This window comes from Anabrus simplex, chromosome 1 (genome assembly GCF_040414725.1).
Source record: "Anabrus simplex isolate iqAnaSimp1 chromosome 1, ASM4041472v1, whole genome shotgun sequence".
NCBI lineage: Eukaryota > Metazoa > Arthropoda > Insecta > Orthoptera > Tettigoniidae > Anabrus > Anabrus simplex.
Window position 1 is genome coordinate 1,208,369,129 of NC_090265.1, and position 144,179 is coordinate 1,208,513,307.

At 39.9% G+C, this 144,179-nt stretch overlaps 1 protein-coding gene across 1 annotated transcript; it reads left to right on the forward strand.

The window, feature by feature from the left end:
• Window positions 1-208: 208 nt before the first annotated feature.
• On the forward strand, window positions 209-108,761 carry lovit (loss of visual transmission). The gene is made up of 11 exons (XM_068225650.1): window positions 209-399; window positions 9,651-9,913; window positions 43,441-43,653; window positions 47,858-47,959; window positions 52,597-52,721; window positions 56,986-57,084; window positions 89,618-89,755; window positions 94,697-94,891; window positions 98,170-98,300; window positions 106,009-106,183; window positions 108,531-108,761. The coding sequence occupies exons 1-11, from the start codon at window positions 209-211 to the stop codon at window positions 108,759-108,761; spliced, it is 1,863 nt and encodes a 620-aa protein (XP_068081751.1).
• Window positions 108,762-144,179: the final 35,418 nt, after the last annotated feature.

The following is a 144,179-nucleotide window of genomic DNA, read 5'->3' on the forward strand; positions in this document are numbered from 1 at the left end:
ATAATAATAATAATAATAATGCAAAACTTTGACTTCAAGAGCTCAATGAGAGACACATTTTGATATTTGGTTACACTCATTCTGCTATAAACTATGTGACCATACTTATAGTTTATGATTGGCCAAATTCTAGCAGGTTGGTAGCACTCCACACTATTTACATCTGATCTTATGCTGTATGTACTGTTTCGTAATAGGGTTCTGAGAGATGGCGGACAAACTAAGCGAGTACCAAGGACTGGTAGGCCGCCTGCACACATGGCGTGAAGGAGTACGGACGCACTGGAGTGAATGGCGGGAGGCTAGGCGACAACAAGACCCACACCGCCCAGGATTCCCTTTGAATTTGCTCCAAAAGGACAACAGTCAAACGCCGCATGACTACTCGCACATTTACAGGTGACTTACTAACATCCATTTCTTTTTGACATATATTATTTTCTATCTAAAACAAGCTCAGGAAATTTAATTTCTCCAACTTACACATATTATCAGTCTTTTGTGTTTATGCTGTGTGAAACAATTTAAGGTCTAGGAAAGCTGATCGTAGGCTTTGGCCCGTTCTGCTTCCTCAGTAACCCCGACTGCCGTAGTAATGCTGGAAGATTTGAAATACACCTATACCCGTATGTTAATTAGCCTGATGACGCTGTGAATATAATAACCACATACATAGATTATCATTGTAGACCGTTATGTCTTTCAGCGTTCGGTCTGCAAGCCTCTGTGAATTTTCTAAACGTCGCCACAATGGTTGTGTCCCATTTGCGATCAGTTCCATTTGAGATCACAGCAAAATTTGTCCCATTTGCGATCACTCCCATTACAGTGGAAAAAAAGAATGTGAAGAAAGACCAGTTCGTGTCCCATTTGCGATCACTGTAAAATTATCAGCAGCCTATCAGGGTTTTCCAATGTCCATGCAGCAGGGGGACTGCTAATTAGGACTAACTCCAAGCAACCGTGTGATAAGGATTCTCTCAACCCGTCACTTCTCTCTTAAACGTTTTTTGAGGTAATATTAATCTATAGTTTTTAACATACTGTAATTATTCTAGCTGTAGCCATCCATCGTTAATGTAGCTTTTGTTGTTATCTGCGTGCTTACTTACGACATGCAGGTCATTGAGACGAAGAGAGGCAAGCCTTGTGCTTTATATTATGGATACTCTTACAGAAATTTACGGAAAAGTCAGGGATGTTTGATGACATGGGCTTTTTTACCGCTGGCTTTACATCGGACGGACACAGATAGGTCTTATGGCGACAATGGGATAGGAAAGGGCTTGGAGTGGGAAGGAAACGGTCGTAGCCTTAATTAAGGTACATTTGCTTGTCGTGAAAATAGAAACCACGGAAAACCATCTTCAGGGGTGCCGACAATGGGGTTCGAACCCACTATTTCCCGAATGCAATTTCATCTTTTCGCGCTATCATTTTAGAGTTATAATTTCTTAAACTTATTTTAATCTAAACATTTACTTAACATTAAGTTCTGGAATCTTGTTCATCTAATCCGAGCGTACAGACAAAAATTATCATTTTACTTATATAGTTGAAAGTAGGCTGATTGGCTGCGCGTTTTAACGCGCTACGGCTATGGAGCCAAGCTCTGCATTCGGGAAAAGCGTGGGTTTGATCCCCACCGTCGGCTGTTCTCAGAATGGTTTTTGTGTTGTTTAATATTTTCACTTCCAGGCAAACGCCGAGACAGTTCCTATCCACAGGCCAGAGCTGAGTCCTCCCACCCCACTGTATAAGAAAGTGTAAGTTAACTGCTGGGTTTGAAATGAGCTGTAATTGCTTTTAAAAAAGGGGCAGCACTGTGGAAGAAGCAAAGTGTTACAGCAAAATCCTTTGTTTTGAAATTGGAAAGTGTAAAATTCAACGGTTTTAATACGCCCATCTTTTGACCTACCTCTTAAAACTCATTTAACTGCCTTTACACCCACAACCATCTGGCAACTCTAAATAAAAGGTTCCTTTGAGTCCTTTTTATTTTCCGTCAGTACCGGTATTAACGCATCAGTCTCAAACGGTAAATATAAGTAATGTAAAAAGTTTCAACATATGATTCGTTAGAATCCTAGTAGCCTATGTAGTTTCGCCAGTTACTTGAGAGATGTCTTCCTGTACCAGTCCTTCAGTAGGGAATTCCCTCACATCAACCTGACTGTATATCACTGATAAGAGTGATCGCAAATGGGACGACACCGCCACAATCCTCTGTTTGTAACTAGTGCTGTGGCCTCACTTAGTTCTATACCTCTTATCTTTAAATAGTCAGAAACTGAGTCTAACCATCGTCTTCTTGGTCTCTCTCTACTCCTCTTACGCTCCATAACCGAGTCCATTATTCTTCTACGTAACCTATCCTCCTCCATTCGCCTCACATGACCCCACCACCGAAGCCGGTTTGTGCGTACAGCTTCATCCATCGAGTTCATTCCCATTTATCTCCTCATTCCAGGTACCCTCCTGTCATTGTTCCCACCTGTTTTTACCAGCAATCGTTCTCGCTATTTTCATGTCTGTTACTTCTAACTTATGAATAAAATATCCCGAGTCCACCCAGCTTTTGCTTCCGTAAAGCAAAATTGGTCTGAAAACAGACCGATGTAAAGAGAGTTTCGTCCAGGAGCTGACTTCCTTCTTACAGAATACTGTTGATTGCAACTGCAAGCTCACTGCATTAGCTTTACTGCACATTGATTCAATTTCGCTCACTATATTAGCATCCTGGGAGAACACTCGTCCTAAATACTTGAAATTATCTACCTGTTCCAGGTTTGTATCACTAATCTGATATTCAATTCTCTTGGATTTCTTACCTACTGACATCAATTTAGTCTTCGAAAGGCTAATTTTTATACCATACTCACTGCACTTATTTTCAAGTTCCAAGATATTAAACTGTAGACTGCAGGCTTTCGGCACAATCTGCCATTAAGACTAAGTCATAGCATAGGCCAGACTGCTTACTATATTTCCACCTAACTGAATCCCTCCCTGCCACTTTCCACCTTTCAGCAGATGATCCATGTAAACTACGAACAACGAAGTTGAAAGATTACAGTCTTGGCTAAACCCTGTAAGTACCCTGAACCAAGAACTCATTCCACCATCAATTCTCACTGCAATGTAATCCGAAAAGTTGTGTATTCCTTGCATATTTTGAAACGTAACGTGCCATCTACACCACCTTTCATGCGAAAACTACTTGTTAAAAGTCTTCTATTCCCCATAATTGACTATGGATCAGTCGTATACAACGACTTATCTGAAACTTTGAACATACAACTACAGAGGGTTCAAAACGCATGTGTTCGTTACGTGACAAATGCCAGGCGTGATGAACACATAACACCCTATTACATACAGCTGCAATGGTTGAAACTCCATGAACGGCGGGAAATCCCAGCAGCCGTTGCTACGCACAAAATTCTCAAACTGAAGACCCCACCCTACCTTTACAATGCATTTAAATCTATGGAGTCAGTACATAACAGAGATAATAGATTTACAAAAACTACCCTTCAAATTCCCCTTCACCGTACCACTAAATTTAACAAATCTTTTATTTGCACTGCATTCCGTATCTTTAATGTCTTTAGTCTTCACCGTTTCGCAAATGACAGTAACTGTACCCAACTAAAGCAGTCCTTAACATCTATCTTCCTGGAGGAGTACACAAGGGGCTGAGATCAGGCATTCTTATGTCTAACAATCAGAAATATGTATATTTCCAAGAAAATTATTTCTGTTTTAGTTTTATATTCTTTATATTCTTGTAGTCTAAAATATTAAATAAGTTTAAGGATATACTTTCTTAATTCTTATATAATTTATGTTTTAATTTTACTGGATTTGGTACCTGTATTTTAATTTTTTTTAAGTTTAATGTTTAATTTAAAATTTTAATATTATAAAATGTAGTTAGTGTGTTCATAAACCTGTATTGTGTTATACGGAGAAGCTACATAAAGAGGCTTTTCAGCCTCAGTGGCATGTAAATCATCATCATCAATAAATTCAATTCCATTCAGCCCAATGGTCAACATAAATGCCTTTGATTGATTTTAATAATCTACCCTTATTTCCATAGTCCCCCAGCATTCCAATCACCTTTTTCCTCGGTACCCTTTCATATGCTTTCTCTAGGTCTACGAAACATAAAGATTACTGTCTATTCATCTCGTAGCATTTTTCAGTTACCTGACGCATACAGAAAATCTGAAATCATACTGGTTTTCATCCAACTTTCTCTCAACCACTGATCGCACCCTCCCTTCCAAGATGCTAGTGAATTCTTTGCCTGGCATACTAATCAATGAGATACCTCTTTAGTTGTTGCAATCCTTCCTGTTCCCTTGCTTATATATAGGTACAATTACTGCTTTTATCCAATCTGAATGTACCCCATCAACACTCCATGCTAATCTTATTATTCTATGAAGCCATTTCATTCCTGTCTTCCCACTATACTTCACAACTGGAGGTCCAATTTCATCTAATCCTGCTACTTTATGACAATGGAGTTTATTTACCATCCTTCCCACTTCCTCAAACGTAATTTCATCAACATCATTTTCCTCCTCCCCATGAGCTCAGTTGTTCGCGACACCACCATGAAGATTTCCTTTTACGTTAAGAAGTTTTCAAAATATTCCTTCCACCTGTCCAGAGATTCCCTGGGATCTGTTATGAGTTCACCTCAATTACCGTACCCAAAACACTGTTCATTTCCTTTTCCCCTCCCTTCCTGAGATTCTTTATTACTGTCCAGAAAGGTTTCCCTGCTGCTTCAACTAGCCTTTCCAGGTTATTACCAAAATCTTCCCACGATTTCTTTTTGGATTTTACAACTATTTGCTGTTTCTTTCATCTACGTACAATTCCCTGTCTGCATCCGCCCTTGTTTGGAGCCATTTCTGTTAAGGCTTCTTTTTGCGTTTACAAGCTGCTCTCACTTCAACATTCCACCAACATGTTCAATTTTGCCTATCTTTATACCCAGTTGTTTCTAGGCATTTCCGTGCTGTTTCTATTACAGCATCCCTGTATATATATCCTGAACCTGCTTACTGTCCATTGTTCGGAACTTCTCACTAATCATATCCATGTACTTCTGTCTAATTTCCTCGTCCTTGAGATTTTCTATCCGTATTCCATGCTTCCACTTTCACTTTCTCTATCCTAGGCCTAGAGATACTTAGTTCTCTACAGATCAGATAGTGATCTGTGTTATCAAAAAATCCCAGGAGAACCCGTATATTCCTAACAGATTCTCTGAATTTGAAGTCGGTTAAGATATCGTCTCTTATGCTTAAATAATGTATTCTTAACTGCTAAACCCATACTAACACGTAAGTCCAGCAAACGTTCCTATTCCTATTAGCTCCCGTATCTTCCCCACATTTACCAATCACCCTTCCGTATCCTTCAGTTCTGTTTCCAAATCTTGCATTGAAATCGCCCATTAGCACTATCCTATCCTTGCTGTTGACCCTGGCTGCGATGTCACTCAATGCTTCATAAAACTTGTCATCTTCATCTGCACCCTCACATGGTGAATACAACGAGACAATTCTCGTCCTGATTCCTCCCACTGCCAAATCTGCCCACATCATTCGCTCATTTACGTACCTAACAGGAACTATGTTCCGTGCAATAGTATTCCTGATGAATAGCCCTACCCCACACTCTACCCTTCCCTTTTCAATACCCGTGAAGTACACTTTATAATCTCCTATCTCTTCCTCGGTATCTCCCCTTACGCGAATATCATTTACTCTTAGCACATCCAGATGCATCATCTTTGATGACTCAGCCAGTTCTACTTTCTTTCTTCCATAATCCCCGTTAATATTGATAGTCCCCCATCGAATTCCATTTCGTTCGCCAAGTTGTTTCCAAGGAGTCCCTCGCCTGTCAAATGGGAGTGGGACTCCGTTACTCCCATAGGTCCGAGGCTTGTTTAAAATGTTCTGAGCTCGGTAAATTCGTAAAGCAGGATGATACTGTACTCTAACGGGTTAGGGACCATCGGTGGATTGCATAGTCCTAGCCGCCTGAGCACAAGGAGGGCAATGACTCAGAATATGTCCGAGATGCCCACTCCCATTCCGTAGCAACTGGTATCCCGACCTCTCAGGACCACTTACTAGGCCACTCAGCCGTTGCCCATGGTTCATGAAGTAGGACCTGACTACAGTAACCCATACCATGAACAATATAGCCTCAGTTACCGTGTTCAGTCATTTTAATTTTACGCCATTTAGGCTGCATGCTTCGTCAATTTCTACGCTTTACTTTATCAGATGGAAGAGTAAACCAGACGTCTGTTGTGTGATCTATACCTGTGTTTTAATTAATTTTGGCGGGTGAACACCAAATGTGTCAGCAGAGAATTTTAACATGCGGACGACCTACAACATGAAATGTCAATTGACTTTTTCCACCCTTCAAATCCAACCACCTCTGCTGGGTTTAAACCCACGATCTTGGAGTCCACAGACCGACACTATATCACTGATTCCCAGAGGAACCTCTTAGAATTAGCAATATGAGTATAGCAATATTTAAATTATGTATTGTAAGGTAATATCAATAGGCCTATGTGTTCGCCTCTGTGATGTAGTGGTTAGCGTGATCAGCTACCACCTCCGGAGGCGCGGGTTCGTTTCCCGGCTCTGTCACGAAATTTGAAAAGCAGTATGATGTTTGGAACGGAGTTCACTCAGTCTCGGGAGGTCAACTAAGTAGAGGAGGTTCGATTTCAACCTCAGCCATCCTCGAAGTGGTTTTCCATGGTTTCCCACTTCTCCTCCAGGCAAATGCCAGGATGGTATCTAACTTAAGACTACGGCCGCTTTCTTCCCTCATCCTTGTCTATCCCTTCCGATCTCCCATCCCCGTACAAGTCCCCTGTTCAGCATAGCAGATGAGGCCACCTGGGCGAGGTACTGGTCCTCCTTCCCAGCTGTAACCCCCGACCCAAAGTCTCACGCTCCAGAACACTGCCCTTAGAGGCGGTAGAGGTGGGATCCCTCGCTGAGTCGGAGGGAGAAACCAACCCTGGAGGGTAAAAGAATTCAGAAAGAAAGGAAGAATATAAAAATGTAACATACGTAGGATAAATTGTATTTTTGTTACATTTTCAATTACATATTCGTTCCTGATATGTTTCTTCTACCTGGATAAATAGCTCAGACGGTATAGCGCTGCCATTCAGAACTGAGGTTGGTGGGTTCGATCCTTACTCTGTCGTATGGCGCTTGAAGTTGCTCAAATACGCCAGCTTCGTGTCGGTAGATTTATTAGGACGTAAAACAACTCCTTTGGGATACAATTCCGGTACCTTAGCGTCTCCGGGAACCATAAAAATAGCTGGCAGAACGTAAAATCTATAGCACTATTATCATATTTCTAATACGGAATACTCACCAAAACGTACAGTAGTAGTTGATTTATACACAAGATTAAAATACGCCTACATGTAACACTACAACTCATATACAGTAGACCTAGATGCATTTATCAAATGCCTAACGGCGTTTCCAGTTGGTTAAAGAAGAAACGGGGAAGAACTGATCACCCTACCCTAAGTTTATTCCGTGGCACTAACTAGATGACCAACATCCAACTTTAAAGCAAGTACTTAGCTTTAAAAATATAATGATTAAATATATTTCGGTTAGTGTAAGAGAAAGAAAAATGGCCTTAAATGCGCCCATGATCGCGAGTACCATTTCATCAACAGAATATAACGTTATTTCAAATCTTTCAGCATTTTATAGTCGTGGTTCATCTCTCAGAAAACCAAGCAGTGTTATCATGGTACGATAACTTTTCCATCAGTGTTCTTCACTTAACATGGCATAAACCTAAAAGACTAGTATTTGTAGTATTCTGGGTCGTGAAAACAACATGGGAGGAAGTTTAGGAATCCCTCCTGTTCAGAGTGTTACAGTAAGGTAATGCCATACTTTCAGGACACCTCCCTCACACGTAAAGAAGAAAATATATACATAATCCTTCAGTTAGCACACTGACTGCCATAAGACACAGCATTGTTCAATTGGGACCAGAAACGCGTTATTTCCATATTAGACTTCATTTTCTACAACTTCGCATAGTAAGCCTTCATTAACCATGGGAAACACACAGTAACATAACGTACCCGACTACATGAAACTGTTTCAAACATGAATTATATTCAAAATGCCCTCCTTTGGCAATGATACGGGCACGAAGACTCTGGGAAACACTGCGAAGGCGGACTGCTAACGAGAGGGCATTTACAACATTTCATTTGATATGCTGGTACGTTCTATTCCTGTATGCTTCCCATTATTTATTTATCGTATGGCACAAAAGAAAATGTACAATATATACAAGGCCAGGAATGTTGGCAGCGTTCACATTTACAAATCAATATCCAGTTGCTGTAGCCATTCTAAGAAGGGAGGTGTAGCACTGATGACATCTCGCGCTGGTCCCTCATACTTCCTCACAGGGCACTCCTCAGTTATATCCTGCACTGACTGGAAGGGGACTCCGTAGTCGCAGGCAGGGTATTCTCGAAGTCCTTACGTATGTAGCATGGCATTACATCTAACGTGGCCTGTTCTTAAACGGTTGAGTTTAGACCATTGGTGTCTCTTCACGTGAAATCCTGGGAGTCCAGTTGTGGGGTCATGGATTCATTGGTGTTTCACACGTGCAGAGCTCCAGCTTTGACGCCATTTTTCCTGGATATTGAAGCCAGTTATGTCATGTCATATTGGGTTCCTTGATTTAAGACGAGAAGGGGGTAGGTCAATAAGGACCTCATGGATTGAGAGATTCTGTGGATGATCAGGATGTTGTAACTTTTTCCACCATATTTGCTACCTGTCGTCTCAGTTCCGGAGATGGTATTTTACTGATAGTATGTAGCCACGGGACTGGGGTGGATTTTAGTGTGCATGTTATGGTTCTCATATATTCGTTCAAATGGACGCCGATCTTCCCAGTATGAGCGCTACGTTGCCACTGGATAAACCATGGTGAGGGCAGTAGTGCGTAGTGAGGATGCATCGGCTCCCCATGTAGTCCCAGTTAGTTTCTTCATGATGTTGTTTCGTGACGTAAGTTTCTGACTTGTGTTTTCCAGGTGGTTTTGTATGTTAAAGAACGGTCTAAATTGATGCCAAGGTACTTGTGGTTGAAATTATGTTTAATTCTTTGTTGGCAGAACACAACGTTGAACTTTTGGTGAGCTATTAGGTTACACAGATGGAATGAGCATACTTCTGTCTTGGCCAGATTTGGGCAGTCTCCACTTCGTGTAGTATGCATTCAATGTTTCCAAGTCATTGGAGAGAATGCTTTCCCCCTCTTCTGATGTGACAGTGTCCCAATATTAATGTGCTATAAAGAGTTGTAGGAAATAGGTTCTACCATGGAAATAAAGCGTTTCCGGGCCCGTGTCCATACAACATATTTTCTTCTTCTACGTGTTAGAAACTAGTCCTGGAAGTTTGGGCGTACCTTATTTTTTCACTCTGTATTTCCCAACCTATTTTAATCACAGTAAATTATCTTAGTAGTAATTCATTAACATGAATTGGTGTAATGCATATAAAAGTATCTGGTGAATATTTCAGGAAGAAGACCCGCGCTGAGCTGGTTCGTGTCTCAGCTGCTGTGATGGGGATAGAATTCTCGTATGCCGCGGAAACCGCCTTCGTATCTCCACAGTTGCTCAAGATCGGTGTGGAACATCGTCTCATGACAATGGTGTGGGGACTCTCCCCGCTGGTTGGCTTCTTCGTCACGCCCGTCTTGGGCTCTCTGAGCGATCGCTGTCGTCTGCGGGCAGGTCGACGGCGACCATTCATCGCACTCTTGGGTATTGGGGTGTTACTTGGTTAGTATTCTTGTGTAATGCTGATCTTGAAGGTTTTCAACACACTTATTGAAAAGGGAAGGATAGGTGGAAAAATGTTAACAGCTATGTCACAGAAAATCGTGTCACTTAGTGCAGTAGGTGGTGGTGATTGTCGTTTTAAGGGAAATTCATGGAGATCATCTCTTCTTCACTCAATCATAGGAGAAAGAAGAAGAAGAACCCTTCGTAGAATGTAGCCAATCAATCTCTGTAGTCCACCTCTGTAAAGTAACAGTGTTATTAGGTGCCGTCCTCGGGAGTCCGGGTTCGATTCCCGGTACTGCCAGAAATTTAAGAATGGCAGGAGGGCTGGTATGTGGTTGAAATGGTATATTCAACTCACCTCCACTGGGGGTGTGCCTGAAAGGAGCGGCACCACCTCGAGGACATGAGTTTACTTTTAATCTCTGTACAAGCCACGAAGATTTTTGGAGGCGTGGAAGGTAAATACTTCCACTACTTTTAGCCCTATATCCAAGATTTAACCTGGTACTCACTTTTGTAGTATGCTTTGTGAACCTTAGGGTTGTAGTGCCTCTCCAGTAGTGAAAGTTTAATTCGTCAATCCTCGATTTCCTGACGATGAATGGAATCCACGTGCTTCAAGGTGAACCAAATTCGCATTTACAGCCTCAATAAATCGAAGAATGACTTGCCTTATTTGACTTAATTCCCTTTGTTCCTACTGGAATATACAGTGCATCCGTAGAAGGTCTCAGTTGTGGTCTTCCTCTTGTCCTTGTTGTAATCAACCTCCTTCGAAGTTTTCTCCATTTCAAAGCCTTCTTCCTCAAGAGATGTTCTCCACGTCTTTCTTGGATTACCTCTCCTTCAAGCTCCTTGGGTGCTGCAATCTAAAGCCGTCTTATCCACTGATCCACTTGACTTACTCAGTGTGCTACCACTCCATGTTAACTTTCCTCTTCTGTTTTTTATCTCAACTACAAAACGGGGGCTAATACTGCAGGTTGCTTTCCAAAGTTCTTTACTGGACAGGGTTTCTCACCAGATGATGTTAATAATGTGTCGCAGTGTATAAAAGTCCGTAGTTTAGTGGACGTCAGGGCTGTAGTAGTAGTAGTAGTAGCAGTAGTAGTAGTAGTAGTAGTAGTAGTAGTAGTAGTAGTAGTAGTAGTAGTAGTAGTAGTAGTAGTAGTAGTAGTAGTAGTGCGATGCATCATGATGTCGTGCCAGAAAATGACAAAACACAGGAATGCAGATTTTTCGGTCATACCATAAGAAATGGCAAATACAGCCCGACACAACTGATCAAAGAAGGGAAATTTGGGTGTGGGCGGAGAAGATTATCCTGGATTTGTAACCTCCGATAGTAGTTCGTCATCCATATACATCTCGTACAGGAAACAAAACGTAGGAAAAATCATTAACCTTCCATCGGGACCGGCCGAGTTGGCCTTGCGGTTAGGGCGCGCAGCTGTGAGCTTGCATCCGGGAGATAGTGGGTTTGAACCCCACTGTCGGCGGCCCTGAAGATGGTTTTCCGTGGTGTCCCATTTTCACACCAGGCAAATGCTGGGGCTGTACCTCCATTAAGGCCACGGCCGCTTCCTTCCCACTTCTAGGCCTTTCCTGTCCCATCGTCGCCGTAAGAGTTATCTGTGTCGGCGCGGCGTTAATCAAATTGTAACCGGGCAAATTGGCCGTACGGTTAGGGGCGCGCAGCTGTGAGCATGAATTCGGGAGATAGTGTCCCCGTTTCTACCATCTAGGCAATTTTCCCCAGACTAGTCAGCCGCACCCAAGGTGCTCAATTCGAACTATGATAAAAATAATGCCCTAAAATACATACACCCTGGATTTGATGGGGAACATATAACTAAATAAGGACCCAGTGAGGTCAACAAACAACTATAAGTAAACCAAGGCAAAGTTTGATGTCAGTTTTTGGAGGAAAATCTGTTTATTAAAATAAACAAGCAAAATAGTTTTTTAATAGCAAAAGTATCAAATGATCCAATTTTTTACATGATTCTGAAGTTTTGTTTCAGCTTGATGAAGTCCATCTTGAGAATCAGAAATATATTACAAATGTACAATGTATGCCCACACACATACTTAACATATCAAATCTTGAAGTTTCATTAATTTTACACCTTGGGCTTGCGTGCTCGCATCATGCTCCTGGCTTTACTTCTTGTTAACCCTTTCAATTGTAGATGAGTACGCTCCCCATTTCTGCACACTTGACATTGCAGTGGGGTCCCTAACCTTAAGAAAAGACGTGATTTAATGCGCAGAAGGGTGTGACAAAACTAATCTAACTCTACAATATTATAACACGCTGAGTGGGAAAGCATCCTACGCACAAAATATGTACACCTCGAATAATGAGCAATCTCATAAGCACAACAAACGATGTGGATCGGAAACACACTAAATCAAAATCACATAAATTGCAAAATATATGCATTCAAAAAAACATAAACATGATTTCATATTTTCCAGGGCTCACCAAGAAAAGCATGCGGCATTCACGTAACTCTCATTCGCTGAAAGCCTCGATGGAAAATATGAGGTAACAAATTACACTTTAAGCAACACTTCATATTCAACGCAGGTTCCTGAAATAAATTTCATGACACAAATTTTTTAAAAAAACAAAGAAGGTTTTAACTTTCAACACATAATTCAACGTTGCTCCCTGAAAAAGATTTCAAGACAAAAATATTACTCAGCGCGGTTATATCATAAAGAAAATCCGAACAAAACGTCGCAAAATAAAACTCTCGTCAACTGCAACAACCGTAGAGACATGGACAGAAACAATTTAAATCACGAAGTATAGACCGCTCAAATAAAACTCTCCTCGGTAGACAAACATATCATCCTCTCCAACACACGGCGGAACGACTCAAAAGCGGAGATCCACGTCTCCCAAAATATTGAAGCAAACATCAAAACCACAGGGTCCAACCCTTTACACATGCTGCTCAACAGTCTACCCGAAGCAAGTCACACAATCAGAAAATGCATGCCTTGCAGACGAGGAACGCGTCCTCTTACTCAAAATCACACAAATAATAAAACATGTCCTAAAGTTGCCGAATCTGGAAAAGTATATAAAATGACGTCGTCTAACATACGCTCGCATGAAAAGAAACAAGACCACGCTGGTCACAAATCAAAGCACTCGCGCTCAAAGTTAAACATGAATAATAAAGTGGCCACCTCTGTAATGAGTATGATAAACTGAAATTAAGGAATTGCCACATTGACTATAGATCATGTCTGAACATCGGAAAGTTACTGAAATATCTCAATCCTACAACTCGAGAAACTCGCCTTGATAATAATAATAAATAATAATAAATTTTAATATTTTTTTCTAATATTCGGAACTCGAAATACGAAACTGCGCTCGCGGAACTCGTGAATCAATCTTGTCCTTCCTGACTTTAATTCTGAATCCTTATTTACATTTAAGCCCCGAGACGTACACTGCGTCTCAAACACCAAAGCAAAACAAATCAAAAACATATGAGGCTAAAATAAAAAGACTGACTCGTAAAAGAAATAACGCTGACCACTCAGCTAAATAAATCAGAACAAAAAAGTAAGAAATCAAGCTGCGACCTCATGCAAACAGTCCATATTTACGTTACAATTATATTTACATTAACAAGCTCCCTAACATTTACTTTAAATAGGACATAGTCCTTCCAAACAAAAGCTAAATCTACTGAAATTAAATATCAAAACTAACCCATCCCCTTTTGCAATATCAAACACATTCACACTCACAAAATTACACTGAAAATTCTGTACTCATCTATTTCGTTGAATTATCGCCGCAAGCCATCAGAAACAGCCGACCCATCTTGTTTTAGCCAGCCATATCGATGATGATGATGCCTTCAGAAAAGACTTGGATCAGTCCTTTGGTCTCCATCGAGGCGTAGAAAGGTGATGTATTTTCCGTCGCTGCTTCTGCTTCTGGATGTCGTCTAAACATCCCCTCGATCACGATGTAGAAACTAGGTCAAGATTAACCTGCCGGATACTAGAATACTACAGCCGGGGTAATTTCCACTGACCGTGAAACCAGTTCACATTCTGTCGGGGAACCGCTTCTCTTATCTAATCCCGTAACTGGGTCAAATATTTCCCATTTAAAAGCTGGACTGGAAATTGTAAAGTTTATGCCCCTCGGGAAACCATTTGGACAGGCAGGCTATTATGCATTCGACATGATTAAATGAAACTGTTCTTTCCCTCTGGAAATCGAAAGTTAAATGCCATTCTCCCAGAATTAGAAAACTTGAATAGATTAAATGCAGACTGAACGTCTTCTAAAAACATTTACAAGTCCCCACACGATCACTCACATAAATAAAAACTTCTTCTCACGATGTTATCTGCACAGAAATTCGCCGAATAATAGAATAATTAACTGACGCGGTCATTGTTTTTATCAGTTCGTCCTCAAAGATGCCGTTGTATCCTCGATCGGGGCCATCACCTACATAGACCAATGCCTAGCCACATAGACCATGGCTCTATCATTTCATTGGCTCAACAAATCGCGTACCTGACGCTTACTTCAAACATCTCTCGCAGGCTTCTCTAGCCTCTCGCCGGGCATCCGAAATGTTGTCCGTTGGTGTTCTATTGTTTCCCTGTTCTGCTTTGTGTACGTCATGTCGAAATTCCACCTTCCAAAATTAGCTGGCGAGCAAACAAACCCGAGTTCCAAGCTCCCTGCAGAAATTGCGACATGTGCTGCAGAATGTAGATGTTCCTGCCAGTTACTAGCACTTAATAAAAATGAAATATTCTCTGTACATTCGAATAAATGACTGATTAATTAAATGAGTACTTCAATAAAGGCTCGATAGTGAGTTCGAACCCCACTGTTGGCAGCCCTGAAGATGGTTTTCCGTGGTTACCCATTTTCACACCAGGTAAAATGCTGGGGCTGTACCTTAATTAAGGCCACGGCCGCTTCCTTCCAAATCCTAGCCCTTTCCTAGTCCTTTTCTTATCCCATCGTCGCCATAAGACCTATATGTCTCAGTTGTAACGTAAAGCAACTTGTAAAAAATATTAAAAATATTCGAACACTAACCATTTTTAACAAAAAGACTATATATCTTCTTGGTTACGTATATATTTATAGCGAATACATACTGGTAACACGAATGTTCCTTTATATGTAAATGTTACATAATAAGAAAAATAAAATATTTCCATGATAACAAAAGATTAAAGAAAACTTTGAATGTGCATTCAAAATACTGGCACAGTAAGTATTCGAACAGTCTCAATTCACATGAAATTTCATCCTCTTAATGGACTGGATTGGATTGGATTGGATTGGATTGGATTGGATTGGATTGGATTGGATTGGATTGGATTGGATTGGATTGGATAATAGCCTGGAATCGTCTTACCACTGAATTTATGAAATTAGAAGCGATCGTTTGATTTTTGTTAGAATAGATCGGCCCTCAGTGTCACTTAATTTTCTTGGCCGTCCAGTTCGTGGCTAATTTTGTAACGATTTTCGTTTACCGACCTGTTGGATTGCTGTTACAGGTCTATGCACTATTCTAAAAATGTCTCGCAATAATTCGCATTAGCTGTGAAATCTAATAATTCCTACTTCCAAACTCGCTCCTTTCGCCTTCCGGTCCATCTTTTATCGATGACTTATAGTTTACACTAGTCTAAGCAGTGTAATACTGCCCTTCATGTACTGCTGACATTCAGCTCCTTCTGCACATGGATCAAATCGGTTCACTGGTTGTGTTACCCCTGTTCCTTCTGAGAAGTGGGGAAACCTGTCAAGTGTGCCAAGTCTAAAACAAAACCTCTTAAATTTATTGAAAAGTTGCAAGTTTGTGATTTTCAAGTACTTAGGTGAGAATGCACTGTTCTTCTAGACTCTCTTATAGAAAGGAATGTAAGCAGGAAAACGACGATCGTCCTCAAATAGTTTTGGAAAGTAGTTTAAAACTCGTCCATATGGCGAAAATAATGGTCTTCTAACTCCAACTGATATTTCATAATAAATGCCGAAGCTCGTTGAATCTCTATTTCGGCAATGGAAATATATTAATAATGATATTTTTCTGTACGTCCCATTAACTACTTTTACGGTTTTCGGAAACGCTGATGTGCTGGAATTTCGCCCCACAGAAGATCTTTCACGTGCTAGTAAATCTACCGATATGAGGCTGGCGTATTTGAGCACCTTCAAATACCACCGGACTGAGCCAGAATCGAACCTGCCAAGTCGGGGTCAGAAGACCAACGTCTCAACCGTCTGATCCACTCAGCCCGGCTGGAAATATATTCTTATCAGTAATTTCTATCTGCAGGACTAAGGGATTTTAACTGTATTTTTTGTTCTTCAAACATTTCCACAAGTAACAACCGCTGAGTTTTGAGTCTGGGGACCAAGCCGGCTACAAACTACGGCTAAAGATTCAACCACTGAAGACATTTATGGTTTCATATAGATATCAACGAAAACAAAGACAAAATTCTACAAAAAAAAAATAAACAAATTATTTTTTCCGTTATTTATTTATTTATTTATTTATTTATTTATTTATTTATTTATTTATTTACTAGCAGTTACCCGCGGCTTCACTCGCGTGAATTTCGTAATTTGATAAAAGTTCTTCGGTACGATAGGCCTACTAACGATAAGACATTATCTGAAAATCCCTGAAGTATAAAAACTCACCGAAAAATTGAGTTTCATTTCAGTTTACCCCAGAAACTCTTTGTAAACCACGTTTGCAGTATTGCCTTTTGTAGCTAAGAAGACTATGTGACATAGAACTGTACATGTGAGAAACAGTCTTCCCTCAAGTTGAAAATAAAAGCAACATGTTTCTTTATTTTCAAAGGAGATTCCAAATACCTATTTCCAGGTCTGAAACATCTTCAGTTTTTGAGGTATACGTATTACCCTAAAAAGAATTAAACACTTTTTTCACTTCTCTTCGCCCCGTTAACTGACTTTTCAGAAAACAAAAAATACATGTTCCTGTATTTTAAAATAACTTTCCGAACACCAAGTTTCATGTCTGTAACATGTTAAGTTTTATATATATACTGCAGCGGTATTCATTTTAAAAATTCACCCGCTTTTTCAACACTTTTCGGCCCCTAAGTGGATTTTCCGAAAATAAAAATTCGTATTTCTTTTTTAAAGAAGACTCCAAATTACCAATTTTCACTTCTGTAACATCTTAAGTTTTGAGATATCAGTATCCAAATAAAAATATTTCAACCCGCTTTTCAGTCCTTTCTTAATAAGTGTTTCTTCCGAAAACAAAAACATACATGTTCCTTTATTTTTAAAAGAGATTAAAATACAAATGCCCACGTCTGTAACATGTTAAGTTTTTAAATATATGTACCCTTATAAAAATAATTAAACTCCTTTCTCACCCACTCCCCCAAGTTGATTTTCCCCCAAAAATGCATGTTTTTAAAGAAAATTCCAAACAGCAATTTTCACGTCTGGAATATCTTTAGTTCCTTTTATATATAAGTATCCTCATACAAAGAACTGAACTAATATTATAATTCTTTAACCCCCTCAAGTGGATTTTCCGAAAACAAAACATACGTATTTCTTTATTTTTAAAGCTTCAAATTTCCAATTTTCACGTCTGTAACATCTTCAGTTTTGGGGATATCAGTATCCTAATAAAAATAATTCAAGCCGCTTTTCAGTACTTTTTAACCCCCTTATGTGTTTTTTTAAAAACAAAAAATACATGTTCCTTTCAGTCCTCGCGTCTGTAACATGTCGAGTTTTTTAGATATACTGTAGTTATGCTCATTTTAAAATTTCACCCCTTTTTCAGTTCCCCTTAAGTGGATTTTCCGGAAACAAATTATCTATCTTTCTTTACTTATAAGAGATTCCAAATACCAATTTTCACGTCTGTAACATGTTACGTTTTGAGATATACTGTAGATAGACTCGTTTAAAAATTCACCCCGTTTGTCACTCCTGTTAATCCCCCTTAAGTAGATTTCCATAAATAAAAATTTCGTGTTTATTTTTAAAAGAGATTCCAAATACCAATTTTCATGACTGTAACATCTTCACTTTTTGAGATAGAAGTAACCTCATAAAAGGTATTCAACTCCTTTTTCACCTTTCTTCACCTCCCATAATGGTATTTTCCGAAAACAAAACAATACGTGTTTCTTAATTTGTAAAGAAGATTCCAAATACCATTTTTTACGTCTGTACATTTTTAGTTTTGAGATATAGATATACTCATTTAAACAATTCACCCCCCCCCCCCTTTCACCCCCTTAGCGTTGGAATATCCAAACATCCTCCCTTATTGGGCACCTACACTCCAATATAAGTGTATACCCAAAATTTCATTTCTTTATGTCCAGTAGATTTGGTTCGGCGTTGATGAATCAGTCAGTCAGTCAGTCAGTCAGTCAGTCAGTCAGTCAGTCAGTCAGTCAGTCAGTCAGGACATGTTATTTATTTATTTATTTATTTATTTATTTATTTATTTATTTATTTATTTATTTATTTATTTATTGTTTCCGGCTCCTTGCCTGAATGGTGAACGCAGCAGCCTTCAATTCAGAGAGTCTCGTGTTCTATCGCTGGCTGCTGTAAGGGCGGGGATTTTAACAGCGTATGGTTAAATCCTCCAGCTCCGGTGATGAGTGTTCATATATGTAGCCGACTTCTTAATATACAACTCTTCATCTACATACAACGCACCTCACTGCCAATCACCAATCACAGATACACGCAGTAGTGGATACAGTATATACTTCATCATAGGGTTGATCTCAATAAAGGAATCCGGTCGTAAAACTGGGCCAAATCCACGCGTAATGCAACCATCAATAAATTCAGAAAACTGCCAGGAAGATGAATATTATTTTAACGTCTGTTTCTACTATAAGCGGTCTTAGCAGACGCCAGAGTGTCGGAACTTTGCCTTTGAATTCTTCAACGTGCCGAAAACTAACGACATAGATTTATCACCAGACCTCGGATTTTTAGGCACTAAAATTTGTATGTTAGGTGCCTAAAATAGGCTTTCAAGTATGTCAAAAATAGATTCTAAAATATGTTTTAGGCAGCTTCAGTTTTACGTATTTTAATAAGCACTTATCAATTAAAATACCATTTTTAATTTTCTAAATTGATAATAACTCTAAATGCATAAAAGTAATAAGGCAATAACATGTTAAAACAATATTTCACATACACATTGGTTCACCACATGTTTGAGTTTTTATCTCTAAATAATTAAAACATTGAATTACAAGCACGTTACTGCCCATAATTTGATGCACAGTATATCACTAGCACTTTTTTTAGATTTTCTGTTGTGAAGCTACACCGCTCGTCTGATAACACTAGCTTGTAGGCTGAGAAAGCACGCTCAACGTCAACAGAGGTTACAGGGCTGTATTTGAATTTTGGTACAAGACGTGGGGAGATGTCACGTTCAACGTTAGTTTTGCCAATCAAAACACCAGCCACAGCACGAAGCGTTGACAGTCCTGGGTTCTTCTGTAGTACCTTATTAAGCCTGTCCCGTATTCTATCCCCAGCTGGGCCTGAAGCTAAGCTGATTTTTTCTTTCACCTCTTCTAACAAATCCAGTTGTTCGTAAACAGGTTTCCCGGAAGACTCAAGTGCAGAAATAACAGGGACTAAAAAAGTATAATGGGACCTGGTGTAGGCAATTTCTTGAGAAATTCTTCAGAACATTTTTGGCCGAAGTGATGCACATGGCATCTTCATTTAGGGCAAGAACAAAACTTCTGTTTGCATCAAAATGTTCGCTGTAGTACACAATGGCCTGAAGCCAAGTCCCCAGCGCGTAAGGATGGGTTCTGGTGGCGGTAGAAGATCAGATAATTCATTGCGGAACAACTGGATTCGTGTGGGAGCCTTTACAGAAATGTTCTTAGTGGAGATCATCTAGGAAATTCGGCACGTATCTGTTCAGCCACGCGATTCATAGCATGAGCAAGACAAGTGACGTGAATCAAAGCAGGGTAAAATACTTTCAGCAACTTAACAGCAGCGATCATGTAGGCGGCTGCATCAGTAAAAGTAAGAAGCACCTTATTTTCGTCCATATTATTGGGGAAAAGCACCTTGAGAACTTTATTTACAAACTGAGTAACTGCCGAGCTTGATAGCTGCAGTCGCTTAAGTGCGGCCATTATCCAGTATTCGGGAGATAGTGGGTTCGAACCCCACTGTCGGCAGCCCTGAAGATGGTTTTCCGTGGTTTCCCATGTTCACACCAGGAAAATGCTGGGGCTGTGCCTTAACTAAGGCCACGGACGCTTCCTTCCCATTCCTAGGCCTTCCCTGTCCCATTGTCACCATAAGAAATATCTGTGTCGGTGCGGCGTAAAAAAAGTAGCAAAAAAAAAATTACTGAGCAACTGTCTCCTCATTAGTTTTAGTGAACTGTCTGCTGCAGATCAAATATGGCGAACACGGCGTGTCGGGATCTAATTTTCCGACTATCAAGTGGGCAATATAACGACCTAGAGTGTCAGTAGTCTCATCGACAGAGATCCAGATGTATGAGTCTCCTATATCTTCCCTTATCCGCCTGTGTCTTCGTAAAGAGTGCCCAGTTTTTTCTTAAAGTTAATTCGGTTGGAATGTTCCGATGACAATATTTTTGTAAAACACTTTTGAAGGAAGGATTTTCAAGTGAGTTGAAAGAAATATTTTCCGACACAAGAGTTCTGTATAAGTCCGCATGGAATTCGTCTTTGCTTTCCTTATTTAGCGATTCCGTTGTTAATAATCTTTGTTTGAGATTTGATTTTCTTTGCAGATTTTCCTGATGTTTAATCCCCTGGACGACTAAGATGTGATCGCCTTTCACTGGACACCTAGAAACAACGACAACAATAAATAGTCGCAAATATTGTGTAAACCGTGCAAGTGTATAGGCCAGATGAAAATATGTACAGAAGACTATAGGGCCTTGTAGCGCTTCCCGATCCCTCCAATAAACATACACCCTGGACCTTTCAGTGACGCAGGAGAGGTAATAATTCCATGTGACTACTCCTATCCTGGTCCAGCTTTTGTAAGACAGAGCCTCCAACGAGGGTGGGCGGCATCTGCCGTGTACAGGAAACTGCGTGCTTTTTTAGTGGACGATAGTATTGTGTGTGAGTTTCAGGAATGTTTCGGACAGTACAAATACACAGTCCCCGAGCCAGGGGAAATAACCATTTAAGGTTCAAATCTCCGATCCGGCCGGAAATCGAACCCGGACCCCTCTGAACCTAAGGTGACTATGCTGACCATTCAACCAAGGAGCCGAACAAAATAGAGGTGAATTTAATTCATTTCTTTTCCTGTTTCGTTATGTTCGGTTAGATTATGTTGGCCATCATTTTTGTTACTACCGGTACTGACGCCCGCGCATGGCTGAATTCCGTGTTTTTCCTCCCTACATTTACTGTACGCTTATCAAAAGAATCATTGCTGTATGCATATCTAATTTTCTTACAATTTCCACCTCGTATTTTTAGGTTCCCTACGGCAGCACGATATTTTCATTTTTCAATACGTTTGTACTATTATTCCTCTTCTAAAACCAGCTTGAAAATTTGCCTTTCTCCGAAATGAATATACCTTACAGTACCACACAAACATGGTCAGTTTTTAACGATTCTATAAACAAAAAATCGAGGGATCAGGATGCGCTACAATCCCCAGTTCATATTTACTGTTATACTTCGTTTAGTGTATGTACGCTGAATTGATGTATAAAATGTACAAAACGTTAATACAACAGAGATATAGAACGCCTACGTATTAAGTACGACTCTCACACCAAAGTACGTACTTCTGAGTGAAATATAAAACAAATTTCACTTACCTCTTTGCTGCAAACGACGCAGAATATATTTTTTCCATCCGACGTGAAATGGGGAAACTCCTGCAATCACTGTTTAATTAAGGATGTCTTGGAAGCTGCCAATTTCGGCATAATGCACACACTGAGCAAACGGACGCAATGAAAATTTCTCACAGAATGGAATGAAGAGTTTCATGGAGCATTCACAGCGGGAGGTTCTTAAGGACTTCCGGGGAGTGGTAATTGGTTTACAGCTTCACATTTTGTCTGAAAAGTATTTCAAGAAAATATTATTCAAGATACTGAAAACGAGTCGGCAAATATTTAAGTTCCTCCGACTAAATAAAAAGCGTTTTTAATCGATTTAGGAATAAAATATAGCAATTATAGGAATATAGGCAAAAATAGTTTCTAACGCCAATTTAGGTATTTTTAGGCACTATAGGACTACCGTTTCTAACCTTATAAATACATGAAACATGTAAATGCAACTTCATTTTAAGTTATCTCTTAAGGAACAAAATAGGATTTTGCCTAAAATACGAGGTCTATTTATCACATTTAAACAAAATACCACCGACCACGGCCATGATCGAATCCGCTATCTTGGGAATAGAGTGGCAATGAGTCATCGACAGCACCACGAAAGCGGCACGATTTGCTGAAAAGAAACTTATTGCAGTCTTACACGAGTTAGCCACTCAAAAAACGAATTCAATATTTCTCTGACGTGAGCTTCATGGACCTTTCTAACAAAATGTCAGTGCGTTGCCAGTCTTAAATCTCTGGCAGTAGCAGAAATCAAACCCGAGCTTTCGAGGATGGCAGCTTATAGCGTTAATCTTCAGTAACTGCTAAGGTAATGGTTTACACAAACTATGTGAAGAAATTAGAGCAGTATATCCTAATGTGAATAAGTTGATTTCTAGTGAGGAAAAAGTGTTCATTAAATCGCCGAGAAGAATTCACGTATTCAGGACTAAAGATCCCAATGCACCCCTGCCACCCACCCCTGTAATAACGCGGTGGGGAATATGGCTCGCTGCAGTCCAGTACTATGCAGAAGATGTTAACTGTACGAAGATGATGCAACTTCAATTGGAATCCTTCAGGAAATGTTAAGTGATACAATGTTAATAATTGACTTTGCGTACCGTACCCGACAGGGAAATGAAGCAAGGACTAGCGATCAAGTGAGTGCGCATTTCTTTGTCTGGGAGCGAATTCGCGGGAACTCGAAGCGTGGAATGCCAAGCGTGAGACTAGGGACTATTTCCTCCAAGCATAGCTAGAGAACACCAGGATGAAAAGAAGAGAGGGGTTATCCTGACCACCAGTTTTTTGTGAGTGGGAGAGGTAAGTTTTTAGCATCGTAATCTCGGAATCATCTTTAAAACAGCTTGGCCAACTTCGTTTTCCATATGAAAGGAATTGACGATTTGAATAATACTGCACTGTATAAGGATCCAAAAGAGCTGTTCGTCATCTGTGAATTTATTTAGGGTTTGTGACGTTCTTTATGGCGATAATCTCCTGTTAAAAGGAGGAATATATGATTATATAGTAGTAGAAAGTTACAGAGGCCATGTATAAAATGTCTCGACATCCACTTGACAGGAGAAGTCCCTTGAGTGAGCTTAAAAAGGAGGACAGTTATTTATTCATTACTGTGGATTTTGCGATCAGATTTTGTCCGGGCGATTCTTAACCATATTACAAGATCACTGTTCGCCTGGTTATCGCGCTATTGAGCCTCTAATACACCGAGAATTGGGTGTATGGGAACTTGAGAGGAGGAAACTTCCCAGCTGATATAAGGTGTGGGAAGTGTCACCCGAAGGCATTCCGTGCTTTTATCTCGTGAGGTACCGTACATATGTGTGACAGTCCCGAGCAACAGTATCCTTTGTATGTGAACTTTTATGTTAAAGAATAATGAAAATGACTTGAAACAATTGGTGTATGAGAAGGGTGATATTGTTGATATATGAGAGTGTGCGTTCGGGTTATTTGATCGTAAATTATAGCACGAATTTGAACATATTATTATTACCGTCATAAGCTAAAACAAAGAAGAGACTATTGGAACCCTCATAATAATAGGTATAGTGAGCAGAGACACAGGGCTTTACACTAAGACGTCACTACTAAACTAAATGTGGGTGTTTAATTAATAACCCCGTATTAGTATTTCTGATCCCGGGACATGGGATCAAAAATAGGGCCTTCCAGTGCGTGTTTGAAGCAGGCGTACGTAACGGGTTTAACTGTGTGTGTTGTGTACCGTAGTTACCATGGAGATTCTAGTGCCAATGATTATGGAGTTTCATCCTAGGAGTTCCATTTTGGACCTGGTCGTCATAGCAGTCTACCTGGAGGCCATGAAAGAATAAATCGACCAATGGACGTCCCGTAGTTATCCGAGGTGTACTGGAAGATAACACTGAGTACCTCAATTTTATTACCATGACTCGTATCACAACGTAATATCCATTTAAAGTTCATTTCTTTGTGAATAATAATTGATAGGTTTTCCTTTCTTTAAAATGTAAATGTGCTCATTAGAAGTACAGTGTTCAGTTAGTATCAAGTCTGAGTGAATTAGATATTTTTAATATGGGTAGATTTGATTATTTTACTTTATTCTTTATTTTATTTTCGGGAAATTTGTAGAATGCTTAGTGCCAGTAGTGTCCATTGGAACGTTCTTTTAAGCTCATTGGTACTTAACCAGGTGTATCATTATGCATGCGAGTATTATTTTGATGTAGTTTAGTCATCTCGGATGATGGAAGGAGTGCCGGAGTGAATCGTCAGAGATCCGAATCATCGTCTTCCATCATATAATAGCTAGGCCATATTCATTTGGATTTCAGAGGTGGCCACATATTTGTGTGTGTTTATAACGTAATATTTGGTTCTGTATTTGTGTTGAATTCATTGTAAAAATGGATATGAATTATCGCGTAGGAGTAGTATCATGATGGCCGATAATGTAGATGTTGGGCCCCTTTTAAATAACGAATATCATAATGGGATTTGCTACAGTTTAATTTGTTCCTTTGGGGTTACTCACTTGCTGTGTTACGAGAGAGCTGAAGAGAAAGTACCATCTCTCATTCGAAAATGAATTAGTTCATGATGGCAGAAGGCAGTGAACCCGGGACTCCTGGAAGAAAGCCTAAACCCATGTGGCGGATCCAGATATTGAGGACCTTATTAATGAGATGAAGTGTTTGATGAATTATGTGATACCACATTGAAATGAGTGAGTGAAGTAAGTTATTGTGAAATAAGTATTGAAAGCGTCATTTAAGATTTAAGAGACGGCGTGATTTGGGAGGGAGCGGTGAGACTCCCCTAAGAAGCTGTGAATTACGTGGCTAGGAACGCCCCTTGTTAACCCGTGCGATTTTTTGTTTGCTTCCTAGAAGGGACGGAGGCTGGTTTGAGTCTGTTCATATGACGAGAATATTGTGTGATTTATTGAGTAACACGGCGACCTTTTAGAATTGTTTCATTATTAATATAAACCACCCATCTATTTCAACCGAAGTTAATTACCGACAGAGGCCAGTAAACATTTTTGGAAATGCATTGGTAGTAGTAGTAGTAGTAGTAGTAGTAGTTAGTAGTAGTTAGTGATTACAGTCTCATCTTCAATCGTCGCAGGAAGTGAGTTCTGATCTCGTTGGCATTTGCCAAGAGTAGGTGTGTATGAGTTGCGTCATGTGTTTTATTTCTTGATTGTGTTCTGGAATGATGTTGGCTCTGACCCAGCGGTCCATTTATATTATGTGTCCAGAGTCATGGATTTATTGTTGACTCGTGGCATTTTTGATGGTGATGTTTATTTCTATATGACAGTGTATATTATTCCGTAGGATAACAAGTTAATGAAGATAGTTTTAGTGAGTTTATTTGTTTAATATTCCGTGTATGCAAGATCATGAAAAGGACATTATATGACGGTTGTACTTAGTCTCGTCCTCAATATATACTTAAACAATTCTCCACATGATAGCTGCGAAATTTGTAATTATTCATGTATATATTCAATATGGTTATTTTGCATCAGATTCTACAATCATCAGGAGTATAATAAACCCTTTGATTTTAAAATCTTAAATATTGTTCTCATTCGTTTTTTGTTATATGACACCCGTATTCTCCTACCCTTCAAGTCGCTAAGTTATATATATTGATTATGCCCACTTGACTTTAACCCCAGTTAACGACCCTGTAGATTTATCACTGGAGACCCAATAGGTGGGGGGCGGGTGAAATATATATCTGCTAGCTTGTGTTTCCTTAGCAGCACAATATTGACAAACTTGAAAAGGATCCTTCTGTCAGAAGCAGTTCAGCATGTTCATGACGCCGAAAGAAAATGTAACAGTCTTAGTGGATCTACAGCACAAGTGTTACAAAATAAACTCAGACGTGTGTTTGAAAACAACAGTGGGTTTCAAACTATGTGCATAATTTGGAATGTGTTAGATAGCCATCAAGAAAAGTATATCGATGTGAGTAAGAGTATCGTGTCCTGCTATCAGTTTGCCAGATTGACATCTTGTGACGTGGAGCGCTCATTTTTATCGGTATAAGTCAGTGTTTCGCGATAATCGTCGGTCATTTGTGATGGACAACTTGAGGATGAATATCATTGTGTATTGTAATTCTTCATCAGTCAGTGAGGCATAGCATAAATTACATTCGTGAGTACTGCATATTGTATTCACATATATAAACGGAATTATAATGAAATATTTTTACATTTTTGTTACATATCTCAAACATTTTAAAACATAAAATATAAATAGTTTCCTGATATTTAGCGCATAAAAATCCGATCCCTAGTTATAAGACCATACATGTTGCCAACATAAATAAATAATCCTTCAGATACATAAAGTTTAGAAGAGGGAGTAATGTAGACAGCATTTATGAACAACTTACGGGTGTGACCCTGAATGTACAGAGTTATTGACTCACACATAATTAGAACACAGTTTGTATTTGTAACCGGGCGAGTTGGCCGTGCGGTTCGGAGCTCGCAACCGGGAGATAGTGGCTTCGAACCTCACTGTCGGCAGCCCTGAAGATGGTTTTCTGTGGTTTCCCATTTTCACACCATGCAAATGCTGAGGCTGTACCTTAATTAAGGCCACGGCTGCTTCCTTCCCATTCCTAGGCCTTTCCTGTCCCATCATCGCCATAAGACCTATCTGTGTCGGTGCGACGTAAAACAAATAGCAATAACAACTACTAAAACTCAACCATCTCTAGTCTTCTCAGATAAAAGTCGGATCCAAGTCATTTCCGAACAATACATAGCGATCATCGCAGAACTCACTATCCATGATATCCTGACTCAAGAAATTCTCTGACAGTTCAATTACATCATAATCACAACAAATCAGATTTTTACGAAATGCAACCGTTTTTGTTTTAAGACCACAAATATTTTGATATCATTCCCAGATATCAAAGATCAGTAGAAGATTATAAATACTAGAAAAAAGAAACAAAATATTTACACAAATGTAACTCTGTAATTTCAAAGAAAAATTAATTAAATGCATATACAGTACTGTACCATTACGTTACAGTCCAGATGAAAATGCGAAGGAGAAAGCGACAGACAAAATGGCGCACAGCAACTTCAGGCAGAAAAATATATTTAAAAATGTCACCGAAACTCAGATCAACTTAAATTTAGAAAGCATGGAATTGCAAGGGCCATCTATAAGAACGTTGTGATGGAACAGATATTGTTCTAAAAAATAATTGAAACCTAATGCATTCTTTTCTGAGAAAAAAATTACATTACGTTAAACATCGGAGAAGACAGAAGGCTGAATCTGCCGTTACTGCGTATCGAAAGAACATTTTAAACATAAGATGGAATAAGAATTGCATGCTATATAGCATAGGAACAGAAATTAAAATACGGAAAAGATCCTATATTTTAAAGTTAAATACCGGCTGGAGGAGATATTGAGACCGCTGCAGAAAAGAAGTGAGAGGGCAACATTCCGTACTTCAGGCAATATAGTACATAGAATATAAATTGGATTAGCAATTGAAATCCATATTAACCTGGAAATATATATATTTACTAACAAGAAGCTGTATCCAGATAGTTATAAATACGCAATTTCAAGTAGTTTCAATAATAATATTAAGAGGCTAAATGAGCAATTTAAATATGTATTCTGCCAATCCAATGTTGATTTCCACTTTCATAAACAACTGTAACACCATGGAGTCCGCTTAAGCTGAGGGAGAAGATTGCGTAGGATGTCATAACGAAGCAATGCATTGGGACCAGAGATGAAGTCCGCAAAGGCGGTAACTTCTGAGAAGAAGGAGGCAGTTCCGGAGGAGTGACGAGATATGAGATAAGGTTCTTGTTTTAAGTTATATGTATCGTTAAGTAGAAATATTTTCTTTCGACAAAATTCTCAGTCAGATTTATTCTATGTGCCAAATTCTGACCATCAACAGCAGATCTTGGTCATAAAAACCACGAATATTATTTATTTTGATTGATATGTATACTGACATGGGAAACGATATGGTTATATTGATGCTTTTAAGAGAGTGTATTACATATCGATAGATGGTACCAATATACTTGGAAAGGCTATTCAGTTATGATTCAGAAAGTATTGGGGAGAATGCATGTCATGTGAGACGTAGATGAGCTCTTGGAGGCAATTATATTGACAAACATGACCACACCTATAAGAAGAGATGGATCCTACCTGAATTGCATAAGTATTGCAGAAGTAATATCGTCGAGGTTGATTATTATCGTAACAAGTGAGAGGTTATAAGGAAGTATAATGAAATGAGAAGAATGATGACTAAGAAGAGATACATTTGAATTTGTATTAGTGGAAATCTTGAGATTTAAATGTTAATATTTCCAGAGGTTATATGTAAGAAGATATTACGAAGTTGTATGATATATATCGATAAAGGATCGTATTGAGTACCTAACTATCATAGGGTTAGGCTCATGTTAAGATGAGTGTATTAGTAAGAGACCAGCTGATTTCATGTCAATTTGAAACATAGTACATATTATGAGTAGTTGTTAGTCTCCGCATACGTAATGGTGAATATGTAAGGATATGCAGTAAGAATAATCGACGTATTTAGGATTTTTCTTTCCCAAACGATCTGTAGATTGAAATATTGAGTTAACTCAAATGAATGGCATGGCGGAATATGTAATTAGGTTAGACTATGATTGATTGTGGAATAATATATGACTGTTTGGCAGATACATTTGTTCACTATGCTGGTTGATGATTAATGCAAGGTAGATTTAGCTTGTTTATATTTGATTATATCACTGATTAATTTTAATATATAGGAAAATTATATGAATATTTCATTTCTAACAACATTTTGAAGGTATGGCAACAATTTTTGGCCATGCTAAGGAAACTTATCAAATATCACGAATCTCACAAGTAAAACAAAGTCATAAGAAGAAACCCAGATACTATATATGAAATAATAAAGGTCCATAAGATGTAAATTGGACATGATAGGGCTCCAATTATGAAAATTCCCATGTAATAAAGATAATAAAGATGAAGGTTTTGTGTAGGGATGTCAGGATGATCAAATATGAATGAAGTTAGATGAAAACTAACCAAACTACAGGAATTATATTTTCAGTAGGGCATTTTATTCATATCGTTAAACTTACTTTTTCCTGACAGAGCAGGTTGTGGTAGTGGTGGTGATTATTGTTTTAAGAGGAAGTACAACTAGGCAATTAGATGTTACAAGATGGTATTATATAATTGAATGTCATGAAGTTCAGTACTGGACGGATAAGTTAATATCTTAAATAAAATCCCATTTCAATTATGAGTCATTGCCAAAGAGTAATCGTGTAAATAGGAAAGTTGATATCACAAGTAATTACTAGAATTGTTTTAACTTTATATAGAAGCGCATTGTTCTTTTCTCGTATTTATCAATATTTGTTTAACTTTTCTTCAGATCAGCATGCTAATAAATGAGTATAAATGATAAGTTGGATTTATTATTTATGTGGGATAGGATAAGATGTAGAGTCAAGGTCACATATTCATTTGCGTTGAAGTTTATTACCACTGAATGTCGAATGGAGACGTCCACCGACAGGAATATGATTTATTGAGCAATGCCTAGAGGAGTGGAAGTCGATCTTTCTCGGAACCTACGATAAATAAATAGATTAATGCTGAAATAAATTTCTTCCTGAGATGCTACCGGGATTATCTCACTCCGACTTGGACGCAGGTGGGGTAGAGTACAAATATTTATTTATTTATTTATATATTTATTTATTTATTTATTTATTTATTTATTTATTTATTTATTTATTTATTTATTTATTTATTTATTTATTTATTTATTTATTTGTCATAAATCTGTACAGATTTCTCCTCCATATTCACAGACACTATACATAAGGCTACATTAATGGATGAATGAGTTGATAATGAATGACTCTATGACTGAATTGAATTGTCATGCATGCACGAATGAATGAACACTTCTCTCCCAGTCACGGATAACCACCAACTGAGGAGAGAGCATTCGATTCGCTGAATAAATGCATGGATGCTTTTATGCATAGCTACTGCGCGGTCGTGTTATCCACCCCTTGTGAGAAAAGGAGCCACCTTCCCAGAGATAACACGCCCGGCCCTTTCTCTTGAGGCCCAAACGGAAGACCCCCACCTGATCTAATATCTTTCAAACACTAATTTCTCACCATTCCCTAAATTCAGCAGGGCACAAGTTAGCGGAAATCCCGCTCCCCATGTGCGCCCCTCCCTTCCTTCTTTCTCTGTCACATTTGTAGACACTCTACCCCATTCGATTGGGATATGCCCGTCCTATCCCATCCTACCTCGATTATGTCCTTACATGAGTGAATGAATGAATTAATTATTTAATTAAATAATGATTCTCTGCCTAATTTGTGCTTCCTTACACGGGCGGATCACCATACCACATGCAAGGGCAACCCTACGACTTTTTCTACATGAATGAATGGATGAATCAGTGAATTAATTAATTATTCCCTAACTGGTTTGAGAATAAATGTTTGGGTGGATTTACGAATGGGTACATGAATAAATGGGTTAAATGCACTCATCCAGTAGCTACAGACTACCAGCAGCTACGGAGATATTAATACCTTCAGACAGGATGAATGGTATTCATGCATGCATGATAAGCAAGGAGACTCATTACTCCCAGTAACGGATAACCAGTAACTGCGGAGAGAGCCCTTATTTTTGAATTAAATGAATGACTGGATGAATAATAATAATGAATGGGTGAATGAATAATTAATGAGTGAATAAATGTTATCAACCTACAGCTACGGATCGCCAGCAGCTGAGGAAGAAACATTCTATCTATTGGGCCCTGTCTCATTACATACAATTTAACAGTTAAATACGTTATGGCTTACTAACAATAGCGACCTTACAGTGATACTAATACTCCTTATACTACATACAACTATTGACAGATTCTTAACAAACCGGTTCATAACACAATCATCCATCCGTAATCTGCCCTACCCGCATTGTAGGCTCTTTCAGCTCTCTTCTATATAAATTTCTAATTACAATTAATAATTTACTGAGATTACCAGGCTTATTCCATTCTTTGCTTATCATCCTAATAATCCTATAGCCATTCTCATCCTCACTTATCATATATTGTTCCTTGCTATTCAAAAATGTCTTTCTCACCGCTAGGGTTTCTTTACATGATTTCAACATGTGAAATTCTTCTCTGTTTTCACTACAGAGAAGGCACCTTGTTGCATCCTTCCCCCTAATCTATCCCTTATTCTTATAAATTCCCATCATCCACCATATCAAACCTCGGATTTCTCTTCTATTTAAATTCACATTATTTAAGTTAATATCCTGCTGTATCCTATTGAACTCTGAAAGGGTCGCCTTGCTTCTACATTCGGATACCAACCACTGTCTTTGAATATCTCTGAGTCGTCTAATGATTAGTTTACTCCAACCTCTCGAGGTCCTTCTCCCTATAATTTCCGTATCCCAACCTGTCTAATATACTTTTAACTTTAGTTAGCCAATACTCTCCCTGGATATTTTCTCTCTGATGTTGATATGCGATCTGCAGGAGCTCGCCACCCTCTCTTCCTTTCAGTCTCAACAAATATTTCAAAATTCTCTTAAGAATATCTACTTGGATATTTTATTCACATATTAATCTTACTCCGCAGTTTGATGTACAATTTGATAACCCCATTACAATCTTACAAAACTTACTTACAACCTGGTTCAGCATCTCACACTCTTTCTGTACACCCCATAGCTCAGCTCCATATAACATTCGATTTTCCCCTGAATCTTGTAATCTATATTTGGGAATTTATCTTCAAGAATTCTAATTACTGATAATGCTGCAAGACCCTTCCATTTTGCTTGTTTTATCTGGTGGACCCTCTTCCCGTTATTTGCTATATATATTCCCAGGTACTCTAATCTATTCGTGACCTCCACATGACATCCATCTCTCGTCCATTATTCATTCTTCGCTCGCTTACAGCCCTTTTTACAAATCAGAACTTTCGTCTTGGAAATGTTAATTTTGAATTACCACGTTTTAGCAAACTCTGTCACAGCATGAATACTCTTTTGCATGCCTCCGGCCTAGGGCTCTCTAAAGAGCCTTATAGAGCCTTACTCCGGCCGTAAACGTCATCAGCAGGACATCGTCCGCGAAAATTAGGCCTGGTATTTCTTGATTTACTAGAACTGAGCTCATCCACTTATCATCTCCATGTCCGCTTAATATATCGTTTATAAATAACAAAAATAAAAAAGAGTAAAAAAACATACTTAAGTCCTCATTATTTTTTAATCACATGAATAGGGCTTCCATCTATCTTTTAAATCATGATCTTTCCACTTCTACCAACCCAAAGGTATTTATAGTCACAGGGCGAGTTGGCCGTGCGGTTCGGAGCTCGCAAGCGGGAGATAGTGGGTTCGAACGTCACTGTCGGCAGCCCTGAAGATGGTTTTCCTTGGTTTCCCATTTTCACACCAGGCAAATGCTGAGGCTGTACCTTAATTAAGGCCACGGCCGCTTCCTTCCCGTTCCTAGGCCTTTCCTCTCACATCGTCACCATAAGACCTATCTGTGTCGTTGCGACGTAAAGCAACTAGCAAAAAAAGTATTTATAGTCCTTTTCCTGTTGCAACTGATCGCCTTTGCAAATAAAACTCTTCTAGCTGGGGCAAGTGACTGACTGGTATAGACTGTGTTGGGAACTGATATAGCCTACCAAGGTGGTTTTGTGGATAAGGTCTGCTTGGCACGTAACTGTTCTTTGTGGGTACTTCTAACAAATTTAACTATAATTCCAGAAGTTGAACGATTAGGAACTTTGTTCAGTCTATGACAAGCATCAATCGTCGTTCTTCAAATCTAAGTTTAAAGCCTTTCCTATACTGATAACAGTCTCTACAACATCCTTATTGGAGGACTTGGGAATACCAAATATTTCCACAGTGTTAGACCTCACACCTCATGGCAAGATTATTTTCCATGTTCGTCTGGTGTCTTTTTTCTGTTACAAATTGTCTATAACACAGTAGTTTGTTTCCTGTCTATGATTTCCTTTTTTTTACTAATAAGTTTACTGTTTTCATCCAGTCTCTCGTGATAAATATTAACCGAATTGCCTATTGTCACTCAATATCAGTAATGGACGTGTTTACACTGTTCAGCTTCGCTTGCATAGTTAGGAGCAGTTCAAAAATATCAGATGCCTGTGGATGTACCCCAATCTTATTATGATTATTATTATTATTATTATTATTATTATTATTATTATTATTATTATTATGATTATTATTATTATTATTATTCCCTGCTAGCCTAGCTCGCTCCACGCACATCACGTCGCCGCGGCATTCCGGGCGAGCTCCACAGTAAATCGCTTCGGCTGAGTAAGAAAAGCGAAAGCAACCAGACGTTTCGTCTCACGAAACTGTTAATAACGTGATATTAGCCACGGGATCTCCAGTTTTACGTGGAATCCGAACCACAGGGACGAGATTTCTTATTTAAAATATTTGACACATAGTGGCCGAGATTCGAACCGTGACCACATTGGCGAGAAACCATTGGCGATACCACTCAGCTATCATGCCCCGCTGTGCGAAGAATCACACGTACTGTATTTTATGTTCATTCATACCTAATGGGGAATCGTTTTGGGCATAGTAATCGACGAGAATCGAGGAGGAGCTGGTTATGTTACATCAGTAATAATAATGTTACTTGTTTTACGTCCCACTAACTACTTTTTCGGTTTTCGGACACGCCAAGGTGCCAGAATTTAGTCCCGCAGGAGTTCTTTCACGTGCCGGTAAATCTACCGGCACGAGGCTGACGTATTTGAGCACTTTCAAATACCACCGGACTGAGCCAGGATCGAACCTGCCATGCTGGGGTCAGAAGGCCAGCGCCTCAACCGTCTGAGCCACTCAGCCCGGCTGTTACATCAGTAGTTACATGAAACGACTGTAACTTATTCGTTGTATGCTCTTCTGGATATTAAACAGTACACTCATCTGTATACGTTTCCGGCGATGATGGGGTAGAAAGGTAGTGGCCGTGGTCTTAATTGAATCGATTATTTCAGAAACCAGTCAAGCGCCAAATCTGTCATTTTTGGGAAAATGAAAAAAACTGCCTAGCATCAGACAAAATGTTATGGTAGTGGTTTTATTATTTTAGCATGAGCGTATAATATCTTTTAATACTTTCTATCTAAGGAAAAATTTTTGTGCTCATTAAATTTGCTGTAAAAAAAATCTGAAAAATTTTCCACTAACTGGTTTCTGAAATAAACAAGTGTTGCAAACATATTTTTACGAGATAATTCTTGAATTTTGAAAGGATTTTGTCATGAAACCCATACTTGTGGAAATAGAAAATATTTTAATAGGTTTACACTACATTGCTGTTACAAATATAATTATTAAAAGGATGAAATCAGCAATGCCTGCTCATCACATGACAGGAGCTATTCAATCCTCATAAATAAACTCCACAGCACATTCTGTCTCTGTTGTAGACCTTTGTAAAATGCTGTCATAAGTGTTCACATCACATCAGGTAAGGTTTTAAGGCATTTAGGTCACGTATCATCTTAATATTGATGGGCATCTAAATAAACAATAACAAAGAATAATGTAGGGCTCAGACCAGGTACTTTCTTGTCTGAGTAAGAAATATAACCTTCTCCTTTTATCCTTGCAATCCGAATAATATCACGCGTGTGAGTTTGTTTGTCTACCACTCGTCTCATTTTAGATGCAGGTTCGTCTTCTGAACTTTCATGCATATCACTACGATTATAAAAACACTGCACTAAACAAAAGAAACACTTTTTCAAACAGTTGTTCACAAAACTACGAGCATGGGATTCCAGAAACACAACAATGACAACATAAACAGCTGAACAGCTGGCTATTCTGGATTCAGAGCAGCCGGCAAGGTGCAGCACATCACAAAATGTACCTGCAGTTTACTGCAGAAACCAGCCAAGCGGTGTCACTTAACTGGTTTCTGAACTAAATACGAAATTCAACATAATGCCTGACTATTATAGGAGGATGTTTCTTGACTGTTTTCAGCACCAAAATATGCGTATATCCTCTTAGTAACATATTCTGCCATTAACTAATTTTTTCATTTTTTGGCACTTACTGCTTTCTGAAATAATCGATTCAATTAAGGTAGCATTTTGTCGGAAATCACCATGAAGAAATTTTGCTTTGGGTGTTTTCCAGTTCTCGTATCTAGTAGTCCTGGTGTGAGGCCCATAAACTGGAACTATACTCTAATTGGGGTCTTACTAGAGATCTGTATTCCCTCTCCTTTACATCCTTACTAAAACCCCTAAATACCCTCACAACCATGTGAAGAGAGCTGTGTTCTAACGTTTGGCAATGGACACAGATTTATAGTGAGGAGAGCTAGAGGGACAGACACCCATCAGAATCGTGGATTAGAGTCATTGTGGAAAATTATCTAAATTTGTATAAGCTTTTTATGTTGTGCATGTATTTACAAATATTGATCTACAGAAGAAATGAACTGTACTAATATAGGGAAAAACATCATTCAACAAAGTATAAAATTTTAAATTAATTAAATATAAGATGGCCAATTAATGAAGAAAATCCTGGTGGAATTAACATGTAGGTGCCGTACGAAATGTGATAGAATACGTTTGCTTTTTTGAATCTTCCTTTAGCTCCTTATCTTCCTTTTATCTCTTTCTCTGCTGCCCCCTCTATTGTAATATTTTTATACTGCACTAAACCGTTACATATGTGTCATATCAGTATTTATCTCACTGCACCTAGCTGTAAGTTTTTCTATTCAGTTTACTTTCAATCTTTAAATTTACTCATTCTTCTCGTTTTCCATTATTGTTATTGTTAATTGTTGTTTCCCTACTTTTATCATATTAATTTTAATTTTCTTTCGCTACTTTTGTTATTTGTTGACTTTTCTTCATCGTTGCTCTTTCATTTATACATTTTTTAATTTTTCATTGTGCTACGACATTGTCAATATCTATTTCACTACGGAAATTTGTAATTCAGCATCTCGCTGTCTTGATTTCCCAATTAAACGTTTTATTAAATTAAATAATATTACACTAAATTTAATTAAATAATAATAAATGGTTCATGGTGTGGGTTACTGTAGTCACGTCCTAGTTCGTGAACTATGAGCAACGGCTGAGTGGCCTAGTAAGTGGTCCTGAGAGTCGGGATACCAGTTGCTATGGAATGGGAGTGGGCATCTCGGACATGTTCTGAGTCATGGCCCTCCTTGTGCTCGGGCAGCTAGGATTATACAATACACCTGTGGTCCCTAACCCGTTAGAGGCGATATCCTCACATGGTCCATGTGTAAGTAGGGTAGCATCCTGCTTCATGAACTTACCGAGCTCAAAACATTTTAAGCAAGCCTCGGACCTATGGGAGTAACGAAGTCCCACACCCATTTGACAGGCGAGGGACTCCTTGGAAACAACTTGGCGAAAAGAAATGGAATTCGATGTGGAACTATGAATATTAATGGTGGCTTGTGAAAGAAAGAAAGTAGAACTGGCTGAGTCAACAAAGAGGATGCATCTGGATGTGCTTTGAGGAAGAGATAGGACACTATGAAGTGTACTTGACGGGTGTTAAAAAGGGAAGGGCAGATTGCAGGGTTGGGCTGTTCATTAGGAATACCATTGCACGCAACATAGTTTTTGTTAGGCATGTAAATGAGCAAATGATGTGGGTAGATTTCGCAGTTGGAGGAATTAGGACGAGAATTGTTTCAGTGTATTCACCATGTGAGGGTGCAGACGTGGATGAAGTTGACAAGTTCTATGAAGCACTGAGTGACATCGTAGTCAGGGTCAACAGCAAGGATAGGATAGTGCTAATGGGCGATTTCAATACAAGAGTTGGAAATAGAACTGAAGGATACGAAAGGGTGATTGGTAAATGTGGGGAAGATATGGACGCTAATAGGAATGGTAAGCGTTTGCTGTGCCGGTACTTCTGTGCTGGTATGGGTTTAGCAGTTACGAATGCATTCTTCAAGCATAAGGCTATTCACCCCTACACATGGGAGGCTAGGGGTACCAGATTCATAACAGACTATATCTTGACCGACTTCGAATTCAGGAAGTCAGGAACGCACGAGTTTTCCGGGGATTTTTCGATAATACAGACCACTATCTCAATTGTAGTGAACTAAGTATCTCGAGGCCTAGGATAGAGAAAGTGAAATCTTTCTGCAAACGAATGTTGTTGTTTGTCCAACCCTTGTCCCGTTTCCCTACGGGGTCGGGTATGAGGTGAGATGAATTTGTCGTGGCGGTTTTTTATGACCGGATGCCCTTCCTGACGTCAACCTCATCAGAGGAGTTAATGGGAGATGAAATGAATGACGTGATATATGATAGTAGGGAGAGGGTGAAACCCGGTGCCGGCACATAGCCTACTCCTGTCGAATAGCACCAAGGGGTCTGCTCAAGGCTTAACGTCCCCATCCGACGGACGAATCACCATCAACAGCGTCATATGCCCTCACTCCATATGAGCACTGCGGAGAGGTTTGGAATTTAATCCAGGCTTTTGGCACGCAATCTAGTGATTAGAAATTGTATACCACCACCTCCCCTACCCTGCCGGCCAACATTCTGATGGTGAAAATTTTTTCGACCAACGGGACTCGAACCGGCTAACCTCGGTGTTAGACCGTTTTAGACTTCAGCGCCTTAACGATCATGGCCACCAGGCGGGCTAAATCTTTCTGCAAACGAATAAGGGTAGAAAATCTCCAGGACGAGGAAATTAGACAGAAGTACATCGATATGATTGGTGAGAAGTTTCAAACAGAGGACAGTAAGCAGGTTCAGGATATAGAAAGAGAGTGGGTGGCATACAGAGATGCTGTAGTAGAAACTGCATGGGAATGCCTAGGAACAACTGTGTGTAAAGATGGGAAAAAGCGAACATTTTGGTAGAATGATGAAGTGAGAGCAGCTTGTAAAAAGAAGGCTTATCAGAAATGGCTCCAAACAAGGGCCGATGTAGACAGGGAATCGTTCATAGATGAAAGAAACGGAGCGAAACAATAGTTGTTGAATCAAAAAAGAAGTCGTAGGAAGATTGGTAATAACCTAGAAAGGCTGGGTCAAGCAGCAGGGAAACCTTTCTGGACAGTAATAAAGAATCTTGGGAAGGGAAGGGAAAAGGAAATAAACAGTGATTTTGGCTAATTCAGGTGAACTCATAATAAGTCCCAGGGAATCACTGGACAGGTGTAAGAAATATTTCGAAAATCTTCTCAGCGTAAAAGGAAATCTTTCTGGTAGTGTGGCGAACATCCAAGCTCATGGGGAGGAGGAAAATGATGTTGGTGAAATTACGCTTGAGGAAGTGGAAAGGATGGCTAATAAACTCCATTGTCATAAAGCAGCAGGAATAGATGAAATTAGACCTGAAATGGTGAAATAGTGTGGGAAGGCAGGGATGAAATGGCTTCATAGAGTAGTAATATAAGCATTGAATGTTGATGGGGTACCTTCAGAATGGACAAAAGCAGTAATTGCACCTATCTGTAAGCAAGGGAACAGGAAGGATTGCAGCAACTATCGAGGTATCTCATTGATTATTATACCAGGCAAAGTATTCTCTAGCATCTTGGAAGGGAGGGTGCGATCAGTGGTTGAGAGGAAGTTGTATGAAAACCAGTGTTGTTTCAGACCACAGAGGGGCTGTCAGGATCAGATTTTTAGTATGCGCCAGGTAACTGAAAAGTGTTACGAGAGGAATAGACAGTTTTGTTTGTTTCGTAGATCTAGAGAAAGCATATTACAGGGTAACGATCTAAAAGATGTTCGCAATATTGGGGGCTATGGAATTAAGGGTACATTGTTAAAATCAATCAAAGGTATTTATGTTGACAATTGGGCTGCAGTGAGAATTGATGGTAGAATGAGTTCTTGGTCAGGGTACTTACATGGGTTTGACAAGGCTGTAATATTTTACCTTTGTTGTTCGTAGGTTACATGGATCATCTGCTGAAAGATATAAAGTGGCAGGGGGGGATTCAGTTAGGTGGAAATGTAGTAAGCAGTCTTGCCTATTCTGACGACTTGGTCTTAATGGCAGATTGTGCCGAAAGCCTGCAGTCTAATATCTTGTACCTTAAAAATAGGTGCAATGAGTATGGTATGAAAATTAGCCTTTCGAAGACTAAATTGATGTCAGTGGGTAAGAAATTCAACAGAATTGAATGTCAGATTGGTGATACAAACCTGGAACGGGTAGATAGTTTTAATTAGTAAGGTTCTGTGTTCTCCAAGGATGGTAATATAGTAAGTGAGATTGGATCAAGTTGTAGAAAAGCTAATGCAGTGAGCTCGCAGTTGCGATCAACAGTATTCTGTAAGAAGGAAGTCAGCTCCCGGACGAAACTATCTTTTGCACCATACCGCGTCCAGTATAGGCGTATAAAAATTTCTTCAGCAGCTCAGATGATCTCAGAGTTCGGTTGTAATATTATTTTAGTTTCACGTGGGATCTGAAGAGAATTGGTACGGTGCGCACGAAGTTAGAGTATATCGTTTCATCAGATGGATGTCTCCATCCTACGTACCAGGTTAATCGACATAACGAGCAATCTTATACTCATTACTATCTACGAGTAACTTCACCACCAGTCTATCTTATCTGTATGGTTTATTATAATCCAGATTAAAATATCGTGGGAAGGGAGAATGTAAAGGAATAATTATTTCGTTAATCTTGAAACCAAAATAACCATCATCAAAACATTATCTTTACAATTAGGGTACCATTCTGTTCTAAACCTGATCACAACTTGCTTGACATGAGCTAAATGGGATAAAATATTTATTTTGCCAACTGAGATTATTTATATCACAATGGTATCAACTGTCATGTTAACTTCTCCTTAAACAATCTTGTTCTCAAATGCATCTTCCAGTTCTTATGAAATGAATTTACTTTTGACCTCTAAATTGTTCACTTAATATGGTTATATATCAGGATAACCTTCGAGTGAACTACTAAGTTTCTTGTTCTTTGTAAGCAAAATCTTGCATTTAATAACCTAACTGTACTTTACTTGATATACTCCAAATATATATCACAACCGTATAATCACATAATCTCTAACAGAACACTAGTCCTATCCATTATTAATTGATCACAGCTCGATTATGAGAATACTATGCTTATTTATCCATGTGGCGTAACATCCTTCTTACATACATTCAGCAATCTAAATCGTTTCAAACCGAGCTCGATAGCTGCAGTCGCTTAAGTGCGGCCAGTATCCAGTATTCGGGAGATAGTAGGTTCGAACCCCACTGTCGGCAGCCCTGAAAATGATTTTCCGTGGTTTCCCATTTTCACACCAGGCAAATGCTGGGGCTGTACCTTAATTAAGGCCACGGCCGCTTCCTTCCCACTCCTAGCACTTTCCTTCCCATCGTCGCCATAAGACCTATCTGTGTCGGTGCGACGTAAAGCAACTAGCAAAAAAAAAATCCTTTCAACAGCTCAACTACGACTATCCATGAAAACATTATTCATTTCATCCACATAATGTGAATATTATTATGTGAATACGCATACGAGATTTTTATAGTAAGTAAATCCTACCATACTAAGCTTTATTTAAAAACATATGGTTTCTATCTGATGGACTTGGCTTGATATACACTCCTTTAGGCTATATAGGTTTTCATAATACTCCTTTAATCCTTCATTGAGATTTCCTTCTACTACATTACTACCTGCACTCGACCCAGTCTTAAGCTACTCATATTCTGCGTTAATTCCAATTCGTCTCTGCCTTCCTAATATCTATACTCTTCAACAACTATTCATTTCCTTCATTATAATATGTAGCTTATTTATTTCAACCCTGATCCTTCCCTAACTTATCCGTTTCTTCTCCAATATCTTCTTATATAACGTTTCCCTAGACGTAAAATGCTCAAATATAGCTATTTCAACTACACTGGATCCATGATATCTCATCACAAAGATATTTAATTTTCTTACCTAACATAAAATTATTTCATACCGTACTTCACCAATGACAAACAAGATATATATATCTTTGCCTAACCATACATATATATTGGTATCCATCTTAATATTAGGATGCTTTGTTAATTCATAACATATACTTCTCAACAGAAAGATCATTTCATGTCGTAGTAAACATTACGTAACTCACACTCTCATTGCAGGATTTCCATTGCATTGTTCTATGCTTAATACACATTGAAAGTTACTCCGATCTTATATATCGATTCTCGTTGAGGTTATATGCGCAGGTTAAATTACACTGGTTAAAAAAATATTGCAAGTACATCTATAAACGTTATTGTTCATCAATTCAATTTTGGATCAAGAAACTTAGCTTTTCATCCTGTGGTCCAGGATGATCTAGCCACAATCCATCCTACGGCTTCTGCATTCGGTCGATCGGGAACCACAGTCAGCTGGCTCCACGTTCAGATCAGGTGGGCTGGCTCAAAGAGTAGCGAAAACATCTCTAGGAATGCTGCCCATCTAGTATGTCACCATTTTCTTCTTTCGTGAGCTCATGATTAAAGAATAGATATCTGAGATAGGTCCATTCATGATGATTCTCTTAAAATACTGACAAATATGAATGCTTGTCTACCTTCAATATCAATTTAAACTGCTCTCTAATATACTATAATGGCTATGCTATTGCTTCCGAGTTCATTTAAGTTTTTTTTTATTTGATCTAATATTCTGCCCGTTTCGTTGCGCTATTATTTCTTAGTTTTCTTTCTTCCTTTCTTCACTGGATCTTCTAAATATGCTTGGCAATCTTGCTACCATGCCGGTCAATGCTGGTTTCGGCTCACATATGATAACGTATTTAGCTTATTTGATTTCTCTCTTCTTATTTAGCGAGAGTATAACTTCTTTCTAACAGATATACTTCTTTCCTCTATTTTCTCCCTTTCTTGATTGAAGATTACTTATTTTTACGTATTATCTGCGATTAACGCGATTGCCGAATGTGTCATCTATTTTTTGTTTCTCTAAACAATCTGATTCCGATTTTTTTCACCGCCATAGCGATTACGCTCTTTTAACTTCGGCGCTATATACCTCTGAACCATGCTGTATATGCATTCGCTCTGTTTAATTTCATTTCGCGTAAAATTAATTCACTCTGACTTGGCGAAATCTTGCATTACGGAAAGTGCAATAGTACACTTTACATCGGTCTGTTTTCAGACTAACTCTGCTTTATGGGAGTGAAAGCTGGGTGGACTCTGGATATCTTATTCGTGAGTTAGTAGTAACGGACATGAAAGTAGCGAGTGATTGCTGGTACAAACAGGTGGGAACAATGGCAGGAGGGTATTCGGATTGAGGAGATAAAGGCTAAGTTAGGAATGAGCTCGATAGATGAAGCTGCACGTATAAACCGGCTTCGGTGGTGGGGTCATATGAGGCGAATTGAGGACGATAGGTTACTTAGGGAAATAATGGAATCTGTTATGGAGGGTAAGAGAAGTAGTGGGAGACCAACACAATGATGGTTAGCCTCATTTTCTAACGATAAGAGGTATAGAACTGAATGAGGCCACAGCACTAGTTGAAAATAGAGGATTGTGGCGACATTTAGTAAATTCCCAGAGACTTGCGGACTGAACGCTGAAAGGCATAACGGTCTATAATGATTATATATGTATGTATGTCGACGATGGGATAGGAAATGGCTAGTAGTGGGAAAGAAGCGACCATGCCCTTAATTAAGGTACAGCCCTGGTATAGAAATTATATATATATGTATATCCATCTGCTTGTTTTACAACCTTTGTAATCCATGTTGACTATACGTAGGCTCATTTTCATTTTTACGGAAATATCTTTTTTTTTTTTTTTTTTTTGCTACAAATTAAGTACAAAATAAATTCTAAGAGATGTTAATTCTTGACAGGTTTGCTGCTGGTCCCCAATGGCGAGGATCTCGGTTACGCCATGGGGGATGAACGTCCATACGATAACTCCACAACCAGTCCCGCGCCGCCTCACAGCTCGTCGCATCCATGGGGCGTCTTCTTTACCATCGTAGGCACTGTATTACTGGATTTCGATGCCGATGCGTGCCAGAGTCCTGCTAGAGCGTACTTGCTGGATGTCACTATCCCAGGTAAGATGGCATTAAGAATTAATTTGAGACCTTCTATTTCGACTTCAAGACATACCTGTTAAATATTTATTAAAATTAGGGGAAATTAGGGTTCATGTTTTTGAACGTATTCCAAGCACCACAAAACGATACCTCACACCCAGGTATATTACCAACTAAACCTTTAGTCTTCACCGTTGGAGTATACAAAAGAACATCGATGGATTCGCCTTCATTTTCAGAACACAGCCGAAAACGTCCAAATAGGGGCGAAAACAAAGTGATAACAGTCCTCCAGGCTGGATGTTTATCACAGTTGGAGAGCTTTAGTATAGTGTATGTCCTCCACGAGCATTTATCACAGCTTAGCATCTACGTGGCATGCTCCGTATAAGTCGACGGAGGTCACGTTGCGGTATCAGGTCCCATTCTTCAATGAGAGCCTGTTCGAGGTCTTGGAGAGTCTGTGGCGGAACAGGACTCCCACGGGCACTTCTGTAGAGCCTATCCCACATATGCTCGATGGGGTTAAGGTCGGGACTGACTGCTGGCCATTCTATCTCTTGAATGTCTAGTTCTCGCAAGACAGCTCTGGTGATGCGCGCTACTTGAGCCCTGGCATTGTCGTGCATGAGTATGAATTCAGGGCCAACACCGCATGCAGCAACCAACAAATGCTGTAGCAGTATCTGCTCGAGGTACCTCGCAGCAGTAAGATTACCACGGACGATGACAAGATCCGTACGGCATTAATACTGATACCTTGATACCTTGATACTTTGTCCGAATCGGTCGCCTACCTGGAAAACACTGGGCATGTACTGCTCACCACGTCGTCTCCATACACGTTGACGTCCATCAGACTACGTCAGGGGAAATCTGGACTCGTCTGTGAACAACACAGGTCCCTGAATATTGAATTTTCACGACCGCATTGTAATCGAAACCGACTTTCAACCTATTAGGTCGTTGATGGTTAAAATATAATTTTGGTCCATTATTCAAAGGATGTACGAAGTACAAAAATTGGTATGCCACATACAGTATATATTTTCTGTATATCATTTTGACGAAAAATTTACATTTCGAATCTCGGAAACTGCCAGTACCTCTAGAACTGATACCCGATGACTTGCAAGGTCATCCATACCTGGTAAGACATGTTTACTCTTCTTGCTACCCTTCGCTAGCCCTTAAAATATTTTTGTTGGACCAAAATTACGATTATCGCTTCTGACACTTCGACCAGTCCACTCATATATCAACGTGCAATTATATCCACTAAAATTTGGATGTTTGTACTTCTCTGTGTATCGTATGTACCTGCAAACCTCAGATTGTCGCATCCAAATTCCGTGTTCACAACAGGTCTATAAAGTTAATCGCATTGCTGTTTATAAGTATCCAAGAATCATTTAGTAGCCATGATAGATGTCTGAATTTTACACAATATGCAATACCGATGAAATGATCAGCATTTTGGATTCGTTATCCCAACGGTAGAAGTTGTAGGCCTTTTAGCACGGCAGCGCATGGCGCTTAATGGAAGATTATCAGTCAAATACATCCTGCAGTGTGGTCAAAAGTTCAGTGCTTGTTTGTTTATCAGTTGTACGTTAAAGGTGTTGATGATACCACATGGAAGTCATGGTTGCCAATTTCTTCTTCTCCTTCTTCTTCCCCTGCCACGTATGTGTCTGTGTCGCAGATGTGGAGTTCATCCTCTCTGACGATCGGGTGCTCTTAAAGAGGCCAATCCTGTGTGGAGGGATGGTAACACTGTCAACTTAGTGTGTATGGAAAGGATCACATTGTTGTCGACATATGAGAGTAAAGCAGAGGCAAGCAAAATAATATTACTTCCGTACCCACCGACCTTGAAGCAGTTTCTCACTGAAATGTTCCTTTCTTCTATCGCCTTCCTCCACAGTATCCAGTAATCGGTAGATAATGGGTTCGAACCCCACTGTCGGCAGCCCTGAAGATGGTTTTCCGTGGTTTCCCATTTTCACATCAGGCAAATGCTAGCGCTGTACCTTAATTAAGGCCACGGCCGCTTTCTTTCCATTCCTACGCCTTTCCTATCCCATTGTCGCCATAAGACATATCTGTGTCGGTGCGACGTAAATCAAATAGCAAAAAAAAAAACCTCCACATTAAACTTGTGTAAGTATGAAGAAAATGTTTGTATATTTGTCCATGAGTTACTAGCAAACTTACCTCGCAGCCAATAACTACTGAACCCCTCTTCCACTCTACACCTATCTCACCTGTGTTGCGGGTTACACAAGAGTAATGTAACCGGTGTCCGGAGAACATAATATTGTGCCCACTGCGTGTGTTACGTGTTCCTGCGGGAAATAGCACAATTGGTAGGGCATAGTGGGTTTTTCTTGTTGCTAGTGGTTTAACGTCACACTAACAGATAAAAGGTGCTCGGTGATGTAAAAATGGGAAAGAGCTAGGATTGGGAAGGTAGTGGCCGTGGTCCCAGTATTTGTCTAATGCAACAATGGAAAACCACGGAAAAACACCTTCAGCACTGCCGATGGTGGGGTTCAAACCCGCAGTAGTTTTTATTCACAGTGTGTATACAGAAAAGTTTGAATAACGACATATCACGAAGAGAAGGGACATATTCTTCTTCCTCTTCTTTTTCCGTTTTTCCAACACCTTCGGGGTCGCGATTAAGAACTGTGTCGCACATATTGATTCGGCCCTGTTTTACGTCCAGGTGCCCTTTCTGACGGCAATCCTATGTGGAGAGATGTAATCATTCTGCGTGTTCCTCTGGTGGTTGGTATAATGGTGTGTTTTATGTATATTCAAGAACACTGGGGGCATGTTACATTGATGAATACTAAAGAGAATTGTTACCTTACATGAATCTGAAGAAGTGGCCGTTCTACTTTACCTGCTACATTAGTATCATCATAAGCCTTCACTCGCTGCCCAGCATAAGGATGTCTTCCGATCGTCGCCGATTACGGGTTCTTAGTTGACTGAATGGATCGATTGTAGAACCACAACGTCCGGCACAATGCTGGCACATCAACCCTGCCAAAGCTCCTTTTTGTAAAACCTGGTAGCCAGTTCTCTTTTCATTTTGTCGTTTCTCCTACTAACTCTTTTATCAGACTCGTGATTTGTTCGCTGTTGTTCTCGTGAACAATACGCCGCCACATTAGCCGATGAGATGGTGCACCCTCGTAGTTGCCGACGTCAATTTGGCGTTCCTTCATATTAATATAATTCATGATCATTAACATGCAATACAGTGCGTTTCGCGACAGTGTGTTACCATTCATTACAGTATGGCCTGCGCATTAGTCGCCCTCTGCAAGGGCTGCCGTTGACAAAAACCTGTAAAGGTGAAACAGTGCTTCTGATTAGGTGAACGTGATGGGTGCATCTTTATGAGGTTAAGACCTGATGAACGACCTCCTCAGGGTTGTATACGCTCAGGGCTTAAGGTCTGGGAATACAACGGGTCACAATAGAAATTTTCGCTTAATACACTTATCTTTATCACCGTTAGAAGTGTCCGTTATATCAACGACGCTCTGAGACTGCTAGAGCGCAGGGAGTGCAGACCAAAACCTCAGTTCATATTTCAGTAAGGTAATATCGTGTACTAGCGATCACTCATGCTTTCGCAAGGAACAATAATAATTCACTTCTGAAGTGGCCTACAGGATTGCCAGATTTGTCACAAATTAAAAACAAAATTTAAGATATCTAGGATAATCAAACGATGTTGGTGGTAATTGTTGTTTTAAGAGGAAGCACAACACTAACACTAATCAGAGAAAAAGAAAAGGAAGAGGTCCGATACTTGGAAGAATGAAAGTATCGGTAAAAGAAATGCGAAGACCACAAAGGGCGTGAAAATGAAAAACTCCTTAGTCCTCGTAAACATAATACCGTCAGGATCGAGTAAGGACAAGAGTTAGGATCTGCAGATTCTTTCCCATGCAGTCTCGTAATAATCGCCTTCATCTTTTTGTTTTATATCAGTCTTAATATTGTATCATATGTTCACTCTTCCAAATTAATTTGAAAATTTATCCCCTGTTCACTGACAGAATAGTCCAACTCTAACCAGTAACAATGAAACTGTCGTCATTTTACATGCCAGTGTTTATCCACAACGCAGGCGGTTGTCAGTCTCTGGGCTCGGGACATTGTATAATAAGCTGAGTAGTAATGAGAGTTCTTTTCACAGAGGACCACGCTCGAGGCCTCAGTACGTTCACAGTCATGGCTGGACTTGGAGGTTTCCTGGGGTACGCTCTTGGCGGCATCAACTGGGACGTCACAGCGCTCGGTAAGTATCCCTTTATCGCATTAATTCATTACTAGAGTGACGAAGGTAAGCTTCTTAGTGTCTGAGTAAGAGAAACCACGGTGTGATTAACTCCTCCATTGACCTTAACATTCGAAAGTATAAGGAAGATACGCTTGGGTATTCGAATGTGATTGAACGAATTGTATTAATCTAATATGCTTGGTTTCTCTTTTAGACAACCAGTACATTGTATATTTTTATTGGATACGTATTTAAATTCGTTCTGGGCCAATATAAGATAATACCCGTCTCCCATAATTTCGGAAACTACAGATCAGGGAGAGGGTATTGATTGTTGTAATAATTTCTTATTTTTGACATATGCAGTATACAAACGTTAATATCCTATAGAATAATTAGAAAACATAAAGAAAGCACAAATAAAGAAGTGTCCATAAAACATGATTAACCAAATTTAACACTTAAATGATTTAGGAAATGAACAGAAATAGAATGGCCTTAAATGAATGTTAGAAACACTATGGTAAGAAATGGAACTCAAAAAAGAAGAAACTTCTCCGACATGGACATGCAATGGAGCTCAACTGGATATCCCGAAAACGCGACCCCCAAAAGCGAGGTTCACCACAGTGGTCTGCAGTATGGGGTGCGTTTTCAATAATCTGATCGTAATGAAAATGTGCCAGACATTTTACTAGGTCTTTTGGAAATATGAACACTGAAGATTTTGCTCTGCCCATATAATTGGACTTACATCCAAGCACACAGCACATACGACCCATCTAACTAAATTATAAACATACTCAAAGGTAAGTGAAAATATAAAGAAAACCGTTTCTGAGAAGAACATGAGGACAATAACCTTATCGCCACCGGAATTGTTCGAAAACATACGCTTTTTTTATGAACAAACAGAGAGAGGCTCCATAACATTTTAAATGTTGATAAATAGGCAGCCGCCTCTGTGGTGTAGTGGTTAGCGTGATTAGCTGCCACCCCCGGAGGCCCGGGTTCGATTCCCGGCTCTGCCACGAAATTTGAAAAGTGGTACGAGGGCTGGAACGGGGTCCACTCAGCCTCGGGAGGTCAACTGAGTAGAGGTGGGTTCGATTCCCACCTCAGCCATCCTCGAAGTGGTTTTCCGTGGTTTCCCACTTCTCCTCCAGGCGAATGCCGGGATGGTACCTAACTTAAGGCCACGGCCGCTTCCTTCCCCCTTCCTTGCCTATCCCTTCCAATCTTCCCATCCCTCCACAAGGCCCCTGTTCAGCATAGCAGGTGAGGCCGCCTGGGCGAGGTACTGGTCATACTCCCCAGTTGTATCCCCCGACCAAGAGTCTGAAGCTCCAGGACACTGCCCTTGAGGCGGTAGAGGTGGGATCCCTCGCTAAGTCCGCGGGAAAAACCGAACCTGGAGGGTAAACAGATGATGATGATGATGATGATGATAAATAGGCATAATTTTCGATTAATAATATTCAAATTCCCGTAAATATCTGGTAACAACACAACTTACACAAATAAAAACAAACACGTACTAGCACTCCAACTGCCGCCATTGTAGGCAGTTTCGATAGGTCGGCTAAGGTCTGAGGTATGGTAGTTGGTCTTGCTCTAACGTTCTTGCGTTTACATTTCGAGATTTCACCTCGTAGTCATTTAAATAGAGGGTACTAGTTTCGGATACGTATTATAATACCACGGCCATCTAGATCTACGCTGCATCAAGTCGGTCGTGGTAATATTAACATTTAGATCAATGGCCTCCGTCTTACGGCACACACTGTAAAACTAATATGTAAATCCACAGCTTCCTGTTTAGGCTATGTCTTATGACTGGCGGTCATCTGAAATTAGCAGATGTTGATGTTTTACCAAGTCAGGAATGGAATGAGCCCCCATCTAGCGGCGAGGGTAGAAAATGTGTCGGCTGCCGAAGCCTGTCACACTCCTCTGGAGCAATGATAAATGGCTAACAGATGAGATGAAATGTTAATGGAGAGTGTTGCTGGGATGAAAGATGACAGGGAAAACGGAGTGCCCGGAGAAAAACCTGCCCCGCCTTCACTTTTTCCAGTACAAATCTCACATGGAGTGACCGGGATTTGAACCACGGTATCCAGCGGTGAGAGGCCGGCGCGCTGCCACCTGAGCCATGGAGGCTCTACCGCATGGGCTGTAGATTTGTATAAAAAAAATAAACCACTTTTCCCTTTGCGACAATCAAATGATCATAAATATGTCTCCCGGTCAGGGCCATCCATCAGCGGCTACTAATTTTAGATGGCAACCAGCCGTAAGACAGCCTGCACGGTTGCTACGTAGCAATTGTCTGACCATCCATCCAATCCTTACATCACTGCAAAACCGACTCCAAGACTCCAAGACATGGCGGCCGAAGTAGCCGGACTGCTGGTATTGGCTAACACAAAAATATCACGTACATATTATAGTAATGGCGGTAATTTAACATGACGTAACATAATTGGAAAAAAAAAATCACCGTTGCACGTATGAAAACACTTCGCGAACAACAACCAATCACATATGCTTTATTTTATTTCTTTCTGCTACCGCTTTTTCCCACACATGTGGGGTCGCGGGTGTGAACTGCGTCGCACATGTGGATTTGGCCCTGTTTTACGGCCGGATGCCCTTCCTGGTGCCAACCCTATATGGAGGGATGTAATCACTATTGCGTATTTCTGTGGTGGTTGGTAGTGTGGTATGTTGTCTGAATATGATGAGGGGAGTGTTGGGACGGACACATACCCGCAGTCCCCGAGCCAGAAGAATTAATCAGAAGCGATTAAAATCCCTGATCCGGCCGAGAATCGAACCCGGGACCCTCTGAACCGAAGGCCAGTACGCTGGCCAACGAGTCGGACAACAACCCAGCACATATAATCTACTAAAATAGATCGACAGACCCACAGCAGAAGAGAACAAGAAGCTGATTATTTCGAAATTTTACTTACTCAAATAACGTTTTCTCTTAGATTACGGCCGGGCTGAGTGGCTCAGACGGTTAAGGCGCTGGCCTTCTAACCCCAACTTGGCAGGTTTGATCCTGGCTCAGTCCGGTGGTATTTGAAGGTGCTCAAATACGACAGCCCCGTGCTGGTAGATTTACTGGCACGTAAAAGAACTCCTGCGGGACTAAATTCCGGCACCTTGGCGTCTCCGAAGACCTTAAAAAGTAGTTAGTGGGACGTAAAGCAAATAACATTATTATTATTATTATTATTATTATTATTATTATTATTATTATTATTATTATTATTATTATTATTATTATTATTATTATTATTAGATTTCGCTTTACTGGATGGATAGAAATACGTGATAAAACTGTTAAAATTATATTTATAACACCATTTTGAATGTTCAAAAATAAATTAAGGTGCAAAATTTGTCAATTCATTCACTCTCAGGAGAACTATGAAACATAACCTGTTGCCTTAGTATCGAAGTATTGGACAATTTATAATGTTCAGTACCCAATGAAAGGGAAGTAGGCCTACACCAGAAATGATTATGCTAACACAATGAACGGCCCTGGCGATGCTAACGTATGTGGGCACCTTACACAATGATGGTAATGAAATGTTCAGACACTAAGAATGTAATAGGTTTTTATCCACTGACGAACGAGTGCAAAAACTCTATTGTCTTTAATCACTGATGTCTTTAACCTTTAACTTCAGTCTGGTTGATCGGAAGGTAAAATCCTGCGTTACAAACCCAGCTAATCCCTCGAAATCGTTATTTATTCTTTGTAACAGTGTACAGATTGCTCCATCAGTCACACTTACAGTTTTCGTTATACTCAATCAATCAATCAATCAATCAATCAATCAATCAATCAATCAATCAATCAATCAATCAATCAATCAATCAATCAGTCAAACAATCAATCACAACTGATCTGCATTTAGGGCAGTCGGCCAGGTGGCAGATACCCTATCTGTTGTTTACCTAGCCTTTTCTTAAGTGATTGCAAAGACATTTGAAATGTGTTGAATATCTCCCTTGGTAAGTAATTCCAATACCTAACTCCCCTTCCCATAAACGAATATTTGCCCCAATTTGTCCTCTGGAATTCCAGCTTGATCTTCATATTGTGATCTTTCCTACTTTTAAAGAAACCACTCAAAACTGATGTCATTCCACGTTATCTCTCCACTGACAACTCGGAACATACTACTCGTCTCCTTTCTACCAAGTCTTCCCAGCCCTAACTCTGCAACATTTTTGTAACGTTACTGTGTTGTCGGAAATTAACCAGAACAAATCGATCTGCTTTTCTTTGGAATTTTTCAGTTCTTGAATCAAGTAATCCTGGTGAAGGTCCCAAGCGCTGGAACCATACTCTGAGTTAGAAACGTCGAAAAATACAAACAATCAGTTATCAATAGATGTAAACTGAAAGAGGAAAATTTTATAAACATATAAAAAATACCAGATTAACACGAGTCAGCTCATTTGTTTATGGTTTTACGACCCAGTTATAGTAGACATAAATCTAAAAATATTATAAATTTTGAGGCAATGCATTTCTGTAAAATGTTCACAGATTAATTTTCACAATTTTCCGAAAATGTTTTATTGACTAATGCCCCTTCCACAATCACTGATTCGGTTGTTGTGTGCAGGTATGCTGCTAGGAGGACATGTCCGCGCCGTCTTCACCGTGATCACCGTCATATTCGTGATCTGTGTCTCCCTCACCATCACCAGCTTCAGGGAGATCCCACTAGACGAGTTAGAACGTGACCAGGTATTTACTTCATTATACAATATTTTCCCCTTTATAGCTGTAGGCCTATATTCCAAGACGCTCTTAAAAAGTCTTGGGAATCAAGACTGAAATCAGGTAAACTTTCCCTAAGCGAACTTCGGATATTCCATGAAGTTCAAAAATTGACCCTTGGTTTTCATGGGCGTTAGAGAAACAGGTCATGAATAGAATTATTTTAAAATTCGGAATCAGAAACAGCATAGTGCCGAATTACAAAGATCTCTATTCATTTTTTTGTGTACAACAATATTGATCTAAAATGGTAAATATACAAACATTTACAAAGGATAAAAATATAGACTAAGCAAAATAAACTGTACAAGCCTACTGCAACTAAAACCCTATAGTTTACATTAGAGCGCCCGTGGCTCACACGGCAGCGCGCCGGTCTCTCACCGTTGGGTTCCGTGGTTGAAATCCCTGTCACTCCATGTGAGATTTGTGCTGGACAAAGCGGAGGTGGGACAGTTCTTTTCTCCGGGAACTCCAGTTTTCCCTGTCATATTTCATTCCAGTAACACTCTCCAATATCATTGCATTTCATCTCTTAAGCATTGCTCTAGAGGAGTGCGACAGGCTTCAGCGGCCGGCACAGTTCCTATCCTCGCCGCAAGATGGGGGTTTCATTCATTCTATTCCTGGCTGGAAACAGGCAGTAGATTTTCAATGACATAATTAAAGAAAAATTTACGTAAATACAACAGATGAGAGAGAGAATGGAAGGTCATGGAAAAACCGAAAGGAAAAAATGAATCCAAGTTATGTAAGAACCATCATAGCAGAAGGAATGATATGATAAGAAGATATCTAGGTTACTGTTAAGAGACATGGTATTATTCATGACTGCAATACGCGTAGAGACGGACTTTTGGGTCGGAGAAATGTGAGAGTAGGGAACATGGACGAAGGTCTTCATTCTGGTCTACGGGAAGGGACCTGAAGGAAACTAATTCATATTATCTAAATAAACCTTCATCTGCTTTGTATAGCAGTTTTAGGTCGGCTACTTTCCTCCAAGTAATGAGATGTAAGGTTCCAAGCACTTGATTAGTGCTTAAGTTTTAACAGAGACCCTGGCTCTGAGGATTGCATAGAAGAAAGACTGTACACGGTCAATATGGCGAGATTGGAAAAATAAGAAGACTTAGACCAGACTGGAGAGGCGTATTCGACAACCGGTAAAACAAAGGAAACGTTAAGTACTCTGAGGATATTTATATCTGTGTTGTCAGAAAACCTGTAAAGTAAACCTAAGAGTCGCATAGCACGCGAGGTGATCCTGTTTATGTGGGAAAATAAGCAACAATTTATTATCACAATTGAAATCGGTTAGTTCAGTATATTTAAGGTAAATAATAATATTTTTATTAAAAATGTTTCACATCTTGAAAAAAATGCGATGATTACTAGTAAGTATCATATCTGCTTTGTAGGCCTACCTCGATGAAACAGTTGTTTAACTATTAGCTTTAATTACTCCCGTAAGCCCAAATCATTGTTACGCCTATGCGAAAAGTTATTCTCTAAATGTTCGTATGTTTTTTGGTCATTCATCCGCACAGAGGCCTAAACGTCTCAAAATTTACCGGTGTAAGTTTGTGATTAGTGAGAAGCCTCAATCAATTAAGACAGCACTATAAAGAAGCATTTTGGACAACACGAGAAGTGAGATGGATCGCCACTGAGTTCCTCAGAACTCAAAACTACTGCATAATTCAAAACATTGCAGCAGTCGTACGACCATTGCATGTAGTTTTGTTTTGACCATGTGATTTAGGCCTCGAAATCTGCAAGAAATTCCAACGCCAATTATTGTGAGAAAGAATCATTTCGTATGTTGTGGCCACAGCATCTTGTCCATTCAATGGAACGAAACCACTCCTGTTCTCCGTAACTCAGTACAAATATCAGGCCAGTAAAATTCTTTAGAGTTCTGCCTTCAAACCCTAATTCGTCAGTGTGAACACGTGCTCTGTTTAAAAAAATGAAAATAATGAAAATAATAATAATAATAATAATAATAATAATAATAATAATAATAATAATAATAATAATAATAATAATAATAATAATAATAATAATAATAATTTTATCTGATATGTAACTTTTCAGTTGGAATACCCTATGTAAATCCACATAAAACAATAAATCCCAATATCCTCCAAAATAGAGCCAAATGCAAAGAAGAATTAACTACATCTTATTCAGTTTCCTTTAGTCTTTCTTCTTTTGGGTGAGTAGTATTTTTACGATACCCTATGCAAGCCAAGCGTCTTTGGAATAAACCTTCATCTGCTTTGTATAGCAGTTTTAGGTCGGCTACTTTCCTCCGAGTTATGAGATTTAAGGTTCCAAGCATCGGGTTGCATCGGGTTAAAACTTACACTGAGAAAACACAAGTTTCTGCACCAAACTTCAACGAGGCGGCTCCTTCCATCATGGTTAATGGCAAGACGATGCACAATATCGATCAATATCCTTACCTTGGCAGCCACCTCTCAACAAATGCTAACATAGACTCTGAAATACGGCTCAGGTGAGCTATTGTGGTGTATGATCGTCTCCTCAAACAGGTCTTCGACAGCAATGACCTCAGGGTCCAGACAAAGTCATTTACAACTTCGTAGTGACACCAACAATTATTTAAGGATGCGAGACTTAGACTACTTACAGCAGACACTTAAAATGTCTGGAAAAATACCACCAGCACTGTATTAGACGAAGGAGTAAAGTATCAGAAGTATCGAACATGCATTAGTATCTTGAAATAAGCCAATACCATGAGGATTAAGGCAACGATTATCAAACATCAACGTATCTTGAAATAGGCCAATACCATGAGGATTAAGGCAATGATTATCAAACATCAACGTATCTTGAAATAAGCCAATACAATGAGGATTAAGGCAATGATTATCAAATATCAACGTATCTTTAAATAGGTCAATACCATGAGGATTAAGGCAATGATTATCAAATATCAACGTATCTTGAAATAAGCCAATACCATGAGGATTAAGGCAATGATTATCAAATATCAACGTATCTTGAAATAAGTCAATACCATGAGGATTAAGGCAATGATTATCAAATGTCAACGTATCTTGAAATAAGCCAATACAATGAGGATTAAGGCAATGATTATCAAAGATCAACGTATCTTGAAATAAGTCAATACCATGAGGATTAAGGCAATGATTATCAAATATCAACGTATCTTGAAATAAGCCAATACCATGAGGATTAAGGCAATGATTATCAAACATCAACGTATCTTGAAATAAGCCAATACCATGAGGATTAAGGCAATGATTATCAAATATCAACGTATCTTTAAATAGGTCAATACCATGAGGATTAAGGCAATTATCAAATATCAACGTCATTGGGTCGACCACTTCGTCTGCTTGCCTAACACAAGCCATCCAAAGCAGGTTATGTATTCTCAATTGAAACATGAAAATTTATGAATTTATGAAAAAGTGCCAAATTGACTATAACTGTAAGAATACAGTGTCTCATTGGCCGATGTAGGGAGGATGTGTTCACGAAGGCCCCACGATATTTTGAGATCATAGTAAAAATCGAGAAAGCAGATAAGAAATAACCGCCAGGATCTACAGTAACAAGAAACATTTGGTAGATTTGATCTGTCAGAATTGGGACAGAGCTTGTGGTTCTTTGGCCCTCTAATAACCCATCATCGACAATACTGAATACTCGGAAGACAATCACTCACCAGAGATATGTCAATAATGATTCTACAATAAACTCCGCAAGAAAATAAAATTGTTCCCAGGCCCTGTATTTACAACACTAAAAGGAACTTAACTAAGGAAGTTTTATATTCATTAGGTAAATTTTCATTGATTTCAAAAATGCCATGTATAAATATTTATATTATGTAAATCTACCATGTGTTGTACATGTCTATGTATGAGCTTTTGTGACATATCTCATCCTATTTGAATTACAAGTACTGACAATAAAGAATATTTTGAAATTTAATTTAAATTCATATCTCTTCCCTTTCATAGTTTCAGTTTATTTGAAACTGTAATTCTACTACCAACTACTACAACGATTCCAAGGACACTTGAGAACCGCTCGTGTCAGTAACAGGTCGTTCTACTTAATTGACAAGTTTCCCACCCACGTAGAAAGTAAAATCCCAGTGTATTTCCTAATGGCATAGAGCCCCGCTGCGCTGAGCTAACCACCATTCATTTGTGTGCTAATGCAGGTTGCGACGGCTCAGGGGGAGAGGACGAAGATTGTCGCAGAGCATGACAAGGGGTACGGCGCCTTGGACGGCGAGGCGGCAGTGACCCCAGTACAGCAGGTAAGAGAACTCGATACTTCACCATCTGATACATCGCTAGATAAAGCAGTTTCATTTTATTTCCTTTATTATTTCATTTGAGATATCGAAACCTAATAAAATAGCTCAGACTCCACAGAGGTCTTCCGGACCCACAACAGCGAGTTACAACTGAAGTTCAAACGTCTCAGTATGTCTCATTACGTGTCCCAGAAATTCAATGTTCCTTTTATTAACATTTTAAATAATTTATAAGTCTCCGTAATATTTATTTATTTGTCATAAGTCTGTACAGAGTTCTCCTCCATTTTCACAGACCCTATACATAGGTGTACATAAATGCCTGAATGAGGTTTTTTTAAATGTTTTTAAATGAAAGATTCCATGATCGAATTAAATTGTCATGCATGCATGAATAAATGAATGAACACTTCTCTCCCAGTCACGGATAGCCACCAACTGAGGAGAGAGCATTCGGTTCGCAGGATAAATGCATGGATGGGATTGTGCATAACTACTGCCCGGTCGTGTTATCCACCCCTGGGGAGAAAAGGAGCCGCCTTCTCAAGGATAACACGTCCGGCCCTTTCTCTTGAGGCCCAAACGGAAGACCCCACCTGATCTAATAGCTGTCAAACACTAATTTCTCACCACTCCCTGATTTCTGCGAGACACACGTAAGCGGAAATCCCGCTCCTCATGTGCCCCCCTCCCTATACTTATTTCTCTGTTGCATTTAGGTCACTCTACATATTCGATTGGGATGGGCCCGTCCTATCCCGTCCTACTTCGGTTATATCCTTACATAAGTGTATAAATTAATGAATTAATTAATTAATTGGCTATGATTCCTTGCCTGAATTAGTGCCTCCTTGCACAGGCGGATCGCCATTCCACATGCAAGAAGTCTCTGTAATACATCACGAATTGTTATGTGGTCTGTCCAGGGAATTCTTAATATGCGTCTGTAGAACCACATCTTAAATGCTTCTAACATGTTTGTAGTGCTTACAGTCAGTGTCCATGTTTTTCCGCCGTATAGGAAGACTGTGAAAACGTAGCATTTCACCAACCGAAGCTTAGTTTGTTGGCCTATTTTCAAAATGGTAACTTCTCAGTATAGAACTAATCTTGAAAAAGGCATTTGGTGGCTGTCCTATTCGGCATTTGATTTTGACTGATTAATCCCAATCTGAATTCACACAGCTCCCTAGGTATTTAAACTTCTTCACTGTCAATGTATGTACCGTTTATAAATAATTTTTCTTAAATGTTATCCTTTCCACGTTTTTTTTAAAACATAACAGTACCCTTACTTCTGATATATTCTTGTTGTTGTTGTAGACCTTCCAAAGAATCAGCAAATACGGTTATATCATTTGCGTACCTGATATGTTTGAGACTCCCACCATTAATAAGAACTATCTAGCCAAAATCTATTAACGTCTCTCTGAAGATAAACTCTGAAAATAAACTGAAGAGTACTGAAGACAAAACGGACCCTTGTCGGACACCAGACTGGATTACAATATTTGCTAAGTTAACTCCTTCAACTCTTGTGTTAGCTATTTGATTTCAGTATAAGTTGTTAATAATAAATACATCCTAATCGTCAGCTCCAGTTCTTTGAGGATGGGTATCACTTTAAAATGTTTTACAATGCTAGATGCCTCATAATCTATGAAGCAAGCAAATATATATCACATCTTTGAACTTAAACCTTTACATTAAAAGTCGCTTTTCTAGTAACAAGGGCATTCCTAAAGCCAATGTGGATGCCAGACATTTGTTCCTCACAACGACGACATACACGGCTGTAAATAATTTTAGGAAAGGTTTTTAACAGGTGGCTCATTAGGCTTATCGTTCCTTAATGCCCACATTCAACATGCTACTTAGGGACAGAGATGAAGGTAAAATGTAACTATTCTTTAGCAATTTTTCCTGTGTTGTAAATATCATTAAAGAGTCATGTGATGATGCTAGTGGGTAACAGCTGCGAAAGTTCCACGGGGACTCAATCGGGTCATGGTGCCTTTCCATCTTTGCCAAGTTTTATTTCCCTCGTAACCTATTCCTTGATAATATCAGGGCTGGATTCAGAACTGACATCATTTATGTACCACATCATGTGTATCTCCATCAGAAAGTTTCTCTGTGCACGTTTTACACACATCAGTCCTCTCCCCATTGTCGACATTAAATCACCATTCAGATCTACAAGTCTTAGGTCGATATCTTCCAACGGCACATTATACGAAATTGCAAAACATTTTTGTCAGAAGCCCTATGCGCATCGGAATCTATAACTCTAGGAGGTCAACTGCAGGAAAACTGCAGACCTCTGCAAACGAATAATTAGTTGGACCTAGTGACTGCATCTCTAATTTTTTAAATGAACTAGCAGTTTCCCACGGCTTCGCTCGCGTGGATATCGTAATTTGTTAAAAAGTAAACGTTCCTCGGTAGTAATCATGAATATAATAATTTAAAAATAATTTAACTCCTTTTAATTTTTTTCGCGCACGTTAAGTATCTTTTGGGACAACAAAAATATACATGTTCCTGTATTTTTAAAGGATTTTATCTGAAAATCCCTAAAGTATAAAAACTCACCGAAAAACTGAGTTCCATTTACCCCAGAAACTCATTGTGAAGCACATTTGTGGTATTGCCTTTTGGGGACAAGATGACCATGCGACATAGAATTGCATGTGTAAGAAACAGTCTTCACTAAAGTCGAAAAAAAAAACCAGGTTTATTTATTTTTAAAGGAGATTCCAAATACCTATTTCCACGTCTGTAACATCTTCAGTTTTGAGATATAAGTATCCCTATAAAAATAATTCAACCCCTATATCAGTCCTTCCCCCACCCCCACCTAAGTGGATTTTCCGAAAACAAAAAGCACATGTTTCTTTATTTTTAAAGGAGATTCCAAATACCAATTTTTACGTCTGTAACATCTTCAGTTTTTTAGATATAAGTATCCTCATAAAAAAGAATTAAACTGTTTTTTCACTTCTCTTTACGCCCGTAAAGAATCTTATCCGAAAACAAAAAATACATGTTCCTGTATTTTTAAAAATTTTCCGAATACCAAGTTTCATGTCTGTAACATGTTAAGTTTTCTACATATACTGTAGATATACCGGTACTCATTTTAAAAATTCGCCTGCGTTTTAAATTCTTTTCAGCCCCTTAAGTGTAATTTCCGAAAACAAAAAGACACGTATTTCTTTATTTTAAAAGGAGGTTCCAAATACCAGTTTTCACGTCTGTAACATCTTCAGGATTTTTTTAGTTATAAGTATCCTCATACAAAGAATTCAACAATTTTTTTCAATTCTTTCAACCCTTTAAGAGGATTTTCTGAAAACAAAAGAATACGTGTTTCTTTAATTTTAAAGTAGATTCCAAATACCAACGTTCACGTCTGCAACAGCTTTAGTTTTTGAAATATAAGTATCCACATACAAAGAATTCAACTAATTTTTCAAATCTTTCATCCCAATTTAATTGGATTTTCCAAAAACAAAAATACTTTTTTTTTTAAAGGAGACTCCAATTACCAATTTTCACGTCTCTGACATCTTCAGTTTTTGATATATCAGCATCCTAATAAAAAGGATTCAACTCTCTTTTCAGTCCTTTTTACTCCTCTCCCACTCCCCTTAGTGTTCTTCCCGCAAACAAAACAATAGCCTACATGCATCTTTACTTTTAAAATAGATTAAAATACCCATTTTCTCGACTGTAACATATTAAGTTTTTGAGATACACTGTATATATATGCTCATTTTGAAAATTCACCCCCTTTACAGTTCCTCTTGTGTGGATTTTCCGAAAACAAATTATCTATGTTTCTTTACATTTAGAGGAGATTCTAAGTACTAATTTTCACGTCTGTAACATGTTACGTTTCTGAGATATACTGTAGATATAGGTCTAATCTTCTTAAAATTCAACCCATTTGTCATTCCTGTTCATCCACCCATTAACTGGATTTTCCAGAAACAAAAAATATTTGTTTCATTATTTTTAAAGGATATTCCAAATACCAACTTTCATGTCTGTAACATCTTCGGTTTCTGAGATATAAATGCGCTCATAAAAGGTATTTAACCCTTTCTTCAGCCTATTTCACCCCCTCCCCTTAATGGAATTTTCCGAAAGTAAAAAATACGTGTCTTTTTTTTAAAAAAAAAAGAGATCCAAATACCAATTTTTACGTCTGCAAACTTTTAAGTTCTTGAGATATAGATATACTCCCTTTGAGAAGGAATATCCAAAAACCCTCTCTTAGTGAGCACCTACACTCTAATAAAAATGTGTTCCCAAAATTTCATATCATTATGTCCAGTCGTTTTTTCTAGGCGATGATGAATCAGTCAGTCAGTGAGTCAGGACATGTTATTTTATATACACAGTTAAAAAATAGGGGAACATGTTTTGTAACGTCTGGTATGTGAACGTTAATTTGGTAGATGGGGTTCCAATGATCGCATAGCATTCCTTGAGACCTTAGCTGCGCAGGGTATGTCAAATCGAAGTTATACTCCATCTGTAGGCGTAGCCATGCATTTAACTGTCAGGTGATCCCTCAAAACAAAAGTGAATGGCGGTGCGTCCGTGTGCCGTTGTGAGGTACACAGGCTACTGCGGTTATTTGAGCACGTTGTACATAAATCAGCACATCCCATGAGACATCTTAACGAGGTTCAAGTCGGAAGGGGCGTAACTTTGATCCAGGAAGGATGGACTTTTCGTCGTGTTGCTGTGAATCGTAATGCCTCTCAGTCACCTCTTGTGGAATCGCTACAGTGAGACAGGCCAGTTCACAAAGAGGGCTGGACGAGGTCGTGGTCGCATGACAACCCCACAGGATGACCGATATCTGACCATCTGTGCGTTGCGGCGTCGTTCAGCAACTGACAGAGAACTGCAACAAGACCTCAGAAGGGTCACTAGAGTCACTGTGTCTGACCAGACAGTAAGGAACAGGTTAAGAGAAGTGTCCTTACGGCCCAGACGTCCTGTTCGAGTGCCCCGTTTAACGCAGCAACATCGCGCAGCTCCCATTCTGTTTGCCCGTACCCACGTCAACTGGCAACTTCGCCAGTAGAGACCTGTGTTGTTCACAGACGAGTCCAGATTTCCCCTGACACAGCGTGATGAACGTCAACGTGTATGGAGACGTCGTGGTGAGCAGTACATGGTAAATGTTGTCTAGGAAGGCGACCGATTCGGACAAGGTTCTGTGATGATGTGGGGTGGCATCAGTATTGATGGCCGTACGAATCTTGTCGTCGTCCGTGGTAATCTTACCGCTGCGGGGTACGTCGAGCAGATACTGCTACAGCATGTGTTGGTTGCTGCATACGGTGTTGGCCCTGAATTCCTACTCATACACGACAATGCCAGGGCTCATGTAGCGCGCATCACCAGAGCTGTCTTGCGAGAGCTGGACATTCAAAAGATAGAATGGCCAGCAGACAGTCCCGACCTTAATCCCGTCGAGCATGTGTGGGATAGGCTTGACAGAAGTGTTCGTGGGCGTCCTGTTCCACTCCAGACTCTTCAAGACCTCGAACAGGCTCTCATTGAAAAATGGGGTCTGATACCGCAACGTGACCTCCGTCGACTTATACGAAGCATGCCACGTACAGTTACTCCCATAAATATTCGGTCAGTCTGATTTTTCACACACTTTTATTGGGTAGTTATTCTTACGCTATAATGATAACGTTTAATACAATGAAACATGTAGGAAAACATAGTAACACGTTCTACAAACATTGTGATCTAATTCAAAATCTTCTGACAGTCATTAGTACGCCCTCTGTCGTACATTAAATAAAAGCAATAATTCAAGTGCCACCTCAAAAATATTCGGCCACTATACAAAAAGCAACATAAACTCGCATAATTCACAACAATGTTACACATTCTGTACTGTGTAGGTCCACCTTGATGTTTTAGGACCTATTCCAGTCGATTCGGCATACTGGCGATAAGTTTCTTGATATAATCAGGGCTTAATGCCGCCCATTCTTGTAGCAGTCTCCTCTTCAAGTCTCTGAAGGAACTTGGCCGTCGCAATTGCAGAGCTGCCTTCATTCGACTCCATACCTTCTCGATGGGGTTCAGGTCGGGTGATTGTGGTGGGGTTTCAAGACCTTCGGGCAGTTGCATAACAGCCACTCCCTGATAAGTTACGACTTGTGCTTGAGGTCGATATCTTGGTAGAACTTGAAAGTACGCTGTATACCAAGTTGTTCCGCAAATTGTCACAAATTGTTTTTGAGGATAGCCAAATACCCCCTTTTTTGTCAAAGTGTCTTCAATGAAACTCAGTGCACCAACCCCGTTCGATGCTACACATCCCTACACGATTGCTCTTCTTCCACATTTTTTTAACGTTGCTTGTAAATTGCTTGTTCTCAGTTCCTCGTGACGTTTCCGCCACACAAATTGCTTTCCACCGGACCCGAAGACGTTGAAATTTGACTCATCAACAAATAACACATCCTCCCACCAAGCACTGGGTTTGCGTACGAAGGTTTTTGGGAACTCTAGCCGCTTGTTTTTATTTACTGCACTAATGTATGGTTTCCTCCTAGCTCTTCTCCGAAAGAACTCATTCCTTCGCAGTGCTCTTCGCACGGTATCAGTACCCACTTTCTTTCCATACTCCTCTAAAACAGCTGCTGCCAGTTTCGGAGCACTAATTTTCGGATTTCGTTTTCCATTCTGAAGCACAACCGCTCCTCTCGTTGTGTCAGCCTTCTTGGTCTGCCTGTATGGGGAATTGAATCAATTCTGTCTTCATTTTTGCATCGTCTTATTATATCTCCAATGGTTGTTCTGGTTATGTTAAGCATCTGCGATATCTGTCTATGCGATTTACCTCGAGCACGATGGAATATCACGAGCTGGCGTTCTTCAAAAGTGCTATTGTGTTGTCTTTTGCACCCCATTTGATACCATTCCGCAACACTGCAGCAAATGATTTCTGCACGACGTGTCTCGCGGCACGGCGCTCCTGAACTGAACGTTTTGCAACGCTATCTGCCCTGTCTCTGTCAATGAACACAACGGCAATCCCGGCCTTTTCGTGTGACCGAATATATTTGAGGCGTGTCATTTCACCCATGTGGGCAATGTCCTTTCTTTTACAGCATACTGTACATCAATGTTCCGTGATTCCTCTTCGGCCTAAGCAACCAAATGTAGTTTCATAACTTGGACACATTTGATTTCACATTCGACTTATGGGTGCGTTATTGTCATCACTTTTTCGCGGATTTTATAAGTGGCCGAATATTTATGGGAGTGACTGTAGGTGCCATGCTGTGATAAATGCTCGTGGTGAACATACACCACACTTAAGCTCCCCAACCGTGATAAAAATCCACCCTGAAGGACTGTTATCACTTTGTTTTCGCCCCTATTTGGATTTTTCCGTTTGTGTTCTGAAAATGAACGTCAACGGTAAAGAATAAAGGTTTAGTTGGTAATATACCTGGGTGTCAGGTATTGTTTTGTTGAGCATGGTATACGTTCAAAAACATGTCCCCCTATTTTTTTGAACTGTGTATATAATGTAGATTTCCCGCATCAGCATAAGAATGAACCCTGTATTTAACCGATATAGAACCAATATTTAGACCAATCACAAAAACAACAACAATAACATTTAACAACACTCTTCAAACTCCTGCGGGACTAAATGCCGACACCTCGGCGTCTCCGAAAACCGTAAAAGTAGTTATTAGGGCGTAAAGCCAATTATTATTAAATTTCCCCACTAGAACTAATTTTAATAAATTTCAAGAATGTTATGATTGATTGTCTTTGATTTTGAACATATTATTTTATTGCTATTTTTAATTTCTCACGTTTCCAGGAATAGATAAAGTAATTCTGTGCCGCACTTGCATTTGAAAACCACTCTGCTAAACCACATCATTAGTGAAGAGCTATCTACTTCCCATCATAACAGTGTGATAGATGATTGCAATACATCTCGGCTTATTTAACAACTCTTCTCAAGAAAGCACCACTTAAGAATAATGATCTGCCATTTGTACGAAGAAAGCTGCGAGAATATTAATATACGGCTTTTCACACTTCCAGCATTCCTTGTTTCAATCAAAACATTCCTACTAAATTAGTTGGCGATATGAGTCGGGACAATATCATGTTTACTAAAGAAGTAAACAAAATTAGAAAAGAGATGATTGCTACTTTCTCTTCTGCTCGGGTCTTTCAAGCACCTGACTGAAGATGGTGAATTAGGGTCCGAATTCTGGCATTATGTTCTGCTCATGTATAACCGCTGTTAGAGAAGCTACACTCTAAACGTATTTTTTTAACAAATAAGTTTTGAGCCTCTTAAATGTTATTTGCTTTACATCCCACTAACTACTTTTTCGGTTTTCGGAGACGCCGAAGTGCCGGAATTTAGTCCCGCAGGAATTCTTTTGCGTGCCTATAAATCTACCGACACGAGGCTGTCGTATTTGAGCACCTTCAAATACCACCGGACTGAGCCAGGATCGAACCTGCCAAGTTGGGGAGCTTTGAGCCTACGTAGAATAATTGCTTAGGAACACCCTCCTATGATAAAGATTATGGAATCGCATTCTGACACAGTCGGTTAACATTTAAGTGTCCGGCTCCATGGCTAAATGGTTAGCGTGCTGGCCTTTGGTCACAGGGGTCCCAGGTTCGATTCCCGGCAGGGTCGGGAATTTTTACCATAATTGGTTAATTTCGCTGGCACGGGGGCTGGGTGTATGTGTCGTCTTCATCATCATTTCATCCTCATCATGCGCGCAGGTCGCCTAGGGGAGTCAAATCAAAGGACCTGCATCTGGCGAGCCGAACTTGTCCTCGCACACTCCCGGCACTAAAAGCCATACACCATTTCATTTTCAACATTTAAATGTAGCAGGTTTGCAGTGGTAACAGAAATAGGTTTCAGACTCACTAGTGAAATGACAAAGATGAAGGAGCGTGTAACGGATTACTTAGCAGGGCTTTTCACTAATTAAAACAGGAAACCAATTGATTTAAATTAGTTTTAAGTATTTAAATGTCTCAATCTACCACTGTATACATCAAGAAAATGCAACCGTAACTCAAAGGTACCGGTATTTAATATAGCTTTGTCTGTTGCAGTTAGTTTCCATATTAAAATGCTGTATATTTGCAACTAGCTCTGTCTATTATACTTCTTACTAATTTTCTAGATTACCTGGTAAATAATAATAATAAGAAGAAGAAGAAGAAGAAGAAGAAGAATGATAATGACAATAATACAACCTGTCTGAAAAGTTCGGTGATTGGTCGCCTAGGTTGTACACCGTGCTAGTTCGGACAATGCGCTCGCGCATACGCATTGAGAGACATGACACCAAGTGCCCCCTATCGGTCAACTCAACACAGTTAAACGGAGTTGAACGCTGCAACACATCGCACGGAGTGAGTGTGAGGACTCGTGTTGTTGCACAATGGAGTGCAAAACGGAGCAACGCGTTAACATGAAGTTTTGCTTCCACCTAGGCAAAACGGCAACGGAAACACACGCAATGTTAGTGGAAGTTTTCCACGCTCAAGCAGTGAGTAAAAAGTGCGTTTTTGACTAGTTTAAACGCTTTCGAAATGGAAAGGAGGGTGTTGAGGACGAGGCGCGTTCGGGTCGACCAACCACAAGCACATCTCCAGACAACATCGAACGAGTGCGACAGATGCTTGCGAATGATCGGCAACTGACCTTACGGAATGATGACAGATGAAATGGGTGTAGACAAGGACAGTGTAAGGACCATTGTTCACGAACATTTGAAAAAGCGGAAGATTTTTGCCCGGTTTGTACCGCACAACCTGACAGATGAGCAGAGGCAAACTCGGATGGAAACGTCGGGAGATTTCATTAATGTTTGTGACCAAAATCCGGAGGTGTTGAAAACCATAATTACAGGAGACGAGTCATGGTGCTACCGGTATGTTCCGGAGACCAAGAGACAGTCAATGGCGTGGTGTTCAGCGTCTCCTCCACCTCCCAAGAAAAGTCGGCGCACAAAGTCCAAGATTAAGACAATGCTGATCGCCTTTTCCGACAGCAATGGTGTCATTCATCATGAATTTGTACCCCAGGGTACATCTGTCAACGCGAAATTCTACGAGGGAGTTTTGAAACGGCTACTGCAACGCATCAGACGGGTTCAGTCTGAACTGTACCGGAGTGGACAGTGGAAGCTCCTCCACGACAATGCCCGTCCGCACACCGCAATCCGCGTGACCCAGTTTCTCGCTGAACGCCAGGTAACTGTTCTTCCACACCATCCGTATTCTCCGGACTTGGCGCCGGCAGATTCTTTTTTGTTCCCCCGTCTTAAATTAACTCTGAAAGGCCACCGGTTCGACAGTGTAGCAGGTATCCAACAACGCGTGACAAGGCTTCTCAGGGAGATTCCAAAAGAAGCGTTTGCTGCCAGCTTCCAGCAGCTTTACAGTCGATGTCAAAAGTGTGTTGTAGCTAACGGATATTACTTTGAAGGCCAGTAAAGGAGTTTTGTGTGTAACTTACATTGTCTTTATTTTATGAGACCATTCACCGAACTTTTCAGACACAGGTTGTAATAATCATAAATATAATTACAATACAATAAAAGCAAAACATTTTGAAGGTATTTTTCAAATTCACATAAAAGTTTAATACCAACTTACCGTAACTTACATATAATATAGTTTTACATAACATAAAATAACATAAAAGCTGCACAATATTTGTCATGATAACACTTTATACGAAAAATTACTTACAAACGGCAATAAAATGTAAACACTCACAGTCATAAAGAGCTTACATAGAGTCTTGTATCTTTCATTTTCTTGAAGCTGACGCTGTCTGATTCTTGTGTCATCAGCCATTCTAACGTTCAGCGACCATTCTTGTACATAAGGTGTTGAATCCTACAGAAGTCGTGGCTCGAATAAGTTGATGGACATCAAACTAGGCGCATTTTGAATCACAAGACAGCTCTTGGATGGTGTCATTATGACATTCAAAGTGCTAAATCCCCTTTCACAGTCAGCGTTAGTTAATGGCAATGTTGATATAGCCAGTCTCACTTTATTCAAATTGTCCTTCACACATTTACCATTACCGTTTATGAAATCCCTGAAGTCTTCACGAACCTTGTCGAATGGCATCCAGAATCTTTCACATAGTTGTGCAAATTTGTTCTCTTCCTCAAGCCGTGGAATATCTAGATCTACTGGCCATGTACTCTAGAAGGTTCCATTACTTGATGTGTTCTATCGGTGTTTTGAACTCTGATGTATTGGCAGCATTACTTTGGGAATTACAGTAGTGCTAAATTAAACACAAACTCGTGTAAATAAATGTAAGGACAGCCACCTTTATACTTCTATCCCCATTTTCAAACCAATATTGAAACTTAAAATGATGTCTAGTTAAACACCGGCTGAACATTGTTTATGCAATGGAAGATCATGCTCGAATTAGACGTTGTATAGATAGACGTTGTTTAAGGCTTAAAACTAGTCATCGTTTCTGCAATCGGCTCCTTAATTTTAATTGTGGACACACGGTACAAGCTTGCTTAAGACTTCTTTGGACCTTAATGAATCCCTTCTGGTACCCCAGCGTCTCCGAAGACCGACAACAGTTTGAGAGACGTTCAACCAGTGGCGGTGCGTGACTTTCGCCACTGGGGCTTCAAAAGAAGAAAATAATTGCACACCCCGCTCAACCTCCGCTCCCCCTTTCCACCTCTCCCGTCGTGGGCCGTAACCTCCTAAAATAAGATGACAGAAGTTTTGTAAATGTGATCGAATACGAGAGAAGCAGACGATACATTCCGATATTTACCACGTGCAAAATAAGAAATGTTTCACAATCAAATTACCCTATGCAGACAGCTTATACAAAAAATCCATCCTGCGCTCCTTGAGAGATACAAACTTATCTATAACTGCTTTGCTGAAGTCCACAGCTTCTCAAACCAAGTCCTTTTCAATTGGCAGCATAGCAAGAGCATTAAGTCTATCCTTGGTCATTGTGCTGCGCAGGGTTGAGAAGCACCTTTCTGCTCCGATGTCGTCATGGGAATAGTAATAACTGACAGTCTGGCCAAGCAAGGCGCACACACTGGTTTATTTCTTTCATTACGCCACCCCTGTGCTGATTTTTATGTAACTAGCAGAAGGAAAACGTATGTTGAATGGACAGCTCTGTGGAACAGGGCTACTCAACACAAAGGACGATACTATGCCTGCATTCAGCCAGCTATCCCACACAAACCATATTATCAAGACGTCAGATATGCCATAGGCCAAGTAACTACCATCATTCGGATGAGATTTAACCATACTTCATTCCCCACTCACCTCAACAGGATTGGAGTCCTCCAATCAGCACGATGTCCGTGTAGCGCAAGAAACACAGGAGATGAGAACCACATCATCTTCGAGTGCAGTAGAACTGTATCCTTTCGCAGAGAATTGTTCGCTACCATTGTGCACCTTCGGGTTCCCTTACACATATTCAGCTATTACTGGCAACTGGAGACTTGCGTGTGTACAGTGCAATTGCAACATACTTCACAAAAACTGGTGTTAATATCTAAAGAAACAAGTGTCTTTATTTCCAGTGTGTTTTGCTTTCTTTTTTGCTCTATTCTAGGTCCTTTCTGTTATTTTATATGTCTTTTAACTTTTTTCCCTTTTTCTTTCTATTTTCTGTAACATTTTTTATCATTGTACATTGTTGATGGCCAGATGTCCTAAGGACGAAGGTTATAACAAAAACAATAGTAATAACTATATTTAAAAGTTTTATGCTTTCGCCAAAGACACCCTGCAACTTATTTTCTAAAAGAAACTGCAACAAAGTCGTGGTCCCAGAAACTGTTCGAAAATCATTTCTCATGTATAATATTTCAAGTTCGGTTCTCAGTTTCGATTTGTCGAGAAACGGGTAGGCTTCACACGCTTTGTACAAAAGTGAGTGGGGAAATTTCTCTCGAAGCTGCCACAATTCTCAGCTTGAAACAGGTTTGCTGTAAGAATTTGGTTTGTGAATTGAAACCGTTCCGTGTCACAAATATCTTTTGACGCAACTCGTTTCGAGGTAAGCAGCGGCCCTCATGATACCTTTACTGTCGGGGGCAGTGTGTCATGTTCAACAGCGATGTGATCAATTTTATTTTCCCGAACCATTTTCATGGCAGCCTCGAAACCTGAAAGTGCACCTTTGACTTCCAACGGATCTGAATTTCGCTTTTGTCGCTGACTGTGTAAAATGTCCACTTGAGTCATTATATGATGGAAAACAGCTAACCAGATCTGAAATAACGGGTGCTCCAATTTTAAACACAAACCTCCGGCTTGCGATATGGTGTTAGGTTGTCGAGAGAGAGTTTCCAGTTGATCCAGGCATTCGATGAGGGCATCTCTATTCTCGTAAACTACAACGGTTCTTGATTTAAAATTCCACCTTGTGTTCGAAGCATGAGGTACTCTTCCACCAACAACTTCGGCCAATACACCTGATCGCTGTGGGGAGTTGTGAAAGAAGCTGGGGATTTCACTTAAATCTTCCAAAAATATGAGGACATCCGTATTCTGGCTTGTCGCTTCTACCATGACTAAGTTCAAGGAATGGGCATTACGGTGAACATAATGTGCATGCTTAAAATCTTCCCTGATGAGAGCTTGTACTCCTGAATGGCGACCACTCATTACATTTGCCCCATCGTAACTTTGTGAAATTAACTTATCTGGGTTTTCCACAACTTCGCTGAAATATTATTTTAAACACTCTACCATTGTCTTAGCATCATGACTACCGGGTGAGAGGAAACCCCAAAATCTTTCAACCGGCTTACCGTTGGGAAGAACGTAGCGCAGTACAATAACTAATTGTGCTGTAGTTGATATATCGGTGGTCTCGTCGGCGATTACCGAAATAAAGTGCGCTGTGATTATGTCCTTTTATTTTCTCGTGACAGATTTCACACATGCAAGAAAGCAATTCATTCTGAATGTCTTTCAAGGTGCCTTTGAAAACAGTAGCTTTGGACAGATAGTCCCTCAATGCAGCGTCAATTTCGGAACTAAAATTAACGGGGCCTCGAAATATGTCAGAATTCGACGATTCACTTGTTTCATCATGCCCGCGCAACGCCAACCCAAACACGCTACAGAACGTTACACAGTCGATCATTTTTGACATCACATAACGATTTTCTCGTACCTGATCGTTGTCTCTTTCCACAGAATGCCTGTAAGCACAGTCAAGTTGCTGCCGGATATCGTGTCTTCCCAGAAGATCGATTGTTACCTGGGCAAGCATATGAGATTTAGAACTTTCGTGTTTCTTTAGTTTTTGGGACAAATGTCCTAAATCTTACACTCCGACTTTGGTCCAAGCTCCTTCGCTTTTATCACTCACGAAACATAAACAAGGAAAACAAAACAACCTGTTAATAACTTCACACCCACAGATCCACTCGGTTATTTTGTATATATCCTTTCTGAATTTACGCACAATATATTTACTTTTAGTCTGCCTCGTTATATCAAGATCAGGCATTGGGCGCCCGGCATTCTTAATCTCAAGTTTTCGCTCAAGAGAGAGACAAGAAAAGTTTGTCTTTTCAAGTATCTGGACACTGAGTAGCGCCTTACCCTTCCCGGGCACAAAGATTGTGGACGCAACTACAATGCACAAACATACACTCACGGACAAACGACTGTAACTTCTTTATATCCTAAAAATTAAGTTTCTGAACGGCACAGCAGTGCAGGAAAACACTCATGCGCTTGCACAGCGTACAATAATATTACGAATTATAATGACTAGAAACGTTTGCAAACACTAGTATCACACTTGAAAAACACAAGAAAACTAGAGGGATGTATGTTCGCACTGTTCACAATGTTGGTAACGTAATTTTAAGACCTCGTGTGGGCTAGTCAATTTGCGTTTTCATTAGTATTACCTTCCCGCTGCTCTTTGCCTTAATGATTGTTAAGCTAAGTCCAAAAAAGTAATTATTCCAAAGAAAGCAAATGAATAGATGTTTAGTAAGTATTGATATATTTGGGACAAGATATGAATTGGAATTTGGCAGTTTAATGTGACTTTTGGTAGTAAAGATGATTTTCAACACTAGCGCTAATTATTTGCACTATTCTTTGCTGCCTAATTAAATTCCTGTAAGGGCAAAGGATGGCAGGCACATACTATTATAGTTTTCTAGCTCTAACAACACGACGTGCGACCACTTGCGGCAGACTTGAGAGAGTGGTATATTACGCATTCGTAGCTCTCATCCATTGGAAGCGGAATCCTGCGAAAAGCTGCGATGACGAATCCGTACGAACACGCACGAAAACTGCCGAACGATCCAAACCGCTGAAAATGCGTCCATTGCAACCGGCATTTTCGTCAGTGAACGCACGAACACCTGCGAACTGCGAACTATCCAGATTGGTTTGGATTTTTCGGCCGAAGAGCTACATTTTATCATCAGTGCTGAAAAGCTGATACTTCCGGTACAAGATGGGAGGTATTTGTGGGACCAGCGAGAGTCTAATTGCCATATGCGGGATGTATCGAACTCGTTATGGAGTGAGGTGGCGAGAGAAATGGATGAGCCAGGTAGATTTAATTTTATATGGTTTATTCATTTTATACCAATTTACTTGATTCTTATATCTGAAGATTCTTTATAGCACAATTTCAAAGTGTAATTTTCATTAAAAAAACTCTAGCAATACATTTTTCCGTCCGATCATTTCATACCTACGTCTCATTATTTTTTTGTAAAATACTAGCTGATGTACCCGTGCTTCGCTACGGAATGCTACACTGTACACAGAATTTTAGGTTAGGTAGAGTACACATTGTGAGCAAGACTGTATTAAATTGCATAGCTCTTAACGTTACCCTAGAAACGCGACGGAGAAATCACCAAACATCTTTTCTCATTTGAAGACTGCGTTAGGGAATTTTCATAGTAATGGTAGGCCCGCTTGCCTACCATCAGTCACAATCAGGTTGGGGAATTGCATTATAATGGCAGACACTCTCCACCTGCCTTTTTACATCCTCAGAAAGACTGTCTTATAGTTTTCCCAACTGAAATCAACATACAGTAGGTCATTACAATTACGTCAGTGGGAATGACGCGAGAAAAAGCAATGATTTCGCATGAAATACTCGATCAAATAAAAAACCACATATTTTCTCACTTTTAACGAACAGTACTACGCTACCGATCTAACAGTCCAAAGATCCAGAACTGGAATGACCAAGCCGCAGACAGCCGTGATCCGTGAACACTCTTAGTCTTTTTCGGTGGGGGGGTTCGAATAGTGGAGAGTCCCAGGGCAAAAAATATGCCCTTTTACTAATCTGTTTCCTAGGAGTAGTCGATGAGTCGGAAAATCTCATTTCACTACACTGGCGGCGGAAAAATCTATTTGACTTCGAGGCAATTTTTTCCTCCAAGCCAGAGGAGAAACCCCCTCTTCACTGCTAATTTTGAATAAAATGAATGTAGAACTGAATAAGAGTGAAGAGGAAGAAGCTCTTTTTAATAAACGGATTTTTTCAGGGTTGAATGTTGAGTTATTTAGTGAATTGTGGTGCTATAATTTGGAATATACCTAAAATTTTAATTCTATACCAGGTACTACTACTACTATAAGTGAGCCTCTGACTTAAGAGTGTACACTGCTCATTCAAACAAGCGCGTCAGAGTAGGGATCGAATAGCTGGCATACTATGATGAACCAGTGTGTTACGTACCAGCAGTATCAGAAAATGTATGAACCAGAGGAATGGCATGCTACAGAAGAAAGTTTTCTAACTTCCCTGCTATTTCCCGCCAATATTCAGTCAGGCTATTATACTCGGTACCCAGCAGTAATCCCATCTATCGGAGTTGAGCGGCAGCATAAGAGACATAGAACAACACCGCAAACAATGGTCAATGTAATGTTATTGTTGATAAATATTATGCGCTTTCAATATTGTAGGCCTTAACATTTAGTTTTCTTCACACTCTGAAATACCACTCTTATCATAGTTGGTACGGTAATATTGAATAAAACATAAATAGTCGGAAATTGTATTCTCTGTAACTTTTGTTATGTAGTGCTTTTCGATAGGAACAATAACATATGCATTTAAAAATTAAATTTTAGGCGCCTTCCCATAAACTACAAATTCATACAGGGTGAATAAAAGTGTTTATAACTTAGACTGTAGTTTCTTATTCCCCAACTCTATATACCGACTTTCATTAAATTCTGTTAACCCATTTTCTCGTGGCTCTGCGTTGATATGAACTTGGCAACAAAAATATAAATTCATGAATTTCTGTGTTATCAAAGCCGGTACGGTAACAATGTATGACGTAAATGATCGGAAATTTAATTCTATATAACTTTAGTTATGAAGTATTTATCGATAGGACCACTAAAAATATAAATATTTAAGAATTACATTTTAAGCCTTCCCCTAAACTACCATTTCACTCAACGTAAGTAAAATGATTTATAGCCTACATTGTACCGGCTCATCCCCCGACTTCTCATACCGATTTTGATTAAATTCTCTTCAGCCGTTTTCTCGTGATGCGTGTACATACATACATACATACATACATACATACATACATACATACATACATACATACATACATACATACATATAGACAGACAGAAATTGCGGAAAAGTAAAAAGTGCATTTCCTTGTTACTATGGACATGACTGATACAGAAATACCATTCTTTTCAACTTCTGAGCAATGTACAGACAAAACTCTTTATTTATATATACATATGTTCTAAAATTGTCCTATATAGTAAATCATTGCCTCCAGTGTTCGAATTATAGTAAATAAAAATGTTCTTCATTTCAGATCAACGTTATCATTCTGTGACTTGACAACGAAACTCCCCACATACTCCCAAGTGCTGTGGCCGTTCGAAACAAGCTTTATCGCACTGATGAGAGAGAATCAATTCCGCCATTTCTATTACCTCTCGCTGTTACAAAACATACTCTGAGATAAGAGAAGATTTCCTTTGCCTGTTTGGGAACTAGGAAATGAATGTTGAAATTGGAAAAAGTAACCAGAAGGGGAGTTCTCCAGCTTTCCATTTCAAAATGAAAATTCCTTGCAACAGTTTCTCGAAAGTTACTGTACTTTTTAACTAATATTGTACTTTCTATAATATGTATCGAAATGTTTCACATGCCATGCGAACATAACAAAAGAACTGTCTTTCGTCCTTTTCCAGATCAGCCCATATATGTGAAAATTCACCAAACATATTTTTTTTCGATAACATCATTTACCCAATCCCGTCTCCTTTTCTAAGATCTTCTTCTCGCTAGCAGAGATGTATCTAATGCATAGAGATCACACAAATCTTCAGGAGACGCCATCATCTCACACATACACCTACCTAATAACTTGGCCGAATACGCATCCAAAAGACGATAGCGTACGCACGATTTCGGATGAAGAGACTTCCGCACAGATTCGTCTGAACACGCAGTTCGCAGGTTTCCGCTTCCACTGGACGAGAAGCCTATTCGTTTCTGTTATATCCTGGTCTTGTCTTGGTGCTGGCCGACGTCCCCCGCACCTCACTTCCCTTCACCAAGATACGGACCTTGCGCAGCTCACATGAAATAAAAGCCAGTACGAGTATATTACGGATAGATGGGCTTAGCAAGAGCTTCGAGATTGACAAGGGAGTTGTGGAAATTAAGTAGTTGAGAACAATTTGATAGAAACCGTCACTGCGTTCAACATATGTTATTATTATTATTATTATTATTATTATTATTATTATTATTATTATTATTATTATTATTATTATTGTTACGGGGTTACCCGTGGAGCAGAAAGAGGTGAAAGAAGGTGCGGGCTTGAATAGGTATAACTAAAATATCAAAATTCATTTAAAACTTAAACTGAAGGTTATATTTTCAGAACTTCACACTTAACAATTTTTCATAATAATGAAACATCAGGTACAATGACAATCTTAAAACAAGTCAAGGAAAATACAAGATTAGTGAACATGACAGATTCTGGGCTTCAAGCCCCTCGTTTTACAATTCCTGAGCTTCTGGCTCAAATTCACAAAAGAGCACAAATTCATTCAAGGGCAGAAATCCCCTAATTCAAAGAGCACTTGCTCCCAAAATTACAACATCTAGCCTTCAAGAGGCATTCGTTACTCTTACAACATTTTGGAAAAGAGCTAACAGGCTCTCAGTTTCTCGAGCCTACTCAGGGCAACATCAACTTACAATCTCTGGCTTTTCAAGGCACCACTGGTTTTTTTTGTTTTTTTTTTTTTGTTTGTTTTTTTGTTTGTTTTTTGTGCTAGTTGCTTTACGTCGCACCGACACAGACAGGTCTTATGGCGACGATGGGACAGGGAAGGGCTAGGAGTGGGAAGGAAGCGGCCGTGGCCTTAATTAAGGTACAGCCCCAGCATTTGCCTGGTGTGAAAATGGGAAACCACGGAAAACCATTTTCAGGGCTGCCGACAGTGGGGTTCGAACCTACTATCTCCCGAATACTGGATACTGGCCGCACTTAAGCGACTGCAGCTATCGAGCTCGGTCAAGGCACCACTTACCATTTGAAAATAATGTACATACATACATACATTATCATTATAGACTGTTATGCCTTTCAGCGTTCAGTCTGCAAGCCTCTGTGAATTTACTAAACGTCGCCACAATCCTCGATTTGCAACTAGTGTTGTGGCCTCATTTAGTTCTATACCTCTTATCTTTAAATCGTTAGAAACCGAGTCTAACCATCGTCGTCTTGGTCTACCTCTACTTCTCTTACCCTCCATAGCAGAGTCCATTATTCTCCTAGGTAACCTATCCTCCTCCATTCGCCTCACATGACCCCACCACCGAAGCCGGTTTATGCGTACAGCTTCATGCATTGAGTTCATTCCTAAATTAGCCTTTATTTCTTCATTCCGAGTACCCTCCTGCCATTGTTCCCACCTGTTTGTACCAGCAATCATTCTTGCTACTTTCATGTCTGTTACTTCTAACTTATGAATAAGATATCTTGAGTCCACCCAGCTTTCGCTCCCGTAAAGCAAAGTTGGTCTGAAAACAGATCGATGTAAAGATAGTTTCGTCTGAGAGCTGACTTCCTTCTTACAGAATACAGTCGATCGCAGCTGCGAGCTCACTGCATTAGCTTTACGGCACCTTGATTCAATCTCACTTACTATATTACCATCCTGGGAGAACACACAACCTAAATACTTGAAATTATCGACCTGTTCTAGCTTTGTATCACCAATCTGACATTCAGTTCTGTTCAATTTCTTACCTACTGACATCAATTTAGTCTTCGAGAGGCTAATTTTCATACCATACTCATTGCACCTATTTTCAAGTTCCACGATATTAGACTGTAGGCTTTCGGCACAATCTGCCATTAAGACCAAGTCGTCAGCATAGGCCAGACTGCTTACTACATTGAAAATAATGTATACAGGGGTATTTAATACCCAACTTATGGGACCTTCATTGAAAAGGAACAGGCTAAATAACTGGCCCAAACACAAAAGGAATGGAGGCGTACACTGCTCTCCAAGATAGTGAAAACTTAAAATCCTAAGGGGCTCTAGGCCGATGAAACAGGGGCTATTCCCAAACTACTGAGGTGACTCGTATAGAATTTACTTTAACGCACTACAGAAGGAAAAACAGTTACAAAACGTAGTCACCTCAAACCAAGATGAAGGGGAGCTCGAGAGGGTACATCACTCTCTATCCCCGATTCCCAATTAAAGGGTTTGCGACGTTTTTACATTAGCCGAAAGAAGATTTATATTTTAGAAAAGTTTGTTACATAATATTAAAGAGTCGGACCTTTCCTTCGGGTTAAACTGCGGCGGTAGCAAGAAAGAATAAAGTTATGTGGCCATTACCTTATAGATGTTCTGGTTGCCGACGAAAGAGGCCGCCCGCCTCCTGCTTAAGACACACACTCAGATAGACGACGATCAATTGGTCAAGAAACGTGAAAAGCCGCAGTTTATAAACCCTCAGGGAAGGTTCGAGATCATTCAAGACTAAATGAGCTACATCCCCCTCAATTTTATTGGTTTATTTCAAAAGTAACACTCGAAATCGAACAAGAAGCCTGTGATAGGTGGAAAATTAATTACAGAAAATAGCGATTGGCTAGATGCAGAACTGGCGGAAAGAAAAAGGAAATATTGCCAACCCAAAAATAAATGATCATCAATCAGTTACAAAAGCCTAGAAATACAAAACTTCTTTAAATAATAACTTCTTACACCTCGCACCAGGGTGCATGATCATAGTTTTTTGGTAGTGTCCTCTATGGAGAAATTTCCAAACTTCTTGATGTATAGCAAACAAAACTAGGAGAAATTAAGTCAGTTTAGGAAACTTCACAATAACAAAATTACATAATATTTCGGTGGTGGCATCTTCTGATTAAAGTTCCAAGTTGCTGTAGTTTCAGTTTCACTGTTTTACCAATAGAGGAGTACATTTAGGCGCTGATTTTGAATGCGCGCCGTTGGGGTGTACCTCCCGGTACAGACCTCCCCCCCCCCCCTCAAATGTCCTTCCTTGGGGTGACACAGAAAAATTTTGAGAAAACATTTTCAGTTGAAGACAAAAAGAATTTCTAAGTTTCTTTTGTTGATAGGTAGAAACTTGTCCAGCTTTAGAGTGTCCTTGTTGTTATAGGATGTTAAAAACATGTTGATAGATTTGACGGCAAGACCAGCGGCCGCTTGCCGATACCCAGTTGAGGTCGCCCGGACCCCTCAAGTACCCTCACATACACCTCTACCGCTACTATGAGAGGGGCAGTCGTGGTGATGGTCGCCGCAGATTAGGAGTATATATACTGTCCCCATATGAGATGGCGGTAGGGTCACCGCACTTCAGCCTTTGCTGGGAGATGGACTCCGGCGCGCCGTTCACAAGGAGTCTTCACTGGAGCGAAGTGGGCCCTTACCCCGTTTCAGTTTATCTCGCCGGATGTTGCTGTACGGCGGCTGATGGCTGAGGGGGTACTGAAACAGTAAGATCTAGGCGACAGAGAGGTATTGTTGGTTGAGATTGGAGAGTACGATCTTTATTTGAGAGGCAGAGGTGCAGGCGGCGTGGAAGGTGCTTGTTTGCCAATAGTGCGTGGATGCGGGAGACAGGGGCTTGGTAATGGCCATTAAGGAATTTGACAGCAGGAAAACCAGAGGGGAAGATCGTACACACAGATCATATGCCAAATTTAATAACATACTCGGGGCAGAAGGCCTCGAATAATAATAAAAAATATAACATTCCAACTCCTGCCAAATTTAGCGGCAAACGAATATAAGGAAACCAATTATACAGGTTTCACCTGGGAGAGGTGCACTCTAAAGATCCTCTCTGTGGTTGGATTGATTACTAATAAGGTTACTGGTGTCAAAAAATCTAAAATGACGCACGGCCCGTGAAATCTGGGGGCAAGCTCGCCCGCGGGAACAAAATTCCTAACCATGACCTGATCTCCAACTTTTAAATTGGTGGGCCTCCGTCCACGATCATATCTTTCCCTAAACTTTTCATGAGAAACCTTCAGGTTGTGCTTAGCCTTCTTCCATAGATCCCTAATATTATCGGGATCTATTGTCTCTGGTAAAATATCATTGAGTGACCAAAGGTTAGAGAGCGGCGTGTTAGGAACAAATTTAAACATAAGAGAAGCTGGAGTAAACTTATGGGACTCATGAACCGCCGAATTTAAAGCAAAGGCCAACCAATGCAGGGACGTATCCCACCTGGAATGATCTTCATGATGAAATGCGATAAGAGCCGATCTAAGATTACGATTGACCCGCTCAGCCATAGATGGTTGAGGATAATACGCCGAAGTAGTTCCATGTGATACAGACAGATCAAAACAGAATACGGAAGAGGTTGGATGTAAAAGCTTTAGCATTATCAGAAACTATATATTGACAAGGACCAAAAGAAGCAAATGTGGTATTTAAACACTAAATGCTGGACTGAGCGGTAGTCAGCTTAGTCGGAAATATCCAGGAAAACCTAGCAAAACCATCTACACACACTAGAATGAATTTGTTGGCGTTCCCCTTTGATTGGGGGAAGGGTCCGACGTAGTCTATATAGAGACGTTCCATGGGGCGCGACGCTTGGTGAGATGATAATAGACCTAGCTTAGTGGACAAGGTGGGTTTACTAAGCAAATAAGATTTACAAGCTTTTACCAATTTACGAATTTCACCATCCATACCTTTCCAAATAAACATCTCTCGGATTTTTTCTCGCGTTTTGAAGATGCCTAAGTGCCCCCCTAATGGGGTCTCATGATAGTACTTGAAGATCATAGGCACAAGTACAGCTGGAACTACAACTTTCATCTTTTGGTTTGCCTCGACGGGCAATGCAAAACCCCGTTCCTCAACACATAAGGGACTACATGTTACCCAAAAGAAAGGGTTTCAATAATAGGGCCAGCACAGGATCTTCACGTTGATATTTTTCAATATCCCTAAACAACATGGCGGCATCAGTTAGAATGGCATTAATACCGAAGGCATGGGCGTGGGAAGAGAATAACTATCTTCCTGTTCGGTGGCCTCCACATCATGAGAAAACATGCGGCTTAGTCCATCCGCCACATTTTCCGATCCACTGCTATGCCTAACATCAAACTGGAAGGCATATATCTTGATGGCCCAACGGGCTATACGACCAGTACGCCGCGGCCTAGCTAAGACCCAACTTAAGGCTTGATTATCAGTTTCCAGGTCGAACTTGACATGTTCCAGATAGAGTCGGAACTTCTCTAGTGCAAATAAGACTGCCAAACCCTCAAGTTCATAGATGGAATATTTGGCCTCTTGGGCCGAAAATATCCTAGACGCATAGGCGATGGGTCGCCTTCCGAGTTCAGTTCTTGAAGAAGCAAAGCAGCCACCGCCGATGACGAGACGTCGGTTTGAACGATGAATTTCTTGGAAAAATCAGGCATTGCAAGAACCGGGGCGTTACAAAGAGCTAATTTCAGATCTTCAAAAGCGGCTTGTTGAGACGATCCCCACTCAAATTTGACGCCTTTCCTACTGAGTAAGTTCAAGGGCGCCGCTCTGTTAGTGAAGTTAGGGATAAATTTTCTGAAGAAATTCACCATGCCGATGAACCTGGCAATACCACTGATGTCCTTAGGAGGTTTGAAATCACGGATTGCCTGTGTTCTGGAATGATCGATAGAAACCCCATCGGGCGTCACAATATGCCCTAGGAATGACGTGGAAGGCTTAGCAAAGGCTCCCTTGGATAACTTGACAGTCAACCCAGCTTTACGAAGGCGATTAAGTACTTCCTTTGGATGATCTAGGTGTTCTTCAAAGGTCTCAAAAATACGATGACATCATCAAGATAGTGATACAAGTATTCAAATTTGATGTCGGAGAAGACCCTATCTAGCCGTCCAGTGAGCACGGCTGCACCCGTGGGGAACACGAAAGGCACGCGGTTGTACTCATACAAGTTCTAATCCGTGGCAAAAGCTGTTAGATATTTCGATTCTTCAGCTAGAGGAATCTGATTGTACGCTTGATTAAGGTCTAAGATGGTGAAGAACTTAGGTTTCCGAAACCATGAAGAACAAGAGTGAAGGTCGGAAAGAGGCACAGATTGTAAGACCCCCTTCCGATTTAAAGCCATGTAGTCAATCACAGGCCTGAATCCACCTTGGGCTTTCGGCACCAGAAAAATGGGAGATGAATACGCCGACTTAGAGGGTCGAATAACACCATCTTTTAACATCTGGTCGATGATCTCTTTAGGAGCCTTCATTTTAGGTAGAGACAGCCTATAAGGCGGAAATATAACTGGGATCGAGTCCGTAACCTCAATCTTGTATTGAATAAGGTCAGTAACACCAAGAGTATCGGATAATACATCCGGAAACGACTGACACAACTTACGAATACTTTCAGCCTGCTCCTCAGGCAGATGTCTAAAGTCTAACAACATCTCATCCTGGGTAGTCGAAACAGATGAACATGACACAGAATTACATTTTTGCAAAGGTATTTTACAATTAATAGCAAATTTGAAGGTGCACGACTTGCTCTGAATGTCGAGCACTGGACCAGTAGAGGATATGAAATCTGCTCCTAATATTACTGGGCAAGACAAATGCTAAGCCACAAACAATTTTATTTTCCAAGTGAATTTAGAAATACGAATTTTGGCACAGATGAAACCTAAAATTTATAATGGAGAGGAATTAGCCGAAACGCATTGGACTGAAGACGAACAACAATCAGAAAACTTACAAACCGTCTTTAATTTAGAATACCAATCAGCCTAAATTATCGAACACACGCTCCCAGAGCCTAATAGAGCCGTGACCGGTTCATTGTTCTACTCAATTTTAAGAAAAGGCACAAGTGCGGGGGTCTTCATCGCAATACTGAGGCATTCTTTAGCGCATTCAAATAATGGATTAGAAGAACCCTTATCCTTACCCAAGCTTTCGCTGGGTTTAACAGGGGCTGAGCCTTGGGAAGATCAACATGTCGACTCAGCCGATGACACTAGTCATTTTCTATTATTGGAGTTCGCGAAGGTTGCACTAGAAGTTGAACAGGAGGGGGTGCTATTGGCATTAGGGCAATTTTTAGCGAGGTGGGTAAACAAACCACATTTGAAACATCCTTGAGATGACCCTGCCCCATTCTTTGTCCCACTGCGTTTGATCAAAGGACACTTGTTACGGAGATGTTCCGTAGACCCACAAGCATAGCATTTACGGGTGGTGAAAGTTCGGCGAGGTGACGGCCGAAAATTATTAGAAGACGGAGGGTGTTCCTTCGCAACTCTTAAGGTATCGGCATACCGCACTCCTTCGGCTGAGACAGCCATAGCCTCTAATTCTGCCAAGGTTTGGTGACGAGACTCAAAACATAAGTAAGATCTATAAGGTGGAGAGATAACCTTCAACAATAGTTTGCACAATCTGGTCTTCGGAAAAATGCAGGGCGAACATTCGGGTATAAAATTTAATATCTTGGATATAATCCGCCAGATTTTCGTCCAGACGTTGTATCCTAAAATAGTACTTCTGTATGAGAGAGGACATTGCCCTAGCCGGAATGAAGTTTGCCAGAAGGTGAGCATGGAAGTCTTCTATGGATGATTTATCAGCTATAGCTTTAACTATCTCGTCCGATAGGACACCTACGGAATACGGGTACATGATTTGAAGAATTTTGGAGTGAGAGAGAGAAAAACACTAGTGCGTGATCCTGAAATTCAACTAAAAATAAAATTACATCATTGATGGAGTTTACTGAAAATTCAGAAATTTCCCTAAGCAACATAGCCAGTGGATGGGGCAGACTACTAAAACAGGGTGACAAAATTGGTGGCGGCCTAGGGGGTTGAGAAGCTTCCGATACAAAATTATTCAAAAAGAAAGGTGGAATTTGAGTACGATGATCAGGCTCATTTACTAATGGGGCTGATGTTTGTTTGTTGCGTTGCCACAGATTTTCTACCTTCTACACCACTGGAAGAATCTTCCTCAGCAGGCAAGTTGATTAAAGGGGCTTGATCGATTTGGGAGTAGCTGCCCCAGACAACAATTGATTGACTCTATTAGATATTTTTGAAAGATGATCAATAAGATTACTAGCTTCCTTTGCATGATCTTCTTTAATTTGAAAGACAATAGGTCCCTAACCCTATCATAAAAATGGAACAATCTTGCCTGAACTCTTTTAAGTTCGTTAGCAGATGGATCGCTTACTTTTAAAAAACTTACCACCGATTCTAGTTCAGTGGTGTTGTCAGTGATAGTGGATAGAGCCTCATCAATTTCTTTTTCCCCCAAATTTGGGATACAAATAGGTAATTCTAATGACTCTTTAAGTTTGGTGGTAACTGTCGCAACCGTACCTCCAGATCGAACATTCCTAATGAGTAACCCATAGATCAATTTCTCCTTGCGCAAGTAGCCGGGATGGAGGACTTCGCGAGGGCCAGACATGATTAAAGAAAATTTACAAATTTAGAAAAAATCCAGCGACTGAGATAATTCTTAGAGTTCGATGCGGATTCTACGTTTAGCCGTCAAAAAGGGCTTAATTGAGACCCATTCAACCACGCTCTACTACCACTTGTTCCGGTCTACCTGTAGAACGCAGAGGTGAAAGAAGGTGCGGGCTTGAATGGGTCTAACTATAATATCAAAATTAATTTAAAACTTAAACTGAAGGTTATATTTTCAGAACTTCACACTTAACAATTTTTCATAATAATGAAACATCAGGTACAATGACAATCTTAAAACAAGTCAAGGAAAATACAAGATTAGTGAACTTGACAGATTCTTGGCTTCAAGCCCCTCGTCGTACAATTCCTGAGCCCCTAGCTCAAATTTACAAAAGAGCACACATTTATTCAAGGGCAGAAATCCCCTAATGCAAAGAGCACTTGCTCCCAAAATTACAACATCTAGCCTTCAAGAGGCATTCGTTACTCTTACAACATTTTGGAAAAGAGCTAACAGGCTCTCAGTTTCTCAAGCCTACTCAAGGCAACATCAACTTACAATCTCTGGCCTTTCAAGGCACCATTTACCATTTGAAAATAATTTATACAGGGGTATTTAATACCCAACCTATCGGGCCTTCATTGAAAAGGAACTGGCCCAAACACAAAAGGAATGGAGGCGTACACCGCGCTCAAAGTGACATATTTGAGCACCTTTAAATACCACCGGACTGAGCCGGGAGCGAACACTCCCTCTGTGGGTGGGGTGGAAGAATAACACCCACTGTATCCCCTGCCTGTCGTAAGAGGCGACTGAAAGGGGCTCTCAACTTGGGATCTGATTTGGCGACCACGGGCCCTCAGCTGAGTCCTGGCATTGCTTCCACTAACTTGTACAAGGCTCTTCACTTTCATCTATCCTATCCGATCTCCCTTGGTCAACTCTTTTTTCTTTTTCGACCCCAGCGGTATTAGGTATCGAGGTCTTGGGAGTCTGTCATGTTCACACCATTCGTAACCTTTGTCTTTCTTTGGCCGATACCTTCATTTATCGAAATGTCGGGTCCCTTCCATTTTTCTGTCTGATTAGTGTCATATAGAAGATGGCTGCCTAGTTGTACTTCCTCTTAAAACAACAATTACCACCACCGGGAGCGAACACGCCAACTTGAGCTCAGAATGCCAGCGCTCTACCGCCTGAGCTACCCAGCCCGGCAATTCACAGACCCATGACCTGCAAGTTTGACCCTTTAAGCAGCAATCGCCATCATCATTATCACTATCTACATTTATAGGTAAACAATGAACTTCATATACCAAATCCCATGGTGCAACAGCCCCTAAGGACCATTGCCTACCAAGCGACTGCTGCTTAACGTGAAAGTCTGCAGATTACGAGGTGTCGTGTGGTAAGCACAACGAATCCCCTCGGCTTCTGGGCTTAATGAACTTCATATTGTCCTCGTTTCTACCATCAAGGTCATTTGCCCCAGACTAGTCAGCCGCACACAGGGGTGCTCATTTCGAACTATGATAAAAAATAATGCCTTAAAAATACATACTCCCTGGATTTGATGGGGAACATATAACTAAATATGGACTCGGCGAGGTCAACAAAAAAACTATAAATAAAGCAAGGCGAAGCATCACGTCAGTTTTTGAAGGAAAATCTGTTTATTAAAATAAACAAGCAAAATATTTTTTTAAAAATAGCAATCAAACGATACAAATTTTTACATGACTCTGGTGTTTTCTTTCAGCTTGATAAAGTCAATCTTGAGAATCAAAAATATATTACAAATGTACAATGTACGCCAACACACATACTTAACATATCAAATCAAATCTTGAAGTTTCATTAATTTTACACCTTGGGCTTGCGTTCTCGCACCACGCGCCTGACTTTACTTTTTTTTTTGTTAACACTTTTAACTGTAGATGAGTACGTTCTCCATTTCCGCACACTTGGCATTGCAATGGGGTCCCTAAGCTTAAGAAAAGACGTGATTTAATGCGCAAAAAGGGGGGGGACAAAACTAACCTAACCGCACAATATAATAACACGCTGAGTGGGAAAGCCTCCTACGCACAAAATATATACACCTCGAATCATGAGCAATCTCATGAACACAACAAACGATGTGGATCGGAACCACACAAAATCAAAATCACAAAAAATGGCAAATTATATACATTCAAAGAAACAAAAACATGATGTCATGTTTGCCAGGGCTCACCAAGAAAAGTATGCGGCATTCACACAACTCGCATCCACTCAAAGCCTCAATGGAACATATAAGGAAACAAATTACACTTTAAGCAACACTCCCTATTGAACGAAGGGTCCTGAAATAAATTACATGACACAAATCAATAAACTGGTACGCACAAATCAACGTGGATTCCTGAAATAAAATTACGTGACACAAATTCATAAAAAAATTGCTTTAACTTTAAGACATAATTCAACGTTGTATCCTGAAAAATATTACAAGACAAAAATATTCCTCAGCGCGGTTATATCATAAAGAAAATCCGGACAAAACGTCACGATATAAAACTCTCGTCAACTGCAACAACCGTAGAGACATGGACAGAAACAATTAAATCACGAAGTATAGGCCGCTCAAATAAAACTCTCCTCGGTAGACACACGTATCGCCCTCGCCAACACACAGCGGAATGACTCAAAATGGAGATTCACGTCTCCCAAAATAATGCAGCAAGCATCACAACCACAGTGTCCAACCCTTTACACATGCTGCTCAACAGTCAACCCGCGGCAAGTTATACAATCAAGAAAAATGCAGGCCTTTCAGATGAGGAACGCGTCCTCTTACTCAAAATCACACTAAATAATAGCGCATGTCCCAAAGTTGCCGAATCTGGAAAATAAAATAAAATGACGTCGTCTAACATACGCTCGCGTGAAAAGAAACAAGAACGCGCTGGTCAAAACTCAAAGCACTCACGCTCAAAGTTATACATGAATAATAAAGTGGTCAACTCTGTAATAAATATGATAAACTGAAACTAAGAAGTTGCCACATTGACAATCGATCATGTCTGAACATCGGAGAGTTACTGAAATATCTTGATCTTACAACTCGCGAAACTCGCATAAATAATAATAATAATAATAATAATAATAATAATAATAATAATAATAATAATTTACCAGGATATTTAATCCAATATTCGGAACTCAAAATACGAGACTGCGTTCGCGGAACTCGTGAATCAATTACTAATTTACAATCTTGATCTACAAAATAGTCGTGAAGATGACGCTATCAAAATTTGTGGATCCAAACTCCACCGTCCCACACTCTCTCATTCACACATCCTGCAATAAATCCCAGAAAACGTGACGGCATGTTTCCGTACACTTTGAGCTCCCATTAATAATACTTTAATCTAATCCTTCCTGACTTTAACCATCGTGCTGACCACACGACACCTCATAATCTGCAGGCCTTCGGGCTGAGCAGCCGTCACTTGGTAGGCTAAGGCCCTTCAAGGGCTGTAGTGCACAGCCATGGGGGTTCCTGACTTTAATTTGAATTCTTAATTACATTTATATTTAAGCCCGGGACGTACACTGCGTCTCAAACATCAAAGCTAAACAAATCAATATATACGTATATATGACGCTAAAATAAGAAGCAGACTCGTAAAAAAATGACGCTAACCACAAAGCTAAATAAATCAGAATTAAATGTAAGAAAGCAAGTTGCGGCCTCATGCAAACGGTTCACATTTACGTTACAATTATGTTTACATTAACAAGCTCCCTAACATTTTAACTTTAAATAGGACGTAGTCCCTCCAAACAAAGGCTAAATCTACTGAAATTAAATATCAAAACTAACCTATCCCCTTTTGCAACATTAAACACGTTCACACTCACATAATTATATTGAAAATTCTGTACTCGTCTTAACGCCGCCAGCCATCAGGAAAAGCCGACCCCATCTTGTTTTAGCCAGCCATATCCATGATAATGATGATGATGCCTTCAGAAAAGACTTGGATCAGTCCTTTGGTCTCCATCGAGGCGTAGAAAGGTGATGTAGTATTTTCCGTCGCTGCTTCTGCTTCTGGATGTCGTCTAAAACGTCCCCTCGTTCAAGATGTAGAATCTAGGTCAAGATTAACCTGCCGGTTACGAGAATACTACAGCCGGGGTAATTTCCACTGACCGTGAAACCAGTTCCCATTCAGTCGCGGAGCCGCTTCTCTTATCTATCTGCCGGGCTGAGTGGCACAGACGGTTGAGGCGCTGGCCTTCTGACCCCAACTTGGCAGGTTCGATCCTGGCTCAGTGCGGTGGTATTTGAAGGTGCTCAAATACGTCAGCCTCGTGTCGGTAGATTAACTGACACGTAAAAGAACTCCTGCGGGACTAAATTCCAGCACCTCGGCGTCTCCGAAAACCGTAAAAGAGTAGTTAGCGGGACGTAAAGCAAATAGCATTATTATTCTTATCTATCTCATAAGTAGGTCAAATATTTCCCATTTAAAAGCTGGACTGGAAAATGAAAAGTTTATGGTCTCGGGAAACCATTTACACAGGCAGACTACTACGCATTCGACATGATTAAATCAAACGGTCCTCTCCCTCTGGAAATCGAAAGTTAAATGCCATTCTCCCAGTGTTGGAAAACTTGAATACATTTAATGCAGACTGAGCATCTTCCAACAACATTTACAAGTCCCCACACGATCGCTCACGTAAATAAAAACTTCTCACGATGTTACCGTCATAGAATTTCGCCGAATAATAGGGTAATTAACTGACGCGCTCATCGTTTTATCGATTCGTCCTCAAAGACGCCGTTGTATCCGAGATCGGGGCCATCACCTACATAGACCAATGCCTAGCCAAGATGACCGTGACGCTATAATATCATAGGTCCAGCACATCGCGCTCGTGATCCTTACTTCAAACGTCCCTCGCAGGCTTCTCTAGCCTCTCGCCAGGCTTCCGAAATGCTGTCCGCTGGAGTTATATTGTTCCCTTGTTCGGCTTTGTGTGCGTCATGTCGAAATTCCACCTTCTAAACTTAGATGGCGAGCAAACGAAACCGAGCTCCAAGCTCCCTGCAGCAATTGCGACATGTGTTGCTAAATGTAGACGTTCCCTGCCAGTTACTAGTATTTAATAAAAATGAAATATTCTCTGTACATTTGAATAAATGACTGATTAATTAAATGAGCACCTCAATAAGGGCTCAATATACAATTTAAATATTTTAGTGGAGTAAAGAAGAAAACCATTTTACTCTTTTTGGGTGGGAAAATTTTGATCGCTTCATTACTCATTTTTACTGCAATCATATATAGTTCTGATGAACTCGCCGATCTACTATATGGAATATTTTTCTTTTGCAGCAAATTGAGCTGGTCGAGTCGAGAGGAATGCCTGTTAGTGTACAGAGGTGTGCAGAGAACGGGTATATCAACTACGGTTGCGACACCAGCAACCAGCAGTCACCTGTAGCGGAAACAACATTTATTAAACCTGACCAGGTAAACATAGTCTCCACTCTGGGTGCTTATTGGATATCTTTGAATACAGGAGGTAGTAAGTTACACAGTATATTAGCCTCAGAAAGGAGGGAGGGAGGGAAAGGATAGCTGCCTTTGTATAAGAATTACCACGAATATGCAGCCTCAAAATTAGCGTTATCAAACAATATTTAAATAGAATTTGAATTTAAAATAGAATTACGTATTCCTTTATCCCCATCCGCAAGAGCTTATAAATAGATTCAGGTAGAAAGTGACCGCATTACTTCGTGTTGAGTCCTGCATTACTTATCCTTATAATAGTGTTATTTATGAAAAGTGGAGCGTAGGATTGGCACCTCGGTCAGAAAACAATAACTGAACGTTATCCACCGCAGGGATTTTGTTGCTATAGAAACAATGGCCAGCAGAGACAACGTCTTTTCATGAACACGTTAGCTCGTAGACATTTTTCACTGAATGAATGTAGATCTAGTTCATAGTTCAGAAGTCCCTCTTTTGACGCATGCACAACACTAACGACTTTATTGAGGTTCCAGCCTTACTTCAGTCTGGCAACGTTGCAGGGAGCACGACGATGTATGTGCTACAGAATGGACTGTTGCACGCTTGCGCAAGCTGCAATGACGTCAGAGGCGACAGTTGAGGTGAAGCTAATAAAGCTCTACTCCTCCGAGTTATAAATATTCAAATACTTTTCACATAATTTTTAAACGTTTAATTCCACTGTCCAAATATTGGAAGTGTGTTACAACTTAGCATTTTTCTTTCTTCATTATGTTCAGCTGGAGCCACTAAGGCTGCTGGGGGTACTAATGAAAACAAGTTGTAGAAGGGCCCACTATTGTATTTTTAGAACTTCGTGCTTGCCTTTGGCTTCCTTCCAAAATCGCTATCCAGCGCTGGTGAAACTATACGGTGCGTTTCCCTGGCAGTTGCTACGTGGTGCTTCACTCAAATTTTTGGATGTGGCTCCTTCCAGGTTACAGTAACAGAAAGTGATTTCAGTATTTCGGACTTCTTAAATTAGTAAACTGAAGAAATTGAAAAAATATTCCTGAATGTTTTCCTGTAAATTTACACGGAAATTAAATACACCACACTAAGTTCAATTAAAAACAGAGTGTATGTAGACTATGCATGATGTTTTTTGTAGTACAGTAGGCTATATTAGAAGTTACAATTTTTCTACTGATCTCAGTGTTATGGCAAGTCTCTCAGCAGGGCAACTGCTGCCTTCCTTTCTTACATTTTCAGGAATTAAATTCTAAATCTGATCGAATAATATTACTGACATTCTACAATATTTAAGAAACTCAACTGGATCCTTTCGGAGTTCTTGAAACTTTAAATGAAAACTGCTCTGTTAAAAGACGCTGTACTAAGACTGGGTAAGTAGCATGTTCACTAAACTCTTGCAAAAAGATGAATAGCTGTGGCACATTCTATATGTACGACATCCGTTGTTAATACTGTGCCATTGCATTTTCTGTAATGTTAAAAATATGTCACCAAGTTGAATTAATAAAGTTACGCGAAACGAAATTTATGTAGAGCGAACGCAAATAATATCATTCAGAAGTTCACAGGGGCCGAACTTAAAAGAGAGCGTAATCGCTATGGCAGTGGAGGCAAAAAACAGGAAATACGAGGCAGATTTTAAAAAAATATTGTATTGTTATAACTCACTACCAAGTAAAAGCAAGTGGAGGACAAGGTTGCCAATGGCATTTAATCACAATAAAATAAAATAAATATCTATATAGGTATTCTTCAAGCAAGAAGGGGAAATAGAAGACATAAGAGAACGAAGTACATTTATTATAAAGAAGTAGTGTTCTCACAGTAAAAGAAGAGAGAAGCTAAATAAGCGAAGCAAGTTGACATATGAGAACCAAAGTAGCAGTTACCGACAGAAAACCAAGATTGCCGAGCGAAATTCAAGCGATAAATTCAGAAAGAAGAATAAGGAAAAATAACACGACAGAAAACGAGCAAATTATCAAAATCTAGCTCTCTTATAAATAAAACAGAGACTGAAGTGGTATTGAAACTAATATAGTACAATTGAAAGCAGTTTTCATTGGATATCGAAATCAGAAAAGCAATTATAGATTGTCAACATATTAAAAATATCGATATGAATTCCCATATCTCATATTTGTATTCTGTTAACCTAAGCTCAAGCCTGAAGAATGACATAATGTACAACTAGATGTGCAGTGGGCAGTCTTGGAGATGTATAGGTCCCGATGGATCCAGCCCACCTGATGCGGAACGTGAAACCAGCTGATCTTTGGTTTCCAACCAGCCGAGTGGAGCAGCCCTAGATGGGATGGCTGATGACTCGTCCTGGACTGGAGAATGATAAGCTAAGTTATCCTAAATTACAGTTCTTAATTTAATTAACGCAAAACAATGTTTGGAAATTGTAGCCTAAGGTACCTGTAGTGTTGATATGATATGTTAGAATCGATATTGGCAGTGTGTACGAGTATAAATGATAATACTATGCAGTAACTATTGTAATCTTGCTATTGATATTAGGAATAGGTAGAGTTTACTGTGACAGAAAAAGATCAGTTACTGAGAAGTGGATGTTATGAATGGATCCAGGAACCTAGCGAGTAGTTGGAAATCAGAATGATATGGTTAGGTAGAGATATGCAGTAGATATGTGTTGTCTTTGTCAATGGGAAAACAAGAAGGAATATTATGGTAGGCTAGGAAGTTAGATATCGTCATTGTGAGATAATATGTGATCCAGTAAGGTGAAGATAACTTTATTTGAGTATTATACGTCGAGAGAAATGTGTCTATGAGAAGAGATTAAGATATTTAAGAGTATATGGCTACGTTAAGAAAGTATCATGGTTGAAATAAGTGAGCTACGTGTTGTATTGAAGGAAATGAATAATCTTCGAATAGAACTAATGTGAGGAAGGCACAGAAGCGATAGAATTAATGGGAAATACGTGTAGCTTAAGACTGGATCTTGTACAGGCAATACTGAGATGAAAGGAAATCTCATCAAGGGAGCAAAGAAGTATAATGTTGACATATCTAACCTAGATTAGTGAATGTAAAGCCAAGTCCGTCTTATTATAACCATATTCATGAAATAAAGTTTTATATGTCAGGAGTTACCCATGATAAACATCCCATACGTGTGTTTCATATGATGGTATACAGAGTATATGGTTGAAATGATCAATATTGATATCAGTAGTCATAATTAATCTGTTCAATGGATTTAAAGAACTTAATATACGTTAGAGGAGAATTATACTGCATTGATAGTTGAGCATATATTATTAGAGGAGAGCTGTAATCAATTAAGAATGAACTGTAATCAATTAAGAATGAACAGAATTATAATTCTGTTATAGATTTTCATTTTCTGAGGTTATGACATATTATTGAAATATTAGGCTAATAGATGCAAGATTTTGCTTGGCAAGGAAAACTAAGAAACTAAGCATATCATTCAAAGGTAGTCATGATAAATAATATGTTGGGGAAAACAATTTAGCGGTGAATAATAATTTCAAATTTAGAAAACTGGTAGATAGATGTATTGTAAATAAGATTGTTTCAAGGAAAATCAGCATGTCTGTGGACATTATTTGAAGTAAGTTCAGTCACCGGAATAAAATGTCATAAAGTTAGGTTAGCTCACATCAAGCAAGTGATGATCATAACAGGAAAAAAATGTAGCCTAGTTGTAAATAGAACCATTCCCGTGTGATTAATTTTATTTTAAGACTTATGAAATGAACCATTATTCTAATTTTCTCTTTCCTAACCATATTTTTTTTGCTTTAATAAACCGTATAGTTAAGATTAAACATATGTGGTGAATTATTTATAGGTAGGAGTTGTAGAATAGTTTATAGGTGTAAGTGAAATGCGATTTTTATCTTTTCACATTGTTAAACCTGGTGCGTAGAGTGGAGACGTCCATCTAAGGGATTGGTAGGCCGTAATTTTTAGGAGCACCGTACCACTCTTCAGTCTCCACGTTAAAAGAAGATATTTACCTTAACTATACCCTGAGATCATCTGAGCTGTCGGAGAATTTTGATACGCCTCTACTGGTTGCAGTAAGGTGCAATACTTTTCTTCACAACTGTACATTCCTTTCTTACGATTTCAGAAATCAAATTCTAAATCTGATCGAATGATATTACTGATATTCTACAGTATCTAAGAAACTCAACTGGATTCTTCCTGAGTTCTTGAAACTTTAAATGAAAACTTCTCTGTTAGAAGACGCTGTACTAAGACTGGGTAAGTAACGTGTTCACTAAACTCTTGCAAAAAGATGAATACCTGTGGCACATCCTATATGTACGATATCCGTTGTTAATTCTGCAGACAAAACGTCATGTACATCTCGATTAGCGTTTTCATGGCGTTTAAACAACCTCTAAAACGCTACACTTTCGTCGCTTGTGTAGATGCGGATTTGGACAGGCAGGCCTCAGCAACATAGATGCGGCGCGGCGCCTTAAACGTTCGTATAGAATGACCCTAACGTTGTTGTTAAAGCCAGCTATAGATTAATTACGCTTATTTCAATATTTTATGTTGTGCTTTTATTTGTATTGAAAATCCTGCATTTATTAAGTGTCTCTAGTTATATGGGCACCTATTGTAGTGCTCGTCAATATGCTGGCAGATGTGAACAGAATGTTTTAGATATTTTTTAAATGATGTGGAATACTCTAGAAAATATATTGTTCATCCGTTAGTATTTGCGTGTGCCTTTTATTATCAGCAAAAGGAATATGGAACTCGATTCTTCTGAAGTGGAGATATTGTAGTATGGCTCTCCACTCACAGAATACCACTGGACATGCACCATTTCAGGAGATGAAAAGAGCTGCCTAATTAAATATCTTGAACTCCTCTTGACGCCCATACTACTTGTTGTTCCAGGTTCCGAGCGTTGTACCCGCGGACACGGGCCATCCTACAGCCACATTGTCTCAGTACCTGTTGTCTATCATGTACATGCCAAAGTCCATGCGCATCCTCTGCCTCACCAACCTCTTCTGCTGGATGGCACATGTCTGCTACTCCCTATACTTCACAGACTTTGTGGGCGAGGCAGTGTTTGGAGGAAATCCTAAGGTATAACGCAGATAAAACATATTTATAAACTTTAACATGTATTTTCATAATCTATTCTGGAGATCTACTGTTATAACAACTAGAAGATTGAAATCTTTCTTCAAATTACTGTGCATTCATTGTCTTTAATCTTGAATGATTTAAAACATACTGTCATATAGTCATATAAAAATGCCATAATTCCGTAGTACATGAAGGCTCTTAGATGAATGGAAGGTAAAGACCATTAAAATCTGTAACATTTCTTTTACTACTGGATGCACGTCACACCGACTCAGACAGGTCTTATGGTGACGATGGGATAGGACAGGACCAGGACTGGGAATGAAGCGACCGTAGCCTTTATTAAGGCATGGCCTGCAATTTTCCTGGTGTAAAAATGGGGAAGCACAGAAAACCGCCTTCAGAGCTGCCGATAGTGGGTTTCGTACCCACAACCTCCCAAACTGAAGCCAACAACTACACCTCGAATCGCACAAGCAATTCACTCGGTAATGTGTAACCTCCGCGCTAAGTATGATAGGGTGGCTAGTTCTATATTTGACCGCCATTTCTGTTAGGAATTCACCTGTTAGGTTCACTGAACAACAGTGGTGAGACAAATAATGATCTCGTTTATTAATTATTCGAAATCGAGTCACGTACTGATGAACCAACGGCACATTTCCTGCTTTAGCAACATATTCCCGAAACAAGTAATTGAGTCAACAACATATAGGTCAGGCTGAGTGGTTCAGACGTTAGAACACTGATTTTCTGAGGTCGGTGGGTTCTATCCCCGCTCAGTTGAGTGGTATCTTAAGGTGCTCAAGCAGAACAGTTTCTAGTCGGTAGATTTATCAGCACATATAGGCACTCCTGTGGGACAAAACTAGGCACCTCAGACCTCCATCCAGAATTCTGCTCCACATTGTCCTTCTACTTCCAGTTACAAAACAGTGCACCATGGGCCTGGTCAGCTTGGGTTTCGACATGCCAAAATTCTCTATCCCAAGTAATCACTTCAACGTTTGGAAATGTCAGCTATTACCATGTAAAAAATTTAATCATCGGTTCCGTATTGACTTGAATGTATATAAAAATTATTTAAAAGAATTTACAACTATAATTTCCACCTGTTCAATACAAAGTTTTTACCATTTAATAAATGTATTATCGGACTTTCATGTTTTCGTAAGTAATAAATGATGTGACTAATGCTAGGAACTTTACGTCGCACCGACACAGATAGGTCTTATGGCGACGATGGGATAGGAAAGTCCTAGGAGTTGGAAGGAAGCAGCCGTGGCCTTAATTAAGGTACAGCCCCAGCATTTGCCTGGTGTGAAAATGGGAAACCACGGAAAACCATTTTCAGGGCTGCCAATAGTGGGATTCGAACCTACTATCTCCCGGATGCAAGCTCACAGCCGCGCGCCTCTACGCGCACGGCCAACTCGCCCGGTGATGTGACTAATGAATTGGAATCACAGATAAGGCCTATTGCAGATGATGGCATAGTGTATAGAGTAATAATTACGTTAGATGATTGTAAGCTACTACAAAAAGAACTCGACAATGTTTGAGATGGACAGCAGATGATGGTATGATGGTAAACGAGATGGAAAGACAGGTCATAACTTTGACCAAGAGGAAAAGTCCTCTCACTATTAATTACTGTGTTGATGGGGTGATTGTACCTCATGGGGAACACTGTAAGTATGTAGGTGTTAATATAACGAAAGATCTTCATTGGGGTACCGTAATCACATTAACGAGGTTGTAAACGAAGGTTACACATCTTTTCATATGGTTACGAGGGTATTTATGGGTTGTAGTAAATATGTAAAAGAGAGGGCGTATACGTCTCTGATCAAACCTCAATTAGAGTATGTTTCCATTGTATGGGATCCACACCACGATTACCTGATATGAGGACTGGAAAAGATATCAAAGGAAGCAGCGCGATTTGTTCTGGGTAATAACGGAGTAGTGTTAGGAAAATGTTGCAATCTTAGGGTTGGGAAGACTTTGGAGTGAGGAGACGAATTTGTCGACTAAGCGGGATGTTCCGAGCTGTCAGTGGAGAATTGGCGAGGAATGGCATTAGTAGACGAATAATCTTGAGTGAAGCTTTTAAAAGTGGGAAAGATCTTAACATGAATACAAAGTTGGAATACAGGAAGACAAATCGGAGCCGATATTCATTTATAGGAAGAGGAATTAGGGAATGGAATAATTCATCAAGGGAAATATTCGATAAAATTCCAACTCCTTTGAAATATTTCAACAAAAGACTTGTTAAATAATCGATGGCGAATCTGCCACCTGGGCGACAGTCCTAAATGCAGAAGATTGATTGATTGATTGATTGATTGATTGATTGATTGATTGATTGATTGATTGATTGATTGATTGATTGATTGATTGATTGATTGATTGATTGATTGATTGATTGATTGATTGATTGATTGTTTGATTGATTGATTGATTGATTGATTGATTGATTGATTGATTGATTGATTGATTGATTGATTGATTGATTGATTGATTGATTGATTGATTGATTGATTGATTGATTGATTGATTGATTGATTGATTGATTGATTGATTGATTGATTGATTGATTGATTGATTGATTGATTGATTGATTGATTGATTGATTGATTGAACTCTGAATACGTCGTAGCTCTAATTGTTTTAAACAAGTCTTCAAAATTACGGACTTTAATCGTTAATGGTTAAAATGTTATTATAAATTGGATGTGAAATGTATTTCTCAGTAATTCGAAGCCAGACGAAGTTCCTCTTAACATCGCTATTAACGCCGTACAAATTGCGATTTCCGTAATTAATAGGGGTTTTAACACCCATATGGACGCATGAACAATTGATTCCTCAAATCTTGATGTTTCTTTATCGTGCTGTATGTCCAGCGACTCGACTCCCGACTCAACAGTCCCGGCTTTAAATGTAGTTAATTCAGGTAGAACCCCTATACATATGATAAGGTGACATTGAAAGAAACTGCATGGGGATTCAACCTAGATCTATGTTTATGGTCATACCAGAACCAGCTAAGGAATGCACGAACCTTATCGTGAATGATCACCATGGCTTTAAAACATAATTCTTAGCTTGTATTTTCTTACTCTCCAGTTCATCCTACCACATTCTTCTATACCCGTAGCATCTGCAAACTTAATTCACTTCAACGAAGAGCTCATTCAGGCAGTCTATATCTTGTATTATTTTGAAGGAGATTTTCTTCCCAAGGTATAATTTTCTCCTGATTGCAGGCGGATTCTGATAGCCGTACCAAGGAACTCTATGAAGAGGGAGTGCGATTTGGCTGCTGGGGGATGGCCATGTACTCTCTCTCCTGTGCGTGTTACTCGGTCATTATTGAGAGACTTATCAAAAAGTTCGGGTACGTAGCTTCTCATTGTTTTATTTTATTCTTTGCTGTCTGCCTCTTACTGCATCTGAAGGTTAAGCAAAGCAAGCTAACTATGTTTACTGTACATAACTGTTGATGTGATCATAGCCACAGATATTTCAGTTGAATCCGAAGTACAATGACGTGAATTTCAATTTCATAAATCCTGACATGAATTTGTCGGGATTTTCAAGAAACCCTTCTCATTCGAAGGTTAGTGTACATATCTTCTCACATATTAGAGTAGGTGAAACATTAGCTGATCGTGTAACGATTAAGAGGGGTCCCGCAAGGTAGTATCATTGGAACTTTATGTTTTAGACATATCAAAAGTCTTCGACAACATCAGACATCAGCACCTAAATCTAAAACTAGCTGCTGAGCCATTTCCATCTAAACTGCAGGAACTAATCATCAATCTACAGACTGACAATACGACACAGATCGAAACTACTAAGGGTAAAACGAAGCCAATTCGCTTGTTAAGAGGACTTATGCAGGGATCAGCATTATCGCCAGCATTGTATAACCTGGCCACAGATTTCATTTTTGATGAGATAACAGAAGAAAACCTACTACAAGCATACGGCAAATTAGCTTTTGCAGAATTGCCCACTCTCAGTATTATAGGTTTCGCCGATGACACAGTCATTGTTGGCAAAAGTAAGGAAGCAGCTCTTGAGTTGACACGCATTGCTATCATGTTGTTCCAGAAAATCGGTCTACAGATATGTCAACAAATGTGTGGGTATATGTATTGAAAAGGGCAAGCTCGCGGCGGAGTACTCGATATTCACGAAAATTTAGTACTATTAAAGAAAGAGAAGAAATTCTATATCTTAGTTAATTTTTAACGAAACACTCACCTTTGATGCGAACTCTTCTTTAAAAGTCTTTTACAAGAAGGTAGATGCGCTTACAGCCTCACCTTTGTTAAAGGCAGATCAAAAGTTCATTGTTTTGAACAAATCAGTCAGCCCCACTCTCGTGTATGCTTTTCAGACCGCTGAAATTAGACAAGTGCCGCTCAGCTCCCTGAAAACCGCTGACAAAATGGTAAAGGAAATTTTGCAATTACCCACTGATACACCCGATATTGCTCTGTATTCTGATTGAAGATTCAAAGGCCTCTGACTTTTCAAAGCAACCTGGGAAGCGCATCTGCAACAACTAAGCACATGAAACGCTCTTCGCCGATCCAGCAATAGCTACGTTTTAAAGATGCGTGATCTGACATCGGAAACGACGCACTGTCTACAGGACCTCAACATCACAGATATTAACCGATACTCCAAAAAAAGCAGTGACCTTCCAAATCCAAGAAAAATCCGCCAAGAACTAAGAAGTCGTGAAATTGCAATTTGGTGCTCTTTGCCTCAGAAGGGGATCAGTGTAGAGTTGTATGAAGAGGATACTCCGGCCAACAATTGGATTAGGCATCACCAGGGACTTTCTTGTAGCGAATGGCGAGAGGCAATCAAGATGACATCAAATCTTTTTGCAGTACGAACTATTCCGGGCAGAACTGAGGACGGAAACCTCTGTCGCAGATGCGTCAGAGAGAAAAAACTTGGCTCACGTTCTGTGTTCTTACCTCTACGGCGAAGTACTGAGAAACTCACCTCGCCACAAAATAAGATCACTGATTGCAGAAGAACTCCGTAGTAAAATATTCCGTGTACATGAATAAGTCCATGGTTTGTCTACGACAGGGAGTACAAGACGAAATGACATAATTGCCTTTAAAGATGACGACAAGAAAGGCTCCATTATCAGTCCGATAATCCGATTCGAACACCATGTCGGCCAGTCTACTGAAGTTCATCTTGAAAAGCAGAACATTTACGCGTCCACCATCCCGTTCTACAAAAATAAATACCAGCTGAATGAAATAGAGATTATCGGCCTAATGGCTGGTGCTCGTGGCACAATACCTGCCTCGTTCATAGAATTCTGGAAGAAATTCGACCTGCCTATGAACAACATTCAAAGAATAGTTACCACCACCATACGTGGATCTGTACACATCCTGAAATCTCATTTGTTCGGACCTCCGTAATTTAACAAATCCGTATCACCGCTATATTTCTATGTGATAAAACATTCTGTATCCTGATACGCTTTACTTTGTCCATTGTGGCAACCCGTAATTGCGGGAAGTCATTGATTCGTTCAATAAATACATAAGTAAAAATCTGGGATAAGGCCTTTTACAGATGATGTTCTACTGTTTAGACTAATAAATAAGTTACAGTATTGTGAGCTGCTACAAAAAGACCTCGATAACGTTTTGAAATGGACATCAGACAATGGCATGATGGTAAACGGGATGAAAAGTCAGTTTGTAAGTTTCACCGACAGGAAAAGTACTCTCAGCTTTAATTACTGTATTGATGGGGGTGATAGTACCTAATGGCATAAGATTTTCTTAATGAATTTGTTCTTTACAGCATTTATGTGTTTCACGTACGCAATATCCATGACTTAGCCTATTGTTCCAACTGTTTGTATAAAGTGAACATCAGACTAATGAGCCTACGACTGTCTATTTTAATTCTGATCTCTATTTCAAAAATTTTAATTGCAGAATCTTTCTTCCATTAACCAATAATAAGTGTTTTGTGAATCGTACAAAAATTGGGATAAAAGCTGAACGCAAGACAAGTTCCCACAAAATTAAAATATGAATTCCGAAACACAATTTATTGTCGGTTTAAGGGGAAATGGAATCGCGTACCTTCACAATGTTAAATTATGCCTAATATAGGGAACATTTTCTCATAACCCACTGCAGACAAAAATCTAAACTTTGACATTGCATGCAAACATATATGTTGTCCGTACAGAAATAATATTTTTTTATCAGTGCTATTCCTGAGTTAAATATTACTTTTTTGTGGGTATGATTTTTCAACTCTTTTTTGAACACCTCCTCCCCTCTAAAACTCTCATTATTGTAGATTTTTAAATAAAAGTGTTTCAGTTCATCGAGAGTTCTGTAAAACGTTTTGAAATTTTCAAAAGAATTTACTAGAATCTAAGAAAATGTTCCTTGAATATGAAAATTTTCAATTTACGGAAAGCTGAGCTCGAAGTTAAAACACCCATGCTGCATGATCTCCACTTCCTTCGACATCTCCAAACGCATCTTCCAGGCTTCTCTTGGCACTTCTTCTAACTTGTCTTGCTTTCCTGGCCAAAATCTTGATTGCACTGTCTGGATTTCTGAGTCTGAGTTTATCTGAAGCCAGAATAGCATCAACTGTCTGAGAACCAGCATGCAACCCTAACTATTCTAGAACCTGGCACTTGGTAATATTCCCTTCGTTGTTTGTTGCCACTGCCTTGAAAATTGCGTTTCTTTCTCTTCTTTTCTCAATTCTCACGCCTTTGAAATACCGTTACCAGTAAATATAGGCATTTCCACAGAGAGAGAGAGAGAGAGAGAGAGAGAGAGGTCACTAAAATACTGGTACTGTTACAAAACTAATTCGAAACAATAACATTGTTTGCAAACACACTAAGGATAACAAAATCCAAAATATGTAGCCTATGTGTATAAAACGGAAGAACGTCACATGCATGGTACGAACTATTGAAATCAACCTTTCTTTTACCACATATTGAACAGCAGGAGCTCTGAACTCACGAATGAAATTTGACAGCTATGGAGTCAGCTATGACGCCACGGCCCCGTCTCAGATAAATGGAAAAATAGAAAAGTTACAGTTACTCTAGAATCATTTTCAAGGTTTCATTTTAAAGAGGAAGATTTCGAGAACAAATTAAGACCACAAAATAAATTTATTTTTTCACCCAAAATCCGATTCCATTTCCCCTTTAAGTAGGCATTTTTATTAAGCCACGAGTTATCCTAGAAGCATATCCATTTCATCCAGTGTAGAGTGTATTTTAATTTTATGTTATTTTTTGTATATAGTGTAGATTAAAGATTCACGTTTACCTGTTTAGTAACCAGTTAACCCATCCTTAAAAACGTATTTTCAAGCGTGAAGTAAGGGCAGCCCCCGGAATTGGGTTACCGAATCATCGCACATGATCTGAGGTCTATTAACTCTATTGTGACGTACTTAATTTAATTTAAAATTGGAAGTTTATCTTCGTGGTGTCCAAAATTTATATTATACTAGCTGATGTTCCCGTGCTTCGCTACGGGATTCTCAGAAAGACTGTCTTTTTGGTTTTCCTAACTACAGTTAACTTAGGCCATTACAAAAACGTCAGTAAGAATGACGGGATTAAAAGCAATGTTATCATATAAAATACTCGCTCAAATGAAAAACCGCACATTTTCTCACTTTTAACGAACAGTACTACGATGCCGATCTAACAGTCCAAAGTTCCAGTGCTGGAATGACCAGACAGTCGTGAACACTCCTCTGCCATAGTTCCGTTAAATATACACACTGCTCATTCCAATCAGTGCCTCAGTGTAGTGATTGAATAGCTCGAATGCTATGATGAACCAGTTTGTTACGTGCCAGTAGTATCAGAAAAATTATGAACCAGAGGAATGGCATGCTTAATAAGGAAGTTATCTAACTCCCCAGCTACTTGCCGCCAATATTCAGGCAGGCTGTTATACTCTGTACGACCGGGCGAGTTGGCCGTGCGGTTAGGGGCGCGCAGCTGTGAGTTTGCATCCGGAAGGTAGTGGGTTCGAAAACCATTGTCGACAGCCCTGAAGATGGTTTTCCGCGATCTCCCATTTTCACACCAGGCAAATGCTGGGGCTGTAGCGTAATTAACGCCAGGGCCGCCCACTCCTAGCCCTTTCCTATCCCACTGTCGCCATAATACCTATATGTGTCGGTGCACGTAAAGTAAATTTAGAAGAAAATACTCGGTAGGCCTGTACTGCAGTAATCCCATATATCGGACATGACTGGCAACAGAAGACACAAAGCACATCACAACAAACAATGGTCAATGTAATGTTATTGTTGTTTAGTGTTATGGGCTTTTTGTATTGTAGGTCTTCACATTTAATTTTCTTTCGATTCTATGATATTATGACGTCTTACGGTATAGTGTAGACTGTAGCTCCTTATTCCCCGACTTTACATAACGATTTTCATTAAATTCTGTTTATGCATTTTCTCGTGGCTTGGCGCTAATATGGACTTAGCAACAAAAATCAAAATTCATGAATATCTCTGTTGTCATAGCCGGTTCGGTAAAATGTATAAGACATACATGATCGGAAACTTAATACTATATAACTTTAGTTATGTAGTATTTATCGATAGGACCACTAATAACACAAATATTTGAGATTAAATTTTAGGCCTTCTCCTGAACTACCATTCCACTCAGCGTGAATAAAATTATTTACAGCCTAGATTGTAGCGACTTATTTCCCGACTTTGCATACCGATTTTCATTAAGATAGGACCACTAATAACATACAAATTTTAGTATTTAAATTTAGGTCTTCCCCTAAACTACCATTTCTTTCAGCGTGAATACGATTATTTATGACCTAGATTGTAGCGACTTATTTCGCGACTTTGCATACCGATTTTCATTAAGATAGGACCACTAATAACATACAAATTTTAGAAATTAAATTTAGGTCTTCCCCTAAACTACCATTTCTTTCAGCGTGAATACGATTATTTATAACCTAGATTGTAGCGACTTATTTCGCGACTTTGCATACCGATTTTCATTAAGATAGGGCCACTAATAACATAAATATTTGAGAATATTTTTTTTTTTTTTGCTAGTTGTTTTACGTCGCACCGACACAGATAGGTCTTACGGCGACGATGGGACAGGAAAGGGCTAGGAGTGGGAAGGAAGCGGCCGTGGCCTTAATTAAGGTACAGCCCCAGCATTTGCCTGGTGTGAAAATGGGAAACCACGGAAAACCATTTTCAGGGCTGCCGACAGTGGGGTTCGAACCTACTATCTCCCGAAAACTGGATACTGGCCGCACTTAAGCGACTGCAGCTATCGAGCTCGGTGAATTAAATTTTAGGCCTTCCCCTAAACTACCATTTCTCTCAGCGTGAATATAATTATTTATGGCCTAGATTGTAGCGACTTATTTCCCGACTTTGCATACCGATTTTCATTAAGATAGGACCACTAATGACATACAAATCTTAGAAATTAAATTTAGGGCTTCCCCTAAACTACCATTTCTTTCAGCGTGAATACAATTATTTATGGCCTAGATTGTAGCGACTTATTCCCCGACTTTGCATACCGATTTTCAATATAGATTCTCTTTAGCCGTTTTCTAGTGATGCGCGTACATACAAATAGACAGACAGACAGAAATTACGGAAAAGAAAAAAGTGCATTTCCTTGTTACTGTGGACATGACCGATACAGAAATACCATTCTTTTCAAATTCTGAGCAATATACAGACAAAACTCTTATTTTATATATATGTAGACTAGCTGCAGTACCCGGAGTTGACGGGGCGATCGTATAGAATGCGCAAAGTTATCTAACTCCCCAGCTACTTTCCGCCAATATTCAGGTATGCTGTTTCACTCGGGACGCAGCAGTAATCCCATCTATTGGAGATGAGTGACAGCAGAAGAGACACAACAATGGTCAATTTAATGTTATGAGATTTCGATATTGTAGACCTTTTCACTTGGTTTTCTTCCAACTCTAGGATATTAGAGCATCTAATGTAAAGGCAGTCCTTCCTTCTTCCATGACTCCCTCTTTCCTTATTCACCAAGCGATCGTTCCTTCACGATTTTTTCACATATCTTTTATGATCATCTTCACATTTTTCTTTGTCGATACGGATCCGATGACCACGCGGTTTTACACCTTAGACAACCATGACAAAACCCATCGCCAGTTAACACGATTAAACAATATTTCCATCTTAACAATGCTTGGCGCTGGTATGGACTAAGCAACAAAAGTATAAATTCATGAATTCTATTATCGTACTCGGCACGGTAAAGCTGTATAATACAAAAATGATTGGAACTTGTATTCTCTATAACTTTTGTTACGGTATGCACTACTCTCCGATAGGATCAATGAAATAGGTATTTAAAAAATTAAATTTTAGGAACCTTCCCCTAAATTACCATTTCATCCAGCGTGAATAAAAATTATTTATGATCTATACTGTAGCACCTTGTTCCCAGACTTTACATACCAGTATTCACTAAATTCTGTTTCTCCATTTTCTCGTGGTTCGGCGCTGATTTGGACTTAGCAACAAAAATTGAAATTCATGAATATCTGTGTTATCATAGCCGGCACTGTAAAAATGTATTAGACATAAATGATCGGAAACTTTAGGACCATTTAGGACCGTTAATAACATAAATATCTGAAAATTAAATTTCAGACCTCCCCTAAACTACCATTTCACTTGGCGCGAATAAAATTATTTACAGCCTAGATAGTAGTGCCTCATTCCCCGACTCTACATACCAATTTTCATTAAATTCTCTTTAGCCATTTTCTCGTGATGCCCGCACATACTCACATACATGCAGACAGAAATAACGGAAAATTAAAAAGTGCATTTCCTTGTTACTGTGGACATGACCGATACAGAAATACCATTCTTTTTCAATTATGAGCAATGTACAGATAAAACTCTTATTTTATATATATAGATTTTGTAGGGACACGGTGCATCTTTTACCAAGAAGTTGACACAAAACACATATTCTCATGATGTTGCAGGGCACGGAAAGTGTACGTTGGCGGTCTGCTGTTTTACAGCGTGGGGATGCTCCTGATGGCCCTCACCAAGCATCGTGTGGGAGTGATATTGTTCTCATGGACCGCGGGGGTCATGTATTCGACCCTCTTTACTATGCCGTATCTGCTAGTAGCACACTACCATTCCTCAGGAACGGTGAGTACACTCCGGTACAGCATTTTCCACTACAACACTTCATGTTCTTGTATTTCTTCTTCTTATTTTTTATTATTATTACTATTATTATTGTTATTATTATTATTAAGAGTACCTGCATAACTGAATGGAACTAACAGAAATCGCAAATACAAAAGGACACCCTTTACGCGCCTAGACGTCTACGCTGAAAAATTGTTGCAGTAGCTGAACTTTTGCCTTACAAACAAAAGAAAATGGTTTCTCATGTCCGAGGCTTTCAACCAATGTACCAAGAGTGGTAAAGATTTCGGCAAGCTCTTGCTGACAACCATGATATTGTTACGAATAAAACACTGTATATTTTAATACTCTAATTTATTTCAAGATGACCCAATAAATGCACACCCACACACATATACACATACACAACTCTCTTCATCTCTTCAACCATGACTAACCACACTCGCTAGTTGCCTATTTACAAGTCTCTGTTCTTTTCACACAGCAGGAAGTCCGTCTCGTTGGTATTACCTGGGAGATGGCAATCCTGACTGGCAGGCCCTTCACTTGCGCTCACAAGTGGGTCACCCCGTACAGCAGCTGCGTGCGGACCGCTAGGTTTGAATACAGGACTTTTGGCCACACAACACACGATGACTGTTCTTTGGTTCGACTCTAGAAACAGCCCAGTAATTCCCACAACCAAACACAGTGAATAACTAAACAGCAATAATTCAACAGAGCAATATTTCTCACAACAACGACCGTTAACACTTTCGTGGCTCACTGTATTAAAAGTAAATAAATATATCTCGATTAAAGCTACTTGTTTATTACTAATACAAAGCATATTTATTATTAAAACAAAGCCGAGCTTTCCACCAAATTACATTGGCCTTCGTCAGGGCATGTGAAGTTCTGCTTCGACAGTGATCATAGAAATTCCTGAATGCTAGTTGCTTTACGTCGCACCGACACAGATAGGTCTTATGGCGACGATGGGACAGGAAAGGCCTAGGAATGGGAAGGAAGCGGCCGTGGCCTTAATTAAGGTACAGCCCCAGCATTTGCCTAGTGTGAAAATGGGAAACCACGGAAAACCATCTTCAAGGCTGCCGACATTGGGGTTCGAACCCACTATCTTCCGAATGCGAGCTCACAGCTGCGCGCTCCTAACCGCACGGCCAACTCGCCCGGTAATTCTTGAATGAACGTGGAAATCACGACCATACTATCCACGACCTCCCCACTAGCTGGACTCAGGTAGAGTATCATCGCACTGTGCTGTGGTCTGGTGGTTGGGAGTGAAGTTACTGATTCACCGCCCTCTGTCGACAGTTCCTGGAGTGTGTCGCGCTATGCCATGGTGGTCTTATGCATGCATTTATGGAGAGCAGGTCTCCATGTCTGTAGTAAAAACTGGAATTATATTATACGGTACTTATACCGCGGAAAGCCATCTCCAGGGCTACCGATAGTGAAGTTCGAATACACAATCTCCTGGATGCAAACTCACAGCTATATGGCCCGAAGCGTACAGCTAACTCGCTCGGTAAGTCAATAGGAAATAGGAAAGTCCACTTCAAATGTCTCCATATCTGATAACGATATGGAGATTCTATTTTCATACTCTTAAATGATATTACGTGGCTCGTACAACAACATTCTCCCCTTTTCATTGAGATTGCCAGCTCCGTGGGTAAGCATGCTTGTCTCTTACGTGGAAGCCCAAAGTTTGATTCCCACCAGTCCATGGATTTTAATTCTGGATTAAAGGCTAGAAAAGTATTCATTAATTATCCTGAGACCAACTGAGGCGATGTTTGACAGGAGAGACAGCAGACCCGGTCAGAAAACCCAAGCAATACATCTGAGGATGTCGTTACGTTGACCACGTGAAACTTCAGTATCTGCAGGCCATCTAGTTAGGCAGCAGTCGTTTTGACATGCCCAGACCCTAATGGGTTGTTGCGCTACGGGTTGGTTTGTTTGTTTCCATAAGATTGTTAATAACAATGATAACGATACTACTTCGTTTCTTAAATTAAACTACACATGTTTTATTCACCAGCACAGCGGTGTTGAATAGACAACTTCAGTGGTTTACTTGTTTTTAATGTATACGGTAGTCATTTCTTTGGGAGCAAATCAGTAGATTATTATTATTATTATTATTATTATTATTATTATTATTATTATTATTATTATTATTATTATTATTATTATTATTATTATTATTATTATTATTATTATTATTATCTGGGGTTTTTATTGATCGATAAGAGATGTATTTCTGCAGTGCATGAAACTTTGAAAATGAATATATTTCGTTAATTCCTAAGAATAACATTCCTATTGTTCACAGTTCGAGGTCACATCTTCCGGTGAAGCTAAAATGGGCACTCAGTTACGAGGTCTGGGCACAGATGTCGCTATAGTCAGCAGTATGGTGTTCCTGGCACAGTTTATCCTGTCCGTCTGCATGGGCTCCATCGTGAGTGCTGCTGGTACTACAACGGCTGTCGTCAGTGTCGCCTCCTTCCTCAGTCTGTGTGGGGCTATCACAGCAACACAGGTCATGTACCTCGAGTTGTAGTGTACTGTACCTACAGCTTGTACAGACCAGGGATGGTCTTCGGTCGATTTGCTAGGGTTCGGTCCATGAGTCCCGGCGTTTTCGTCCGAAGAGAGAACTGGGAATAATTTTTGATTTCTCCACTTGGGATCATAAATATTCGTTAAGTGAGATTCTTTATTTCAAAACCGAAATCTCTTTGGAAGGAAGGAAGGAAGGAAGGAAGGAAGGAAGGAAGGAAGGAAGGAAGGAAGGAAGGAAGGAAGGAAGGAACGAGAATTTAAAGGACGATGTTATGGATAGTAGTATACAAATTATGAAAAGAGATCATGGAAGTAACCCCAGCTCTGAGAACCTTACCAGAACATATACGAAGATGTTGATGAGATGTATCACACAGAAAAGCCGAAGGATAACGGCGTAAGTTAAGTGAAGTCAGGCATGTGATGTAACCACAGTTCAACGAATACACTGTTGTAAGCCTCTGAGTGAGGATCGTTGTTTAAAGAATTGGAATTAACATCATTTAGACGTGATTACGCACAGTAACAATCAGAAATCTTCTTTTACATATTTAATGTATCCTTGAAATGTCTGAGAAAATACCACCATCACTGCCTTAGAAAACAGCCTATTTACAGTAAAACCGCAAACCGTCGAACAAACATCGGTATCTTGAAAAAGGCCGATGCTACTAACGCTGAAGCTACTGTACCACGGTGGACCGCTTGCATTCCTGATAAGAGTCCTGCATGACCGGGTATGAAGGCCATAGATTAAATGAAATAGTTTGACGGCCGGCTATATCGGCGAACCGCCAAACGTTTCTGTTAATTTTATTTTAACATGGATATGTTTTTAGGCTCGGTTCTGTCTGGAATAGTCATCAATTTAGCGTAGACTATTTTGGGTTGACAGAAAACCGACATCGTGGTAACCAGGCAACCAGTGTTCGTCATTTATCTGTACTAAGTCTTCGTCGTCTTCCTCCTCACGTGATTACCGTGTGCTAGAACTCTGCCTTTTATATACAGTAGGTACAAATTGGGTCATGTTTAAAACGAGTTTCCACTGTCTTTGACTTCGTCTAGGCCACAGCAGAGTCCCTACACACGGTAACGTTACCTAAGGCAGCATAATTTTTCTCATAATACGTATCTTGTGAATATTTATGGCCATCAGGACGAGTGGTTATAAAATGTGTGTGTTAAATCAGCAAACATTTTGTTGGATGTACTGTATATCTTGATAGATGGTGCTATCTTGTGACATGGCATGGGAATGTTGTGTGCTGGCTCAGTTGCGATGTTGTTGGACATAGATCATTTCTTTCTATTTATCGGAACTATTTATCTCCCATGTGGGTGGAGTGAAAGGATGCGTTATCTGTACCCCCTGCATGTCGTGAGAGGCTACTAAGAGGGAAACAACCAAAGAATCTGTACTCCCTCTCTCCCGTCTACCTTTGTAATTACTCAAAAAACATATCCATTATTATTATTATTATTATTATTATTATTATTATTATTATTATTATTATCGTATGGCATTTACAAGCATAATCTGTAAAAATATACAATTAACATACACATTAAAATATAGAGGTAATTAAACTAGAATGTCCAGCTTCGACAACCAGTCCACTGCACTTGGTGTCAATTCATGCAGAGTCCGTAAACCGTCCTTAAATGTTGACAGTGGACAGCTCTCAACAACATGAAGCAATGTCTGCTTCTCAGCACCACACTCACACGCAGCACTTTCACAATATCCCCACTTTTTCATCATATATCGGCACCTGCCGTGGCCTGTTCTGAAACGGTTGAGTTTTGACCACTCATGTCGAGGAAGATCGAAACCTGGCACTTTCTTCGTTGGGTCTTTAATCAGAAAGGCGTTAGTGGGTGGACATTGTTCCCATCGCTGTCTCCATTCTGCTGTTACACAGAATTTTTCATAGGAGTGTAGATCAGTCCAGAGTGGATTCCTGGATTTTAACCTCATCACAGGTGGATCTCGTAAGGCATTGAACAAAAGTGAGTTCCTGTGTGCAAAGGTCTTCTTGAGCAACTGTACTTTTGCTGCTTTTCTCCTCAGATCTGGAGGAGCAATGTTTGCTAAAACAGGCAGCCACTGAGTAGGAGTCGACCTCACTGTACCAGTAACAACTCTCATGGTTTCATTGAGCTGTACGTCAATCTTGCTCGAATGTACGCTGTTTTCCCACACAGGAGCGCAGTACTCACCAGCCGAGTATACTAGAGAAAGTTAAGCAGTGCGAAGAGTGTTTGCATCTGCACCCCAGTTGCTGCCCGCTAGTTTATGCACTAGATTTACTCTTGTACTCAGCTTCTTTGACAGATTCGAGCAATGCTGTTTGAACGACAAGGACCGATCCAGTGTGACACCCAGATATTTTGGGAAGAAGTTGTGGGAGACTTCTGTTCCGTTAAAAAGCACATGTAGCTTCCGATTAGCTTCCATGTTATGCAAGTGGAATGCTGTTACTTCCGTTTTACTAGGATTTGGTTGGAGTCTCCATTTGTGAAAATAGTCGCACATGGTAGCTAGGTCCTCTGTAAGTACATCCTCACAGTGTGCCAAATCCGTACTCTGAGTAATTAAAGCTAGATCATCTGCAAACTGTACCTTCTTTGAAGTTGTTCTTGGCAGGTCATGGATGTAAAGATTGAATAGAATGGGAGATAAAACTGACCCTTGGGGTAAACCATTATTTAGAGATCTCCACCTGCTTCTTTCACCATTCAGAAATACAGCAAGTCGACGGTTGGATAACATGTTGTTTAGTAAGCATGCTAGCTTCTGACAAGGGATGACCTGAACAAACTTGAGCAACAGTCCCTCTCTCCAGACCGTGTCATAGGCTGATGTAAGGTCGACAAAAGCTGCAGCAGTCTTCAGTCTTTTCTGGACTCCTGCTTCAATCTCTGTTGTCAGTGTTAACACCTGATCACAACAACTACGATTCTTTCTGAAACCCCCTTGCTCAACTGGGATGACTCTTTCTATTGCTTCCTGGATACGGTTAAGTATCATTCTTTCAAGCATCTTGTAGATGACACTAAGGAGTGAAATTGGTCGATAATGTGAAGCATCAGTTCCTTCCTTTCCTGGTTTCAAGACTGCAATTACTTTGGCTTGTTTTAACAACTTAGGTAATTTACCAGTTCGTAGAATTTCATTGAAGAAGTTGACTAGCCATTGTTTTGTACCAGGGCCTATGGCCTTCAGAAACTCCGGATAGATTTCATCCAGACCAGCAGCTTTATTTATCTTGGATAGAGCCTTGTCCAGTTCTTCAGTACTGAAGTCACAGGAATACTCCGGATGGGATGTCAACTGTGATCTTCTCGTTCTTAGTTGCTTCTTAACACTCCTTGCGTGTACCTTGTCCATCTTCGCTCTAGAGATTTGTGTCAGTCTGGAGGCAATGGTGTTTGGGTTCATTGGCAAACTTCTGCGTTTCATTGTAGGGTCACTACCAAGTTTTCTTATGAGGTTCCAGGCTTTACGACTAGAGTGTGTGAAGTCTATCTCTGCTGTAGTTCTGTGCCACTTCTCTCTCCTAGATTTATTTAGAGCCCTTAGCAACTCATCAGCTGTTGTTTTATTAGGAGAGTTCTGATATTCGGTGTAGAGCTGATTACAATCTTCTGACCATCCTGGTATATACGTCTTGCGATATCCCCGGGGAATGAACTTCCTAGCATTAGCTTTTATGGCGTTGACAAATCTATTGTAATTTTCAGGAACTGGTCGTATCCACTGTACAGTGTTATCAAGTCCTTCTGCAAATTTATCCCACTTTGCTAGTCGAAAATTCCAACGAGGTTGTGGTACTGAAGACACAAGAGGGATCTCAGTGCCATAGTAAATAATAACTGGTCTGTGTTGACTGTGGAAAGGAACTGATGACCTTTCGTTGTACCATGTGATGATTCTCAGGAGTTGACTGTGACACTATGCACAGGTCAGGAGAATAATCCTTTAGCCACCTGCCAGAATGAAATGTGCCAGGATGTTTAGCATTGTAGACGAGTTGTAGGGAGTTTGCTTCAATCCAGTTATTTAGGTTGGACCCATTGTCATCTTCAAATTCGTATCCCCATGCTGGGCTATGACTATTGAAATCACCGACGTACAAAACAGGGTGATCAAAAACTTTTAATGAACAGCTGGACCAACTGACTGCTGGTGGTTTATAGATATTCACAACAGTAATGCCTGAGATTTCCACTGCCAGGACAGAGATATCTGTTGAGTTGTCTTCATAAACAACTTTAAAATCAGTTAACTGGGATCTGATGTAAGTTGCGATCCCATAACGTTCATCATTGATTGCTCCAGCAAGATTGTAACCACCTATTTTTCCTCTTCTGTAGAGATCTTCACTGTCACTGGTATGTGTTTCCTGTAGTGCTATCAAATCCACGTTGTTCTCCAGCATAAGGCGAGACAGATACTGACTGTGACAAATGCTGAGATTGTTACCAAGTGAAGCAGACAACTGAAATGAAATGATATGACGTATGGCTTTTAGTGCAGGGAGTGTCCGAAGACAAGTTCGACTCGCCAAATGCAGGTCTTTTGATTTGACACCCGTAGGCGACCTGCGCGACGTGATGAGGATGAAATGATGATGGAGACGACACACACAGACCCAGACCCCATGCCAGAGAAATTAACCAATTATGGTTAAAATTCCCGACCCTGCCGGGAATCGAACACGGGACCCCTGTGACCAAAGGCCAGCACGCTAACCATTTAGCCATGGAGCTGAACAGCAGACAACTGTTATAGGCCTACTCACCAGCTAGTGAATGCCTGTGATGATGATTGTATTACCATATTTATAAAAATACAGACTCCAAATGCAAATGCAGTATTTTAAACAATTATGTACCTGAGAAACAGGATAATTTATTCCAATCAGAAGTAGCATGGGAGTCAGAACTAAATATGCATTCACTTACTAAACACATCACAATACAAACGTACCCATCAGGAAGATATATTGCGTAAAAAAAGCCGCGTTCCGTAAATTATCCAATTTCAAGCATACAATTTGTTTCACGTAGCGATTTTGTCATGCACGCCTAATACCTGCACACGCTTTGTATAAAGACACAATGTTAATGTGCTTGTAATAAATAACGGATAAAGAAGAATGATCTACTTATACATTCCGATTATTTTAAAACGAAGCCGTGTGATTTTCCAACGATAGTCCAAATGGACATTAAGCAACAAACAAGTATTTAAAGCGTAACAGCCTCCCTTCATTATTCGAAGCGAAAATATATCAAATGAACTAAATTATAAAATTATCTCTAGGTTAATTACACAAATCACTTGTTGATGTATGCTCGTTTCTTGTTACAATAGTTTCATATACAAATTAGACATTAATACAAAGATGGCATAACCGAAATTTCTGTTCTTCCTAACAGAAAACGTGATTGCCCTAACTTTACTTTAAAAAATTGACTGGCTATGTCAAAAAACAGCTAACTTCCCAAATCACACGTATATCATTATTCAAGACAAATTAAGTTAAATTAAAAATAACTATTACAAACAAATCACAAATGTAATTGAACTTCCTAAAAAGTCGGCTCACCATTGAGATAACATACTGAAGATACTGAAATCTTAAACAGATAAAATAAATATCAGAATAATTTATCATGTAGAATATAATATACTCATAATATATAACTTATTTTGTATTGTTATAATTACAATAACTTTGTATAAGTAACCACTACTTTAAAACAATAGTGTGATATTATCTAGACTGATAGAAGATTTAATAAATACATACATTATTATTATTATTATTATTATTATTATTATTATTATTATTATTATTATTATTATTATTATTATTATTATTATTATTATTACCAGTTTGTTGAGCAGGCATCCTCCGGTTCAGCATCTGCTATGTCCACAGGAGTAGGTAAGTTGCGTTTCATGTTGGGTCATCGTCGGTTCCTTACGACTTTGAGGAAGAAATCTTGAAGCTCGCTAGTTGCGTCCAACAAGGGTGTACCAAGCTTTTTAAACAAATTACTAAATATATATTATTCTGAATTCGCCCTTCATGCGTAGCATTTTCAACAACAAAATAATTCGAGACTAGTTTTTAAAGACTAAGTCATTCAAACAGACAATTACTATGGGTTGCACCAATATTATACTAACATGCACAAATGAATTATACAAACTCTTTCAACCATACCACAAATACAGAGAAAAATTTGTCGGTGGTGATGTCAATCATAACTCTGTAAATGGAAGAGAGAATCGTATTCTTATTCCCAATTATCGGGTATCCATAATTCTCAGTAATTTATCCAGTTTTGCGGCTGGATGTCCTTCCAGACGCCAACCGTGTGTGGAGATATGTAACTATTATTGAGTGTTTCTATGATGGTTGGTAGTGTGATGTGTTGTATATAGAAGATTTGAACTTGAATTGAATTTGAATGTATTGGTTATAATTTGCCACTGAGGCTAATGAGCCCCTTTCTATTTTGAAAACAGTACACAGAAAATGTATTATTAGAGAAAAAAGAGAGAAAGTTGAACTAAAATCTAAAGTTTAAACACTGACTAACATGCACTGAAACATTATAAGCATAAACTACACAAAAGTAATATGTAAGTATTAACTTTAAGTATTACAAACATTGATATTGGTTAACTTGGTTGTAATAAGGAGCTATTCTAATGATTAACAAGGAGTTTAGTGTAATTATCTGAAATGCTGTCAAAGTAAGGAATTAATTTATTGGGGAATGAAATTACTAAGATTAAAAACAAAAATAACAATAGCTTATGGAAAATGAGATGATTTAGCGAAACTACAGTACTATGCAAATTAAGTCTTCATTAATTAATTAATTCCATTTCTTGTATTAATCCAGGAAGCAGGTCTTTAAGTATTTTATGAGGGACATGATGTTGACCGAATTCATAAATCAGTGAACATTAGAAGCATGAAGTATTAAAAAGCCTTTTGTTGTGCAGAGGAAACATCTATTGTATTTTACAGTCCGATGTATGGAAATCTGAAGTATAAATGTTGTACATCGGTTATGCTGTTTATTAATTGGAATAGGTTATAGAGACAACGCGGGATCTTAGTACACAGTATCGTGTATGTAAGTAGCGCAATGGAGAGCTGCCTACGTTCTCGAAGTTTTGAGTTCTGAAGTTGTATACTCGAGAAATTTAGTATCTCGTGGCCAGAAATATTCATTTCAGGCAAGAAATCAGTACAGCCCTCAGGCTTACACATTCTCTCTCATTAGTCACATCCATTAGACACGTAACACATGCACACATCTGAAGAGTGAAGGGAAGGTGGAGAGAGTGAAGTACGGGATATTTACCATGAACGAAACACGCGGAGGGGCAGCTAATTGCTCCCCGCCTGCCCGCACGTCCCCCCTGACTTGACAACGATGAGAGAGGGGGAATGAGGGTAGTCCTTGAAGGCAACAGACATACTGCGTATTTCAACTCACTTAGGGTCAAATTCTCCAGTTTCTTTGTAATTCTTGTGTGCGAAGGTTGGCTGAACTTATAGCGGTCTCGACCATGACTTCATTATCATCGCGCTCAACCACTGTAAGAAATAATGACCCATATTTTCGTCATTATTGGCCCTATTAAATTAAACTACTTTAATAATCTTGCACACACTGTCAAAAGAAGATGTGATATACTTTGCACTAAAATATACACGGAAATCAAATTTGAACGCAAGAAATTAAGATGAAAGAAGGCAACTGTCTCATATAAAGATTTATGGCCTACCCTTTCATTGAAATATTATACCATTCGTTTTTTAATATAATTATGGGAAAAGGGATATAATTTTTTGTACTTGTTTTAGGTCGCACCGACACAGATAGGTCTTATAGCGACGATGGGACAGGGAAGGGCTAGGAGTGGTAAGGAAGCGGCCGTGGCCTTAATTAAGGTACAGCCCCAGCATTTGCCTGGTGTGAAAATGGAAAACACGAAAAACCATTTTCAAGGCTGCCGACAGTGGGGTTCGAACCTACTATCTCCCGAATACTGTATACTGGCCGCACTTAAGCAACTGCAGCTATCGATCTCGGTAGGGATATAAATTAAATGGGATAAAGCATACATGCATACATTATCATTATAGACCGTCTGCAAGCCTCTGAATTTACTAAACGTCGCCACAATCCTCTATTTACAACTAGTGCTGTGGCCTCATTTAGTTCTATACCTCTTATATTTAAATCGTTAGAAACTGAATCTAACCATCGTCGTCTTGGTCTCCCCCCACTCCTCTTGCCCTCCATAACAGTGTCCATTATTCTCCTAGGTAACCTATCCTCCTCCATTCGTCTCACATGACCCCACCATCGAAGCCGGTTAATGCGTACAGCTTCAGCCATCGAGTTTGTTCCTAACTTGGCCTTTATCTCCTCGTTCCGAGTACCCTCCTGCCATTGTTCCCGCCTGTTTGTACCAGCAATCATTCTCGCTTTCATGTCTGTTACTTCAAACTTATGAATAAGATATCCTGAGTCCACCCAGTTTTCCCTCCGTAAAGCATGAAGCCTCACGACTCCAAGCGAACTTGACTCTCATTTCGGGGCCGCTTGCGTGTCGAGGCGCGGAAAATATCATACATGTTGCTGCTCAATTGCCCATTGGGTTTTTTAAGAGTATTGTAGAGTGAAGTACGGTATCGTTAACGAAGACGACGAGCGTAATGGTATAGTTGAAATAAAACTAAACGTGTCAAGTCAGAAAGTACCGTCATAGCAGACCACGGACATTTAATTTCACGTCTTTATTTGTCGTGATCAGGAAATTGATCAACATATATCGATGGTAAATCATTATGAATTCCACATGAACGATGAAAACAAATCTAATATGGGTAAATCCACTAACATAATTCGAACATAGATTAAGCCATCTAAAGCCTCCGTGGCTCAGGTGGCAGGCTCGTCTATGGCTGGTTACAGCTCTTTTTAATGTTTTTCTTTTCTTTAATTACTGATGTGTTCTTATTTCTTCCATGTTTTCCGTTTTATTTATTTCTCTTTAAGGACGACACACACATCCAGTCCCCGAGCCAGTGGAAATAACCAATTAAGGTTAAAACCCCCGACTCGGCCTGAATCGAACCCGGGACCCCTTCAACGAAAGGCCAGCACGCTGACCATTTAGCCATCGGGCCGGACACACCTGAAGCGAGAGGGGTGGGCCCTACAAGGTGACGTCACTCGCGACTGGGAGCCAGACCGTTGCCTACGAGATATACAAGGCCGGGACATAGCTACTAATTTGTCGCTGAAAATGCGTCCCGACCGTGTTCACGGTTTGGCCGCTAGATGCCAGGTTTCCGTTCTTTTCTTGGCGGAGTTTAACATTGTGATATGCGGAGTAATTGTGATGCTGTCTTGATTTTGTACAATTTATTGTGAATATTGTTTCTGTCAGTGAGTGTCTGTGAGGTTGAGAAGAAGGTACACTGTTGTTATTTCGGATGATACTAAAAAAAAAAAAAAAGCATGAAAATTGACGTTCCATAGTTTCCCTTCCGAGTGCGGTTTAATGGAGAAATGGAAGCAAACTATTTCTAGGCAAAGTGATATCGTAGGATCTCTTCAGGTACCTAGCAATTCTTCTCATAACAAATTTCAGTGAAAGCACATCAATCAAATTTCCTTCTGTTTTCATTGTGTATCCTGTTCACAAACAGGAAAATGTCAAAAGCAGGAAGCGTCTAGCTCCCAAAAATGATGTATTGCCAGCAAAATTTAGTAAAAGTTCCGATTCGATAACGATGAATATACCATATCTCCATACGTCAGCCACAAACGAAACAGGAGTACAAGTCTCTTTTCTATATCAAGGAAAGTCTACGAGTATCTCTGTTAAATCTAAAAAAAATGATATACCAGATTACTTTTAATTTCGTGTGGCTATTTCTAGCCGAGTGCAGCCCTTGTAAGACAGACCCTCCGATGAGGGTGGGCGGCATCTGCCATGTGTGGGTAACTGTTTGGTATTGTGGTGGAGGATAGTGTTATGTGTGGTGTGTGAGTTGCAGGGATGTTGGGGACAGCACAAACACCCAGCCCCCGAGCCATTGGAATTAACCAATGAAGGTTAAAATCCCCGACCCGGCCGGGAATCGAACCCGGGACCCTCTGAACCGAAGGTCAGTACGCTGACCATTCAGCCAACGAGTCGGCCATAGCAGATTACAGAAAATAATCTGTAAATTGAGAAGTAGGATACGGGTAATGAAATCAGAAAAAAAGTTTTACGGTATCTGAACTTGACCAAAAAGCAAACCAAATTGAAAAGCACGCTAACATTGGTCATTTAGGAGCTTTATTCCTGTTAGAACGAATTTAATTTTCTTCTTTCTTCATCCGTTTACCCTCCAGGGTCGGTTTTTCCCTCGGACTCAACGAGGGATCCCACCTCTACCGCTCAAGGGTAGTGTCCTGGAGCACCAGACTTTGTGTCGGGAGATAGAGCTGGGGAGGATGACCAGTACCTCGCCCAGGCAGCTTCACCTGCTATGCTGAACAGGAGCCTTGTGGAGGGATGGGAAGATTGGAAAGGACAGGCAGGGAAGAGGGAAGGAAGCGGCCGTGGCCTTAAGTTAGGTACTATCCTGGCATTTGCCTGGAGGAGAAGTGGGAAACCACAGAAAACCACTTCGAGGATGCCTGAGGTGGGAATCGAACCCACCTCTGCTCAGTTGACCTCCCGAGGCTGAGTGAACCCCGTTCCAGCCCTCGTACCACTTCTCAAATTTCGTGGCAGGGCCGGGAATCGAACCCGAACCTTCGGAACTAACCACTACACCACAGAGGCGAACACAAATTTAATTTTACGGGAAGAAAAAAGAGAAATACGGTGAAACGACGCTAAATATTTGCGTAACGGGCATAACATCGCTCACCAAACAGCGGCTTCAATACGAATGTCAAAATATCAGATGTGCGGAGGAATAGATTGGATCGCTGATTATTGGTGAAAGGGCAATTAAACCCAAAGTTATTTATGACCGCAATCTCGATCCGCTTATTGGATACTCTGACGCACAATTAAAGGAATCGGTAAGAAGTGACAAACTCGCCATCAGATTTCTCTGCTTCTTTCGTGAATTACTTATTTCGTTTAAGCATATTGTAAGAAATACGTTGTAGAAAATAAGTCAAACAATTGCTCTTGGTCTATCTTTGATCTCATATCTGTTTGCTGCCTTCTGAAATTACTAGTTTTAATGAGTTTTTATAGTTTTTCATATTCGAACGTGTTGTAATGAGCGGGCGAGACAGAACAGTAAAGAGAACTCTAGCGGCACTTGCCGGAAGTATCTCGAGGACGAGTCTAGTATGCTGTATTTCCCGGCCTTGTGTATCTCATAGGCAACGGCCAGACTCGATCGTTCCTCCCTCGGAAGAACTTCCGTGCAAAATGGCAGACCCCACCACAATACACATTAACATAAGTTTCTGATACTGATGTATTGTACAATTTGTTCTGAAACTGATCGTGATCAGTATTTCAATAAGTTACTGCTGTTATGAGCAGCCTTTGTGAAGTCATCAAAATGAATATTTCAACCAAGGTCTGCTTCATCCTAATAACGTACCGGTAATTAAAACGTATGACCGACAGGAAACACACTGTTGACATCAGTATTTACCTGATCGGCGCCAATAAACCGATGGAAAAAATAGACCGAAGGTCATCCCTTATAAAAAATATTTGTGCCATGTCTTCATAGTCACATGTATCTTGCTCTAAAAGGAACTTCAAGTTGTAATCTTAAATGTTATTAAAGTGTATTAAGTTATTCATACTGACTTTCTTTCATTTTTTAATAAATACAATACCATGGTTAAGAATGTGATAGGTATACAGCTTTCACCTTATCCCCATCCCCTTTTCAAAATGCACCGGACATATTTCTTTGACGGGTATGGAGAAGTATTGAATAGATATACTGTATATACACTGACTGACAGAGCAAATGCAACACCAAGAAGGAGTGGTCAGAACTTTATGCCAATTGCAGGGTAGACTGACGTCACTGAGGTATGCTCATGATGTGAAATGCGCCGCTGTGCTGCGCACGTAGCGAACGATAAATGGGACACGGCGTTGGCGAATGGCCCACTTCGTACCGTGATTTCTCAGCCGACAGTCATTGTAGAACGTGTTGTCGTGTGCCACAGGACACGTGTATAGCTAAGAATGCCAGGCCGCCGTCAACGGAGGCATTTCCAGCAGACAGACGACTTTACGAGGGGTATGGTGATCGGGCTGAGAAGGGCAGGTTGGTCGCTTCGCCAAATCGCAGCCGATAACCATAGGGATGTGTCCACGGTGCAGCGCCTGTGGCGAAGATGGTTGGCGCAGGGACATGTGGCACGTGCGAGGGGTCCAGGCGCAGCCCGAGTGACGTCAGCACGCGAGGATCGGCGCATCCGCCGCCAAGCGGTGGCAGCCCCGCACGCCACGTCAACCGCCATTCTTCAGCATGTGCAAGACACCCTGGCTGTTCCAATATCGACCAGAACAATTTCCCGTCGATTGGTTGAAGGAGGCCTGCACTCCCGGCGTCCGCTCAGAAGACTACCATTGACTCCACAGCATAGACGTGCACGCCTGGCATGGTACCGGGCTAGAGCGACTTGGATGAGGGAATGGCGGAACGTCGTGTTCTCCGATGAGTCACGCTTCTGTTCTGTCAGTGATAGTCATCGCAGACGAGTGTGGCGTGGGCGTGGAGAAAGGTCAAATCCGGCAGTAACTGTGGAGCGCCCTACCGCTAGACAACGCGGCATCATGGTTTGGGGCGCTATTGCGTATGATTCCACGTCACCTCTAGTGCGTATTCAAGGCACGTTAAATGCCCACCGCTACGTGCAGCATGTGCTGCGGCCGGTGGCACTCCCGTACCTTCAGGGGCTGCCCAATGCTCTGTTTCAGCAGGATAATGCCCGCCCACACACTGCTCGCATCTCCCAACAGGCTCTACGAGGTGTACAGATGGTTCCGTGGCCAGCGTACTCTCCGGATCTCTCACCAATCGAACACGTGTGGGATCTCATTGGACGCCGTTTGCAAACTCTGCCCCAGCCTCGTACGGACGACCAACTGTGGCAAATGGTTGACAGAGAATGGAGAACCATCCCTCAGGACACCATCCGCAGTCTTATTGACTCTGTACCTCGACGTGTTTCTGGGTGCATCGCCGCTCGCGGTGGTCCTACATCCTACTGAGTCGATGCCGTGCGCATTGTGTAACCTGCATATCGGTTTGAAATAAACATCAATTATTCATCCGTGCCGTCTCTGTTTTTTCCCCAACTTTCATCCCTTTCGAACCACTCCTCCTTGGTGTTGCATTGTCACTGTCAGTCAAAGTATGTTAACATACTGTGATCCGTGCTGCAGGAGTTGTAATTTATGTTTAGCTTGTTGTAGAACGCCTTTCACAGTGGTGAGGGCATAGGACAAGTTCTTCTATATCATCTTCTGCAGCTATTGGAAAATGTCACTCCTATTATCTTAATTTCCTCTGTTACATTCATCCAGGACGGAAAAATCTCTGTACTCTCTGCTTCTATTGCCTATCAGCATGGTCTTGGTTTTCTGAAAGTTAAGAACTGCTCCAGAATAGTGACCGTAAGTCTCTAGTTGCGTTATTAGCTGTTGGAAATATGTGTTGTGGTCGAAAATCAGGTTGACATCATCATCATAAGCAAATATATCTAATGTTCCTAGTGAAAATGTGCGCTTTAAATAACTAATAAACGGTTCTAACGGGATAACAACCATTACCATAGATAAGGGACAACCCTGCCGAACTCTTCTCCCAACTCTGATTGCACTTGTTAGGTACTCATTCACATTGATCTTGGATGTTCCACCAATCACTGTTTTCTCAATTATTGACGTAGAATGAAATGGCGTATGGCTTTTAGTGCCGGGAGTATCCGAGGACAAGTTCGGTTCGCCAGGTGCAGGTCTTTTGATTTGACACCCGTAGGCGACCTGCACGTCGTGATGAGGATGAAATGATGATGAAGACGACACATACACCCATCTCCATGCCAGCGAAATTAACCAATGATGGTTAAAATTCACGACCCTGCCGGAATCGAACCTGGGACCCCTGTGACCAAAGATCTGCACGCTAACCATTTAGCCATGGAGCCGGACAATTATTGACATGAATTGTGCGTTGAAACCCAGAGCTTTAAATACCTCCAGCAGATATCTGTGATTTACTCCATCAAAAGCATGGTCAAAATCCAGTTAAATGAGCTGTCTACGTTGGCTTTCCGTCAATGATTTGCTTATTGTGTCTCGAATGTCACAGACGGTATTAAGGATACTGCGTCCTTGGAATGCAGCTGATTGATGACTGAATGTTGCGTCCTCAACAAAAGCGCTAAGTCTACGTCTTAAACATCGGGTATCTTATAATCGAAATTTAAAAGGGTTATGAGGTGATAGTCAGCTGTAGTCTTGGGGTGCGACTTTTTTGGAATGAGTACTATTACTCCTTCTTTTAACGGATCGATACTCCTTCCCATTTCAAGAATATTGTTTAAAGCGTCAATAAGTTCATTCTTGATGACCGACCACATCACAGCTTAGAATTCTTTTCCCAGTCCATCTACCCCAGGAGATTTACTTGACGCGCTTTTTATGATAACGTTGTACACTTTTTCTTCTGTTAACAACATACATAAGTTGTTTGTAATACAAAGCCGTACTCACCCTCGTATGGCGTAAAAAATAACCGGTCTTGGTGATCCACAGGTGTATTGGATTCATCCCCGCACAAGTTTTCAAAGGAGCGTACAATGGGGTCTGAAATTTGTGAATGCTCTTGGATAGTCCTTCCTTCAGAGTTAGTAAGTTGATGAATGCATTTCTGGCGTTCCCTACGACATGCTCGAATTAGATGATAAACTGAAGGCGTTTGGTCACTATTACAATGATTGTCTCAGGTGCGTATTTTTATTCCTTCTTGGTACTTCCGGTGCAATGTCAGCAACTGGGCCCTTACTTGTTTTATCCTGTGATAAATCATTGGGTTGGTTGGGCCTTCTGTATATAGCTGGCGTAAACATTAATAGTAAAATTCAGTCGTATGCCTATACATGCGATGGCGTTGAGGGCTGTACGCCTTCATGAATTTTATAACTCGGGGTTTCGCATATAACAGCCACCAGTCCAATGTGTCTTTATATCCGTTTTTTTCCCTCCCCATCGTTGACATTCTGTGGAAAATTGTTCTTGTAACTCTATATCCAATAATATAGTTTGGTTTAGTTTCCACGAACTTCTTCCACGGGCTGGGCCTAGAGCTGGTAGCCTTGACTTGCTTATGTATGCACAATGATTAGAAAATTACGCAGGACATACATCCACTTCGCGTACTTCTCCCCGCAATTTTTTTTAACATAAATTCTATCTAATCGGGAGGCTCCTGTGTTGTATAAATAAGTGTATTCGGCAGATTGCGACCTTTTCAGTTCACAAGTATCTTTCAGTTCTAGCCCTTGTATCAAAGCAGCTTAAGTTGGACAACTTTGAAAAGAACCAATTTGGTCTTTCGCTGACATGACGGCATTAAAATCGCCTTGGAACTGTTGAATAAGAGGAAGGATATCTATTATAAATAACTGTCGTCTTTCAGATCTGGCCTGCGAACCTGAAGGTGCATAGACATTAACAATCAGTAGATCTCTAACAAGAATGCTGATCCCTCGCGCCTTCAAGAGAAAGATAAGGTCAGTGTATGGTATGTTGTCCTTAATTAATATAGCGGTACTGTACCCTTGTAGAGCTGCAGTGAGTACTTCTGGTTCATATTCTTGCCCCGGCTGCTACCTAAAAAATATACTTACCGCAATGTTGAGACTCTTCTCAGTGTAGTGATCAGTTCAAGTGGTCTTTGAGTGCAAATAGGGATTGCCAAATAAGGGATAAATAGCTACGAAATAAGTAGACTTTGGCACAGACTGATTTTTTCCAAAATGTATAAGAAATTTCATTAATAAAATCAAAGAAAAATGAATATGTTCGTTCGTTCGTAATCTGTTTACACTTCAGGGTCGATTTTCCCTCGGACTCAGCGAGGGATCCCACCTCTACCGCCTCAAGGACAGTGTCCTGGAGCTTCAGACTCTGGATCGGATGACCAGTACCTCGCCCAGGTGGCCTCACCTGCTATGCTGAACAGGGGCCTTGTGGGGGGATGGGAGGTTTGGAAGGGATTGACAAGGAAGAGGGAAGGAAGCGGCCGTGGCCTTAAGTTAGGTACCATCCCGGCATTTGTCTGGAGGAGAAGTGGGAAACCACGGAAAACCACTTCCAGGATGGTTGAGGAGGGAATCGAACCCCCCTCTACTCAGTTGACCTCCCGAGGCTGAGTGGACCCGTTCCAGCCCTCATACCACTTTTCAAATTTCGTGGCAGAGCCCCGAATCGAACCCGGACCTCTGGGGGTGGCAGCTAATCACACTAACCACTACACCACAGAGGCGGACGAAAAAAAATGAATATGTAATCTCCCTTACTAAAATCAATAAAATGAAATTAAGACCAAATCAAATGAAGTGGCTATAAAAATAACAATGTAGCTAAAACGTTCAAGCATCAAATGACACTTAATCACATCATCAGTTAAATCTCCCAAAGGTTACATAAAAATATTATTTAACAATATTATTAATTGAAATAATTAATTTCCAAATATATGTATTCCTGTACTCTGATGGTATTCATCATAAATAGATAAACTTTACAATGACGATGCAATAATAACAAAAATGTATGATTAAAAATAATAATAAAAAATCCACTGAAGTAAATCTTAATTCTTACCATGTGGACAAAAAATTTTATTAATCAGAACTTGAAATTAAGACCAAATACCTTTGATTATCATTTAAATTATTCAAAAATCATTTTTAAATAACCTTTTAACATCACTGTGTAAAGAAAATACATTCTATACAATTTTACAATTGACATTTATTTATTTGTAACTGCTTGAACTAATATCTGTTAATTAACATAAAATTCCACTACTCATATAAAATTGAATTCACAAATATCTAGTTCAGTAACACGCATAATTTTGTTGTTGTTGCTAGAGTTACATCAACAAATCTAAGACATTGCTTTCTAGATTTAACGCGAGTCGTCTCCTTTTAATACTTGAACTAAAATAGAAAGGGTAACTCTCTCACTCAAACAAATTAATAAAGAGATTAAACTAGTATTTACCGGGCGAGATGGCCGTGCGCGTAGAGGCGCGCGGCTGTGAGCTTGCATCCGGGAGATAGTAGGTTCGAATCCCACTATCGGCAGCCCTGAAAATGGTTTTCCGTGGTTTCCCATTTTCACACCAGGCAAATGCTGGGGCTGTACCTTAATTAAGGCCACGGCCGCTTCCTTCCAACTCCTAGGCCTTTCCTGTCCCATCGTCGCCATAAGACCTATCTGTGTCGGTGCGACGTAAAGCCCCTAGCAAAAAAAAAAAAAGTATAAAATAGTATTTACGTTGGAGTCACAGTCAAATGTCGCCTACTATCAAAATCAAATAATATAAACACATCTGGGAAACAAAGACATCCTACCACTACTCTGCTCTCAATTATTTACACGCAAATTACCCACGCATATAACTGTACAAAAATAATTCAATATCAGGATGTATAGAAATATATTTCGATGCAGCTCGCTGATTTCAGTGTACATGGATTATAAAAATCACTAAAATCAACGCTTACCATTACCATAAATAATATTGATTTCATGGCTATTTTCAATCTTAGCAAATGTAAAATTAAATTGCGTTGCTGAATATAAAATTAAATAAATTACTAACAACATAGCAAAAACATGTATATTTGCACTGTCAATGAAACTCAATTAATAATAATAATAATAATAATAATAATAATAATAATAATAATACCGGGCGAGTTGGCCGTGTGCGTAGAGGCGCGCGGCTGTGAGCTTGCATCCGGGAGATAGTAGGTTCGAATCCCACTATCGGCAGCCCTGAAAACGATTTTCCGTGGTTTCCCATTTTCACACCAGACAAATGCTGCGGCTGTACCTTAATTAAGCCGACGGCCGCTTCCTTCCAACTCCTAGGCCTTTCCTATCCCATCGTCCCCATAAGACCTATCTGTGTCGGCGCGACGTAAGCCCCTAGCAAAAAAAAAAAAAATAATAAAAACAATGTCATGATGAAAATCCTATCTCCAAATATCCTAATAACTCAATTGGGTATTTCGTGATACTTGACATAAATTTACCGTGACAAATCTCGAACGGCTTAGCTATGTAATTTTATTAACTAGCGATGTTGCGTCATTCTAGGTTTCTTGATCTTACATTCGGTCCTTATTTTATTATCGGTGAACACTTACTTGCCATTTCATCCCCCGCTGATCGGATGGTTCATCTATGCAATCATTTTCACACATAACAATATTCGGCTCCAAAATGCCGGTATTTAATCTTCATCAGCTTCACTTCTGGTATTAATTCACATCAGCTCCTAGGCTGGTATATAAATTCTTCTTCTTCTTCCATTAAGATTTTCTCCAACTAATCTGGACCTCTTTCAATACTCAGTAACCCTTGTCACTCAATATCGTATTTTCCAAAAAAATAATTCCTTTACAAAAAAAATGAAATGGCGCATGGCTTTTAGTGCCGGGAGTGTCCGAGGACAAGTTCGGCGCACCAGATGGAGGTCTTTCGATTTGACTCCTGTAAGCGACCTGCGCGTCGTGATGAGGATGAAATGATGATGAAGACGACACATACACCCAGCCCCCGTGCCAGCGAAATTAACCAATTAAGGTTAGAATTCCCGACCTTGCCTGGAATCGAACCCGGGACCCCTGTGACCAAAGGCCAGCAAGCTAACCATTTAGCCATGGAGCCGGACATTCCTTTACACACAATATTGTATGTATGTTCAGTCCGTCAGCGATTCCGCTGGTGGGGAACTTTAACTGCGCTCCTAACTACGTGAAATAAAAAACTGACTAAACATTATCACTGACAACTCGCGTAAGTAAATATACAATTTCAGCAAAGCTACATCTTATATTATTATGAATTCATGACGTACGGTACTCACATAGTCGCAACCTCGTTCCCCCATCGTCAGCTGGCCTCCGTCTTGGGTAAATTAGAACATAGTAAATGGAAGATCTCCATTATCTTGCATCCAATTATGGCTTATATTAACTTCAATCGTCCGCCTCTGTGGTGTAGTGGTTAGCGTGATTAGCTGCCACCCCCGGAGGTCCGGGTTCGATTCCCGGCTCTGCCACGAAATTTGAAAAGTGGTACGAGGGCTGGAACGGGGTCCACTCAGCCTCGGGAGGTCAACTGAGTAGAGGTGGGTTCGATTCCCACCTCAGCCATCCTGGAAGTGGATTTCCGTGGTTTCCCACTTCTCCTCCAGGCGAATGCCGGGATGGTACCTAACTTAAGGCCACGGCCGCTTCCTTCCCTCTTCCTTGCCTATCCCTTCCAATCTTCGCATCCCTCCACAAGGCCCCTGTTCAGCATAGCATGTGAGACCGCCTGGGCGAGGTACTGGTCATACTCCCCAGTTGTATCCCCCGACCAAGAGTCTGAAGCTCCAGGACACTGCCCCTGAGGCGGTAGAGGTGGGATCCCTCGCTAAGTCCGAGGGAAAAACCGAACCTGGAGGGTAAACAGATGATGATGATGATTAACTTAAATCTAACACACGGTTTATAATCTTGACGTCTTAAATCTAACACACGGATTACACTATACAATATTACGCACTTGTATTAGGTTATTTACACACTCTTCCCTCGTACTAACTCTCATGTGTTGTACCGCGAATGTTATCCTACCTGCAGTATTTATTTGTGTCAGCTGGTCGTTCTCGTACACACACAGATATTACTGTTCCGAACTTCCCCATCTACTTCGCCAAGTCGCCTCCTGTAGTGTTTTTGTGAAGGTCTTTTACCTGCGCTGTGAATACCAACTCTCTGCCGCTTTTTTACTAACCAATTTTGATCAGTAGCTTCATTGTTTGTTCCTTGCTGATCCTCGGCTCGCCTCTCACAAATAACTGAAAGCAAAAGTGTTAGTTGAAACTTGGATTTTTTCTCGCCTGTGAGACTGTCATTTAAACTGCTGAAGATAACAAAGACTGTAACACGTTTCAAATTGCCATTACGAATTACAAAATCGCCAGTTTAACATAAATAGTTTCTGTTCCTCAAAATCCCATTTATATTACTCAAGTCACTGGTATGAAGTGTATCACTGTAGGACCTTATCGCACACTTAAAACTTGTAAATGTACTCTAAGTGTAGTATAACCGCTCACTTATGCGGAGCGATTTCAATTCACGCCTAACACGAGGATGGTTCTGCACACGACTAATTTGCGAAGAGCGTCTTGTCTGCTAGCTTGGTACGGTTCCGGCGGAATTTCACCTTACTACACGGGGATTCCTACTTCACAAAGCGTCACATTATTACAATAAAGGTTGTATCATTTCACTGTCCGTCTCGTTTAATTAATAAACTCCTAGCCTTTCAATTTATATGTTCTGATTGAAGAATCGATCATCAAATTTTCATCATTTTGATGGCTTGGGTTGTTACAGTATATTTCTTTTCGCGGACTTGATCATGTGGTGAGTATATGGCGGTAACCATCCACACCTGTTTCTATATTGCGCACTTACTCGTGACTAACTATCTGTTATTCAATTAACATATTTATTTTCTCCTAAATTCATGTGATAAAACCTAGTGTTCTGTTCTCATAAAATCTTCATTACTTAATGTCAGATATTTCAGATTAGCTGAATATTTCATCCCGCTTCTTTTGAAAATATAGCAATGGCGAATCATCATTGGCTAAGAGGTATTCGTTCTTCATTTATCTGGACGGGTCCAAAACGAATAGGGATGTAGGCAGAGAAAGTTCGCGCCAGATAGCGCTTGTGTACTACTGGGTAAGCGCAAGGCGATCGTCTTATGTTTCTCCCTGTCACATGCGAGTAATGTACAGAATGTGACCGAGTTTTCTGAGCTAAAGCCGATTGTATTTTCTCTAATTTTACTCCAAGACTATATTAATTAATTGTATAGGTATATCCCCTAGTATATTACGGGCGATTTTCAGCGTTTAAGCCTTAAACAGCTGCAATATGAGCTACGGACCAGAAACGCTAAAACTAGCGGGAGGAAGGAAGAGTTAGTACAACCACAAGACTTAAATCATAAATAGATATTTAAACACGCACTTGCTCCCCTTGCTTATAAACTTCGATTCATGTATTTTTTTTAAAAGGTTGATGGCTTACATGAAACTGTAGATACAGCCTTTGTCCACCACCAAAAGCATGTGAATATTCTTGAATTTCCAAGTGCCGGTTCCTTTGAAGATTTGACCATCAGCCATAAGGTGAAGATCACTATCACAAATTTCCATCTGATGGATTATTTCGTATTTAGAAAATCGGAAACAGATTGAGCACCTGTTTCCAACTACAAATCATTGTGTTGTGCTGGATACAGACTTTTCAGTGAAAAGTTTGTTTTGTTTATAACAGGTAAATTTCAGTCGGGTGAAATTCTAAAATGCAGTGCTGTGAAATACGAGTACACAAAACATAAGACCTATAATGTGAAGCTTATTTTAGGAGTACCTGGTGACATTATAGGAGGAAATGTGAACGTTTTGCTGGAGCAGACCCCAAGGCATGTTATAAGCACATTGCTGTTGTAAGCTACGCATTAGAGCACTTCCCCAAGACTGGTATTATTTAATGTTCAAAAACATGCAGCCAAAATTTATAAACTTTTCAGCATCCCCCTACCAAACGGTTGAGGCCAGTTAGCCCTATGAAAGTGGAATGTTTGCCCTTGGAACAAGTTTTGCTATTATAATCTCAGTTGCACCAGTTATAACTCTAGTCGAGGGGTATTTCTGTCTGAAAGCAAGGGGGCTGTTTTCAAGGGCATTTTCTCTATCAGGCCAAATGTTCAATTCTTTAAATTGGCAGTACATGAAATTGATCCAAACATTAAATATTCTCCCAACAGTCATTTTATGGATTCCGAAGTTAAGGCCTAGTTCTTTGTCAGATTTGTTGGTCCTTAGCTTCATAACTGTCAAGAAAAAACACAGTCTGGGTTCAAGAGGGAATATTTGTAAATTGTATCTTTTTTTTCAGAAAAGCAAACACCAAATTACAATGTTGGACGTCTACAAATCCTGTATAAAGCAATATGGCATCAGGATTACGCATTGTTTGCTCAACAACCAAATTACCTGTAGTATTTTTTGAGTGCTGATGTCTTTGAAAATGAGAGCCACAAAAATGTAACATTCACTTCTTTCGGTACATTCACGATTTCTTCCCGTACTTCAAAGGAGGTGGTTTCTGCATATTCCGATATTGTAGGCTTATCGTGGTAATCCAGCAATTTTCTGGTGTATGGCCTCTTCCTTGTTTTTGTTCTGTTCGTGGTCCACGGAAAAAGCGGTGGAACAGCGCCCAGTTTTAATCTTGATCTCTCACCTTTACATACAAACGCATAAATTCGGTGGTTGTTATCAAAATGCCTAATCAGTTTGTAGGTAGAAAATAGGAATTATTTCCCTTCGTAAATCGCACTTACCCAACAAAGTTTTCGTGAAGTCACCGGGTTGAAAATAATGGGAACACACTTTAATATTTCGGTCAGATTCTTCTCACCGAAATTTTTCCTTCTAATAGCATGTAACCATTTTTTCCTCATTTCTTTATTTGTGGAAACTGGTGAAACGAAAATAAGCTTTCCCGATTTTTTCAAAGAGGAACACTGCAATAGCTCGGGATAGTTACGAAAATAACAATTTAAGCAACTTAAATTCGTGGATATTTAGCGGCATGAGTACACGGAAGACAAATGAAGAGCGCATTGCGCTTACCCAGTACAACAGCAGTGCGCTCTATTGGTGCTAGTTCTATACATCCCTATTGAGGGGTTTCTGGTAGACATTTCTGTGTCTTCTTTCTCTTTTAAACTCGAATTTCCTTGTCTAACTCAGTGGAAGTTTCCTATGTTAGTGCGTAGTTCCCCTACTCCTTCCTTAATATATGCAACAGGTGTTGCCTGCTTACTCTGCAAATAAGAGTCACAAGTATCGTGAATTTATTTCTAAGCTGTTTCCGTCACATCAGCCAACTTGCACGTGGTCTTAATATTACCTACAAGCCACCGCCGTCTCGATCCTCCTATACTGCCTGCTCTATGCGAGCATTTTTCCGACTACGCTGCGGCTCCTTGTTCAACTCTGGTGGTCTTTGAAACATACTGCAGTTTTTAGATTTCAAATGTCGTATGGGAAATTTACATGTAATATTGAATAAATTTAATATTATTTTCCAAACAGGCTCGATCTGATGGGTGCAACACTCTCCCACTCAAAATAGAAATGTTTCGTAATATATGAGGAAGATTTCTATATTTAATAATACCAGTATAGCTTATATCATTCACTTGCGACCATCATCGAGTCTGTATTACAAGCCACTTCTTTTCGCCTGCCTTATTTCATGCAGTAATTATTGATTTTCTCCTCTAATTTCTTCCGTTCCTCTAGCAAGTTATCCGCGATCATCTGCAGAATTTCTTTCAACTTCCTTTTTTTGCATGCATGTCAGGCAGTCCTCTTCTTCGCTGACTGATGTGTTGATTTCTTCCTCATCTTCTTTCTCTTTATCTTCGGAATAATGATCTTCTTCTTCTTCTACTGTACGCTCTTTTCTTGTCCGTTACCCCCACCTGGGTACGACTGTGCTAATGGATTTAGCGGTTGACTGCGACGATCTCCCTGTTCTCGTGCCTGTTGAAATTGCAGACTTTCAGCTCCTGTGACGTCTGGATTTAAATTTTTCCTATTCAGAGCATGTTTCCACTTCTCCTGTTCTTCACGTTGAGAATGAAGTTCCTGCACATACCGCCTGTTCTCTCGGTCTCGGTATTCAGGTTCTCTATAACTAGGTAGTTGTGGTTGTCGATCACTCCATCTCTCACATTACCCATAACGTTGGTACGAACGGTTCCTGTTCGATCTTTGATGATGTCACAACAGAACAGCAAAACGTTATTCGTGCATACTTTAGTATGAGGTGGTATAAATATGGAGATTGCATCTATTTATGTCAAACCTATTCTCGTGTGCCTAAGCAGTTGATACGCGACACGGTAGTTAGAAAAGCGACAATGCAAATATTATTGTGCTTTTTCGGCAAGATGAGCACATGATGCGGCATGTGTATGATGATCATGTTAGCACTGATATGACATTCAATGACTTTAAACGCATGTGTGCTACATGTTGGTCATCACATCATTACGGCTTTTTAGTTATTGATAAAGAAAGTGATGTTCAGTAGGACGATATCGCATGGGTTTTGATCATTTTATATGCATTAACACAGAATTATAGTCACCACTTGATCAAAAACCACCATCATGCCGACAACTAGCAAAGAGATTACAAGACATATAATCCGTGCTCGAAACAATATTCGACAAAATTTAAAGAGCTTAAATATATTCAAGCAGCCACTGATTTATTTTTGAAAACGAAATTAGGTATACCACTGATAGAAACTTTTAATTCTACTTCATTGCCCCAGTCTACTGCAAGTTTTGTTTCTATGCAAACATCATGTGATAAAGAGAAGCATGAACAAGAAAAGCATAAAGAAGAGAAACACGAACAAGAAAAGCATAAAGAAGAAAAGCAGGATGAGGAAGAGGAGAAGCAGGATGGGGATGAAGAAAATGAGGAAGAAGAGGATGAGGAAGAAGAACTTAACGATACTTCGCATCTAAGCGTGTTAAGTTTTAACTAAACATGTTATTGCTGAAACACCTACTACATCAACACAAGATCTACTTTCTTTGTCTAAGGTTATGATCACGCCAGAGTATCGTAATCAGTTTAAGACTTTTATTTGAAATACCTATTGATTTCTCTTTTCTCCTTATATAGGAAAACTCTTTACAAGACAAACTGACACAACCTACGGTATTCGCTATGAAGACGACAGTTTCTGGATAGGTAATGCAAATGTTTAGATTAATAGCAAGAGACTCATCGTAAAAGGTGTTGCATATAAACGTACTAAAGGTCTCTTAGAACTTTTTCTCTCACGAATACCTGACAAGGATATAATTTTATAAGATGATCTTAAAAAATACAAAGCAATATCTTTGCTACTGACGCAACACGACGTAATTACAAGAGGACAATAGCTGCAGATGCAAATAAGAGTCACAAGTATCGTGAGTTGATTTCTAAGCTGTTTCCGTCACATCAACCAACTTGCACGTGGTCTTAATATTACCTACAAGCCTTTGTTGCCGTATGTAGACGTAAGATATTGGAATGACACTAACTCGTTGAACGATTACAACTTCTAAGAGATTCGCAAGATGCTGGTCACACAGGTCACGAATCAGAAATTCTAGGAATAGAGAGAGAATTATGACATGCGGATATTATTCAATAATGGCTCATCAAGATAAGACCTCGCCATCGCACACGTGTTGCATAAAACAGCACGTCGCACCTACTTTCGCAGACGCGTGATTACACACGGAAAAGATATCTCTGGCAAGCAGACTTTATAGAAATGATTCCATATGCCTCTAGCAATAAGGGGTATAAGTAGGCTATCTACTTACTGTCATCGATGTGTACCCTAAGTTTCCTTGTGCACAACCTGTGCGTTTTAAAGACAGCAGCTCAAATCGAAGACGCATTTAAACATATTCTTGAACAATCGAAACGCTGCCCAAGGTTTCTTCAAACCGATCAAGGTAAAGAGTTTTACAACAAGGATTTTTCTTCTTACCTCACGTTACTTGGCATTCATCACTACTCAACGTACAGCAATCTCAAGGCAAGTGTTGTAGAACGCTTTAATCGTACAATGAAAAAAATGATGTGGCGAGAATGTACAGCTCAAGGTTCATATCGTTGGATTGAACTGCTACTTAGACTCGTGTCTACCTACAACGATACACCTCATCGCACTATCAGGACAAAGCCACGTCTTGTTACAAAGAATACACTACGCTTAGATGTTATTCATCTTGTAAACCAAACGGCTGATCCGCGCCGCCATCGCTTTAAAAAATGTGATTTCGTTCGCATCAGCAAACACAGGTCTACCTTTGCAAAAGGATACACCCCTAACTGGAGCACAGAAAATTTTCAAATCAGGAGTGTTAAGCTTACAAATCCAGTTACATATTTAATTCGCGATCTCAGAGGACAGTCTACTGAAGGAGGATTCTACATCGAAGAACTGCAGAAAACAAAATATCCTGATCACTATTTAATCGAACGTGTTATTCGACGTTGTGGAAATAAACTGTATGCCAAATGGCTTGGTTTAATAGCAACTTCAATTCATGGATTAATAAAGAGGATGCACTTTAAATCGTGTGTTTCTTTATTCTCGAACCTCTACCTCTCCTTTCTTCTACGTCATAAGACAAGATTAAACTTGCAATTCAACATTATTACCTACTACTAGTTAATTTAAGACATGCTGTAGGTTAGGATTTATATTAAAAAATCAAACAACACCCGCAATATGTTTCATAATTCGTATTTATTTTAGAATATATGCATTTTTTCTTCAAGTAAATCTGTTCTGTCCTTTCTTCAATAGATTATTTCTACTGTATTCGCTGTTTAATGCCACCACCTAGTGACAGTTTCCCTTTTATTGCACCGGCAACAACAAGCGTTGCTATCTTCTCAGCAACTGAAGCATTAGGTGATGACACACGCTGCATAGCTTTACGAAACAGATTTTCATCAGCTTCACATTTTAGTTCAGGATTGTTTGGACGATAAGCAATGTCATGCTCTTTGCAGGCAGCATCTAACTTATTAACACCAGGATCACCACGTGTCAAGTGGACGTCAAGTCGTCTTCCAGAGCCGCAGTACTGGTAACTAGGAAGAAGAAGGTCAAAAGGAAGAACATCAATCACCTCATTGATGAGTCCATGCCCAGCATGCTTCCTCGCCTTTCTCCCACCACGTCTCTTCACCTATTTCTGCGACAACTTGCTTACTCTTTTCGCAGCCATGATAAGTGTTTATAAGCGAAGACAACTCGTTAGTTTTAGGTCCGTGATACAGTTTAATGAGTTGACATATACAGCACTGTATCACTGAAGGTCTCCTAGCTAAAGTCACTTGTCCATGATGTAAACTACGCATTTGAAGCACTGACAAAACAGGATCTTGAGTCCACTCACGAGGCACCTTATTACAGATCTTCTTTACAGAATTCTCAACTACATTCACCAAAAATACCTTTGGTAATGCATTCAACTCTTCTTCAGTAAAAGTGTTCAATTTTTTTGCAAGCATAAACCTTTACGATTGCCTTTTCAACTGCATTACACTTACTATCAGATAGAAATGCCATGATGGCTTTACTCTACAAATGTTTCTTTCACATGGCGTCATTTCGGCACTGTAATGTACATGTGTTGTTCACTTCCCGGCATGCACTGCAACACAACCAATCAAAGAGCACGCACACATGGCGTAAAGACTGTTTAATTGTTTCTCCACTATGCTCCTTGTGGACAGTTTTAAATGATGGATATCCTAATTCATTCATGTCGACGATTTTACACGTTGATGGTAGTTACTCACGCAACCATTCCTTCTTTTCACAGCCCTTTAAAAAATACAAGATCTGCTCTTGACAAATGAGCGTTCATGATTAAAGATAGAAGGCGATAAGGTATTCCTTTCTCTTCCCACTGGAGACCTAAATGTTTTCTATCCATTGTATCTGCTTTTTGTCTTCATCTGTTTGCAAACAGTAAGGGAAAGGTAGGCTAAATACTAAACTAACGAGTTTTGGCGCCCCACAACACAGTGCAATCCAACACAGCCACCTTCTTGAACACAAATTTGTTGCCGTTTACTTTAAAGCCTTGTACATCAACTATTAATGTTCTTGTCATGATGCAATAAAGCGCTCTACTCTCTATCACTGTATCTGAGAGACTGAAGAAAGGACACATTTATACCATCTATAAAGGCTTTACTAGTGAGTAACCTTGATAACGAACAAGTCTAAACATGCATAACTATGTCGACATAATCGCTGCATGTTAAAATGGAATTTTTAAATCGCCTGCGCTTATTACGTCACAGCTCTGTCACTACAGCAAGGTGGGACTACGCCAGATGAGGAGGAGGAGGGAAGGGCATTTGACCGTAAAACTGGACCACAAGATGACGAATGTACGGTTAGGCCCCTCAGAAAATGGTGACGGCAAGGGGATCTATCTTTAAAAAACTGGGACCAAGATGGCGACGGTGTAGTTAGGCCCCTCCAAAATATCGTCTGTGAGGAGAGAAGGAAATCTGACCGTAAAATGGGCCCAAGGTGGCGACTGGGTAGTTATGGCCCTCCAAAATGGCTGCGGGAAGGGCCTCTGTCCATAAAACTTGGCCCTGTGTAGTTAGGCCCCTCCAAGATGACGTCGGGAAGGGTATCTGGCCGTAAAACTAGGTTAGACCACATGTGCGCACTCTGGTGGGAGAATCAAAATGGCGACGGGAAGGTCATCTGACTGTAAAACTGTACCCTGTGTAGTTATGCCCCACAAAAATGGCGACGAGAAGGGCATCTGACCGACAAAAACTGGGTCCTGTGTAGTTAGGCCCCTCTATGCTCTCTAATGTGAATCCCTCATTGCCCTACTACTCAAGATGGCGTCGGCAAAATCCACGAATCCCCATTACCCTACTACACAAGATAGTGTCGGGAAGGGCATCTAACCGTAAAATTGAGGTTAGATCCCTCCACGAGGTTAGGCTTGCTCTCTTACGCGAATTCACACTGCCCACTACTCGAGATCGCGTCGCGAGAATCCCCATTGCCCTACTGCTCAAAATGGCGTCGGGAAGGGCATCTATCCGTGAAAGTGAGGTTAGGCCCTCCAAGATGGCAACTGTTTCTTTCGGGAAGGGTATAAGTCCGTAAAACTAGGCCCTGTGAGGTTAGGCCCCTCCAGGATGGCGACTGTGAGGTTAGGCTGGCTCTCTTATGCAAAATCCGCGTCGGGAAGGGCATCTGGCCGCAAAATTGAGGTTAGGCCCTACAGGATTGTGACTGTGATGTTAGGCATGCTCTCTTATGCAAAATCCGCGAATCGGCATTGCACTACTACTATACTAGGGGTCAATGACCTCGGCCCACAACCCACATATGTACACTACTAAGGATCAATGACCTCGTGGGAAAATGCTGACACAGCACCAATTGTTTTAGAACATACTTAGCCATACTATTATTATTCCGCACTCCATCACAAGGGGCTAACCCAACAAATATACATCGGAAGGAAGTTATCTTTGTCTCCTATATAATTAGGCATATTTAATAGTAAATTTATAATATGAATAACTGGACAAAAATATACATGAGTACCTGTAAACCACTTACCGGTGTATAGAACCTCCTTTCCTTCGTATTTCCTTCTTCGTGAATAGAAAAACCGCACCCAAAAACTGCGCAGATATTCACAATTCAACCACGCAGTAGTTTGCCGAAAATAAAACTGAAATGTGAACAAAAACAACATAAACCAAAACTGCACGTAACACAATAACATAATAATATGTTTACAGTGGATCTGTAGTGATGTAAGATGGCGGCGGCCGCAAGTTTCCGGCTACACTAACACCAGTGCTCGATACAGCGCTGCCTGTCTATTTACTATATGTCTGTGGGTTGATCAGCTTCAGAACGAAGGCATTATTATTAATAACATTCAAGTTTAAGCAGTTCCGCGTTTATTTGATTTGGTCTAACGGCTTGGTCAATTTTGTTTGACTTAAGCAAGACCGACTACAATATATGTATGTATGTATGTATGTATGTATGTATGTATGTATGTATGTATGTATGTATGTTCAGTCCGTTAGAGAAGCCGCTGGTGGGATCCTCAACAGTTCTTCCATCAGCTGTCATAGATGGCCTGGGCTTCACTGAAGAGGCGTACTAGGGAAATGAGGAGTGAGGAAGTTTCCCGTTGCTTTCCTCACACTACAATATATATCAGACCGTAAGAAACCAAAGAGGTGGACGTCTTAGGCTCAGTAGCTGCCGACTGAAGAAGGTTAGGGTAGCACGTTATAACTTCATTTCAACGAAAACAGTCGCATAATAATAATAATAATAATAATAATAATAATAATAATAATAATAATAATAATAATAATAATAATAATAATAATAATAATAATAAATGTTTACGTCCCACTAACTACTGTTCATGGTTTTTGGACATGTCGGAATTTAGTCCGGCAGGAGTTCTTTCACCTGCCAGTAAATCTACCAACACGACGCTGACGTATTTGAACACCTTCAAATACCACCGGCCTGAGCCGGGATCAAACCCGCCAAGTTGAGATTAGAAGGCCAGAGCTTCAACCGTCTGAACCACTCAATCCGGTGTCACATTAATTAACTTTCGTTGATACCGATGAAATTTCTACACAATATCTAGTTCAATCCGCCAGAAATTACGAAAATATCACGTACATATTTTGCCAACGGCGGTAATTGAACATGATAAATGTAACATCGTAGGGAAAGTCACTGTTGCACCTATGAAAACGCTTCGCGAACCACTACTCATCGCCTATAATTACTAGAATTACAATATATTCTGCTACAATAGATGGACAGCCCCACAGCAAAAGAGAACAAGGTGATTATTTAGAAATTTCACTTAGTCAAATAACGTTTTCTATTCAATTTCACTTCGATGGATAGATGGAAACACATGATAAAACTGTCAAAATGATATTTATAACATCATTTTGAATGTTTAAAAATAAAGGTGCGAAATACCTCAATTTATTCACTCACATGATAACTATGAAACATAACGCATGGCCTTAGTTTCAAAGTGGTGGACAGTTTCTAATGTTCAGCACTCAATGAAAGGGAGGTACACCCAAAATGATTATGCCAGCCCAATGAATTGCCCTGGTGATGTTAAGCCTTCCTTACTGGAAACTCTTAAAACATATGTTCACATATTAATGAGTATAAAAACTCTATTGACTCTACATGGACGAGCTTCAATTTGGTGTAGACTGCTTGATAACAGATATCCACAGCATGAATCGGAAGGTATTGGTACTATAAAACCAATGCGTTACACAAACGCAGCTAATCACTGCAAGTCACTATTTCTTCTGTGTAACAGTGTACACTTAAACGGCAGTGGTACGTATAAGTTAGGAAATGTGTTTAGAAGGGTAATAGGGAGGTACATTCAGGGAAACGGGGTTGTCTACGGAGCGGTGATGAGGGTACAGAGATTTGGAAGTCAAGGATGGATGACATAAAAATGTTAGTGTTGAGCTGTAGAAGTATTGTAAAGAAAGGAATAGAATTAAGTAATTTAATACATATATATTTACCAGATATTGTAATTGGAGTTAAATCATGGCTGAGAAATGATATAATGGATGCAGAAATTTTCTCACGGAACTGGAGTGTGTATCGTAGAGATAGGATAGGAATGGTGGGAGAGGGTGTATTCATTCTGGCGAAAGAAGAATTTGTAAGATACGAGAAAGTTAAAGATGAGAAACATGAAATTCTAGGTGTAAGGTTCATTTCTAAAGATAATAGGCAACTTGATGTCTTCGGAGTGTACAGACCGGCAAAGGGTAGCACTGACACGGATTCAGAATTATTTGACAAGGTAATCAGCTATGTGGGAAACGACATGGAAAGGAATGCGATTGTAGCGGGAGATCTGAATTTACCAAATGTCGATTGGGAAGGAAATGCGAACGACAGAAAGCATGACCAACAAATGGCAAATAAGCTAATATGGGAAGGACAGCCAATTCAAAAAGTAACGGAACCAACTAGAGGGAAAAATATCCTGGACGTGGTGCTGATAAAACCAGATGAGCTCTATAGAGAAACCGAAGTAATAGATGGTATTAGTGATCACGAAGATGTTTTTGTCGTAGTTAAAAATAAGTGTGATAGAAAGGAAGGTTATAAAAGTAGGACTCTTAGGCAGTAGCATATGGCTAATAAAGCAGGCATGAGGCAGTTTTTTAAAAGTAATTATGATCGGTGATAAACGGTAAATATGAATGTAAACAGACTCTGGGATGGGCTTACAGGAATTGTTGAGGAGTGTGAAAACAGATTTGTACCTTTAAAGGTGGCAAGGAATGGTAAAGACCCACCTTATTATAATAGAGAAATTAAGAGACTTAGAAGGAGGTGCAGATTGGAAAGAAATAGGGTTACAAATGGCTGTGGAAGTAAGGAGAAATTGAAGGAACTTACTAGGAAATTGAATCTAGCAAAGAAGTCAGCTAAGGATAACATGATGGCAAGCATAATTGGCAGTCATACAAATTTTAGTAAAAAATGGAAGGGTATGTATAGGTACTTTGAGGCAGAAACAGGTTCCAAGAAGGACATTCCAGGAATAATTAATAAACAAGGAGAGTGTGTATGTGAGGATCTTCAAAAAGCAGAAGTATTCAGTCAGCAGTATGTAAACATTGTTGGTTACAAGGGAAATGTCCAGATAGAGGAGGTGACTAATGCTAAAGAAGTATTAAAATTTACATATAATAACAATGATATTTACAATGAGATACAAAAGTTTAAAACTAGAAAAGCAGCTGGAATTGATAAGATTGCTGAGGATAGACTAAAGACAATGGGTTGGGATATAGTACCATATCTGAAGTACTTATTTGATTATTGTTTGGTTGAAGGAGCTATACCAAATGAATGGAGAGTCGCTATAGTAGCCCCTGTGTATAAAGGAAAGGGTGATAGACATAAAGGTGAAAATTACAGGCCAGTAAGTTTGACATGCGTTGTACGTAAGCTTTGGGAAGGCATTCTTTCTGATTACATTAGACATGTTTGCGAAATTAATAACTGGTTTGATAGAAGGTAATTCGGTTTTAGGAAAGGTTATTCCACTGAAGCTCAACACGTAGGATTCCAGCAAGATATAGCAGATATTTTGGTTTCTGGAGGTCAAATGGACTGTGCCGCGATTGACCGGTCTAAAGCATTGATAGGGTGGATCAGGGAGACTACTAGCAAAAATGAGTGAAATTGGACTAGAGAAAAGAGTGACTGAATGGGTTGCTATATTTCTAGAAAACAGATCTCAGAGAATTAGGGTAGGCGAAGCTTTATCTGACCCTATAATAATTAAGAGGGGAATTCCTCAAGCAGTATTATTGGACCTTTAAGTTTTCTTATATATATAAATGATATGAGTAAAAGAGTGGAGTCAGATGTAAGGCTTTTTGCGGATTATGTTATTTTGTACACAGTAATAAATAAGTTACAAAATTGTGAGCAACTGCAAAATGACCTCGATAATGTTGTGAGATGGACAGTAGCCAATGGTATAATTATAAACGGGGTTAAAAGTCAGGTTGTGAGTTTCACAAATAGGAAAAGCCCTCTCAGTTTTAATTACTGCGTTGATGGGGGAGAAAGTTCCTTTTGGGATGATTCTAAGTATCTTGGTGTTAATATAAGGAAAGATCTTCATTGGGGTAATCACATAAATGGGTTCGTAAATAGAGGCTACAGATCTCTGCACATGGTTATGAGCGTGTTTATGGGTTGTAGTAAGGATGTAAAGGAAAGGGCTTATAAGTCTCTGGTAAGACTCCAACTAGAGTATGGTTCCAGTCTATGGGACCCTTACCAGAATTACTGATTCAAGAACTGGAAAAAATCCAAAGAAAACAGCTCGATTTGTTCTGGGTGATTTCCGACAAAAGAGTAGCGTTACAAAAATGTTGCAAATTTTGGGCTGGGATGAACTGGGAGAAAGGAGACGAGCTGCTCGACTGAATGGTACGTTTCGAGCTGTCAGCGGAGAAATGGCGTGGAATGACATTAGTAGACGAATAAGTTTGAGTGGCGTCTTTAAAAGTAAGAAAGATCACAATATGAAGATAAAGTTGGAATACAAGAGGACAAATTGGGGCAAATATTAATTTATAGGAAGGGGAGTTAGGGATTGGAATAACTTACCAAGGGACATGTTCGATAAATTTCCAATGTCATTGAAATCATTTAAGAAAAGGCTAGGAAAACAACAGATAGGGAATCTGCCACCTGGACGACTGCCCTAAATGCAGATCAGTATAAACTAAATGTTCCACACCGTGACATTGAATGTACAGATTGCTCCTCCATTTGTCACACTATAAGTTGTATTATACTCCAAGATCCAGCCAAACGTTTCCGCAGGCAAGCGTAAATTCTTGCAAAATACAATTTCATCTAAATCATGGGACACTCTGAAGCACATAGACACTGACGGAACATCACCATAACAATTATCATCTGTCTAAATGAATTGTTTTCTTGATGAATACGAATAAGTTCATCATTTAGAATTAGAAAAAAATTCTTCCCTAACCTCACACTTATTCTCAGATGATATATGCACACTACTGTTTTGTCGAAATATTCACGATGTATATTCCTAATCCACTTCTCTCTTAATGCTGTATTCCTTAGAAAACTTACGCATAGTTGTATGCCATAGTTCGACTTAAACCCGGGTCACAACACGATTAAAACACATTCTCACATCACTGCGTATAATTACAGATCCTGAGTGTTTACTGACTCATATATATCCTCGCACACTTATATTCTACGAAAAAACTAAGGTATTTATCGTCAACTTTCATTAAATTACGACGACTGGATAAGAAAACAACAAAAACGGCTCACCATTTTCAGTTGGAAAGAGATCTTCCTTAATCACAAATTTCGGTTTCACGCATCCAACAGTTTGGTCTTTGACTTCCAAATTTTTCCGATGTATATTCCTTAATCATTTCTCCCGTAAAGGTCTATATTTAGGGAATTGAAAAGTCGAAGTATCCGCAACGGTATAATTCGATCTACAACCACGAACGCAGCAGAAACGGCCCATTTTGTGAAATGTTACAGCAAGGCAATATAAACACTATTATACACTAAAAATACCGCCATATACACTCCTAACAATACACCATACTAATAGATTACTATTTAATCGAATATATACTTTATGCTTCAATGACTCGGTCAAAATAACACCTTTTAACACAATGTAAACATAGATATGAACCAACCACATGTCTCAAACGTTCGCCCACGGAGGCACCATTTTACCCCCTTTCCTATCCCTTCGTCACCGTAGGACCTA

Bases quoted from the DNA above. Each gene is read 5' to 3' on its own strand.
- lovit (XM_068225650.1), top strand. From the start codon at position 209: ATGGCGGACAAACTAAGCGAGTACCAAGGACTGGTAGGCCGCCTGCAC. The intron at 43,654-47,857 runs GTAAGATGGCAT...TTCTTTTCACAG, and splicing joins GCTGGATGTCACTATCCCAG to AGGACCACGCTCGAGGCCTC. The intron at 89,756-94,696 runs GTAAACATAGTC...TTGTTGTTCCAG, and splicing joins CATTTATTAAACCTGACCAG to GTTCCGAGCGTTGTACCCGC.